The 139,094-nt window shown below is 43.5% G+C and overlaps 17 protein-coding genes and 2 long non-coding RNA genes across 20 annotated transcripts; 7 read left to right on the forward strand and 12 right to left on the reverse strand.

The window, feature by feature from the left end:
* Positions 1-15,015: 15,015 nt before the first annotated feature.
* On the reverse strand, positions 15,016-17,269 carry LOC129592327 (uncharacterized). Its single transcript, XM_055488339.1, has 4 exons — positions 17,120-17,269; positions 16,745-17,048; positions 16,027-16,447; positions 15,016-15,658 (listed from the first exon to the last, which is right to left on the reverse strand). The coding sequence occupies exons 1-3, from the start codon at positions 17,245-17,247 to the stop codon at positions 16,046-16,048; spliced, it is 834 nt and encodes a 277-aa protein (XP_055344314.1). The 5' UTR covers positions 17,248-17,269; the 3' UTR covers positions 15,016-15,658; positions 16,027-16,045.
* A 4,126-nt stretch (positions 17,270-21,395) lies between these two features.
* LOC129592268 (N-lysine methyltransferase SMYD2-like) lies at positions 21,396-24,877 on the reverse strand. Its single transcript, XM_055488260.1, has 6 exons — positions 24,856-24,877; positions 24,470-24,717; positions 24,040-24,243; positions 22,624-22,736; positions 22,290-22,488; positions 21,396-21,578 (listed from the first exon to the last, which is right to left on the reverse strand). Exons 1-6 carry the CDS (start codon positions 24,875-24,877, stop codon positions 21,396-21,398), a joined length of 969 nt encoding a protein of 322 aa, XP_055344235.1.
* A 2,781-nt stretch (positions 24,878-27,658) lies between these two features.
* On the reverse strand, positions 27,659-33,034 carry LOC129592269 (uncharacterized). The gene is made up of 7 exons (XM_055488261.1): positions 32,864-33,034; positions 32,469-32,675; positions 28,993-29,105; positions 28,653-28,917; positions 28,456-28,569; positions 28,042-28,391; positions 27,659-27,968 (listed from the first exon to the last, which is right to left on the reverse strand). Exons 1-7 carry the CDS (start codon positions 33,032-33,034, stop codon positions 27,659-27,661), a joined length of 1,530 nt encoding a protein of 509 aa, XP_055344236.1.
* Positions 33,035-40,037: 7,003 nt separating this feature from the next.
* LOC129592270 (histone-lysine N-methyltransferase SMYD3-like) lies at positions 40,038-42,357 on the reverse strand. The gene is made up of 5 exons (XM_055488262.1): positions 42,160-42,357; positions 41,754-41,945; positions 40,434-40,546; positions 40,119-40,371; positions 40,038-40,055 (listed from the first exon to the last, which is right to left on the reverse strand). The coding sequence occupies exons 1-5, from the start codon at positions 42,355-42,357 to the stop codon at positions 40,038-40,040; spliced, it is 774 nt and encodes a 257-aa protein (XP_055344237.1).
* A 1,110-nt stretch (positions 42,358-43,467) lies between these two features.
* Positions 43,468-46,113, reverse strand: LOC129592271 (cytochrome P450 2U1-like). Its single transcript, XM_055488263.1, has 4 exons — positions 45,843-46,113; positions 45,665-45,774; positions 44,746-45,331; positions 43,468-44,029 (listed from the first exon to the last, which is right to left on the reverse strand). The coding sequence occupies exons 3-4, from the start codon at positions 44,826-44,828 to the stop codon at positions 43,468-43,470; spliced, it is 645 nt and encodes a 214-aa protein (XP_055344238.1). The 5' UTR covers positions 44,829-45,331; positions 45,665-45,774; positions 45,843-46,113.
* On the reverse strand, positions 44,916-46,063 carry LOC129592272 (cytochrome P450 2J6-like). The gene is made up of 3 exons (XM_055488264.1): positions 45,843-46,063; positions 45,665-45,774; positions 44,916-45,331 (listed from the first exon to the last, which is right to left on the reverse strand). The coding sequence occupies exons 1-3, from the start codon at positions 46,061-46,063 to the stop codon at positions 44,916-44,918; spliced, it is 747 nt and encodes a 248-aa protein (XP_055344239.1).
* Positions 46,114-53,680: 7,567 nt separating the features above from the next.
* Positions 53,681-56,672, forward strand: LOC129592300 (uncharacterized). Of its 2 annotated transcripts, none has more exons than XM_055488307.1 (8): positions 53,681-53,815; positions 54,166-54,307; positions 54,776-54,899; positions 54,999-55,174; positions 55,498-55,752; positions 55,860-55,992; positions 56,073-56,254; positions 56,343-56,672. In XM_055488307.1, the coding sequence occupies exons 1-8, from the start codon at positions 53,740-53,742 to the stop codon at positions 56,389-56,391; spliced, it is 1,137 nt and encodes a 378-aa protein (XP_055344282.1). In that variant the 5' UTR covers positions 53,681-53,739; the 3' UTR covers positions 56,392-56,672. The 2 variants fall into 2 exon arrangements, with proteins under 2 accessions (XP_055344282.1, XP_055344281.1); XM_055488306.1 differs by having other exon boundaries at positions 53,686-53,815; positions 54,100-54,307.
* A 7,375-nt stretch (positions 56,673-64,047) lies between these two features.
* On the reverse strand, positions 64,048-65,095 carry LOC129592315 (uncharacterized). Its single transcript, XM_055488329.1, has 2 exons — positions 64,886-65,095; positions 64,048-64,812 (listed from the first exon to the last, which is right to left on the reverse strand). The coding sequence occupies exons 1-2, from the start codon at positions 64,928-64,930 to the stop codon at positions 64,267-64,269; spliced, it is 591 nt and encodes a 196-aa protein (XP_055344304.1). The 5' UTR covers positions 64,931-65,095; the 3' UTR covers positions 64,048-64,266.
* Positions 65,096-65,688: 593 nt separating this feature from the next.
* Positions 65,689-66,745, reverse strand: LOC129592304 (uncharacterized). The gene is made up of 2 exons (XM_055488313.1): positions 66,506-66,745; positions 65,689-66,423 (listed from the first exon to the last, which is right to left on the reverse strand). The coding sequence occupies exons 1-2, from the start codon at positions 66,548-66,550 to the stop codon at positions 65,875-65,877; spliced, it is 594 nt and encodes a 197-aa protein (XP_055344288.1). The 5' UTR covers positions 66,551-66,745; the 3' UTR covers positions 65,689-65,874.
* A 2,336-nt stretch (positions 66,746-69,081) lies between these two features.
* Positions 69,082-70,764, reverse strand: LOC129592309 (uncharacterized). Its single transcript, XM_055488320.1, has 2 exons — positions 70,160-70,764; positions 69,082-70,096 (listed from the first exon to the last, which is right to left on the reverse strand). The coding sequence occupies exons 1-2, from the start codon at positions 70,217-70,219 to the stop codon at positions 69,371-69,373; spliced, it is 786 nt and encodes a 261-aa protein (XP_055344295.1). The 5' UTR covers positions 70,220-70,764; the 3' UTR covers positions 69,082-69,370.
* Positions 70,765-72,944: 2,180 nt separating this feature from the next.
* On the reverse strand, positions 72,945-73,834 carry LOC129592333 (uncharacterized). Its single transcript, XM_055488343.1, has 2 exons — positions 73,703-73,834; positions 72,945-73,620 (listed from the first exon to the last, which is right to left on the reverse strand). Exons 1-2 carry the CDS (start codon positions 73,760-73,762, stop codon positions 73,081-73,083), a joined length of 600 nt encoding a protein of 199 aa, XP_055344318.1. The 5' UTR covers positions 73,763-73,834; the 3' UTR covers positions 72,945-73,080.
* Positions 73,835-76,446: 2,612 nt separating this feature from the next.
* LOC129592331 (uncharacterized) lies at positions 76,447-77,964 on the reverse strand. The gene is made up of 2 exons (XM_055488342.1): positions 77,224-77,964; positions 76,447-77,140 (listed from the first exon to the last, which is right to left on the reverse strand). The coding sequence occupies exons 1-2, from the start codon at positions 77,260-77,262 to the stop codon at positions 76,625-76,627; spliced, it is 555 nt and encodes a 184-aa protein (XP_055344317.1). The 5' UTR covers positions 77,263-77,964; the 3' UTR covers positions 76,447-76,624.
* Positions 77,965-78,469: 505 nt separating this feature from the next.
* On the reverse strand, positions 78,470-79,572 carry LOC129592305 (uncharacterized). The gene is made up of 2 exons (XM_055488314.1): positions 79,346-79,572; positions 78,470-79,238 (listed from the first exon to the last, which is right to left on the reverse strand). The coding sequence occupies exons 1-2, from the start codon at positions 79,370-79,372 to the stop codon at positions 78,672-78,674; spliced, it is 594 nt and encodes a 197-aa protein (XP_055344289.1). The 5' UTR covers positions 79,373-79,572; the 3' UTR covers positions 78,470-78,671.
* Positions 79,573-90,474: 10,902 nt separating this feature from the next.
* Positions 90,475-92,710, forward strand: LOC129592310 (uncharacterized). The gene is made up of 2 exons (XM_055488321.1): positions 90,475-90,884; positions 91,321-92,710. Exons 1-2 carry the CDS (start codon positions 90,711-90,713, stop codon positions 92,140-92,142), a joined length of 996 nt encoding a protein of 331 aa, XP_055344296.1. The 5' UTR covers positions 90,475-90,710; the 3' UTR covers positions 92,143-92,710.
* A 1,097-nt stretch (positions 92,711-93,807) lies between these two features.
* LOC129592318 (uncharacterized) lies at positions 93,808-96,797 on the forward strand. The gene is made up of 8 exons (XM_055488331.1): positions 93,808-93,964; positions 94,121-94,277; positions 95,000-95,239; positions 95,347-95,482; positions 95,553-95,762; positions 95,895-96,367; positions 96,450-96,505; positions 96,579-96,797. The coding sequence occupies exons 6-8, from the start codon at positions 95,984-95,986 to the stop codon at positions 96,670-96,672; spliced, it is 534 nt and encodes a 177-aa protein (XP_055344306.1). The 5' UTR covers positions 93,808-93,964; positions 94,121-94,277; positions 95,000-95,239; positions 95,347-95,482; positions 95,553-95,762; positions 95,895-95,983; the 3' UTR covers positions 96,673-96,797.
* A 416-nt stretch (positions 96,798-97,213) lies between these two features.
* LOC129592307 (uncharacterized) lies at positions 97,214-100,412 on the forward strand. Its single transcript, XM_055488318.1, has 11 exons — positions 97,214-97,510; positions 97,615-97,793; positions 97,911-98,030; positions 98,395-98,534; positions 98,608-98,792; positions 98,854-98,976; positions 99,059-99,182; positions 99,246-99,436; positions 99,563-99,700; positions 99,862-100,089; positions 100,156-100,412. The coding sequence occupies exons 3-11, from the start codon at positions 98,014-98,016 to the stop codon at positions 100,360-100,362; spliced, it is 1,353 nt and encodes a 450-aa protein (XP_055344293.1). The 5' UTR covers positions 97,214-97,510; positions 97,615-97,793; positions 97,911-98,013; the 3' UTR covers positions 100,363-100,412.
* A 3,817-nt stretch (positions 100,413-104,229) lies between these two features.
* LOC129592345 (uncharacterized) lies at positions 104,230-104,868 on the forward strand. Its single transcript, XR_008690966.1, has 3 exons — positions 104,230-104,344; positions 104,424-104,502; positions 104,731-104,868. It is a non-coding gene; the product is annotated as an uncharacterized LOC129592345 (long non-coding RNA).
* Positions 104,869-105,507: 639 nt separating this feature from the next.
* Positions 105,508-107,446, forward strand: LOC129592273 (atrial natriuretic peptide receptor 1-like). The gene is made up of 8 exons (XM_055488265.1): positions 105,508-105,567; positions 105,664-105,937; positions 106,007-106,226; positions 106,304-106,442; positions 106,578-106,626; positions 106,882-106,931; positions 107,112-107,203; positions 107,333-107,446. Exons 2-8 carry the CDS (start codon positions 105,819-105,821, stop codon positions 107,444-107,446), a joined length of 783 nt encoding a protein of 260 aa, XP_055344240.1. The 5' UTR covers positions 105,508-105,567; positions 105,664-105,818.
* A 21,555-nt stretch (positions 107,447-129,001) lies between these two features.
* Positions 129,002-132,523, forward strand: LOC129592317 (uncharacterized). The gene is made up of 3 exons (XR_008690958.1): positions 129,002-129,423; positions 129,591-129,696; positions 129,774-132,523. It is a non-coding gene; the product is annotated as an uncharacterized LOC129592317 (long non-coding RNA).
* The last annotated feature ends 6,571 nt before the right edge of the window (positions 132,524-139,094 follow it).

The following is a 139,094-nucleotide window of genomic DNA, read 5'->3' on the forward strand; positions in this document are numbered from 1 at the left end:
TATATGTCTGCAGATACGGAACACGAAGTACGGGATGAGACTTACATCGGCAAGTCCAGTAAACTGCGGAATGTCATCCACGGCATGGACAAACAGCTGTCGCCCGCGGCGGCTCATCACCACATTGATGTCCCAGCACACCCGCGTCATCCCGCCCATCGGTGCTTGTGCATACACCGCTCTGCCGATCGGTACACGGGGCGTGAGCGGCTCCAGAATCGGCACACCGTTGTAGCTCAAAATGCAGCAGTAAGCCCGGAAGGTCAAGCGGGAGTCACCGGCTGTCAGGGAAATCGGGTCGACGGTGGACAGTCGATTTGTCGGCATCGAGAGCAACAGATCTCGGACAGACTGCGGACCCATCCCCGGGATGTCCATCATCGCGTTTTTCTGGAGAACCGCAACAAGATCGCAACTGGCACAGCTGAACATCACAATATTATTGCCGTACTTATCGAATTTGCGGCACTGGCCGGCAAACAGTTCGAACATCTTGAAGCAAGAGCGTTTACTTCGGGGAAGTGCCGTTCCTTCCGGGGGGGGGGGGGAGGGGATGCCATTACTGTTTTAACCATCAGTTTCGCGGCTTCGAAATATTGCATTTATTTCTGACATAGCTGAATCGTTTTCCTTGTTTTATGATAGAGTGTACTGGTACTGTGCTCGAACATGCGGACACGCTACATGTGCAAATATTTCGCGGTCAATATTCAACTGTTTCTTTAAATCGGAAGTAAATATTAAATTATTAATATTTAAGCAGTCCTGAAGCAGTTTATGGTCTAACTATTAGTTTAATGCGCTGTGCGGCACCCTGGGCGGCATTTTCTGGGGGTGCTGAAAGGGGCATCGTGCCAAAAGGGGAATTTGTGGTGCCCCTACGGCGGGGGGGGGGGCCACAAATTCGGTCGTTACGGTATATTATGTGCTACAATACCGAATATCAAATATTTAAAATTTTATATTTTTAACGTTGTTCTATACAAGTACCGAAACTGAATGCACCCATGTAACAGCGTGAAACCGTTCCGGGTTCTTCATAAGGGCAGAATTCTTACCTTCATTTTATTGACCAACTTTCTGGCCAAATCAGATGACAGCCAACTGTCGTACATTGCGGAGCCCGTTGGATCACCAGTCACCGGTTCATCACGACCCATCTCCTTCAGCAGTGTGCACTCCAGTTTGTGCTCCAATTTCCAGTCAGCAACCTGTCTCCAACCAAACCACAGTCAACCAGCACGCTTAACGGAAACGTTTTATGTACTGCAGTGCGACAGCTTGCTCCGCAGTGTTTCGAAGGTCCATAGCAGTATGGAGATGGGCAACCTCTGGCTTGAACAATTACTAGGAAAGTGCACTCGCTATTTGCGGGCACTGCAAGACCGAAGCGTAACAGGACTATGCGTAGAGTGATTGGCAACCCTTTTTCTGTAGGCAATCCTCCTCGATTATTTAATAATCTCACCCCGTTTGGTAGAATTTTTAGTAGAGTGACAAGTGAAATCTCGGCCTTTTGCCCCGGTAGGCATTTATGTAAAATTTTGCAGGTAAGTGAATGTTTTCAACACATGTTTTGAAATTGTAAAAAATCTTAATTTCTTCTGCCCTTGTGGAATAATTTATGCCGGTTCATGCAGAGCTATGGGAGGTCGCTGCCACAATATGTACATATGCAGAGTAGTCAATGGTAGAATTATCTTCTGAATACGGTGTAAAGTGTTGGATTTGTTAACGATCGTGGCGGTTTATAAAACGCCAAGACTGAAAAGCAGAATCCAAGAATAGGTCCATCATGTCAAAAAACTGGTGACACCAACCTAGCCGGAGGATTACCATTTTCACGAAATTGCGCCGAGCAATGCTGACCTATTACGATTCTAATTAGACAACTTTCTAGGTGGAACTCCTTAATACCGGAATATTAATTGGTTTTGGTTTTTAAGTGCACGGGTTTATTGTGTTTGCTATTTTGAGGCACATCAAAAATGCCTGTGAGGAAATGGAAATGCACGATTGCCGGTCGGTCGAGTGACGTATTCTTCGGTTTCTTGGTTTTTGTTAGGTTGCGCAAATGTCATGAGGCCGAAGTGGGTGACATAACTCATGAGAGGAGTGTAAGGCAGCCGTATTATGGTACTGGTCTACTGGACAGCGTCTGCAACACCCAGCTAGGAGACTAATTCAAAAATTTTCAGCAGACAAACGGTAATTGTCCCTGTCACCATCGACTAATGATTCCATTATTGATAACGAAACACATACCACCGCGCATATGTGCATTTGGTTTCGGTGACCGACGCACAGACACCATGAATTACATTCGCCTTGAGTATATACGGCCAGCGTGCATATGTGCATCAGGTAACACATACCACCGCGCATATGTGCATTTGATGGCGGTGACCGACGCACAGACACCATGAATTACATTTGCCTTGAGTATATACGGCCAGCGTGCATATGTGCGTCAGCATCGTGCATATGTGCGTCAGCAGTGTTACCTGACGCCGTCAGGTAACACATACCACCGAGCATATGTGCATTTGATGGCGGTGACCGACGCACAGACACCATGAATTACATTTGCCTTGAGTATATACGGCCAGCGTGCATATGTGCGTCAGGTATCACATACCGCCGCGCATATGTGCATTTGGTGGCGGTGACCGACGCACAGACACCACATTTTTCATTATCCTTGAACATAGAAGACCTTCGCTACGCTTCGGTCGATCATACCTGACAAGCTGAACTGCAGTAACGATGCAACTGGCATCCTGAACATGTCCGCAATCCCGGGCTTCGTCGCCAGCAATAAGCACAGAGCCTTTTGTAGACGCTCCTCTCCAGCATCCACACCATCGGGTCACAGGCCATCACAAGCTCGCCAGCAGCGAAACAGCGAGTACCACTGCGCGCACACTCCTTGACTTCCATTACTGGGACGCTCAAACGAGGGATTGCTCAGTGGAAAACACTGAACATAAAAGTACGTCTTAACAGTTAGCAAAATCAGTTAGCAAAGCAGTCAGCAAAATCAGAATCTCTAGGCGAGCTCAGCAGAGCAACGGAGTGGCAAAACTGGCAATCATCTCGTATCGTCAATCACCGTGTCTGGTCATCGGGCTGATAGTATGCTCCGCTTGTTCACGCTCTGTCTGCTGACCTGGTCCGTACGACTGTCCGGTTGAGCTGGTTCAGAATTCGTACACATGCATATACAATACTGTAGAGTATTAAACCCTGCAACTGACAGCTCTTTTCACTTAATTAACCCACCAAAGTCAGCTACCAGAAGGAACGTGAATACCAATGTAAAAATTGGTGGGTCTTCCTCAAATAATTCAATCAAGAAAAATTAATTTTTTGGGAATTTTCTTGACCATAGGTCAAGCAGGGCGATAGCCTGCCAAACTGACAGGGATGGGCATCCTGCCATTTGGCAGGTAAAACGCCGGAGATTATAGAAAACGATGGCGAGATCGCACTGAGAAGCACGACCACTTAAAAGAACCGTTTTGACAAGACCTATATTTGTCAGTTACTGTTATGGTCATCGAGTTGACCGGTGGTCAAGAAATGATAAAATTACACAAAAATATGTTTCCGAGCGGCCATAGGCTATCAAAGGTCTAAAATCCACTTTGTTTATATTAGGACAGTACAAAATGACCCTAGGTCAGATAAAAACAACAGAATATATCAGCACAATGAGATATGCGGTTTTTGTCAGTTATACCTCCGTTATACTGCATGTTGTGCTGCAGTAGTAACAGCAGTACATGTACTTTCCTGCTTTAATTTAACTTTTATTGAACTTTTTAATTTTTTAGATTGTAAAACTATGGAACTATAAGTAAACTATGCAGTCTGAAAGTTGCCTGCCCCTAAAACTTCAGCGACAGATTCCCTCATTGCATAACTTGCATTAAATGCTGAAAAGCACATCGGCACCGGCACTAGCGTTTAGCGGCAACGTCATTTTTGCTATTGCGCATTTACACCACAACAACTGACTGCAAAATGCAACTCATAGAACGTGGAAATGTTGCACAGAATTAAAAAGGTAGTACGTAGATACATTTCATATAATTTTACGCTCCCAGTGATGCAAATCATGCCATTACAACATATCCTGAGATGGTTGAATAGCATAAATCATGCAGTTCTTTGTAATGTTTAGGGTTATACGGAGCAACCTACAGAACGGTGATGAAAAAAGGTACCAAACAGCTTTAGTGTGGCAATGTTTCATCTATTCTTACATTTCACAATTTATTTGTAAATAATAACCTAAATTTTTCGACAAAAAACATGAAATTAAGAAATTTTTCTCTGTTGTTGACCAATGGTCAGTTTGATGACCACCGAAGCACAAGGCAATTTAGCACTCATTTAGCCTGATTTTTTGATTCCTTGTGAGACTTTTTACCAAGCCTCTGAGATTTTATAAAGAATTTATACTTTTATTGTTAAAGTAGCGCCATGCCCATTCCTGTCAAACTTGGCAGGAAATTTTTGAATGACGCTGTTTGTCCACTGTCCAGTTATTTTTCAAACCATTTTGTGCTTTTCTAATGTCAGCCACCGGGTCTCTTTGAGTGATTTATCTGTAAATTATCGGGTAATGGGAAGGCTGCAGGAGCAGCCAAGACCTCCACGAACCCAAAAAGTGCCATTTCGGTCATCTTTGGTCAAAGGTCGTGTGCCCCATACGTGTTTCATTTGATGGGCGAATATTTTTAAACAACCAGCAACATCCCAGCTGTGAAATAAAATCATTGAACATAAGCCTCCTTCATTATGAGCTGGAGAGGGAATAAAGTCCGCCACCCTGCCATTTGACAGGGATGGACGGGAACGGGTTAATTCGCTTTTGTATGATCTGAGCTGTACGACACTAGTACGTACGTACAAGTACAGTACCCAGTGTGATTGAAATCATTGAATTCGGCTATCACCTCTCGATTTATTCATACAATGTCATACATTCAAAACACGTAGTACGGTAGTCGGTGGTAGTCGGTACTTAAAGATCTATTTATTAAGCTTGAGTTTAGTCACTTTAGAAAACAACGTCACGAAACCAATATCAACAAATCAAATAAAAAAAGTGATCCCAATTCGAGCGTGAGGGGACGGGTAGCCAAAACCAACTGAGCTTTGCCACGCCAAATCTCTAGACTTAAACGTTGAAACAAAAAGGAAGCGGATCGGGACTCGCCGGTTCGAACAAACACCTTCTTTTCGATTTCTTTTAACACAACAATAGCACCTTCACACCATGAGGCAAAAGACCCGCATGCCAAAGGAACAGAATGACATTTGTCCAAAATGGTGCGGTATTTGTTCTTCTTTTCCATGAAGGCCTGCTCGGCGGTGGCTCCTGCTGATCGGGACGTAGCTTCTACGTACTCTGTACGTGTCACACATTGTTAATCTCGACAGGCAACTGTCGGTACTTAACTGACAGCTCATGTGTTGTGAAAATTATTTTAAATTTGGTACAGCCCTTGTATGAAAATACTTTGTATAATTATTATTATCACACAAGCTGACAGAGTGGAAGAAAAATATAAATACAGAAACGGGAAATGCAGATCAGACTATAGAAGGCAAGTCCGGGGATGGATCGGCTTTCTCCACCTCTTTAGACGTTTTACTAAACAGGACAATCAGGATATTCTTGGCTTCCTCGCAGTACTTGAGCAAACCGTAACTTATTTGAGCGACCAATGCTTCAGATTCGTTTTTCATCGCTTGCGACAGATGAGCAGTAGCGTTCAACGGTCTCTCTTGCAACACGAAATGGACAGACATTGCTTGTCGCATCAGCTGAAGAGCGCGGAAGAGGTCATACTCTGGATACATCTTTCTGAAGAAAATAATATCGTTATTATTATGCTTAGTATGGTTAGTTAGTAGGAACTAATAGAAATTATTGCTAGAATAGAAATTAAATAGAAATTATTGCGACAACGATATTTTATTTTTTTATCAAATTTAACACTTGGATTTAATATTAAATTAGTTACAGATACAAGGTAGTTTGGCATATACAGTCTTATGAATAAGAATAACTGGAGAATTAAAGCCGAAAAACCTACCGCACACAGACAGTCATTTCTTCCATCATCTTCCAGCCATCTGCCAAGCGGCCTTCATTGAAGTACTGTTGCGGCACTTTCCAACCGATAGATAACGAAAACGCGCTCCCGGCTGCAAGATACCGACAGTCTCCAATTGTAGACCGAGCTCGATTCGTGATCAAGTCCCTCACCATGTCAGGATCCTCCGGATGACGCTGCTTAAAGCTCTCATGCTGATCCACAAATCGTTGGAACCTCATCCGACGGTCGCTATTGAGTGCGCCGCATTCCGAACAAGCTGCCAGTGCACGGCGGTCGCTTGGAATGCGGTTGTTACATCCAACTGATCCAAGTGATCCAACCGTGACACATCGCAATGGATTAATGTCAGCGTCCTAAGAAAGCTCACAAATGTGGAATACCGTACAATTAATTATTACCGCTCGAGGGGTAAAAATTCGTACGAACATATTCTTCCGTGCATTTGCGGCAAGTACACTTATATCCGTGAAGCTTCTAAAATTCACTGCGGCGTTCCGCTCTTGTCTGGTGGGATGGTTCCAAGAGTTCACTGTACCGCAACTGCAAACAATGCAAGTCTCTACTGTACCCCGTGATTCGCCGTTTTTATTTAGCGTTGTAAAAGCGTTTGCAGTCAGTAAAAGCATGGAGTGCATTCGTATATTGAAAACCGCTAAAATACTGACGCTTGGGGCACACACGGAGTATTCTAAAATTCAAAGAAACACAAAGTACGAGTACATATAACATAAGCTTATGCGCGTTCCTGTGAGTAATACCATGAACTCCTAGTTTGTTACTAAAATGCACGTCGGAAGGTCTGCGAAAAATGCGTTAAAAAACCCAATAAATTGAAAATCACGTTTTACGTTGCAGGAAGTATTGTTGGTTTACTGAATTACTCAAGCTTAATTGGTAATGAATTAGGTAAATGTTGCCATACATTATTTTACATTCCAATTGGAATACGACTATCGTTCGCGTTCGTGCAATGATTTGGCTACCGACCACCACGAGTAATACAACTTGCGCCTTTGCACCTGCCGGCAGCATGAGCAGAAGATTTTTGGAGAAACAAGCATCTCCGCAGGTAGACGTAATCAACAAAGTGCAGTAATTTAGCCCACTGGTGCCCATAACCATACACTGGTGCCTATAAACAATACTAATAGGGATCCCATCATTACAGCCACTTGCGAAGTGACACGGCTGTCGTAAGTGAAATTCCGTTCGACATGCTAAAGTCAGTTCAACGTGGGTGTTAGATGTTGCAACTTACATCCTTTGATCCGGTATATTGCGGTATACATTCCACGGCATGTATGAACAATCGTCGTCCGCGGCGGTTTAGCACCACATTAACATCCCAACACACCGGCTTCATGCCTTGCCGTGGCACCAGAGGATACAATGCAAAACCGATTGGGGATTCGGCGGCTCCGTCCAGCCCACCGTAAACGGGCCATGCATTATAACTCAGGATTCCGTAGTAGGAGGAATTTTCAGCTTGCATAGTGGATTTTCTACGGACAGATTAACTGAGCACCGATTTGCACCCAAATACCGAAAAGTGGCTTACTGCGACTGCATCATGCGATTGAGTTCCGACTGCTCGTGATTTGCCGGCAGCATGAGCAGAAGATCTTTGGCCGATTGCAAACCCATTCCGGGCATGTCGATCATCGTGTTCAATTGTAAAACACGCATTACAAGTATTGCAAGTAGCTGATTAAGCATCACAATAATATCGAATACGTCCTAAGTTTCCTTTCTTCTGTAGAGAAGAAAAATTAATAAAACTGTAGCAATTAAAAGACTGCCAGATTTCCCAAGATTAGCACTATGACTTCCTGACTTCAAATCAAAGACAGCAACATTACTGAAGCTCAAGAGCGGATTCTGGGCGACCACACTGTAGCGACACTCACAAGTTGAACCATAATTTGGTGTACGAGTACTTATAACGTGAAGTTCGCAAATTTATGACAGTAACTCAGTACGGCATAACAGTTACATTCCTACAGGTGCAGCCCGTCCGGAACGAAGAAACAAAGTGTATACAAGGAACATACACCTGCTTGTCTCGGTCACATGTGGTTGTACATACATGTTCGCCTCGTACAGTTTTCCCCGTTTGCAATTTAGCTCTTGTTTCCGGACGGGCTTGCACTCACTTCTATTATAAGCAAGTACGGGAACGTATCAAAATTTATAGGGCACATTTTCCGGGCCTAAATTCACAAAATTGTGATATTCTGTAGAAAGGTAGAAAACTACCCAAGTATGTTTCGAAAATAATTTCACCTGCAAATGCTCACTTCATGCGTGATCGGTACTAGTCTCACCTTAATTTTGTAGTCCAGCTTGACGATTATGTCACTGATTACCATGATCGACGCGGGGAGGCCGGGAGATGTCAGGCCAGTCGTAAGCCCACCTATCAACGTGATGATCGTATGGTCCATATCCGCTGAACTTCATACGACTTATCTGCTTCAGCATGGTGCATTCTTGCTTATGCTCCAATTTCCAGTCAGCGGCCTGCATCACACCACCCAGCACCAAAGCTGGACATCCGGTGACCGGAAGGGGAAAACACCAGACCTAGAAGTACCACATTGCCCTTTTTTGGCGGCCGAGATCCCCCTGCCCCCAAATGTTACCTATTTCATCACCTCGTACGGCGGTTTATGGCAGTTTTAATTTTCAAAACCGTCAACGATAACTTAGAGGACCTAGTATCTCACTTGGCCGCAGCTGGCTCTAGTTATTCTGAATGACGCTCATGCATTCACTTTCATTTTCTTGCTAATTGCATTACGTACCTGATTTTCCTGCGCATGCTCACCGAAAGTGCGAGCAACTCAGGTGCAACGCCGCTAAATTCGCCATCATGTTGAAAATGCAGATACTGTACTGGAATTAGTGAGACACGTCCAGGTCCGCTACTGTCAGTACAGCCCTCGTTGTGAAATTAAGAACTGATCCCTACATAGTTTTTCAAATCCGTAGCTGCAACTTCCACAGACCTGGCGCTAGATTTTCGGAAAATAATTTCTAAAATGAGAAGCGATAAGATGAAAATCCGTAAGATGTTGAATTAATCATGAATGTTTCAGTAAGCAAGTGGCTTTTTATTGATTAATCAATTAATTAAATACCGGACTAACAAAACTGTCTTTAGCTTTCAAAATCAACCACTTCCCAACAGCATAGGCATTGAATGACAGCTTCGGGGTCACAATCAACAAGAAAACACCACAAGTCACATCTTTAAAATGATAGCCAAATGAAGAAAATGAATCTAATCATGATTTCTTGGTTTACGATTTATTGCTGCGAAAAGCCCGTTCAATGGGGCCCAGATTCTCAGCCACTCGCTCCAGCACAGCGTCAACTTTCTTGACTTCTTGGGAGTTTTCCCCAAACAGAACAATGAAAATATTTTTGGCCTCGTCACAGTAATTGAGCACAAGATCACTGATTCGAGCCGCCAACGTTTCCAACTCCTTTTTTGCCGGTCGCGTCAGCAGACCTGTTTCATGCATCACTCGCTGGTACAATGCTAAAGTGGTCGACATTCCTTGTCCCATCAGTTGCAGAGCGCGAAAACCGTCGCACTTTGGATACATCTTTCTAGAAACAACACTCTTGACAATATTACTAAACCAAAAACAACACAAATGCAAATGTGAAAAAGGCAATAAATCACGAGAATTGTTATATCCGATAACGTACCTTTGCTGTTATTATTTACTCACTACAGGCTGGTTATTATTACTACTCTGCGGTCTAGACTACAGACCATTGGGGTATTTTTGACTCACACTTATTGCAGTGATTGTGGTTGAATGTGCGCTGTGCTTTTTGTACGTACTACCGCTACAAGCCGGTCCGGAAATTCAGAACGTAAAGGTACAGGTAGTGCGTACTGTTATCGCTTAGAACGATGGCCACACTACAGTTGTTGCAATGGGAAACTCCCAGCAGTGAGACTGCCAGCGCTGTGCGCCGACTTTCGCCTAATCACCTTCCACCAGGAGATTAAGGTTACTGTGAATCGTTAATACGAATGTTCCTAAATACAGATATCTGACATGCATCAGCCATGCCAACAGCATGTAACTCGTACAATATTGTGGTGTGGCGCGCCGTAGTTTGAAATTTGCCTAAGTCGCAAGAATTTAATTTTTCGCTGTTTTCTTTCGTGATAATTATTCGGACCGCCTTGGAAACGATTTTAAACCTAAATGGAAGGACATAGCCGAAGCATTCTCCATCTCTGTAAGTCTGTGCATAAACCAGTTAAAAGCAGCCCCTGTTTTTGCTTTAAGTCAAAAATTTTCAAACAGGATGTACCAACTACATAATTATTTTAGTACTATTAATAGCCTGTTAATATTTAATACGAAAGAGAAAGCCAGAAAGCTCACCTAATACAGGCGGTCAGCTCTTCTGTCATCTTCCAGCCATCTTCTAAGCGGTTCTCCGTGAAGTACTTGTTCGGCAACATCCAGCCGCAGACATAACGGAAATGCGCATCCGGCTGCAGAATACCGGCAACGTCCATCTGTCGGCAGATATCCGTGGCGACCGTCATGCAGTGATCCCCTTGCAACGCGTCTTAATGCTCTCGTACTGCTGCACAAAACGACGGAATTGCATCAGCCGCTCACTGTTGAGAGCACCGCATTCCGAACAGCCTGCTAGTGCTCGACTGTCGCTGGGAATTCGATTGGTGCATCCGGTGGTCACACATTGTAACGGGTTAATATCAGCATCCTAAGAAAGACCACAGGTGTGGAATACCGTTAAAAAATGTGGTTAAAGAGTAGGTAAACAACACGTACATATTCTTCCGTGCATCTGTGGCAAATACACTTGAAACCGTGATGTTTTTCAAATTCCAAGCGTCGTTCCGCTCTCGTGCGGCGAGATGGCTCAAGTACTTCGCTGTATCGCAACTGCAAGCACCAAGACAAGAGAAATTAGTATGCGTTATCCTACATGGTACATCGTCCTTTGCATTAGCATCTATCCTGTACACTTCATTTGGAAAGTGTTCACTCCAAATAGAAAACAAGGAGCTTTTATGTAGCCCACCTATTAGACAAAAGGTCGCTGTGCATTCAGATACGATCCATTTAGAATTATTAAAATCAGTATGCAACGGTAGTACTTCAAGGTAGTCTGTACAGCGCGCATACAACCACACCCAGTACAATAATTTCAAAGTACAAATCCCAAAGTTTATGAGGTGTACATCATAGTTATACCACCGCTACATCTACAGAATTATGTATGGTAATAACCCGTGGGTAAAAAACGTACGTAAAGGCCAGTCCGACTGACCCAGTTGGGAAAGATGGTGTATATATACAATATTTGAACGCCTTGGCACAATCCACACTTCCCAACGCTACCGAGGAGTGGCCAGTGGCCATGGCAGTGGCACTAAAGATGCCATCCCATTCTGTATTCGCCTAATTATTTCGCTGCTTATTTTGCCTACTTGCACTCTGTCTTCTTATTTCTGTGCTTGATTACCATCCTACCATAATTATACCATATTGAGCTTGTCCATACTTTTTGGTATGGACAAGCTAGTACAATACATAGCAATAAACACAGCGCCGGCAAGTCTGGTAACATTCCGTCGAACGAGTTGCATGCAGCGATGGTAACTACGACAGTATAAGGCTTACATTCTTTAGTCCGACATACTGCGGGATATGTTCCACGGCATGTATCAGCAACTGTCTTCCGCGGCGATTGACCACCACATTGACATCCCAGCACACCGGCGTCATCTGGCGGCGCGGCACTAGTGGATACAATGCGTAACCAATCGGGGGAACGGCGGCCCTGGTCAGTGAATCGTAAAGGGGCCATGCGTTATAACTGATAACGCCATAGTAATAGGAATTTTCCGCTTGTAAGGTGGACTTTCTGTTGACACGTGTGTTTCAGAAGTAATTTGCATACAAAATATGAAAACGGACTTACTCCGCCTGCATCAAGTGATCGACATCCTGTTGGGCGGGATTTGTCGGCAGCATGAGCAGAAGTTCTTCGGCCGACTTTGAACCCATTCCGGGAATATCGATCATCGGGTTCATCTGGAAAGAAAAACAATACAATTTCGGCAAACAAACGCAACAATATTGAACATTTCTCCTTATAAAGATAAACAGCGGAAATTTATTACCACATTAATAAAATTAAGGGAATACAGACTGAAGCTTAGCAAGTCGGCTTCTGTTTTCAGCTTAAATAATAAACTTCGTAACACCGAAAACACAGTACAGTAACGATGGTCGGCGAATTAGGGAAGTTTTTTTTTAAATAAAATTTGACAGTTTTGAAATTCATTTTACAGTTTCAGGAACTTGGTAAACAAACACCGACATTATCGCTGATAGTCCAAAAAGAAGCACATCAAAATAAACAAATGCATATTCGTTTCTCGTATCACAAGATTCACAACACGGAGTTATCTAATGTTACGCTTCAAACCGTTTCCACAGCTGTGTGTCGTACAAGTAGTACGAGTGCAAATTCACTTCGGGTACGAGCAGACAGAAAAACATGCGAAAGGTTTTGAAAATATGATACGATTTAAGTACGAAAGCTGCAGATCATACTAATTTGCTCCTACTGGTCTAACCTGAATTTTACAGTTCAGCTTGACAATCATGTCACTGAAGGTAACAGTAGACACGGGGAACCCATTAGATGATACACCCATAAATCCGTCTGGCTCTGGAAAGATCGTTCGTTCCGTATCCTTGCTCTCGAGTTTACCGATCTGCTTCAGCATGGCGCATTCCAGTTTGTGCTCCATTTTCCAGTCCGCGCCCTGTAATAAGCCATCTACATAAAATATAATTAATAGCATTTCAGTGGCGCTACATATGCGGACAATGGCAATGCCTTCCTTCTCTTATCTTGCTGCCCCATTTTCTACAAATGGTTAATAGCCTAATACGAACTATTTGGGCCCAACTACAGTCAACGCTGCACTGGGCTGCTTCAGGAGGGGCGTTTAAAAGAGTTCGGTGTTCGGCAATTTTGGGTTTGTCGGGACTCTGGAATTCGCTTCAGCCTCAGTCTAAATTTACAGATTTTAGATTAAGGGGCAATAGCCACCAGCCGGGGTGTTCCAGCCTCTTGTGAGATTCAGAATAAATTCTCCGTAGCAAATATGGACGAAAGGTGGCAGCCCTTGAGATCTTCTCGTTCTTTGCTGAAGACCTTATGCTAATCCTGCTTCCTGGATACGTCTCCAAGACCAATAATAACAATCTAATTTAAGGGTACGAATCACGAACCCAGTGCTATATAAAGCCTATATCCTTATAAAGGCTGTCAGACTTCGTTGTCTTAGTTTATACCGCTTTTCTTATCATACAATGGACGCCAAAATTGTCTTACACTTATGTAATCACAAAACTCGCGCAACCAAGCAGTATTCTGTACTCAGACATCCAAATTTTTGACTGGCCATCGGCCTGCTTATATTTACACTTGCACCTTGCGCATTTCCCAACGAAAACCATCGACCAATATCTCAAACGAATGAGGAAAAAATTTCAAGAATTTTGATACCAAACAAGGTGTTCTTTATAAGATCTAAGAGATAATCCAGGCATCCAAAGTTTCTCGTAGACATAGCATAGGATTTGTATTTTGCATCTGCGGTTTGGTTTCAGTTTTCACACAAAAATCGTGTGCTTTGTCAACGACAAACTAAAATGGCTCGATTTTCTCTTAGATCTCATGAAGGATGACCCGTTTGGTATCAAAATTCTTGAAATTTTTTTGTCTTTCGTTTGAGATATCGCTTGATGGTTTTCGTTGGGAAATACGCCAGGAACAAGTGTTCGTATTCTTGCGCCTTTCTGTTTAGTGGTCATTTGGTCCTGGCCATTTATTTTTATTGGTCATTCGGTCCCGGACCGAATGTAAGAGAATTTTGGCTTCCATTGTACCTGGCACACTGTATTACAGTAGTGATGCAGTTGACATCCCGAGCATTTGCGCAAATCCTTGCTGTCATTAAAGCAGTAGGCACAGCATGTTTTGTAGACGCTGCGCTCCAGGACCCACACCAGTGGATTACAGGAAATTACAACGTCACCGGGAGCAAAGGAACGGATGTTACTGCTCGGCAGAGCCTTTTGGGTCTCCATTCTCCCTTAATGCAGTAGTAGGCGAAAATAGATGGAAACAAACTTAAATTTTGCGCTCTCGTAAACCTGCGGGCCCGAGACGAGACTGAGTTGACTGATGACTGACTTGTGAGTAGTGAGTGCATACAACATACAATCCGCAGTCGCATATGGTGTACCGATTGCGCAAAGGTTTTACAAACAAATGCTAAACGACAAATGCTTTTTAGTTTTCGCTCAAATGTTACTGACAAATGTTTTTTGCTACCGGACAAATGTTTTTTTTTAAACATTTGTCAGACAAATGTTTCTGACAAATGTTTTTACTCTCAGAGACTCAGACTAATGTTTTTTAAAAAATTTTACAGACAAATGTTTCTGACAGATGTCAGAAACTTTTTGACAGATGCTTTTGACAAATATCAGAAGCGTACCACGCAAATCGGAGTGTGGACTGTGTGGTTGCGTTCAGCACGTTCGACTCACCAAAATGCTGAGTCATGCTGTAAAGCGTGTAACGATAACTTCGGCCAGTTGCTGATGGTGAGTTACAGTACTATCATAGAAAGTACAAGTCAAATTTATTTATTTACGAATTTATTTTCTATGGTACTATGCGAATCGATCAGTTTTTTAAACTGGGTTCTTTCAGGTATTAGTCGGGAAGCGTTTATTTGCGTAAAATCTCATGCACCTTTTTTTACTGCAGCGCTTGATATGGAAGGTATGTTAAATCGGAAGCAGGAACTGGAGTCAGGTGGTCATAAGTCATCATCCCGATCGAGGAAGACCTTCCACACCATGTTATGCAGACAGCTGCTGTGTTTCTTCAGGAAAAAGCAGCTGTCTTACGATCGCAACGCAGCGTTGCCGCCGCTTAATCTCTATACGAATGCATAATCGGTCAGGTGGGTTTCTATCGTGACATTTTCCCAAAAGGCAGTATTGCTGATACATTATGCGTATCTTTGAGGCATATGATTAAAAGAAAGACTTTGTCTTCCACTCTTCCGTCTGCATTTGTGCGATGGATCCGAATATTTATTTGCAGCGGATGACGAGCAGAGAATGCGCAAATGGATCGAAAAGATTTCGTTTCTTTCGCCACTGCCGCCCAAAATGCAGCTGCTCAGTCGGAAGGAGGCACGCCAGGCCGGTCTGGGGCCCGGTGATGACAGTGCGGAGAAGCAGGACCCTGTCACGCAACACTCCGTCGCCACTAATTAACGGCTCGGAACAGCTTAATCACAACGCGGCCTAAATCCCTCCACAGCCGTTCTATCCGCTGATTATGAACCGACGGTCCCATAATGATACTTGCGCGATTTTCTCCCATGTAATGCTCCATCCAACGTGCTACTCCAAAATTTTCCCCTAAATTCAACAATAAAAAAAGCGTGTTAACCACAAGTTAGGCAACTGTCTCGCAGAATACCTAAAAAAACAGGCAACTGTCTCGCAAAATACCTAAAAAAAACAAAATAACAATGACGTAACTACGGCACTTGTACGATGACCATTGTATAGTATTCCGATTTTCAGCGTCGCCATACTAAGATAATAATATTCGTTGCTCTTGAAAAACTTTACTCGAAAAACTGTACTCGATTTTTGTTTAACAGATGCACATTTATCACCTTTTCGATGCACATTTATCTAAAAAATTCCTACATAATATAGACAGTAAAGACGTATACCCTGATATTGTAGAGAAAGAGGTATCTGTAGCACTTTTCACTCACCACCACAATCGCTTCTCACTCAGGACGGTACACCCCACGCTTCAGCGCCAGCCAAGAATGCTTGCAGCACCGTGCTAGCGCGATTGTTAGTGGCAACGACAAGCGAAATAACCGATCGCGAATATCCGTCGACAATACCATGAATGACGAATCCCCATCGCACTAACTTATGATTCCCATCAATGTGCCACAAAGCATTCGGTCCAGCATTGGAGTACACGCGTCGCGGAACAAAATGAAAAAATCGGTTGGCTACTCCGTATGGATCAAGTCGTTTCAAAGAAGCCAGAATTCGTCTGCGTTGCACCATCAATCCGCCCGTTTTCAGCTGGCCGTGAACGTAGCGACAACCGACATTCGGGAATGAATTCAAAATATCCGCAATCACCAAATCCAAATCAGTATCCGTAATGTCTACAAACTTTAAAGCAAGCAAATTCAGTTATTAAGAACTGAATACAGCTATAACTTTCATCCGCTGAGCGTTTCAATAAATCAGTTCAATTATAGAAGTACGAGTGCCTAAAAACTGGAAACATTTACCACGTTTCATTGCCGTTCAAAATAACATAACAAATGCAGCAAATAAATCTGGTCACATAATAGTGCGGCATAGAAATATTTTTACCGCAAACGAGCTGTATGAGTCTAATATTTTCAGAAATTAAGAATAAAAACTGGAACTGTTTCAGCTATGCATGATAACAAAAGGGCTTACTTTTTGATTCAGGTTAGCTGCTGCCAATCTGTAAGTAAGTGTCCTACGCGATACTCCATAAAACCCAGCAATATCGTTAACAGTGAATCCTTCCAGTCGTAGATGAGCCAAATCATCCTCTGGGATCGATATTTTCCCGTACGAATTAGTGTCCAAATTGATCGAAAAAACAGACCTCGTTCCATCCTCATCTTCTTGAAGTAACCCCCGTAAATCGTTAGCACAGTGTACCAACACATCGAATAACTCTTGAGCTTGCACCGTCTGTTCTTCCGGATAATTTTCGCAAATGTTTCGCGTGTATCTGTTAAAAATGGACAATTATAAAATAACAAGAATATCCCGCCAACAGTTTCTTTTCCAATCGCTTCCTACCCAAGTAAATAATCGATCTGCGTTAGCGCACCGTCAACGCCATCCTGATCGTGATCCCCATTCGGAGCTGTCAGGAATCGCGCAGCACGTCTTACAACTGAGTACGCAAATTCATAGAACTGATCCATTGAAATCCCGTTAGCTTCACATTGAGAGAGACGATAGAAGGAAACAAAGGAAAAAATAAAGAAAATTTTTGAAAGAAGCTAAGGAGCCAGCGTTCCAACGGTAAAAAACCAAAACAATCCATTACCGTCAAAAGCAAGATTCCAGCACTAACAAGGACTTCCAGCGAAATACGGAGATCCAGTAATTTCACTGTAATTGGACGGGTGGAATTGGAATTTTAAAAATTGCTAAAAATGTCAGCGTCCGTAGTTCGCGCCTCCGGTGCACGAGATGGCACTTACAATTACATCAAGACATTTGTCAGAAACATTTGTCTGAAAGTTTCTGGCATTTGTCAGTAACATTTGTCTGAATGTTTCTGACATTTGCCAGTAACATTTGTCTGTAAAATTTTTTTAAAAACATTTGTCTGAAAGTAAAAAATATTTGTCCGAAACATTTGTCTGTTAAAAATTTTTTAAAAACATCTGTCTGGTAGCAAAAAACATTTGTCAGTAACATTTGATTGAAAACTAAAAAGCATTTGTCATTTAGCATTTGTTTGTAAAACCTTTGCGCAATCGGTACACCATAGTCGCAGGGAAAAGTGGAACGTGATGTCACGAATCCGGAATCTGCCCACAAAGGAAAAAAGGAAGAACAATCAGATGGCATACATTCTTGATTCTTTCAATAATATTGATGCCGCATGTCAAGTTGTTAATCAGTTAATGGCTTAATGCGAACGTGCAACGTGTGCGTGAGTGCTGCGAGTGGGCAAACGCCATAAGAACGCACCACCCTGCTTGTTGAGAGCCAGACTGCCAGTTATAGTTGTCTAGCAAATAACCACTACCACGGCACCATGCGTAAGTACTACCGCGTAGTTTTTGAGATACAAAAAACCGGTAACAAGTCGAGTTTTCCGTAACTTTTTTCGGTGAAATTTTTTTTGAAAAGCGATTGCAGATTCGTGAGTACTCTGTAGGTACGCCTCAAAAAATTGGTGGCGTCTGTTGTGAACTTGTGATGCACTGACAATAGGCATACTATTGCCGTGGTGATTTTTTCTACCAGTAATTTTTAACAATCTATCTGACCATGAGATAGATTTGCTGCATTCGTCTTTTTATTACTGTACGTGGCGCTGTGCCGTTACTGGCTTTACAGTGTGCAACCGGCAGCTATTTATTCAGTAGAGCAACAAAAAACTTAACAGTTCTAATTTATGATAAAGAACAACTAACTGCTTTTACAAAGCATACAAAGCGCGAAAAAACATCTGCGCTAGGTTGGATTTAGCAAAACAGCAACATAATTATTATTGTATCATTATAAATTAGTACGGACACAGTACCGATGGAACACCTTAACAGCAGGAAGCTCGGGATCGGTTCTTTATGGCTTCAAAAAAGACGCTCGGTGCGGCAAACTGCGGCATGATTTATTGTCCGGACTTCCTTCGACTGCTCACCGAACAAGACAACAAATGTAGATATCTCCTTCGGTTCGCTAGCATAATCCATTAAGGTCCATGATTTGTTGGTAACTTGGTATCAATGCATTCTTTCCTAAAGCATTTGTATTCACAGCGGTTCACAGCATTTATATTCACAGCGGTTCCTTTGTAAAGTAATTCCGGATCAGATCTTCTACAATCCAAGTTTTATGACCACGGTATCAAAAGCCAAGGGATCAGAACGCGTACTGGATAGCGGTGCAGCAGCTGAGAAGCGATCACAGCACACGCGGACAGCAATGTCTGTTGACTCGCAATTTGATGGAAAGCAGATATTTAAAACTCCACGTTCAGCCACCGGAAATGGAGCCGTTTGAATGGAGACTAGATAAAATGGACGAAAAGGGAACGTTGTACTCGACGAGGAAGAGTTGCGGTATTTCCGGAAGGCAAAGGTTTTGGGCCTGGATTCACCGAATGATTGCAGACCATTTCGTCGGTGTCCTTTACACAGCAGTGAACCTTCGTGATTGTGATTTCATCACTAATACAGTACTTTTTGGGCTGTTCTGAGTGTTTCATACAATATTTCCAATAAGTTTACCCGCTTTTTGCAGTGCTTTTAGATAAAAAAATGGAACAATATTCAAAGCACCGGCAACTTGGGCACGGTACCTCTTGCGGTCCGTGTTGGTTGGTTTGCTTGTTCCTACGCTTTTATTTAGCAAACGCAACAACTGCGCTTATTGATGCCTTTGCGACCTTTTCATACACTGGGAGAGGTCAGTTGCTCCGTGTAAGCTTTACGCGGCAAGTGGCAGTCGCGCGAAAATCGCGGCGTAGCGATGCGTAAACAGGTAGATAATTGTAGTTTAACCGGTTAACCAAGAATTTGGGATATGGTTCTCAGCTTACCTGTGACCCTGTCCGTGTATGCGCTGCGCTTTGACGTCGGAGCGCAGCCATTACCCAAACAGCGCTAATGCACAGATCAACAAAAATTTTGTTTGTAAGACACATGCACATGCAACAAATCAAAACTGAAAACATATTTTTTTGTAACGATAACACATTAACTATCTAAACCCACATTCATGCAGTAGACTTGACTTGTTTAGTTTCACTTTGACTTGAAGTTTCTTTCCTGGCACTTGCTCAAAGTCGCATAAGAAATTTTATGAAAATTGTTTCGCTGACTCATCGGAGGTTTTTACATTTTTTAGCCCGCTACCCGACGCACATCCGTTACACAAAGCAGCTGATGTTTCTCCCCATCATTATAATGTATTACCGTAGCTAAAACGGCCGATTTCTAGTGTAGATAATGCAAATGAAACCCAGTACAGTACTCGTATGGTGGATCTACTTAGATAAGTCAGATTTGATGTGCTAGTTTGGTATTTGTCTAATAACACCAAATTTCTAAGGTTGTTTATTGCTTGGTAAAAAGCTTCATGTATACTTCATGTTCATGCTAAAATGCAAAAGTTGTTGCCGTTCAAAAATCTTTCATACGCTTACATTTATTTTATTAATCGCCATCACGTAATACAGCTGACGAATGGCCAAAATGAACGAAGCTTAACGAGGTTATAACTGATGAACGCAATAAAGACGCCATTGCTGTTAGTACCATTGTTCTGTTCTTGTTGTTATTAGTACCGTAAAAACGGCTATTTAGTGAAGCCACGGCGGCATCTTCGTAAATCGCAACGATCCTACTTTCTTCACGTATGAGAAACTGAGAGCCAGGTTACCGGAAAGCTTCTTATTAAAGGATGATAGCGTAAAAGAACTGAACATCAGTTTTAGTTTCGCCATCAGCCGTTTGTTCAAATTGAGCTCCATACTAACGCCAGAATGGATTTAATCGACTCACGTCAGTATTAAGCACATTTAGCCAAAGGACCACAAGTCCTTAACCTAGTTAATTGCAGCCGCGAGAAGTTCCTTAATGCGCCGTACCGTTGAAGCTATTTTCTCGATCGCAGTATCGTTTTCCTGGGCTTCTTTCGACTCTTTGCCGAATAACACAGCAAAAGTTTCCTTCGCTTCGTTACCATAATCGAGAACGTAACGGCAAACGTCATCAGCCAGTACTTCCAGCTCCTGTTTAGTCGGTCCCGATACGCGACGAACACCATTCAGAACTCGCCTTTCCAGCGCTTCGGCGGTAGACAGTCCAGCGGAAATCAGCAAAGTAGCGCGAAAGTCGGCATACTTTGGACAAACTTTCCTGAAGACGAATTTAAATAATATTATATTTACGATTTAGAACAGAAGTTGATTCGTCAAACTATTGACCACATCATCGAATCAAATCACACGTAATCCATAATAAAAGTCTGAATTTTCCAATTTTTACCGAGCACACGTAACAAATCCCTGCATCATCTTCCAGCCTTCTTCAAAGCGATTATCAGTGTAGTAATTCTGCGCTAATTCCCAGCCGCAGATGAATAGGAAGTGCGCATCCGGCTGCAGGATGTCGGCAATCTCCTTGTAGAGCTGCATGATGAGGACCGCGTGGTACTCCGTCGAGCAGCTGCTCTTAACTGTCCCGTACCGCTGCATGAAACCGCGGAGGTGCGTCAATCGTTCGCTGTTGAGTGCACCGCATTCCGAGCATGCTTCCAGTGCTCGGTGATCGCTGGGAATGCGATTGGTGCATCCGGCCGTCACACACTTTAACGGATTGATGTCGGCATCCTAAACATTTCGATGAAGGTTGGGTATTACAAGTTTGGGGTATTCCCTTAAGTTTGTTGGGTACCGCACATATGCTTCGGTGCATTTGCGGCAACTGCACGGATGTCCGTAGCGCCTCTCAAATTCCGCGCGCCGCTCCACTCGGGTCAAGCGGAATGGATCTCCCATGTCGTTAAACCGCAACTGAAAGAAAGTTCATAATAAACTAAAAAAACTCGGGTTTTGCATGTAGAAACAAACCGGATAGCAGCATATTTTGTAATCTTTCATTAAGTTGTTAAAGCTGATGGCATACTAACAAGTAACAGTTAACACCTAAGTCTGCTAATCTTTCCTTTCCGTTATTCAGCATAATTTCATAGCAAACTCTCACAACTTTCGTATGATTGCTACGAAAAGCATATATACTATAGCCGTTAGACGATCTTGCACCACAGAGTCTAGTGAAAGGAAACGTTACACACGCTGCTCGTGCGATGTCCGACCGGGGAATGCAGCGGCCGGATGCAAAGTTTGCAAATTCTTCAAGTTCGTCTAGCAGCTACAATATATTATCATTTTCGCCACCCGCTTTTAGTATATTTCCAGCAGCTTTTCTGAACATTTGATTAATAATATTGCGGATATTTCTAAGCTTTGTTTTGTTCGGCACTCGCCACACTGGCCCACACATACTAGTAGGTGACTGTTTTACGCTTTGGAACTACAAGACGGCAACGGTAGGGACTTCGCAGGGCGACAAAATTGTATGTGTAAAATTGTAGGAAAAAATACAAAATTTGCTGTGGCATGGACAATTTTTGTTGTTCGAAATCGTGGACAATTCTGTAGAAACAATTATGTGCACCAAGCAACACATAACAGAGACTTCACGGAAAAGTAGGCGGGACTTACATCTTGAAGCCCATTAAAAAGCGGAATGTCTTCCACGGCGTGCATAAGCAGCATTCGTCCGCGGCGATTCAGCACCACATTGATATCCCAGCTGACAGGCGTCATTCGTGCGCGCAGTGCTTGTGGATACACCGCTCTGCCGATTGGTAGGCGGGGCGCGAGCATATCGTAAAGGTCCAAACCATTATGTTTCAGAAATCTACAGCAAATCAGGAAGCCTATGAAACAAGTATCGATCGACTGCCCCAGTGGGCAAACTACAGAATACTGACTACGGAACATGGATTGCTACAGATTTTGCACAGCAACTTTGGCAAAGCCTCAAATGACTTACTCTTGTTGCATCGACACTTCGTCGTCCGGTTGTGAGGCATTTCCCGTAAATATGAGCACAAGGTCTGCGACAGATTTCGAACCTAATCCCGGAATGTCCATCACCGCGTTCTTCTGGAGAACCATAACAAGCAGGATTCCCTTAGCGGTAAAGCATCAAAATGTATCTGTGCATAGTACATACATAACTCTGTAAAGTTCCAGCAACTAGTTGCGGTATATCAGAAAACACACCTGCAAGACTACTCTAGAACTTAATCGAACACCGTGTGGAATGTGGACAAAAAACATCGCAATAAATCGAAAAATCAAAATCATGGCTTGACCACTAAACTCAGCAATCTACTGAATAGTGAAAAAGTTAAAAAAAATTGTTTTAAAATGTCTGGAAACTTTCCAGCATTTAAGCTCACACGAACAGAATTGTAACTGACCATTAAACGGACTTGACAATGCACATTGCCGAACTCACTGGAATAAACTGTTCAGCGATTCACGTTTTTATCGGAACGTAACGGCATACCGCTTTGCACTAACTGGTAAGGAGCGTTACCACGATGCGCCTTGAAATTCTTATGTTAGCAATGTGCAACCGATATGGCAAATCTGCTTGCTCCATAATTTAATTGATTCGTTGTGAACTGCAACTGGTCACCGATTGTAAGTAATCACCTGGTCACCAGAAAATTTGCATTGGATTTTAGGAAATGATGACCCAGGCCACATGGAAATGGAAGGTAGAGTCAGGCGTTTCTACTGAGTTGGATGACGCTTTCAATCAAAATGCTTCAGCAAATTTCTTCCTGGCTGCCTTGTCTTGAACCAAATACGAAGTCATATACTGTACATATCCTGAATCTGAGCATGTTAGCCTCAAGCGCACCAGTCATTATGTTTTTTACGGTACATACTGGCGGTGTTTATTTACCACTTACATCGAGCGCGCTGAAATCACACTCGAGTGGAAACAGTGAGCGTGAAATTAGAAAAACCCTAACAGTCATCTTCGGACGTCACACAAAAATTAATGTGCCTTTGTGGAAATCTTAATCGTTGAATCTTGATGTCTCGCTCGAAGCAAACTACCTAAGGCGAAACCAACCTTTCCTGCCATCGCGAAAGTGATGACGTATCAAACAGTTTAATGCTTCCATCGAGACCATAACTTAGCAAATTATTTCGAAAGTAACATGTATCTATCGATACGGATAAGAGAAAAGATAACAGGTCTTTAAAAAAAATGTCTAGCTATGGAGCTGGTACCCAGCATTTCATACAGGGTGCAGTCACACGACCACACGTTATAAAAAATACCAACACAAATATGTGCGAGTTTTTAATACAGAATTTCAATACCAATTTTCACCATACGAAAACACCAACAAAAATACCCGTTTTTGAAAATACCAATTCTTACCTTAGTCTTATTCAGTAGCTTTGCGGACAGACAAAAGAAGACCGCGGCAAAGGGGACATCTGGTCGCCTGGATGAGTGGACACGGCCCGATGGCCCGGAAACCGCTGGCTCGCCCGTCAGTTCATCCATCAGTTCATTAAGGTGTACGCTCATCTCCTTCATCATTGCACATTCCAGTTTATGCTCCACCTTCCAATCAGCGAGCTGAGCCGAACAAACAATACGTAATTTTAATATGTAGTACGTTTACAGGTTGTAGTCAAGCAGAATCATCCCTTGTCAGGATGGCGGCTGCTACTATGCGTAACCTTCAGATTTGTTAGAACGATTATACGGGGACTTGACTTGTAACTAATCATCTCGCTTTTATAACTGCACCCGTGCTACGGTATTTTACAGTTCTGCTGTTTGCAGAACGAATAGATCTTACCTGGCAAGCGCCACTGCAATAACGATGCATCTGGCATCCTGAGCATGTGCGCAGTTCAAGGCTCTCCTGGAGACAATAGGCACAGAGCCTTTTGTAAACGCTCCTCTCCAGCATCCACACCATCGGATCACATGACATGACAAGCCCGCCAGCAAATATGGAACGGCTGCTAACGCTCGGCGCAGCGTTCTTTGCTTCCATTTTCACTATATCACTGGAATCTTCAATAAGAAGGAAATACTCGGTAACTGTAAGGGAAAACCATTAAGAATAATTAGAGGGTCGTGAAATAAAATCCTAGTGGTGCGTGCTTACTGGACGAGACTGGAAAACTTCAACACTCATGTACTACATCGGTGAAGTGGTGATTGGCCGGTGAATCATACCGACTGCTTTAAGATCAGGCATGCCTATACGCATGCGCATCACGTTCTGATTTTTTGCTCTACCTTACTAGTACAGAGTACTTGAATCAAACTGTTGAAATTCGACTGCGTCTGCAGTGCCCAGTCGCAGTCGCATTCAACTACGCTGGAACCGGCACCGACGCAGTACTTGTACGTACGTAATACATGACCATATTCCACAGTAGCACCAGGGATCAAGACTGCACTATAAATTTTCTTTACTATGAATGCGCGCTAGTATTAAAAGCACGTTTCTGAACCAAAAGATAATTATGTTTATCTTCCTTAATACCACCACCAAGTAAGAAGTCCTGTATGTACCGGTTTGTCTTCTCTTAGGCGGTAAGATCATCAACTCGCAATTTTGAAAAAAACAAGTCAACCAGTTCTGTTTATACCAGTACTCAACATTTGCTCAGTATCCCAACTTACGTCATTGTAAATACTTGTACAACAAGATCCTCCGTCATCCGTCAATACCGTGTACCTTAAAAAATTCTATCAGGTTTTCGCCAATACTGCTGCTGCTGTTATTATGCTTTATGTTACTACGTACATACCACAAAGTCGACAACGACGACTCTTAATGAGACATATTGCTTCAGGACATTTTACTAACTTTACGTCTGCGACATTTTGACGCACGACGTCTGGTGGCTGAAAATTCACAGCTAATGAAATCGACACGTTTAATTCGCACCGGTTCATCAGGTTTTCTTCTTTGCTGTCGTCACCCGGCCGGAGTACGGCCTTGCGGCAACACATACGGCTAAATCAGGCGCGGTACATCAGCACCATGTTTAGCCTCAACGTAAAACTCCAGTCAGCTAAGGGTTGTCATCCCACCCTGATTTTTTAGGTGGGATGTGATGGGATTGTGAACGTGAAGTGATGGGAATAGTGGGATTGGTGGGAAGAAAATAAAATGAATTTCAATGAATTATATTTCGAACAAAAAATCATTTTAATGTTTTCATAGAGTATAAATGTTGTAAAGACAGTTAGCAGTAGCACAACGGAGAAAGGCATTATCAATCAAATCAAACGGACTGTGGTGGAAGTGACGTAGCATACCGTAATGACGAAAATGCTAAAGGTATTCCGTATAAAGCTTTCCCCAGGCACCGCTCGCCTAATTTTTAAAGGAAAAAAAGTTTGTAGCGCGCAAAAGTTATGCGGAATAACTGAAGCACAATAATTTGGCACTAAAATACATATTTTCGGGCAGTGAGAAACCATCCCATCACTTCCCCATCCCATCATTCACCCATCACATTATCACAGCCATGATTCTTCGGCATGATGGGACTGGGAACAAGAAATCGGCGTGATTGTGATAGCGTGTGATGACGTAATGACAACCCTAAGTCAGCTGACGGCAGCAAGAACAGGGAGTGCTGAGCTGAGCAGCCGCCAGCCCCTTTTATTATAGTTTTTGTCTGGTAGATCAAATAGCTCTTCGTCGAGACGGCCTTTCGACGAACATCTTGCGGCATAATGTCCTGCCGACTAAATGTCCCGCGACAAATTGTCGAGCGGCGTGATGACCTTGTGGCGAAATGTATGCGATCAAATTTCCTGCTGTAAATTGCCCGTGACGAAGTGTCGCGGTGCCCGAGTATCTGTTTCTGCATGTGATTACCACTTCCGCTTGTCTGTCTTTTAACGTGTTAAAGTACTGCGATGTTTTTCATGGTGCAAAACTAGTGCTGGGTCGGCCTGGACCGTCCTTCACTTCGGCCCGACGTGTCCCCGGGCCGCGGCCCTGGGCAGGGCCGGCCCAACTCTGTGCAAAACAGACGTTGCAGAGCGATGCCATACTAGTCACCCCAACAAACACCATCTGTAAAGATCAAGTTTTCGATAGAAATTAATAATAGTACCAGGGTCGAAGAAATGAACGCATTGCACTGTGTCGTTGCCGCCATTTTGCATGCGCCATAGTGACGTTGTGCCTTTAGCGGTAAGCCATGATTTATTCGGAATTTTTGTTTTGTTATTGTGCTTAACGTCTACAACAATTAGGATTGCTCCTGTACCAGGACTTACCATTAGACTACCGCTTCCAAAACATAAATAATGCATAATTCCTAATATATATACATAATAGACAAAATACTAACGATAAATAAAACAAAACGTAATCAATGTCACATCAGACAATGGTGGTCGACATGCACAATTTTTGGGTTCACTTCAAATTGTTCCAGTTGAAAACATTTAGGTGTTTGGTAATCGTTTATTGTGCGCGAATAGTAATACTGATGACGTTTTAAATTCGAAGTATTCGCACGGTTTTGCAGATATCTGTTGTTGACATGAAAAATTTCAAAATTAAACTACCGAAGTTGATGTTAAACGTTTCAACTTCTGTTGATGTTGTTCCTCGATGAGCCACTTCTGTAGGTAGGATATAAAGTACTCGTACAAATGAAACTACTAACTTCAGTAACTAGTAACTTCAGTACAAATGAAAGTAGTAACTGCAGTAATGTGTATCTTTATTTATTGTCACAACGGATATTGCTCAAACTTTGGTTACTTGATAATCCCATTCCATATTCACATGGAGTCTACTTCCGTAACGTACGCATTAACAAATAATTTTTCAATTTGTTCCGTCAACAGTTACTTAATAAAAGGATTAAAACAATCATTTACGAGGATCGGACAACAATTATCTGTTCAAAGCTTCAACACCAAGCGCCCCAATGAAGTTTTCCCAAACACCACCAGTTAACACCTTAACAGAAGCAAAATCGTGTATCTGTAAAAAACGTAGTTACTTTCTGTCGCGAAAAGCCTGCTCAATGCGGCATACCGACGAAGCCACTTGCTTCAGTGCAGAATCGCTCATCTGGAATTCCTTCGACTGCTTGTCGAACAACATAGCAAAAACATTCTTAGCTTCGCAAGTATAATCCAAAATTTGAGTGTACACTTCAGCGGCCAGGGTTTCCAGAACTGGCTTGAGCGGTCCGGACACCTTACAACTACCATTCAGGACATGCTTTTCCAGCGCTTCTGCGGTAAATTGGCTAACGGAAATCAGCAGAGCAGCGCGAAAATCTGCATACTTTGGACAAACCTTCCTGAAGACGAAACATGCAGTCACTGTAGTTTACGACCGCAGTTAAAATCGGAATCGGCAAGTGCCTCAATTACCGTGCACAGGCTGCAAATCCCTGCATCATCTTCCAACCATCTTCGAAGCGATTATTATCGTAAAAACCCTGCGCCACTTCCCAGCCACAGACATACCGGAAGTGCGCATTCGGCTGCAATATGCCCGCAGCGTCCATCTCCTTGTACAGATGCATGATCATGGCCAAGTGGTACTCCTCCGGACATCTGCTGCTGATGGTATCGTACTGGTCCATATAACGACGGAACTGAGCCAAACGTTCACCGTTCACGGCACCGCATTCCGAACAAGCTTCTAATGCACGGCTGTCGCTTGGAATTCCGTTGATGCATCCGACCGTAACACATTTCAACGGATTGATGTCGGCATCCTAAAAATTGGACCAGCGTTAAGCTGTAAAGCGCTGGTACCTTTTAAAGCTGCTGATAACTTACATAAGCTTCCGTGCATTTGGAACAAGAACACCGATGTCGGCGAAGCTTCTCAAGTTTAGCCTGTCGCTCCGCTCGTGTCATGCGAAAGGATTCTTCCAAATGGTTATAACGCAGCTGAAAGAGTGTACTGTACACAATGAACGAAAAAAGTCGCAGTTTAAACTAAAACACCAGATTGTACAAGACTATGCCCTTACATCTCGAAGTCCAGTAAAATGCGGAATGTCTTCCACGGCATGGATGAGTAGCTGTCGTCCGCGGCGGTTCAGCACGACGTTGATATCCCAGCACACCGGCGTCATCCTTCCCAGCGGCGCTTGTGGATACAGCGCTAATCCGATCCTTGCGCAAGGACGGAGGGTCAGCGCGTCGTAGTCGTAAATTGCCACACCATTATAAGTGATTAATCCACAGTAATTCATGTATCCCATGGTACCAATATCAACTGCCCCAGTGGATAAACTGCAAAGCATGAAGTGCCATAAATTAATATGTAATAAATGGCTGGACGCTTCTGCGTTGACAAGTATCAATTACTTCTTCCGCATCAGCCGATCCATGTTTGGCTGCAGGGGATTTTCCGACATCATGAGAACAAGATCTTTGACAGATTTCGAGCCCATTCCCGGGATGTCTATCATCGTGTTCTTCTAGAAAACCATTGCAGATTCTGAGATTTGCAATAAACGCACCATACAACAATATCGTACTAAGTAATGCTTACGCATGCATAGAAAATAAATTGTCTCATGTTAGGGAACCACAGACCTCACTCTTCTGAATGAGAGACTTATTATTTCTGTACGAAGGCGCGGGTCTACCATGGCTCGCAAAGGGGCGGGGTGCAAAACCAGGCAGTGGCACCTGCCAATGGTACTGCCAATGACATGGCAAGCAATAAAACCTGGAGATTCTGGCAACTGGCAAACGGTTAAAGCTGGCAGATGCTACAGAAAATATGGCACAGAAAATATGAGCGGGTTCGAGTGTTTGGTCAACAGCATAACTTTTAAAATCTTGCCAGTGCACCGTCAGCTTTACATGTAACGTGTTAAAACCATTACTGGAGATACACAAAGTCATACCGGCATGCACAATTTCAAAAGGTCACACTGCATTTCGCCGTTTGCACAAAGTAACGCAAACGAAAAACAGAATCACTAGGCGCGTTGCAAGTACAATCATGGCACTTCCAGATCTGTAAGGAAAACCGCTGGAATATGCCTTGCAGTTGAGCGTGACGCTGTGTGATACGAGTACGTTACTCGGTTAATCAAGAACGGTTGACTAAATGAATGAATTCTTAGTTTGCTCCGCACACTCATTTGGTGGTTTAACTTGTGATGGCTGCCGTAAGTTAACTCCAGCAATTAAACACTTCTGTCCAACTGAAAACAAATCTGATAAGATTTTATGAGAACGGCTGGGAATATGAACGTTAAGAAGTGAGTGAAGTTTAGTTTTACTGGTTTATAAATTTGGTTTTACCAATTATTTTTGGGATAGCCGTATTCAGCACAGTACTGCAATACAGCAAGCACAATTATTCATACATAACTATACAATAAATTTCAGTTTGCATTATTCCCACTCTCCAGTGGACTGATTCGGGAATGAATAAAATATTCGTACTGTATAACGTTGCACTACTGGAAATAGGCATTATGATTATGTCCAAAACTGCATTAGTATTACGATTTTAGTATTAGTGTACTGTTTTAATTTTTACTGTTTTTTGTTGGTTGTCTACTGTTTTTTCAGCACAGTTGTAACTTATCTACATATTGCCTGAATAATTTGCATGAAGCATGTACTGTCCAGTACGTCGAAGCGATGATAAAAATAACAGAAATTATAACATACATCATACGTAAATAGCTACATAGCCCCCCGCCCGCACTATACTGGCGGAGTGCTTACTGAGAAAAACAAACCAAGTATTAATAACCATACGTATCTATACTGCATCCATACCAATCGAAACTACCTCGTAATAATAAAATATGACCTGATGATTACACTTTTACAGCCATAATAAAATTAATTTATTAATAATGTTAATGTTCAGCACGGTAGAGATAACGCTTATTGAACATACCGAGTAATACTCCACGAATGCGTTTCGGACCAGAAGAAAAACTACAGTGCTGTAACTTGTAAAGCATCACGAAACAATTTCAGCAAGGAAAAGGATATTAATTTAATAATGAGTAAAGCCGCTTTTGTGCCGCGATCTACATTTGTGTTTTGACTACAGACAACCGGTCATTATGGTGCCGGCTCGGCTCATGTTTGGTGTGCGTGCAGGTCAAACATTGTTGTTATTGCAAAAAATCGGCGCCCTGTAATCGCATAAACGAACTTTGCATTTGAAGGGTAGCCCTACAAACAGCTGCCCTTATCTTATTATTTTGCTATCTGATCATTTCGCGCGTTGTACAATGTGCATAATGATTAACGACGACACAGGCAGATGTACCTCAACGCCAACAAACGCCAAACATGTCAGATATGCGACAGTATAGTCATGTTAAAATCATTGCGCTGCAACGTTCACATCTGACTTTCACGTACTTTTAATATGACGCTATTTTTAGAATGTCTTCTGTAATAATGCCGGCTTTTGTCGTAATACCGTTAATTTCACAAAATGTGGACTCAATCAAGGTGGATAGGATCATAATGGATAGGACCATAGTCCCAATATTTGAAAGTAAATTCGGGTTAGTCTGCACATGCCTGCGTTTCCAGTATTTTACTATTATACCGCTTTTGCGTACGTATTTTGATAAGTACGTATCTTATTTGTGTTTGCACCTTTTATGCTTCAGTAAATCAGTCTGACATGACAATTTACATGGGAAGCTCATGTCGGAAATACCCTGAATAGTAGTAGTAGTAGTGAATACCACAGCCAACAGGAAGTAGCACGTAAATTCAAATCGAAATTAGGTCGAACGTTTCTGAGTTTGCCCAGCTAAATTTTCACTATTAAACTATGTATAAACCGAAGGTCGTATTGCTCACTTCCGGGATATCAACCGGAGGTCACTGCCAGAATTTGCTACGGTCTTCTACTTACAAGGGGTTTTCCCGAACAACTTCGCGTCAGATCATATATTTGGTAACATTAGAATGTTCAGAAATTAAGCTATTGTTTTCGAAAATGAAAGCATATCCAAGTAAAGATTTGGATTTTAGAGATCTGTGAGAAACCACCGCCGGTATCGTGGCTGATTTCTTTCGAAGCGTCAGGTGTATGCTGATCTGACGCGAAGGTGTACGAGAAAGCCCCTCGCTAACGGAAGTGTGCCGGTACGAGGTGCCAAATTCGTATACGAATACGTGCACCGTGTACGGTAGCTTTCGCTTCCGTGCACTCCTGAACACTTTTCGGCTGTTTCTTATGGCATTTTTATAGATAAATGAGTTGTGTTTATTGGCGTGGAGACCGTTTGAGCACGCAAAATCTGGAATTACCGGTGTGTACCAAAAGTCCCATTATAAATTGATTTTCAAATCTTCCATAAAAACACCCATTACCATGAAGATTGTTACTACGCCGAGCATAGCTTCCAATATTTTTTAAAATTTCAAATTAAAATTAGAAACAAATAGTGCAAACCAGACTCGGTGATCCTCAGGGTAATGGGCCTTTGCAGTCAAAATTTGAAAACAATTCATCTTTGTATTATGAAACTTTTGTATAACTCGTGTATATTTTTTGTATTTTTGTGCGTTCTAACTATTGAAATGTTTTCTACCATTACTCTCTCTCTCTCTCCCACCAGACGTTGCACCTATAAACGGTTTTCACGCAATTGTAATGCCACATTTTATCGTTTGCCAGCTGCCAGATTCTCCAGGTTTTATCGCTCGCCATGCTAGTGGCAGGTGCCACTGCCAGGTTTTGCACCCTGCCCTCGCAAAGGTCTTCTAACACACGCTTCTGCTGAATTCACACGACCGCATGACACATGGGTTTTCGTCTTCTGATAATACCGACATTTTACCTTAATTTTGTTGGTCAGCTTCGTGGTCAATCCAAGGACAAGAGAGAGCACAGGAATACGCCCTCGCCTCGACTCCAGATCGGTGTCCGATGGTCGGGAACCCGCTGGCTCGGCCTTCAGTTCATCTAATAGGTGATCTAGGTCCACGCTATCATTCTCCTTCAGCAAGGCGCATTCCAGTTTGTGCTCCCCCTTCCAGTCAGCAACCTGGCTCCAACCAGACCATTTGATTAGCGACACGTTTGACAAACTGCTATCGAACAGGCTGCCTGTACGCTTATGCGGAATTGCAACTATCTTCTTAAATTTTTACCAGCCTTTTCAGAGCTCTGCAGAGGAACTACAGGTTGTCTATCCCAATGTACCTGGCAAGCTGAATTGCAGTAACGATGTACCTGACATCCCGAACATGTGCGTAAATCCATGCTTTCCTGCCAACAATATGCACAGTGCGTTTTGTAGGCGCTTCTCTCCAGAATCCACACCATCGGGTCGCACGACATCAAAAGTTCGCCAGCCAATAAACAACGGCTACCGCTGGTCGGCACAACCTCCTTTAAGTCCATTATCATGTGGAGCGTTACGATGTACACGATGGAAACACCGTGGTCTGTACTGCACTTTATACAGTAACTGAATACAAATCGATGACAAACTATGTCCTTTGAAAAAACAGAGCCTTAGTGTAGTAATTTAGAGAACCAGTTGGGATGAACTGACTACAATGAGCAAAAACTAAAATCATTGGGGATCGGCTTAGGGAATCATGCAGACTGCACCGACATGATCGAGCATGAGCAGCCTCTGCACGCTTTAATTCGCTTGCACGCTCTGCTGTCGGCGTCAGCACGGCTGGAACGAAAAATTTGTGGCATGATTCACAAAAACGTACGTACGGACATCAGATTCTCAGTTTTGTAGGGTGCGATGAATCAGGGCAACCGGCACCGACATTATTGTTGTACCACGAATGCAGTGTATTAATTTTGTATACTTCCGTCTTGTGCGTATTAAAGACTTAGTCAGCAGACAAATCTGTAGAAGTATATGTACTGTTGCCCACTGTACTCGAATTGTCCCACATTACAAGCTCGCCAGCAAATATGGAACGGCTGCTAGCGCTCGGCACAACGTTCTTCGTTCATTCTTACTAACGGTAAGTCTCTGGCATCGTCAATAAGAAGAGAGAGAAGAGAAGTTGATGTACAGACAGTATAAACTGTACTGTAATAATTTGTATCTATAGTTGATGTACAGACCAGTATAAACTGTTCGATGATTATTTTTAACCAACTTAGGTTAGTTATTCTTTTCGATAAACTTTTCAATAATAATTACTAGGAAAGTGCACTCGCTTTATGCGGGCACTGCTTGACCGAAGCGTAGCAGGACCATGTCCTGATTGGCACCCCTTTTTACTGTGGGCACTCTTCTTCGATTATTTAATGCTCTCATCCCGGTTGGTACAATTTTTAGTACAATGGACCAGTGAAAAATCTCGGCCTCTGGCCCCGGTACACATTTACGTAAAATTTCGCAAATACGTAAATGTTTCGAATACATGTTTCGACACTGTAAAAAAAATCATAATTTCTTCAGCCCTAGTGGAATAATTTATGCTGGTTCATGCAGTGCTATGGAAGGTCACCGCAACAATATGCACATATGCAAAGCAGTCAATGGCATAGCAAATCTGCTCAATGCGGTATGAAGTGCTGGATTTGGTAACGCTGTTGACGGTTTATACAAAGCTGAAGACTGACCTAAAAAGCAGCATTCCCGTATTACGTATAGATCTACCATGTCAAAAATCTGGTGAAACCGACCTAGCCGGAGAGTTACCATTTTGACGAAATTGCGCCCAGCAATGCTAACAGAGTACGATTCTGATTAGGCAGTTTTCTAGAAGGAAGCTTCAGATTCTGAAATGCTAAAATGTTTCCAAAAAACTGCCTTGTGAGTTCTAGGCCATTAAGTAAATTCTCTGGGTTTTTTTGCTTCCGAAAACATTATTTTAGCAGTTTTCCCGACACAAGGCAACCACCACGTGGTTGGGTGGCAAGGTACCCGTGTTCAGGGGAAGAGATTCTAGCTTCTTGGGTTTTCCAATATTACATTTCTTGGGTTCTTCTAGATCAGAAAAATTCGCTGATATTATGCAGTAGTCAGATTTGGTCTGAAACAACAATTCGAATGAAATGGGTGCCTGACATAGTCCATTAAGAGAACCGCCGCCACCTCGTGCAGGCATCTGTTCTATAGATTCGAAGGAGGATGCATTTTTTCAGAGATCCACACCGGCGCACTAAGCAGTAGGCTACGTTGTTAAGATTACTTTGCATTCTTCGATTTCTTTTTTTTAGCACGATGCAGGGCCAAATGGACGACATAAAAACTGTCTCTCCGCGCGTTCTACGGCAAGATTGGCTACAGGATAGGCTATCCCGGACTGCAGTGTGCGGCAAGAAGGCGATTCAGACTCTAGAGCAGTTGACGTACTGCGAAATGGCCCTACCTTAACTGAATTACTTACTGAATAACGAAAGGTCAAGGATCTAACGGTGTAAGGTAGTGCGTAATACTGTGTATATGTTCGATAATAAGAGCCAGAGAATTCCTTCGACTATCGGTACTACCCTAGGCGATTAGGCGTTGGCTTCGATAATGTTAAATTCACGATGCCTACAGTACGAGCAGTACGGCCGGTGAAGAGAAGCTCAGTATCCCACTGGGCCTTCTTATCCAACGCTGTGCACTAGCTACATAGTGAAGATTTTGAAAACCATTTTAAGATACAACCAATGCAAACTGCGTTCGTTCTCATTTCATTAGTCTAACCTGACATTTATAGTCCCATTTGAATAGCATGTGACCGAACATACAACTAGCTCTGCTAAAGCTGTTCAGTGATGCGCGACCTGCAGTTTCGCTTGGCATCTTAGTAAACGTCTGCGACTGATTATGAATACATTCTTGCGGGGAATTGTAACGCAGACTCTCGTTTCCGTTAGACGTTAAAAGTGCCGCTAAGGTTATCTCTCGAGTGGCGGGTATTTAGTTCTCCAGTTCTATCATGCGTACGAACGGAACTTTTATTACTGTACGTTCTTGATGGATGGATTCTAATTCGGTGGCGGTGACCGCGCATTTCGAAGTCGAAGGACGTTTGATAATCATTTTTAATCTGGAATACTTCCACAGCTTGGACGAAGAACCGACGGCAGCGGCGGTTTATTAGTAATTATTACCACATTGACACCCCAGCATACCGGCATCATATTTTGTAATCAAGCACTGAGCCGACCTAGCGCATCTTAGTAAAACAGCGACAGCCATTTTGTGGGATCACTCGGTACGGTACGAACCACCCGGTACGGCACGGTGCTCGCGCTTTATGCCATTTCGATGGCCATTTTTCATGAAGTATTCAGATTTTCGAAGAAATCAGCATGTATTAGGTTTTCGTCTCGTGCAAAATCACCTCAATTTTATCAGCTAAATGGGGAGAACATATCCGTAGTTACTTGTAATTCTGCAAGATATTTAGGAATCTACTTAGACCGCAGTCACAAATGGAAAATGTACTGTGAAAATGTAACAGGAGAATGCTAAAGCGTTTGCGATATCTTAATACGTTGTTTAGTGCCCGCGATTTATCAGCACGTTGTGTACTGTACACCAGTCTCGTTCTCTCTGTCTCCGATCAAAGTGCGCCTGTCACCTATTCCGCCCAAAAACAGCTAATTGACAACATCGAAAACGTTCAAAGAAGATTTGTTAGGTCGCTCCACCTTAAAAGCCTCAGATGCGACTACGTTGGCAGACTTAAAGAGCTTAAATGGGAACCGATCGTAAGGCGTAACCTAATGCGTAGTCTCCAGCTGACTTACAAGTTTTTGTTCGGCTTAATTCCATATGGTGAAAATTTATTCTATAAAGATACTGCTGTTCGTTCTGGTGTTGCAGGTTCTACGCGTCATCAACAGAAGATGGCTGAACATCCGTGCCGGATTGTCCCTACTGGATCAACATTTTGTGGACACAAGCTCCCCCCATCGGAGAGATATTTTTCCTATCGGATGGCAAGGATTTGGAAAGATTTGCGAATTCCAGCACAATCTTATAACAGCCTTGGTGGCTTCACTGCAGCTTTGAATTGTGCAGACTGGAAGTCTGTGGTGTCCTTGAAAAAGTTTTATCATGCTGAACAGCGCGTTCTGTTGGATATGTAAATTGTTGTTGTTGTTGAATTTTGAGTACCTATTTTGATGCTGTTCTTTTTCTGCTTATGACTAGTCCGCTGCCTCGGATTGGGTTTCCCCAAGATTGCGTGCGAACGTTAAACCATTAAACATTTCAAATCAGTGTGCAGTTGTAATATCTGTACCCAGTGTACAGCAAGTACAGTGCGCACATAATCGCAATTCACACTCCTTACAGAAAGTTTAAATCGAAAATTAGGAAATAGACCGCACTACGCATGAACTTTTAAGTTATAATACTTAGCCCTTTACGACACACTGACAGGCTCCGTTCACCTCTGATCGGATTAGCGTTATACCCACAAGCGCCGCGGCCAGGTTATGCTTCATCTTCCAGTCAGCGGCCACAAAGCAATTACTAGCACCTATACGTATGTAGGTGCCCCTGAAATGATGTCATGGGCCCGTCACCGCCGCCGCCCGTGGTAACAATTGTCGCCATATTGCTGACAAAAGCAGACATTCCAGACCTTGCACTGAATCATAGGACAATTTTTTTCGTCCTGCATTAAAGGTTAGACCGGTTCGGAGCACATTATTCGTGGGAAAATCAATACATGGTTGCGGCACTTGCAACGCAGACTCTCGTTTCTGTTAGACGTTAAAGTGCCGCTAAAGCTCCCTGGCGAGAGGCTCGGTCTTTAGTTGTCCAGGACTATTTTATGATGTTCTAGATTGTATTCCGTTTAAGCGATCTTTTTATCGTACCTGGCACGTAGTGTTACCATAGTGATGCAGTTTACATCATGAAAAGTGCGCAGTTTTTCAATGTCGTGGTAGCAACAGGCGCAGCGTGGTTTTGTAGGCGCTGCGCTCTAGAACCCACACCAACGGATAACAGGCCACAACAACTATTATCTATTTCTACAACAAGTCGAAAGCAACGGCCATCATGGACTATCCTGCAACAAAACGACTAAAGGACGATGGGCGAGACATAAAGAAATGAACAGCATCGCGAAAAACTGTTGTGAAAGCGCTGGTTTTCCTTGTGAGATGGAACCAAACGGCTTGTCATCAACCACCGCACAAAGACCGGATGGGATGACACTGATACCAGTAAGACAAGGAAAACCGATCGTTTGGGATGTAACCAGCTGGTGTACGGTTGCTGACTCTCATGTCACTGGAAGCTCCAAGAAATGTGGCAGCGTGGCCCAGCTGGCTGAAAATGCGAAGCGTGGGAAGTATTCGTTTTGGAATACGGATAGCTTTTACCCTCTAGTAATGGAAACCCTTGGAGTTTTGGTTCGGCTTTAAGTGAACTGTCACATTCTTTGGGTCACAAAATTCGGGATTTAACTGGAGAAGCACGTTCTACTGCTTTTCTTAAGCAGCGATTCAGCCTTGCTGTTGTTAAGGGAAATGCTACGGCTGTTTTGAGCACGTTACCTTTTAACCCGAGGGAGGACCGGGAATTTGGTTGTTTTTTTAATGTTTAAATTCTAACGATTACGTAGGGTGTCAGCGCGTGCATTTTTTGTTATTTGGGCGGCTATTGCCAATAAATCATCTTTCTACAACAGAATCTCAACAGAACTATTTCTTAACCTCCTGTTCTTGGCCTTAGTAACCGAATTACCAAATAAACTTGCCCTGTGCTTCTGAAACCGTTAACGCAAAGTGGTTAATGTAGCCCGCCTTGTATGAGAGACGATTTTCGCAGTACCGTTTATTACTGCGGCCGGGTTGTAAGAGCAATGAAAGTCCAACATGATTTTAAAATAAAAGGGCGTGCTGGAGATGCAAACATGCTGTAGGGAAGAATTTGCATTCATCACAGCACCGACGGCAGCGGTGCTCTGATGAATGCTGTGCTTGTCCTCACATATTCAGCTACACTGACTACATAATGCTACACTCACAATTGTCACCACCTGTAAAAAAATGGGCAATTTGATTTCATTAATTGTACCAAAATCCCATTCCCACCCTCACAAATGTTTACGTTCATCGTGTGCTGTGAGCATATTAACGAAAGTTGTCCTGTTTGTTCCATTAAAGTTACAAAATAAACAAAGCAATAAAATACCGTTTAGTTGATAACATCAGCCACTTGTAAGAGTGTAGACCAAAAACCTCAGAATGGTCTAGTCAAACCAAATCGATGAAACCAAACACCATTCGGATTAATGTAACAGAGGAAAACGCAAGAAACATGACAGAAGAAGACCTTAAAGTATGCTGGTTACTTCCTGCCGCGAAAAGCCTGCTTAATGCAGCGTACCGTTGAAGCCAGGTGCTTCATCGCATTATCGTTTGTGTGGGCCTCCTGCGACTTCTTACCAAACAGCACAGCAAAAATATTGCTTGCTTCGTGAGCATAATCCTGAATAAGACGACACACTTGACTAGCCAGTGTTTCCAGCTCTTGCTTCGCCGGTTTCGACAGCTTTCTAACAGCTCTCAAGACGTGCTTTTCCAGCGCTTCTGCAGTTTTCAGTCCAACAGATATGAGTAGAGCAGCGCGAAAAACTGCATACTTTGGACAAACATTTCTAGAAAAGATTGCCATCATCAGAATAACGACAGAAATTAGATTCATTCAGTTACAGTATTTAACTGATGTTTGAATGTAATTCATTTGTAAAACATAAATAAAGACCAAACAGGAAAAGCGCGCGTTACCGAATTTTTGTGGTAGCGTACAAGTAAACGGTATTTGCCTGTAAGACTTCAGGTATGCAGGTACTACTAATAAATAGACACCCATAATTGCCTACTTACCGGGCACAGGTTATAAATCCTTGCATCATCTTCCAGCCATCTTCGAAGCGGTTTTCGTTGTAATACTGCAGTGCCAACTCCCAGCCGCAGATATAACGGAAATGCGCATCCGGCTGCAGGATGCCAGCAGCGTCCAGTTCTTTGCACAGCTGCATGATCTTCGCTGTTTGTAGTTCTCGCGGGCAGCTGGTTGCGATGGTCTGATGCTGCTGCATGAACCAGCGCAACTGCATCAACCGGTGACTATTGATGGCGCCACATTCCGAGCAAGGTCCCAGTGCACGGGTATCGCCCGGGATTCGATTGCTGCAACCGACTGTTGCACACTGTAGCGGATTGATGTCGCCATCCTAAAAGTATACAGACCGAGATCTCGTTACCACCTACGCCGAAAGATGCTAATGCCCTTGCTACCGTACATAGGCTTCCGTGCATTTACGGCATGTGCATGGAAATCGGAGGAACCACTCAAACTGAGCCCGGCGTTGGGTTCTGGATAGACAGAATGGTTCTACCATATCGTTGTATCGCATCTGGAACAAACAGAACTGCATCCTTTTTCATGAACTTTGAATTTGTTTCAATAACTTAATTTAAACTGCAATTGGATCAAGACGTTAACTGGGCTTTGGCTCGTAATGTAGCGCTTTAAGCTGCTTACATCTTGTAATCCAGTAAAGCGCGGAATATCCTCCATGGCATGGATAACCAGCCGTCGTCCGCGGCAATTTAGCGCCACATTGGCATCCCAACACACCGGCGTCATCCGTCCTCGTGGTGCTTGTGGATACAGCGCTCTGCCGATGGGTGCGCTGGGGTTGAGCGAATCGTGTATTTTCACACTATTATGGCTGAGGATTCCGCAATAAGTGATGAAGTCCATAGGAGGAACTTCGGTTGCCCCAGCGGCCAACCTGCGAAGCAAGGAACCACTAAGAATACGGAGCAACAACGTTAGCAAAATTTAATGGCGTACTCGCGTTGTATCAGCAGTTCGATATCCGGTTGCACGGGATTCGACGGCATCGATAGCAGAAGGTCTCGGACAGATTTCCGACCCATCCCCGGAACGTCCATCGTTGCGTTCTTCTGGAGGATCACAGCAATATCGGAACGTAATTTTACGCTAAGAATTGCTAGACTCAATTCAGTTGAAAGGAATCATCACAAACTTGAACAGCGGATCTGGATCAGCATCTTATATGTTTATAGGAAAATGAAATGTGATATAACCAATTAGTTATCACCAACCCAGTTTGAATTACGGCGAGGTCGCGGGTATCATTTGGAGTCTTGGATTGTTTTAGGATTACAGCTCGCAAACGTTTTAGTTCGAATCCTCTCGCCATACCATATTCAAAATTTAAAATTTAATAGAGATTCTGTACTTTCTTGTACATACTCGGCCTACTGTGCAGGGTACAGTTGCAGTCTGTCTGCTATATGACAAGTAACTCAAGGGCTCACACGTAAGTGACTACAGTACTACAGTTATCAACAAACAGTGCAGTAGCTGTAACGGGAGGAGCCGGGGAGTCCATTTTTTTACACAGATATTTTTAGAAACGTCTGTGTGGAAAAAGCCAGCTCACGAGCTGCTCGGCGACGTCACTACCTCGACGACCTCTCGCAATGAGCCTGAATGCTTTCGAGGGGATCATTGTTATATCAGTCGGCGCCGATGGGTTGGCTCGGCAGATTGGTACCGGTAGATGACTCGTCCACCATTTTGCCGGATTTTGGCAGGAAGATGGATGCGATTTCATTGAACGTCCACCCTCCACCACTCCCCCTTCCGGCCAGTTACTGTACAGGGGCGTGGGCGCATAATTATGTGATTTTTAAGGGAGCATTTGGTATTGCGCCCAAGTGTTAAAAACAGTTAAACTTCAACGTTAAAACTTTGATCTGCAGCAAATTACTTTGAGGTGCAGTAGCAGGAAAAGAGCAGTTAATAGTACACCTACATTAACATGTACGTTCTTTGATGATTACCAGGGGCACAAGGCCATAGCGAGATCCAAGCGATGGGGTAGACTATGACGCGTTTTCGGCGCAAACGGAGCTTCAAAGCGGGCGCAACTGGCACGGCCAAATTGCGCCTACCTCATCCCTCGGAGCTCGCTACGGCCTTAGGAACAAACATGAGGTTTTGGGGATACAATGCAATAAACCTTCCGAATCCTAGCGGAATCTTCCCAGGAAATCGGTCGCATGAGCGTCCTCCATATTCATGCGCGTCCCGACAGACGCCAGGATTCTGATGCAGCCAAACAGTGAGTACAGTATTGTTTACCTCAATTTTATTGGCCACTTTCGGGATCAGATCAAAGACGACGTAAAGGGTATCTGCGGGCACGGAGAAGCGGGCTGATGTTGGACAACCCGGTAGTCCGCGCATCAATTCAGCCACATCAATCGGATCCTGTCTGCCGATCTCCTTGAGCAGGGCACATTCCAGTTTATGTTCCACTTTCCAGTCAGCGACCTGTATCCAGTCGTTCCATGAAATTACGTCATGAGGTAATGGTTTACACAAATTAAAATGGGGCAAAGAGTCATCGCTTGCTGCAATCCTCTGCCGCAACACCTGCACTTCGCGATACCCCATGCGTTTTTGTAGCCTGGCATCCGTAGCTAATATTTCTTTATGTTTTTCTGGTTTATACTACGTAAATTTTAGGATAACAGTATTTCCGTACCTGGCAGGCCGAATTGCAGTAGCGATGCAGTTGGCATCCCGAGCATGTGCGCAGTCCCGGGCTGGTCTGCAGGCAGTAAGCGCAGTGCGTTTTGTAAGCGCTCCTCTCCAGCATCCACACCATCGGGTCGCAGGACATGATGCGGTCGCCAGCGGAGAAACATTGGCGATTAACGCTCACAGTCACTTCGGTTTCCATTTTCTATTGGATAGTTAACACAAAGGAAACTTCCCTGGAAGAAACTGGGCGATGACCAAGTGGTGTGCATAAATCGGATAGACGAGTTGAAAAGAACGGACTAGAATGAGCACAATGAGTAGCGACTAATCGGTAAGTGGCGATCAGCTGGTGAATGAATTATTGGCGTGATCTTATTGTAACACACGCAGCGTGTGCAGTGGCACACGCTCTGGTCATTACAGTCACCTTCTACAGTTGACATTTTGCCGCGCTCAAATTCGCATTCGAATTTTGGCCTCGAAAACATTTCGCCGCAGAACATCCGGACACTGGGACATTTCGGTTTTGACCGTTTGGGAAATTTAGAATTGAGACTTCTTTCTTTCCGACATTATGTCATAAGCTAATTGACCGCGGACATTTCGCCGCAAAAAACTCGATACACTTGGTTTCTAAAAGCCTTTTAGTTTTTCTAATTTCTCCGTTTCTCGTTTTTTTTTCGTTTTTGTTTTAGTTTTCTTTGCTTTCTCAGATTTCTCGTTTTTTTCCGGGTTTTGGATTTCATAGGTTTCTTATATATTCACATGTTTTCTTATGTGTTTTTATGTTTTTTCTTTTGTTCCTTATTTTTCCAAAGTCTACGTACGTTTTCTTTTGTTTTTGGGACTGCTTTGTTAAGCTTGATAAGCTACTTGTCTCAAAGACGAAATGTGTCGGCATCAAAACTGTGCGTAGATCAACCGCTGCTCAATATCAAAGAAATAACAGCGGAAGTTATCATTATTTATATTTAAACTGAAATTAAATTTAATGCATCGTCACTGACTAACTGAACTGATTCAGGCTGAGCGGCCTCAACACACCATACAATGGGGGGCACTCTGACAAGTCACAAAACCATATTAATCCCAGTGAATAATACAAATGGATTACTGTTCTTATCATCAAGGAATTAACCGCAGCAAATCACGATTGTGTGCTTAATCTTCCGGTTTATTATTCTAGTTAAACAGAACTGCGCACAACATTGCAAAAAAATAAGTTATTTCGAGTATATGTATCATGAGCAGTATGCAATGATTCAGAGTAACCTTTCAGTGTAAATGTTTTGGCTAAATATGCTTTAATTCAGTTGAATAAATTATCACCGAGAGAGAACCGCCATGTCGTATGGTGACGGTTGTAGCGTGACCCCCGGTTCATGGTGAGCGGACCGGGTTGTTTACTCCCTGCCGGCAGTATTACTTTAAAGTTGTGCAATAAATTGGCAAAGAGCAGAAACACTTCCTTCCGCGCCAACTGCTCCCCGATACACGAGCGCCGTCCGGCCGAAAACGCCACATGGAAATCGGGTAATTTCAGTTTACCGTTCTCCAAGAAGCGTTCGGGTCGGAAATCATCCGGTGCCTCCCACAACTCCGGATCCCGATGTATGGAGAACAGGTGGAACATGATGCGAGAGCCGGGCGGGAATTCATAGTTGCCGATTGTCGCTGTTTCCGTGGACCGATGCGGTGCGGTGAAGAGGAACACCGGATACAGCCGCAGCGTCTCCCACATGACGGCCTCCGTGTAGGGCAGTTTGTCGCGGTCCTCCCAAGTGATGTGCTGGGATTTCTCCACGGCTTCGTCTATTTCCCGGTGAATACGGTCCTGGGCATCGGGATGGTGGAGCAGTAGCAAAAGAGCCCTGGAGAGTAAGCGGTAACCTTTGTGTACGTTCAGTTACCTCACAAAACAATTGTAGCACTTTGATATACGGTGTCTAACTATAGTGATAATGGTCGGCTTAGGGACAAATTAAATCGAAACACTGATATGACTGTCTAATTCAAGCAACAGTGTACTTAATTTGCTGTTAAATTAAAGTACCGCTTCCAAGTTGTTCTCTGATTACTAAAGCAAACAGTTGTCGAAATTAGCCAAAGTTGAAAGCTACCTACAGTATGTCAACAGCTTAATAAGATTAGCGTTCGCTTGAATGCTGTATATATAAGTTGGCCCGCGCTCAAGCTCTGACTCTGACTCAGACTCTGACCGCTCAAACTCTGACTCTGACTGTTCAAACTCTGACTCTGACTGAATAACCTAAGAATAACTTAAGAAACCTAAGAAACCTAAGAATCCTAAGAAACCAAAGAAACCTAAGAAACCAAAGAAACCAAAGAAACCAAAGAAACCTAAGAAACCTAAGAAACCAAAGAAACCTAAGAAACCTAAAAAACCTAAGAAACCTAAGAAACCTTCAGAGTCAGAGTCAGACTTTGAGCGGTCAGAGTCAGACTAGTAGTCAGAGTCACAGAGTCAGAGTTTGAGCGGTCAGAATCAGAGTCAGAGTTGGAGTCTAGGCCATATAAGTGGGCACTATAAGGTAAAAGTTACTAATGCGATGAAAATGATAATTACCATTGCAAGGTGGTTGCGCTCGTATCGAACCCTCCACCAAATAGGTCAATCAACACCGCTAGCAGCCGACCGCGCGAGAACATATTCTTGGTACTTTTATCCGATTCGCCATGATCCAACCAAGCGTCCACGAAATCCCGCGGATTCCCCGGCACCCGTGTCGTATCGTGCTACTTGATCAGTCCGCGAATAAACGTCTTGGTATCGCGAAAATTCCCAAGACACACTCGGTAGTCTTTGTGCGGCCACAAGCGCAGCCAAGGAAATGCGCTGACCAGCATAGTCGTGTTGACCAGCTTCAACGCCTGACTCATCTTCTCACTAATAAAGCTAAACCCCGCCTCCTCATGGTCGAAGCGTTTACCAATCAGCAGCGCGGACATGATATTGGCCGTTGCTGTCGTCAGAGCGTTGCGCGGGTTGAAGGGTGATCCGTTGGTACGCTGGAATTCTTCAACCAGCAGATCCGCTTCATTGAGGATGATGTTCTGCATGTCAGTTTTACCAAATCCGAAACTGCGCAGACTGACAACGGTGAAACGGCGGATTGCTTTGGAAACATCGTCCACACCGCTTGTTAAGATTCCTAATTATAAATAATCAACAAACCAAAATAAATAAATAATCATCATTATTAATTTCATAATCATTACAAAATAATATTCTTATTTAATAATCAGTAAAAGTATGAAATCTGTTTGAAGCAATTAAAATAAAATTCAAAAAATATGAAATGAAAGGTATTTGGGAACAAGAAAATGTGATATTTGAACTATTTACATAGTTTACAGAGAAGAATTTAAATAAATTAAAAAAATATAAAATGAAGGTGTGTATTTTCAGAAACAAAGTGAAATACGTTTTAAAATATGTAAATGAAATTTAAGAAGGTGTTAATTATGAAATAAGATGCACTAACCTGTATCCAGTTCTGGAAACCGTATATCGTGTGGACGATCCGCGAATGACCAACCTTTTTCAACTGTGGCTTCCCGGAACAGACGATAGGAAGTAACACAAGCGCTGTTCCTGAAACAAAAATCATCATATTATCCTTGAGTTATTTGAACTTTTGGCGGTTTTTATTCCCAGCTTACAGTATGCCGATTCTGAAGCGAAATATTCCGCCGTATTTTCGTCCCGTCTCCAGGAATTTGAAATGTCGTTGCGGACCAGGTGAGAGAAAAAAATCCAGATTGCCCACAATGGGCCATCCCGTTGGTCCATTAGGGAGTTTCGCAGTGGATTTCTGCTGCCAGAAATACACGGCAATAGCGATGACGACAAAGGCAGTTGCCACAACAACGAAGTCGACCATTTTTTTCTGTAGGGACTCCTCTTGATCGGATCAGACATCCGTAGAAAACGTTCAAGTGGTCAAGCTGAAAGCGGTAATTAATGGTATGTAAAAGATGCGTCACGCTTGCCGGCTTTTTTATAGAACACGCTGATGTCGCACATTTCTCGTATCGACTACAGCAAGCGTTCATGGAAAGATTAGATAGTGATTATTCATTATGCGTTATGCAGACCCATCCTGCACTGTAATAGGTCGGAAACGGGTATGATCAGGCATATAGAAAATCTGCTGTATAACGGCAGTTTTAGCCGGATCATCGTTATCACTTGTCAGTGACCTTGTCACTTCCCTGGGTGAACTGCAGAAAATATCATTTATCTTAGTTGTCTTGTCGTGTCCATCGTCCCTATTGGACGATAGCAAAACTACAGAACACAAATGTCTACACAACACAACTCATAAACGCAACGATCGAATCTTGTTTAGCATCAGAGTTGGTACGCAGACAGGATAATGCATATACACTGCACATTACCACTTAGTTTTCGATCTGCTGTTGCCATGCTGACGCGTGAGAGATCGACATCCGCAAATGTGGACAGGTTTTTCAGTTTTCACTTTGCAATATATCGCTTAAGTTCCCAGTTTGCCGTATTGCAAGCATCTGTACGGTAAGCCAGCAAGGACTGACCAATATCAAAACAAAAAGAAGCGCAAATAATTACTTCTTGTTTTTTGGCTCACTTCCGCGCAGAAACTGTTCGATGGGGCCTAATCTCTCAGTCACTCGTTCCAGCACAGCGTCGGCTTTCTCGACTTCCTTGGAGTTATTCCCGAACAGAATAACAAGGATATCTTTGCCCTCCTGACAATAATTGAGCACAAGATGACTCATATGAGTAGCAAATGTTTTCAGCTCCTTTTTTGGTGGTCGCGACAGCAGGCCGGTCTCACTCAGCACTCGCTGGCGCAGCGCTATAGAGCAAGACATTCCTTGTCCCATCAGTTGAAGAGCATAAAAACCATCATACTTTGGATATACGAGTATCTTCCTAAAAAAAGCTTTGAGTTGTCATAATTATTACTAGTGAATTGGTAACAACAATTGAACAATTAAAGATGTGAAAGGTATAAAATATCAAAGATATAATTGTAGGTAGATAAACATCCTCATGGTATTACTTTGTATTGTTCTAAGCACTAATACTTGTACTGAATACTAGTATTAAAACCGCAAATTTACCGCACACAGTCGGTGAGTTCTTCCATCATCTTCCAGCCATCTTCTAAGCGGTTCCCAGTGAAATACTTGTGGGGCAGCTTCCAGCCGCAGACAAAACGGAAATGTGCATCCGGATGCAGGATACCCGCCGATTCCATCGCTTGGCTGATATCCGTAGCAACGGGCATGAATCGTTCGCCCTGCGTCTTAATGCTCTCGTACTGATGCACAAACCGAAGAAACTGCGTCAAACGGTCACCATTGAGGGCGCCGCATTCCGAACAGGCTGCCAGTGCACGGCTGTCGCTGGGAATTCGGTTGGCGCACCCCCGTGTCACACATCGGAGCGGATTAATGTCAGCATCCTAAAAAAGATCATAGATGTCGAACAGCGTTTCAATGGTGGGTTAAAGACGTATGTACATCTTCCTCGGTGCATTTGTGGCAAGTACACGGATAGCCGTGATGCCGCTGGAATTCAGCGCGGCGCTGCGCTCTTGTATTCCGTGATGGTTCCAGGTTTTCACTGTATCGCAACTACAAGCAGCCGAAATTGTTAATTAGCGTGATTGTCGCTTCGGCATTTCGTCGTCAAAGATGGCCCACGGTCAAACTCTGAACCTCAATCTGACCTCTCAAATCAGCGCCACTGGCTCTAAAACGCCTATCCGTTCTTGCTATGTTCTAGCAGTAGCGACAATGTACTAGGAAATAATGACCTTTAAGCCTGGTAGTCAAACCACCTGGTCCTAAATTTTAATGACAAACCCGAGGTTGACTCCGAGTTTGCTTACTTGATATAGCCCAATTTACCCTTTAATCGCATTATACACATTAGCGAGCTTCGCTCAATAAAAACACTCAAATAAAGAATTTGTCCCGGTTAAACATGAGATGGGACTGTAACTTAACATAACCCAATCTATTTCAGTTTTTACCAACAATTTCAAGATTACCAACAATTTTAAAATGCCGGGAGCAGATTATTCTAAGAAACAGGACAGATTTACCTGCACTAAGAAAAACCTGATTTTTCTAGTACGTATTTGAATTACAATTTTTTTGTCGATGAAACCCTGCAGCTAAAACAGCCGTTTAAATGGTAATTGTGGCTAAGTGGTTGGTTGCTCTTCAGAACCAGGTCTGAAAAATCAGCCAGGTTTCGAAACAATGGTGTATGTAAAATCGAAAATACTATTAAAGTTCCTGCTCCCGAATTTCACGACAACGCGAATCAAGAGTGCGGAGTCTGTATCAGAATTTCTGCTTCGTTGTCAGACATGGCAGCTAGAATTGACCATTTCTATACGGTAAACAAAACTCGAAATAATCCGGCTACCCAAAATAATAATATGACAAACATTAATTTACATAGTCGAGTACCTCCATTGTTAATTTTAAAATGGTATCATTCAAAACCACCCATTGTTTTCAAAATAATGCAGAACAAATTCAAACTTCAGAGTGGAACGTTCATAAAAAATGTCCAAAGGATAGCGGTGACAAAACTGGGGAGTTGTAAATAAGAGATCATCAACTGAAAGGGAATAATCTGCAAAATCAGCTAACCTTTATTACTGTGCAATGGCGGTCAAGCCAGCTACTGTAGGTTACTTGAATAATCTAATAATCGAACACATATTTTGCCGAATATATTGCCGAAGCCTAATAAGGAAAAAAACCTAATAAGTTTATTATCTCCATGAAAAGGATTTCATAAGAGGGTTGAACTTTCTTTGTTGTCCTAAAACATTCAAGGGTTTGAAGCCGGAAATACCGCTCTCAGGGCTAAAGTTCGTATGAAATACTAGTACTCAAAATCAGTAGCGTGTGATTTAGGATCTGGCAACGTTAGAATTCGCGCAAACTTTACGTATTTAAAATTTATAAACTGTAGCATGTGAATCAGCGAGAGGGACAAAAGAATTGATTGCTTCTCCGCAGAATTAGTCTGGTCCCCACTTGTAGAGCTTTTTCAGGTGAAAAGCGATAGTAAACCACACGAAACGCGGAGGCGAAGCCGAAGACGTTTCTGTTCGATAATATGGGCCATTGAAGTCTCTTTAACAATCAGCAGAAGTTTTTTTAGGCTTTTTTATTAGGCAGCCAACTGGCAAAATTGCGCTTTCCTTTCGGTTGTCTTACCTGAATTTTATAGTCCAATTTGGACATCATGTCACCAATGGTACAGAGTACAACTAGTCTTGGTAAGGTCGTTTGATGTTACGCGACTCGCAGGACCGCTTGGCATCGTAGAAAACGTGTATTCCGTTTCGCTAACGTCTGCAATGAACTGCTTCAGCACATTGCATTCCATTTTATGCTCCATTTTCCAGTCAGCTGCCTACATTGAACCAACCACAAAACAATTAATTTCCATTGCAACGATATCTTGGGCGTACACCCATGGCTGGGAATTGTCGCCATGCTGCCAACAAAGGCAAAGGCACACATTCCAAACCTTGCGCACTGATTCTTAATACACTACAACGTCCTGCATTACAATAAATATTGAACTGATTCACAATGTACTCTTCGTAGAAAATCAATACGAGGTTGAGACACTTGCAACGCAGGCTCTCGTTTCCATAAATTCCAAAAGACTAAAAGTGTCGCTGATGATCTCTGGTGAATGCCTAGGTCTCTAGTTTTCCAGGTCCATTATGAACCGAAACGGTTTTACATTCTAGCTTATAGACCGTTTTTAGCAGTCTTTTTATCGCACCTGGCACGTAAGGTTGCAGTAGTGGTGCAGTTGACATCCCGAACATTTCCGCAGCTCCTTACTCTCGTACAAGCAAAAGGCGCAGTGTGTTTTGTAGGCGCTGCGCTCCAGAACCCAAACCAAAGGGTTACAGGCCATTACAACGTCGCCAGCAGCGAAGGAACGGATGCCACCGCTCGGCAAAGCTTCCTGAATTTCCATTCTATCTTAGTCCGAAGGATAAAAACAGCTGCTTAAAAAACCGAAAACAGCTGCTTAAAATTAAAAAGATGGGGTATGGTCCACAAAAATAACATAACGAAACCATACATGTGCCGCATTGGCTTTATAACATATGACTTTTGAGTCTATTTAAGCTTTCGATCGTTGGGAAGAGATGCCTGCAGCAAGATGAAAACTGATTTAACGAAGAGTATGACCTACAGTAGTTCAATCCCGTTGTCATGCAGTCAAATCCGGTTGCTGTCTCCTCGATCTGACAATATAGCTGGTCTAATTTATTTGTGCTGCAATTCAGTGCACGTAGCAGTATTCGTCTGCAACGGATGGACAATACTTTACTTTTTTGTGACTGCACCAATCTTCAGTTTCATCTACGAGGTGTGGATCATTTAAAAATTAAACGTACTAAATTAATTTGTGACCATTATATCGACGTTTTGGCAAGATCAAGATCGTTGCATGGGCCCATGATTCCATGCACTAACTGTTGGTCTGTGCGAAATAAAACCGGTACGAAGATCTAACGAGAAAATGCCTTGCCTAATTCCACTCTACATTATATTGGGTATTACATATCATCACGCATTATAGCTAACGAAAGTTTTTATTAATACCGACGGAAGCAATACAGATTATCGGGCTAACGTATCTCCGTAAAACTTGCTATTCATAAAATTAAATAAATTCCCATCCGGACGAAAACTAAGTTAACGAAAAGGTTGAGACTGTCCCCTGGATGGTCGTTTATCAATTAGGATCAAGCAATTCGAATGGACAGTGTTGCAAGTAAATTATTTTTATAGTGCGTAAAACTACCGGCGTTCCGAAGTAGCAGATTCCATCTGGGCACAAACATAACCTAGAAAACAACAAAAAATCATTCTTTGATGCCGCAAAACGACGGCTTAATTCGGTAGTCGCCTGCTGCATCACGGCTTCTTGCGACCCCATACCAAACAGTACACCAAAATTATTGTTCGCTTCCTGAGCGCAGTCTCGAATGAGGCAGCACACTTGAACAGTTAATGATTTCACCTGTTGCTTCGCCGGTTTCGGCAGGTTACTGAAACCAATCAGAACTCTTTTTTCCAGCGCTGCTGTGGTAGTCATGCAGCGCAACAATTACCAGCAGAAGAGCGCGAAAGTCTGCACACTTCGAATAGATCTCCGTGAAACAACTCCAATCATAAGTATTGTTACTGCAGATAATTATTAAATCTACGTATAATTAGATCATTAAACCAAATTATTTTTAATCAATAATTAACTACCTGCATTTGCTCAATTTACCGGGGCCTTTTACCCCACACGAGCTGCAAACCCCTTGATCATCTTCCAGCCATCTCGAAGCGGTTGCTGTTGTAATACTTCAGCGAAATTACTCCACCGGAGATATATCGTAAAAGAGCTCCAAGTTTTCTTGGTGTAACCGGGCTTTTCCACCTAAAAACGTTGATAGTACAGTGGCCAATGTAATACAAGCCCATCCAACAATTCTTTGACCGCTGAAAGCGGGAATTTAAAGAAACGTGGGCTTGAGCCATTTAATGTGCTTCGACACGTCACGCCACATGGGTCTGCGTATTCAGCGTAAATAAGCAACAAATCTGCATGTGTTGCACTTACTGTATCTGTGATATACAATGTAATATGTTTAGCATTATTTATTGCCATCATAATTTATATTAATTTTATACTTTTGTGACAGTATTATCTTTGCTTTGTAATACAATATCGCGGTGGTACTTAATATCCATATTACTTTCAAATTACTGATTGCAACATGCCCGGGCTAAAGATGATTGATTCCACGTTGGTCTAATAATGGTCTATTAATTGTGATCTAATATATTATTATTGATTGAATATTTATAAATATATCTGCCACTACACTACAGTACGATGCGTATTTGCATTACTGTGCGCGATTTATATGCGCTGCGCTTACAGCGGTCAAAGAATTGTTGGATGGGCTTGTACTTGGAATTGCAACAAGACATACTGTACATATGCAGCTCTGTGCATCTGCGACAAGAACACAGGTAGCCGTGACGTTTTTCGAACTCGGCCCGCCGTTTCAATCTCGTAATAAAGGAGGGTTCCTTCGTGTTCTTGTAACGCAATTTAAATCAACACTTTATACTAAAGTGCCGAAATTCCCACATAACGGAACTAAATGCAAGAGTATGCAGCCAAAATCGTTATTGCTATCAAAAACCCTAGGACGCATATTCAAGGTGCCCAAAACAGCAGCAGCATTTCCTTTCACTACAGCTAGACTTAATCTCTGCTTCAAAAACGCAGTAGAACGAGGTTCCCCTGTCACGTCGCGAATCTTTCTGCCAGCGAAACGAATGAGCTCCATAAAATCAGAACCAAAAGTGCCAAAAGTTTCGACTGCCAGGGCGTAAAACAGGTAACCCATCCTTTCCACGTAAGCGTATTTACGGCGTTTAACGTCTTCGGCCATATGCGCAACACTACCGGATGCACTCGCACTTGCCCGGACATGCGATGCGGCTACCGTGTCCCAGCATGTAGCGTCCCATACCAGCGCCTTACCATCCCGTACCGGGACGAGAGTCATGCCGTCTGGCCGCGTGTTGTTTATGCCTGACAGTCCGAGTGGCTCGCTTTGACATGGATACCCCGCATGTTCCAAAGCCCGCTTTGGAACATGCGGGGTATCCATGTCAAAGCGGTTTTTTTAACGTTTAAATTTGAATCATTTTAAGTAGTATTACGCGAATGCACTTTTTGTAACACTGATGGCCTTTGCCCAATAAACAGCGCAAGAGTATGCAGCTCACTCACTATCTCCAAGTCCAGTATACAGCGAAGTATTTTCTCGTCCGCGGTGATTTTGCACCACACTGATATCCCAGCACACCGGCCCACCGGCGTCATCCGCGGCATCCGGGTCACTGCACAGTACTTCCGTAAGGCTCGAGCATAAAACCCTAAAAGAAGAAAATAAGTAATTACGAACGCGCACTGTCAGTTCCGAACATTGAACGACCACGGCCGATGTCTAGTCAAACGGTTACAGGGCTGTAAAATTGTTGTATAAAAAAAAGTAGTAAATCGGGTGACCAAAATCAATGCATTATTGAGTCGCATTTTAATGCTGTGTATTGTATTCCGCGAATGTCGTGCACGTAATTAATACAATCAAGTGGAAATTAGGATAAATTTATCGTTTTTTCATACAGACCGCTGATCGTTGATGGAAAAATAATTGTTTATTGTTTCGGATATTTTGGAAAATCAACAGATAATTAATAAATATTATGTTCATTTAAAATGTGTTGAAAGTATATTTTTAATTAGTTATGTTTACCCATCATTACAAAGCCGTTTGTAAAGTGAGATCTTTGCCAACAGGTTGTGCTTGGTGCTCAGAAAAACAAGAGCCCGAGGCTGTGCGGATCATCCCAATAAAACCGGCGTTCTGTTCGCACAGAAAAATGCACAGCCGGCATTTGCTTTGTTATCGCGAACGGTTAGCAGCCAGCGTTAGTCACAATGCATCTCCTGTTGTTAGCGGTCTTGTTGGCCGTTGCCGGCGTTTCCAACGGGCAACGTGGACGTGGCAAGGGCGGTAAGCGAAGATTTGCTTGTTACTGCTTTAGCGTCAACCTGCCATTTTATTAATTATCTTTCAGACTGATAAATTATTTACTCAGTACTCGTATTCCAGTTTTTCCTTTTAGATGAAAACATTATACAATAAATTAAGTGAGAAGTTAAGGAATGTTCTTTATTGCATTCACTTGTCTGCTGTTTCTAAATCTTTAAATGCTGTACTTTAATGGACACTTTTAATTTGGGATTGCGGTGTTGTTGTAAATGTGCTTGGCTTTTAGAGTTATTTTTTCTTGTCAGATGTGCAGACAGTGCAGGTACCCGGTGCTTCACATGTTGTTGTTAACCTCGCCCCTGATGCTGCAGATTCCGCCGACAATTTCCCCCCATACTACCGTGTAGAGGTAGAGATAATCAAGTTTTCTAACCCCGGTAGCGTGGATCTGTCCAACCATTGGTGCGATTCAACCAGCAAATGCGATACCGGCATTTCCGCTTACCTTGACTTGTAAGTGAATTCGGAAGGCCCCGAACTGTTACCACAGCTTTTATCTAGTGTATGTGGCAGTTGGCACTCACAGTAATATTGCACATCCATTTGTACCTGTTTAGCTGCAAAGTTTCCGGTTTGCCATTTACAGCAACCGGCATTTTTATATGCGAGTGCATATTTTACGTATTGCTCATATCACACAGTTCCATTTGAGCATTGATAGTACCAAAAACAACCTACGGCAAGAAAAAAGCCATTCTGCTGTCAGGTTTTTGCTCTTATAATGGGTGCAGCGAGTAATTAATGAGGGCTTCGCGTGGAGCATTGCCCGATTTATGTGATTTTCTCCGCATCATAACTGCTTGTTTACTGTAACTTATAATTGATAAGTCCAATGTAGCAAATTTTCCGGGCGTTGTTTCCCATTATTTGGCGTCACCAGTTAAATAAATCGTTGGCACAATATTTTTTTTTCCTCAACAGGGACAAACCCTTGAAGCCCTTTGAATCCGCCGCAAAAGCCAAAGTGGTATTCACCAGCACCGATAACGACAGTCCGACTGTTAATGCTATCGTCAACCACGATGTCTGCGGTGGCGCTTCCAGTGTAAGCAGTATTGTCATATACGAGAAAAGATCTGTTCACAATTGGAAAGTACTAATTAAAATTTTGGTAAGGCAAATTTAAACTGTTCGGGATTTTTAGCAAGTCACGCTACGTGCCTATATCTACGATACCGACGTTGGCGGAATCTGGCAGACAATCGATGACATTGACTGCAAATTCATCATCAATCCAAGTGACGTGGCCAGTGATGCCAAGAACGCCAAATGGGGGCCGACAACAACTTGCCAAGCTAAATACCGCAACAGTGATCACGTGTATGTATTACCGTATTGTGTACTGACAGCTCTTAAGCATTTCGGAATTTTTTAATGTAAGTTGACAAAAATAAATTGATAAATGTCGCAAAATGTTTTAAGCACTCGTGCATGTAAGAAAGGCTTCCCAACTTCAACCTAATTTCCAGCTCGTTAAATTCTTTTGTAGCAGCATAGGCGGCAGTAGATAAGCTGTCGGATATATTCACGCACAATTAATTGGGGATACATTTTTTAACAAGTTTCGATATAGAGTTATATTTGTACGTGGTTGCAGTTTAATTAAACAATAAATAAAGGCATACCTATTTCGGTGCTTGTAGACTGACAGCACACATTCGCGCATTCAAAACCGATGAAGCCACGTGCCATGTTGACCACGCCCAGCTGATGCAGCTCCAGTCTGACAGCAGCAAATCCTCCTCTAAACCCAAGCCGCACGTTCCCGGCGAGCACGAAATCATCAATCTGGAACTGCAGCTAGTCCAACTGAACAATCCCAACGGCAAAACGTACAAAGGAGACTTTTGCGATGTGGCATCGCCCTGCGATCCGTTCTTCATGGCCAAACTGGACACGTACGTATACAATTTAACGAGTTGACTAGTTGATACACTTTACACCGTTACACCAACTAGAATAATTTAAAAAAATATTTTATTTTTGACTGATTTCTTAATATTAGTGAGAACTCGTTGTGGAAATGGCCCGGTATTGACGGCGATAATGGCTACAAACAAGTGGGCAACTTCTGGGATAATAATTCACCGCAACTCAACCAGAAGATGCATCGCACTATCTGCGGCGGAGCCTTGAACGTACTAGATAAGACTTCCCTTCTACTTCCTTACTGGCGTTTTATAGTACAATGGCTAGTTTGCACGTTGACTTTTCGTAGTGGGTGAACCTGCGCGTGGAAGTGAAAGATGGTGATCCGACGGCGCTCCTGCACTATACTTTGATCGAATCTTTCCAGTGCGTCTTCCAGTTTGACTACGGCACGGTCGCACCGTCCGAGTCCAGCTCAGAGTGGGGACCCACTATGGACTGCACTCCCAATCATCCTGGTCACGATATCAGGTAAATGTCGATTATTTTATTTATAAGCAGTACAGTACAAGTACATGCACAGCTGAGCTTTGATAGAAACTGATGTTTTGCTTTACAGACTTCAGTATCGCGTTCGTGCCTATGATTCCGAGCTCAGCAGCTGTTAAAATGCCAGTCGACGATAAACGCAAGCATATGTTTCTGAAATGTCAAGAAGGAAAATCTTATATCAGCTGTTACTAACTCTAATCCAGATTCAAATTTGTTTTTATCGCTTAAAAGATTCTGTTGGCTGCGTTCTTAGTTTGACCGTCATTTACCGTCAAAATGGAGAGTTTTTGCGACTTTGTGGCTTTACAAATTTTAGCACTCATCAGATATTTTAAAAGGCCAAAATTGGTTTGTTGTAATTTGCGGTAACGGTTGTGCGGAATAAATGATATCTTCGGTGTACTGTGCGCAAAACGAATGTTTTAGACGCTTTGTTTGACAATACGATAGGGCAGTTTCGTTGCAAAGACCCCGTAATAAAACTACACACACTTTTACACAACACATTATAACGGTAATTTCAAAGGACTTTTTTTTATTGACTTGCGCTTAAGATTCAAGGATAGTCATCACTTGAGGAACCCGGAATACTGACAATTAAAGCATTTTGGATATTGATATGTGCTGACATGATGGTTTTAACGTCCTTCTTGATCGAGCCAAAAACCATTCTGCTGACAATTATAACTGTTGACTGTTGACCGGTAACTTCAAAATCACTTAGCTGACGAAGTATCTGACTGGTGGGACGGAACCCAAGATTTCCGACGTATTCAACATATTCGGGATTCTACCTTGCTTTCCACGGACATTCGCGGGTAGTATAAGCGGACTTACCGGACTGTGGTGATAATACACTTGCAGTCCATGAATAATTTGTTTCTGTTCTTTTTCATCCGGCGCGGCGTTTCCGTTACTATCGTCTTCGTCTACGAGCTGACTTGACCTGGAGCTACGGTCTTAGATACTGCCGTTTATATACCGTCGATCGCTCTTCGCGAACTTCAACTGTATTTAATTTAGAAAACAGTTTTTATGGTTACACTGAGCTCTCGCTACCTTTCATCATGTCATCAGGTGATGCACAATAATGAGAGCATAACTGGCCACATAGATGATTATATTAATAATTACGCTCTGATAGTGATAAAATTGGACAATGCTGTTCCGGCGCCGTTCTCGGGTATGGATATTTATCCACAAATATATTTATGCAGTTCGTACCTGGTCACTCTTTAGTCAGGAATTTCTTCAGCCTTACTATTATTATTATTATTATTACGGCACAAGAGCAGACAACCCCAAAGGGACTTCAAGTCTGGTCGAACAAAAAACATTTGAGCGCTAATGTAAGTATTTAAGACAGATCGACAGATTTGAGTAGGAATTTAAAGGCAGGTACAGAACTTGCATCAAGAATTTTAGGGTTAACAGCAATAATTTTATCAAGCAGACGCTTTAATCGAAATTCCATAGTCGCCTCTCCAATAACTCTCCTTGCCCGTGCAGCGTCGACTCTTGCCGGTTTTCGTAAATTGTAGTGCATGGTGTTGTCTTTCACTTTGATCATGTCCAGGAGGTAAGCGGGAAGAGAAAACTGACTCTTGTTCCAGATCTTGTACAGCCACACCGCATTGCTCTGACGCCATCGGTCGAATATGTGAGGGATACCCAACTTCTGATACAGTTCCGGAGTAACCGGCATCTTGTAATCAGTGATGGTTTTCAGAGCTTTACGTTGTAGTCCGGCTAGCTTGTTGCGCTCAGTCGAAGACGCTGCAGACCATACCGGCGACTGGTGTGCGATATGGCAACCGAAGCAAGCGTGATAAAGACCTTTGCGCTGTGACATGCTGAGCCCTTGTTGTGCGCGTTTAATCATGGCAATGCCGAAATTCCCTTTCCGCTGTACCTTTCTGAACTGATCGTTCCACTTCAGGTGGTTATCGATCTCAACGCCGAGGTACCGTACACATTTTGATATGCCGACAACTGACCCATTGATGACGACTTCTGGATCCGGCTGCATATTGCGATCGGAACATATGTATATCGCTTGGCATTTCTTTTCGTTTATATGCAGCATATTTTCTTCCATAACCTGGCCAACACGTACCAGTCCATCGTTCAGTTTAGCGGCAGCTATGCTTTTCGTCTTTCCGGTAGCATGAACAATTGTGTCGTCTGCAAAACAGTCAACATCACAATCTCCTGCGTTAACAGTAAGCACGTCGTTGATGTAGATGGTGAACAGGATTGGACCTAACACAGTGCCCTGCGGGACACCAGATGTTAGTGGCAACCAGTCGGATGTTCGCTTGCCATCTCGCACCCTTTGTACTCTGCCAGTGAGGTAACTATGTAGCCACTGCACCACGATGTCCCCGGCCCCAATTTTTCTCATCTTTTCTAGCAGTCGCGAGTGGCTTACACTATCGAAGGCTTTCTTCAGATCTAAAAAACACACTGCCGTCACACTGCTACTATCAACTGCCTTCTTCCACTTCTCCGTTGTTTTCAGTAACAGTGTTTCGCAAGAATAGCCATCTCTGAATCCAGACTGGTTTGGGGACAGAATGTCGTGTTCTTTTAGGAAGCGCACAATTTGCAATTGCACACATTTCTCGAATAGTTTCGAGAAATTGCAAAGTAACGAAATCGGACGGAAGTCATCAGCACACTGCGGTGAGGTGCTTTTCGGCAAGGCAAATACTTCAGCTCGCTTAAACACGGAAGGAAACACTCCCTCCCGCAGCGATTGGTTTACCATCTGCGTTAAGGCTGGGGCGATTACTATGACATCTGACTGTATGATTTATCATAATATTATCGTTAGCATGTTTAGGCATTAAATTATTGTTCTATCAGAGCTTGGTTGCCTAATGTTCAGTTTTCGGGTTTCTGTGTTCTGGTTGCACCGGTGCAGTTCATATTGATAAGTCCAACATAATGTCGATATCAATAAAAACAATCAATGTCCGTAGCGGGTCAACACATTTGGAATGTGGCAGCTGCTCAATCAATTCCCGGTGCCATTCAGTACAAAAATGGCCGGCAGTTTTGGATAGCGAGCAGATATCTGCTCCAGTGTGGGAAGTCGTGATAAATCTTGCTTTTGATCTTGCATTTGATACACGAAGAGCACATACGTCACCAACAGTCCAAAAATCTATTAACAAGAAGCCGCTAAAAATGTTATATCGGTTTTACGGAGGTGCAGTACATGGCATATTATTGAGGGTAGGTACAAAATGGTCCAAATCTAATTTTAAAACTATTAAAACTAATAAAACCAAACGTTTTAATTAATTAATAAATACATCGCATCGACAGTGATTTCTCAAAAAGTTTTAATGGTTTTAAAAGTTTTAAGAGTTTTAAAGGTTTTAAGAGTTTTAAAGGTTTTAAGGGTTTTAAAGGTTTTGAGGGTTTTAAAGACTTGGACCACTTTGTACCTACAGTGTATTATTGTCGAATTACCGTGAATGCGGCTTCGCGCGTGATGTACATAAACCCTCCAATGGTCATGGCCACACGGTTATTCTCCAACCTTGACACGAAATTCCCCAGAGCAAACCGACCTTCGTTGCTCTTCATATTCAATGTCATCTTATGAAGATGCGGGAGCACAGCATGGGCCTGCACAACACACGGTTATTCGGAGTAATACTTATCACACTTCAAATTGATCGGACTCGTACCTGCTCGCTCATCATAATTGCCAGTCCCGTCCGCATGGAGGAATTTACCGCAGATACAATTACCAATACACAGGCAAAGAGGATGATATCATTCTCTTGATAACTACTGAAATGCACTCCATGCTTATACATCGCAAAGGACGTCAAACTGATGAATCCCATCAGATCCACTCCGTACAGCATGAATATCAACAGTGACACCAGGCGATCAAAATCCAGTACCAACTGGGACAACTCCAAGTGCACTGCGGCTAAACACTTAATCCTGTCTTCATGATACTCCAAGGGAATAAAAGGATTATGGACGATATTCCGCACATTCTCCTTTACATTCTTGAAACACAGAGCCAAGGCGAACATAATCAAGCAGATAAGCAGTTGTGGATAAACATCAAGACCTTCATCAAAGAACATCATGATGGCGTACAGCACACAGATCATCCAGATCGGGATATCCAACATAACCGGATGGTCAACCGTGCACGACCAACAGTGGGTGGCATTAAGCGGGATAGCGCGTTTTGTCGCGGCTAAAGAGAAAGTCTTAGCCACCGCCCAGATAATCCCAGCGATGGCCATCCCGCTCCACACCGTCAATCCAACGGCTAAATAATTAATTGACGATTTGATTTGCGACAACGCACCAATTTGCTTTTCACACACTCGCGCAACCGCCTTCAGGATCCGCCGGTATTCTTTGCGCCGACGGAGAATGAGGACGATGGTGATGGCGGCTTTGGAGATGTAGCATGCCCGGAAGATACTCATCGTCACCGCGGTGAACTCCAGTTTGGACAGCTGCACCTGGTAGCGTTTCCATGAGCGTAGTGAATCGACCACCCCGATCCCGATGGCGAAGATCAACAGGATGGCTTGTAAGCAGCGCCAGGCGAACACAGCGGTGTAGCGTTTCTTGGTGCGGATAGATTTCAAGCTCTCGGTACGGATGCCGAAGATCTTGGCGAGATGGAAAAGAATGCAGACTCCGCGCGACTGCCAGACGCCGGGCTTCATTGGAGAACGTGAATCCTTCAAGACGAGCATGGTATCAGAAAGGTCAACTTTTTATTATAGGGAAATTACATGTTAGATATGGCATAATGACGAATTGAGCGGGTTGTTTCTCATGGACAAATGTTTATAAGGACCAATGAGTGCTGACTTAGCGAGAATTAGTTGGACATTGCTGGCAGGAATTCAGACGTTTCTCGTCCATGCGTGATCTGTTCTTGTACGCGCTTTAGTCCCTAAGGAACCATGACTGACAAAGAGCGGCAGCCGCATATTCTACGTACATATTCGAGTTTAGTGGCCCCAGTGGCGCTCATGGTACTTCCAGTGTCAGAGAACTTGTAGGAAAATTCGAAGTACTCGCATGCATCTGCTCCTGAAATACCTTACGATGCAGTAGCAAATGGTGACTTCAGTTAGCGTTTAAAATAGCCAATCGGAAAGGATTCATTGCATGTATTAATAATTTTTATTTATAAATAATGTATAAAATATTTGCTGTGAGGTACCTCCATGCGGTAGCATGGTTACAGTATGATCAACTGATGCAGCTCGCATAAAGTGGGTGGGCGGTAGTTTCTGATGTATGGACTATGAGTGGTTGTTGAGAAAACTGGAAGTGCCAGTCCAGTGGTCCACTATTTTTATTCCTACGTGAAATATTTACCAGGGAATTAGAAACCGATGATCCGGCAAAAATTTTCTATGGCAGGCTTCTTGCAAACTATCGAAAGCAGCTCTATGAAGTCATGTTTAAACAATTAATATAAATCTGTTCAGTTAATATTCTGGTGTCCGACTGATACTGCGATATGGGAACAGAACCAAAATAAGACTGCTATAACATAAACACCATTTTTAATTATCATGACATAGTGGGTTTATCTGAACTGGACATACTCATCAAGACACTTTTATAAGAATGAAAACTAAGGATATGACACGTTAAATTATACAAGATTGCGGACCAGCCAAATGGAACCATTCAAATAGACTAGAGTCACTACACTACAAAGTACTTGCAGCTTATCATAGTTATTCAAAACTCCAGAATTTATTCCGGATATTGCAACGGAAGCATCAACCATAATGCCAGACACGCAGGTCCACGTTTCAACACTCCTAGGGTAGGGTCAGTTAGTCAAGTTACTGCAGCATTCATTTGTTGTCACTTAACGGTCACACTTTCCATTTCCGTTGACATCTCCTGCAGCGATTTTCATAATCGCAATGGCCAACTGCATCTTCAGGAGGATTTTTTGCGATCCAGGGCAAGGAGGCAAGTGGAAAGCATGGTGATATTGCCTATTGATGAACAAGTTGGTGGATTCCGGACGTACCCCCAAGTAGCGTTTGGCCGATTTCAAAGCTTCCGGTTTCGGAAGCTCGAACAACTCCCGCGTCCATTCGTCTGAAAGGGCCCGACGCAAATCAGCAACCGTCACCGCTCTCCTGTCTCCAGTTAGCATGCTAACACCGGCATCTGTGAGGATCTTAAATAAAGCTCGCCCGTCGATTTCTCCCTTCCACCAAAGAACGAGGGTCTTCATCGTCTCATCGGTAAATGGCATTTGAGCCAGCGGTACATTCTCCGAAGCTTTCCCTCCGTCCATGGCACACGCATACACTTCGCTAAAATACAAATTCTTGAACAACTATCACTGAAAATGCTTAGCTGATCTGACACTGAACAAGCTCAGACAAACTAAATGATGCAAATTGCTCAGGATTTGTAAATGCAACAACGCGCTTTACTCGTTGCGACAGAATGATTGCTTAAATAGCCCTCGTTTCTAAGCCACATGCAAGCGAGCATACATCGGGAGGTACATCGAAAACGGATCTTTTCAGTAATTGATTCCGGATATAAACGCAACCGGCGACTAATAGCTTCTGTACACTCTATTCACAAATGTATTCGTGTGTTCTTTCCTCAGACGAAAACATTATCAATGCTATAATAATATTGTCTCTGCGCAGAAGTGCAGGATTATCAGGATTAAAATTTCTGACAGGCAGCTATATTGTTTTATCAACAACGTACTTTAAGAAATTCTTCTAGACGGCTTGTGTCATCGTTGTAATTTGTAAACGATGCACATACTACGCGCTAATGACACACGGCACCTATAACAAAATATTTTTAGCAAAGCAATCCTGGAAATCTTTTCAAAGCAGGCAAAAATCCGAGGTGCGGTTGAGCCTAATTAAATGCGTTATGTACAAGCCCATCCAACAATTCTTTGACCGCTGTAAGCGCAGCGCATATAAATCGCGCACAGTAATGCAAATACGCATCGTAGTGTAGTGGCAGATATTTTTATGAATATTCAACCAACAATAATATATTAGATCACAATTAATCACCGATAAAGCATCATCACAGTTAAAATTATCAGGTTAATCAACAAAACCAAACAGATCGCAGTTAGAATTATCATAGTTAAATTACCAGTAACTACAAAAGAAACAGATCAGTTTATGAACTACCATTCATGAAACGAAATATGGAACAAAATATCAGTACTCAGTTCGAGCGCCACCTGCGTGGAAGACCTTCTCATATCGCACTGGAATAGATTTGTAAAGATTCTGGCAGATTTGTTGCTTATTTACGTTGAATACGCAGACTCATGTGGCGTGATGTGTCGAAGCACATTAAATGGCTCAAGCCCACGTTTCTTTAAATTCCCGCTTACAGCGGTCAAAGAATTGTTGGATGGGCTTGTACATACTTGTATTTGCGGCGCAGGTATTGAGGCATTAATGTGCAAATAAAGCAGTACTTATATTTTTTTAATGCGCAGGTTAAGAACTGAAAATGACCTTTTTAGCGTAATACCGAAAATGAAACACTGAAATTTCGTTAATATTGTCACGATAGTCATTTAGTGACAGTCTGACAGAAAGATCAGGTTTTCATTAGGTTATGACCCACTAAATTCCAACATACTCGCAAGTCCAAAATAAGCTGCATGATTCAATGTAATCGAAGTCAATCAAACCTTCTAAGTTCTAACCCCATGGTTAACACGGTGTACGGTTTTCAGCTTATGCTGTCGAATTTTTATTGTTTCCATCTCTTTTGCCTTACGAAAATTAAGAAAGCATGACTTTGCTTTCATGCTCGCATTTATTTACGGGTAATTTCAATATCCCATCGGTTATCTGGGCAGCATTCAGCTTCGTTAGGAAAGTGTTCAACATGAGGTGCCTTAAAGTTCAGGAACTTCGTGGCAGAATTCACGAACCAAAAAATTAAAATCCGAATGACTCCTACTACCCGCCGACACCGGCCTGTTTGCCTACATACAGCGGCAGGCACGGATCATTCGGGTCGGCGTTCTCGGGCGTCATAGCATAGGGCTTGAGCGGGTTTTCGGCTGTTGGCACCGGAAGACACTGATATCGGAGGCTGTAGTGCGTCGTCGGGCAACGGCTTTCTTCGTCCGGCTTTGCAGGGATAAATGAACAGCTGCCATGGGCCCCGGAACATTCATGGGCAATCCACAGCGTGTACGGACAGCCGTTGTAGTGGAAACCTCCCTCGCATGTGCGATTGATCTCCACCCATCCTTCGTAGAAGATCCAAGTGCCCCCCAAAAACCACACGATTGGGTTTTCCGGGTTTAGACATTTCATGGAATCAATCGACGAACCTACGTTCCATGTTGCGATGGATAATTCGTGAGCGATAGGTTTTCCGGCTCTTGTAGTCCGATTCGTCATCTCGATTTCGAGATCGATGTCCTTGTGGATGGCTTTATTTGTTGTCACTGGTATGGCATCACTGTAACCCCAGGTGATATGCATGACGACAATACCCTGTAAAGCAAAGGAAAGCATTGAGTCAACCGAAATTAACGAACAATTCCAGAGGAGGGTTTTCGTTACTGACTAGCAAAGAGACGGTAGCCGCCGAAATCTGTTGGCTGTTTCTCATTTCAATTTGAAAGTTGTTGATGTATATAAATTTATTAAGGACTCATTGAACATCGGCAGCAATTAGAATCTCACACGTGCTGGACCTTGTACAACTACTAGTAAGTTAAAAGTAATGCCGTTTAATTCTGACAACCGCTCGACTCGGGCTGCGGAAATGCAAGGCAAACCGGCAAATGGCTTTTTTTTATATCACCGCAGCTTTTGCTTTTCTTCGGCGTAAAAGCAACGGGAAACGCGGACTTTGGTTAAGCCAGTCTGATCACACACCAGATATGCGGCATTGAAGTAACCCAACAAATCTTGAAATATTGTTTTCACGAGTATAAGTATTGGTGCTGATGAAAACTAGTCACTATCACCTAACCCGAAAGCTCGTAAACGGCCCCGGTCAGCACCTCCCGCTTAAGTGTCTAAATTTTCCCAGTACAAATAGAAATAGTTTCTATATTACAAATATTTCAGTATATTACTCAGGATTCGTCTTTTGCTGTTACAGTTTTGCGAGTTGCACGGTGACCTGCCGATCGCCAGCCAAATAATTTTTGATTTTGTTTCTCTGTGAGATTCATACCATGACCAAGCACATTTTGTGCATAAATAATGTCAAAAGACTTAAGAGTAGTGACTACTTAAGACTGCTACATATAAAGGCATTATGCGTTCAATAAATTTAAAAAAGCAGTGAGGCATTGTTTGTTCAAATGGAAACTATACCAGTGCACATAGTGACAGTGTGGTTTCAGTTCTGGAGACATGTTGACGGTTGACAGAGTTTACTAACAGAACGATATTTTCTCAAGCCGCTCGGTACATCGACAGCAAGCTGCGGAAAGCGAGTGCACGGTGCTCTATCGAAAAACATCACTGGCAGTAATAAAAGCGCAGCGAAATCTAAGTACGTAGAAAATTTCGGCAGAAATTTGAAGATGTACAGATATGTTGCTAATGGCCAGCAACACCGGTATGTTTGGCAACATACAACGGCAGGCAAGGATCATTGGGATCGGCGTTCTTCGGCGCCACCGCGTAAGACTTGAGCGGTTTATCGGCTGTTGGCTCGGGCAAACACTGATACGCGAAGTTGAAGTGCGTCGTTGGACAGCGGCTCTCTTCGTCCGGTTTGACTGGTTTGAACGGGCAGTTTCCCTTGAATCCAGAGCACTCATGGGCCAGTCGCAGCGTAAAGGGGCATCCCTGGTAGTGGAAGCCTCCCGGGCAGGTCCGGTTAATGGTATCCGATTTGTCCATGAACGTCCAAGTACTGCCCAGGATCCACACGATCGGGGTCTCAGGATGGATGCAGTTGATGGAACCGGACGACTCAATGATCCAAGTTGAGTTGGACAGTTCGTACGGCATAGGCTTTCCGGTTCTCTTAGAAGTCCGGTTAGTCACTTCGGGCTCGAGACTGATGTCCTGGTGGATGGCTTTATTGGCTGTTACAGGTGTGGCATCAGTGTAACTGTAGCTGCACAGCATCATGGCGACACTCTGAAACAAAAATTAAGGAAAGTTCACGATGCACTAACAAACGAAAACTGTTTAAAATTCTGTGAACTTGCTCGTTACTGACCAGCAGGACTGCAGACGTCGTTAAGAGAGCTTGCTTGTTTGCCATTTCTCACGTGGAAAGGTTGCTAAACGCACTTGAATCAACAAATCAGTGCATACCACTAGCCACTAGCGCCTTAATCTTATAAGCTTTTACACAATATCAAAGGTGCCCGTTAAATTGCTGCTGCAGCTTGCAAGGCCTGTGAAATGCAAGGTAAACAGACAGGTTCTTTTTATACCGACTAATGTAGTCTGATTACTGAAAAATCTGCTTTCCTTGGCAGTGGAAACAATTTTAAAAATTGGACTTCGGCAGAATTAGACCGATCACGAGTTAGATACGTGGCCAGTAGCCATAATTTGATCCATTAATCATGCCAAGGTTTTGGCACCCAATTAAACTTTATAACAAACCGCGGAGTCGCCGACATAGTAGTCATACTACTCGTATTTTATGCTAACCGCAACATTGTACAACTGCAAAAGAAACTGCACTGAATTACGGAATACTGTGGTATAAAACCTGCTTTTGGATGTTCACTGTTAGCGGTACCGGTAAATATGTATGGCTCGACCGTTGCGTTTTTCTTCGGTAGTGGCTTATGCGTTTATGAGATTACAAGCTTTTTCCGTTCACCCGTTCCTGAGACGGGCTTGTATGCATGTCACAGTTCTGTTCGCCTGTTTTAATTTACGAAAATCTAAGTGTGAAAACGGATCTGTTTGTTAATTTTGATTGAAAAAATTATTTTGCATTCAAATACTAATAACCGGTGCATTAACCCAATAAGGTTGGGCAAACTGGTTACAGCATGGCTTTGTGTCAGTTAATCACCTAGGTTGGGCCAACTGGTTTGCTACGGTGTTGTGGCGTGAAAGAACTAATAAATCAAAGCCACCTGTGCAAAGCTGAATAGTATAAGTGCATACCTACAAACCTACAGTAATTGGTGAAACGGATCGAGAAGAAATTTAGGTAATTTAGCACGAACCGCTGATGGTACCTATGGATTCTTATAAATATGGTAATGTGGATGCTTATAAAACCTTTTAGTACACTTTTGAATTTTTTCGGACCGATACAACGGTTTAACCCCCGAAAACCAGCAGTTTCCTTTGAATACAGAACATTCATGGGCTACTTTCAGCATGACGGGGCATCCTTGGTACAAGTAGTGATGCTCGCTTACCTACAGAAACCTTGTTTAGCGACGAAATTGTTTTCCGCCTTTATTTTTGCTACTTATATATTTTACTACTTATATATTTTTACTACTTATAGACTACTTATATAGTATACGTTACGATATTTTAATAAATTTGCTGGACAATGTTTTTCAGTCAATTTGCTTCCCACAATAACAATGAGATTATTGTTAGTTATAGTACGCACTCCACCCAGTTTAACTGGTCGATTTGGCTGCTCGGCGAGGGTGGAGCGGATGGGGGCGGCGTCGGCAACTCGCATGATAATATCAGCGCTTGCAGCAGTACTCTGTACAGATCTGTATTTTCAATGGATGGTCTGTGTTCGGTTCGTTTTAGGCGACGCCTTAAGGCTTCACTTTCTAAAAAGTCTCCATTGCGTTATCTACGGATAGTCTAATCAGTACAGATGTATCAGACGGCGACATTATTAATGCATAAGGATTTGTCAAAACTTCGTTTGGGTTTGTCAAAGTTTACTTTAAACAAAGAAACATATTTCAGAAAGCAGGTACAAGCAAAAACAAAAGTAAAAAGCACAAAATGTCTTAAAAAATTTTTTTAAGGCGGAAGATATGACAGAATAGCGAAGGAACAAATACGTTTTTTTCTTTTTGTCTCAAAAGGGGTACCTATAGTTTTTACGTATAAGATGGTGTGGGCAATAGAGAACACAAAAAGAGCATCAACAAGGGTGCAGAAGGGGATGGCTACAGATAACGGGAGTGAAAAGGGGTGTGTAACCGTCCAGAACCATTGGTCGTCTGAGACTTCCGCCGGCCGTTTTTGGTCTCTAAACCGTGCAAAACGACCGGCACCGCCTAAACAACTACTGTAAATTTCGCCAGCTCAGTTTTTTTGCGTATTCGATTGTGAACAGGGAGTGTAATTTCGTATCCGGTCGTTTCTTCCCGAGAAAACTTCGTATTTCAAATATGTAGCAGAAACGATCCAAAGTTTATCCAAAATTACATTCATTCCTCTTGTTGACGATCGAAAACTCCAAGAAAAAACAGGTGCGGAAAATCTACTGCGGTCGTTTCGGCGGACCCCGGTCGTTACGGACGGTTTTGTGGGCGAAACGACCGGCGGACGTCTCAGACGACCTGTCGTTTTGGACGGTTACAGGTGTGCCTTTAGCAGTTCCAAAATTAAGGTACTAACTGCTTGTGCAAGGGTTGCACACTTAAATATTTTAGCCCGTAATCCATTTCGATAATGCGGCAACACACAGGTGCGCGCGAAACTGTGTAATTACTGGAATCCAGCCGGTGTTACATGCGGTCTTGTTAGTTGTACTGCGGCACCTTCAACATTCCGCACACAAGCGCAACGTTTCATGAAATTATGGAATTTTTTTAGTTCATCGTTTTGTTTTATTTTCTTTGCACTTTACAGCCCAACCATAATTTTTGTTGAGACACTTGGGTTTTTTTGAAGTTAATTTGCAGACGAACAGCAGAAATTATTTTTTTTCGTTTCCCATGGTAATCTATCTAACAAAACAAACAACAGTGAGAATCATAATGACCCATCATGCATGGAATTTTCCGAACAAGGTATCTACTCGCCTCTGATAAATTTTTTTCAAGTTCATCCAACGGTTGGGCACTCTTTAAAAGCCACTTATTGGATCTCGCAATAGCGCTCATTGAGCGACGCTTCGGCATACACATTCTCAAGCAAAAAGGGGAACGTTGAAACTTCCAGTTAAACTTGGTGACGGGCTCGGCACGTATAACAAAGCACAAGGACCACTTCCATCGCTTCCAGGTGGCAGCAGGGTATACGGTTTCAAGGGATTATCCGGTGTCAGTGGGGGCAGGCACTGGTACCGCACCTCGTAGTACGCTACCGGACACCGTGCCATTTCGTCCGGCTGCTCAATGAAAACGGTGCAGTTCACCGAGGCACCGGAGCACTGGTGCGCCAGCCGCAAGGTATACGGACACGCACGCCCATGGAAACCTCCCTCACACGTCATATTCAGCCAATGGTCGGCGGTGGTGTTAACATTCTGCTTAGATTCGGTGGTCAAATTCACGAATTGACCGCCCAGGATGCGGATCATGGGGTACTCGGGTAAAGGGCAGTCTATAGTGCTGGGGAAGCCGATAGACGTGATCATGACGGATGTCATTCCGATGGGTTGAATTTCAGGGTCGTCCGCGGTGGCATTGCGCATTTCAAACGGTAGATTTATATCTTGAACTGCTTTTCCAGTGGTACGATTAGCTGATTCGGAAAAAAGACCAGCAGCGTCGATGTGGTGAATAACGAGCGCGGTCGAGTCGATTGCGTCGAAATTGGTGGAGTTGGATGGGCGGTCAATTTGGTCTCTAGTGGAATTTTGATCGGACACTGCGGCAGTGCCATGAAGTGTGAATACCAGGAGCAGTACGTACTGGGAATACGAAAATCGTTGGAATTATTTCAGTTATTTACCCGGTACTGTTTGCTTACTTACCGGGATACGGATTACACGTATCAACGTTTCAGTTGCAAACCCATTTCGCTGGCCAGCCATGGTTCTGAATCCTTTCGCTACACTTATCGGTATTACGGCAGCAATGCACTATTTATTCCTTTTTGGGATGCATAAATACTAAGATGATAATTTATGTGGCTTCTTTCTATTGCATTAGACCAGGTTTTCAGTGTATTTACGGCTTCTCGCACAACGATGATATAATATTATCGGAATGCTGGAATGTGCTTTTGCTCGAGGGACCATTGACACGAGAAGCATTACTAACGAGACCATGCTATTGCTGCCGACTGCTGTTCAAAATTATGTACAGATATTTGTACTCGTATGTGAGCTCTACAGGCCTTTCCAGGTACATCGTTTATGCATTATCGTTAGGCGTTATGAAATACTCAGAAATAGTTTAGGGCAGTGTTTATTATAAATGCGGCACTTACCACATGGACCGTCTGACCGCACAACGTACATATGTTTAAGGGATTTGGCCCGGGACATAGCACTGAATTCGTGTACATTGGCGGGAACTTTCGCTGTCGCGCACTCCCAAACACTTTTTTGCATTGCTTTATGAGATTTTGTAGCCAGAAGAATTGTATATGTAGTTGTGAAATCCGTTTGCGCGCGCAACATGCGGTAGCGGAGTTATGAGGGCAACAAAATTCCAAAAAGTTTAAATGCATTCAGGTGTACCAAAAGTCTCATTATGCACCGATCCCTTTCAAATTTTGCACGTAAATGCACATAACCATGAAGATTGTTTTGGTACGGATGCAGACTTCTACAATTTTTTTCGAATTTTAAAATGAATTTCAAAAATTTTAAAATTCATTTTAAAATTTAAAAAAAATCCTAGAAGTCTGGTTCCGTACCAAAACAATCTTCATATATGCATTACGTGTTGAGGAGATCGGTCCATAATGAGACTTTTGGTACACTGAACAAAACTTTGGAATTTTGCCCTCATAATTCCGCAACCGAAGCGCGCAAACGGATTTCACAACTACGTACAATTCTTCTGGCTACAAAATCTCATAAGCAATGCAAAAAAGTATTTGGGAGTGCGCGACAGCGAAGGTTCCCGTGGATGTACACGAATTTGGTGCTATGTACCGGGCCAAATCCCTTAATAAGTACTGGCGTACCTACAAAATCTACTTAGCCAACCAGTGCCATAACATAAGTTGTCCGGTTGTAATTTTGCTGATTTATCGTCAGCGTTCGCTATAATTCCACAGCTTGATCATTAATTATAAAGTGGCTTTAGTTGCAAACATCCTGCGGTCACCGGCTGTCTCTCAAGCAGAAAAATTGCCGTGCGTCTCATTTTATTAGTAAATAGCGAACAAATGCTGACCTTGGCAGCTGCCACTGACCTTGCTGTTCCGCTGCAGCTTGACCTGAACAACGAATTCACTGTTTTGCAACCGCGAATATTCGCTAACTCTAAATATTTATTGCTTGATTTGTCTGAGTTGGTTTGAATTTCAATGAATTTTAGCTGCAATAGATGCGATGCATTATACTGTACTGTAACTTTTAAGCAGCAACACAGAAGCCACATTCTTAACATCAATACACGAGGCTACGGGCTAGCGGCGACCACCTTTGGCATACTTGCTTGCTAACGTATAAAGCTAAACAGGGATCACGCGAGTCGATATTCGGCGGAGGTATGGCGAAGGGCTTCAGCGGATTCTTCGGTAAACACTGATACCGGAAGCGGTAATGTGTCACTGGGCCACGACTTACCTCATCCGGTCTCTCCAGATCCAGTCGGCACTGGCCGCTGGCACCCGAACAATCGTGGGCGATGCGCAGTGAGTTCGGGCAGCCTGGTACATGGAATCCACCCACACAGGTTACATTTTGCATGTGGATTCCTTGCATGCTGATAAAACCACCACTTAGAAACCAGATAATGGGGTACTCCGCATCGATACTGTCAATTGTGCCGGAAGTGCCCAGAAGCCATGTGGACTGCGCGGTGAATCCCAGGGGAAGCGGTCGCCCGTGTTTGGATGTCCGGTTGCTCAGTTCCGGCTGCAGATCGATGTCTTTATGGAATGGACCGCCGCCGCTCAGTGTTGTCGCCGTAACGACACCATAATAAAACCAGAGAGTTGCGTTCTGTCAAATAACAGCTGAACTCACCAATAACAGATACCCTGACAGTAGCTGCTCACTACCGCGTTTTCGCATGATTTTACAACCGTTGCAGTGTGACAAGTTAACTGCAGTTGTTTTCGTGCAAGCTACATACAGCGCCGCTTAGTACTCGGAACGGTACGGATGCGGAATTAAACCTCTATTTACCGATTGGCATCTCTCTTATGGACTAAGCAGAATTTCCACGAGTGCATCGTTGCAGTGTGGTACCTGCGTGTAATCATGTCGAGAGAACCGCTGCTTTGATGTTACATTACTGGTTAACCACGTTAAACTCGCCGATCTTGAAAATGAAAATCTTCTGAGATCTCTTTGTTAGTGTTTACTGCTTTGGGGCATTTGTTACTGCTTCTAATAACTGCGGTGAACGACCGGCATTATTAATTAATGCTCGATCCTATTAATCTCTAAAGTGTCAAGTCAAGGCATACTGTTTTCGCAGGTCGCATCTTCCTTAACCATTTTGATTACAGCTAACATAATGTCAAAACCGATTGGTTGCTTTTTTGGCATTTTATTTCAATAAACCTCAAGATAACTGGCTGACTGCTTAATCTGTGATGCTCATCCGTGCACACAAGTACACCGTATCTTTTCCTGTAAACAATGCCAACCGCCAAGCTTTTTTAGGCGTACATTTTAAAGCTCATTATTTTGACTTCACGCCACGTTGTGACGCGATGAATCAAGCCGTTACGTAGACGATAAAATTATCAGCGCAACGCGAAACCGTTTTACTGACTCGGCACGTACAACGCAGCGCATGGATCGCTGGCGTCGACCCCCGGCGGGAGCGTGGCATACGATCTGAGCGGATCGTCCGACGTCATCTTGGGCAGGCACTGGTAGCGAATCTGGTAATGCGCAACCGGACAGCGTTGCATTTCATCCGGCTGTTCAATGGACACGGAACAGTTCCCGGAGACACCCGAACACTGGTGCGCGATCCTCAGCGTGTAAGGACATCCGCGCACATGGTAGCCGCCCTCGCACGTCACAATCTGCGTGGCATTAGCGGTGACATTGGCATACTGCCCGCCCAGGATGCGGAGAATGGGATACTCGGGAAAAGGACAGTCAATCGTCAACGGGGAACCAATAATCCAAGAAGATAACCAGGGTGTTTCGATGAAACGAACGCTCCCGTCATCCGCGGTGGCGTTGCGCATTTCAAAGGCCAGATCAATATCCCGGTGCACATTCTTAGCTGCTTCCTCAGCTGGCGCGGTTATCGCGTTTGCTCCAGCCGCCGTAAGCAGCAGTACGTCAATACACTGTGGATATGCAAACCGCCGTAATAACATATTCCTTATAATTATAATTATGTATTTGAACTGACATCGTTTTTTATCAAACCTGTGCAAAAAGTACGCATGCCAGTGCTTTCGCCGTGCATCCATAATATCGATAAAACATTTTTACCACGGTAACCTTTTCCGGTCCAGTGCAATACCAAGTTATTGTGGCTGAATTAACAAATATATTAGTCTATGCTTTATTATCTAAATTACGTTTCTTTACTGATTGTTATATACACTCTACAGTGTTTCGCGGAATGTCTTTTGCTCGAGGAAATAATTACGCGTGAAGCTGTATGAATATTTCGTTAGTTATTGGAACCCAACCAGTATTACAAACAATTTGACAAACGTACCGGCTAGGCTGATGCCGCACCTTCTACATTTCGCAAATTGCATAGCCCCACAGCGTGAATTATGATTTGCTGATTCATGGCAGTCCTCTCGTTGCATTTTACAGTAGGAATGAATGATTTATCTTCGTGCTTGTTAATATATTTTACCCTTAGTTTGGCCTTTTATCCATGATTATACTGACACGTAGTACTTATACTGACCTTATACTGACACTTACTCGTAGTACTTAAAGTAGTGGCCTGGATACTTAATACCAAAATCCGGCACATGGATTTGAACTTTCGCTTTTGCGCACTCCAAGATACTGTTTTTATTACTGTACATTCTGCAGCCAAGTGATTTCTCTACGCTTGTGTGAAATCCGTTTGTGCGAGCAACATTTGCTTGGGAGATTATGAGTGAAACAAAATTTTAAAAATATCAAATGCATTGTGGTGTATCAGCAGTTTGATTATACTGTAAACCGATTTGCTTCAGATTTTGCCTGTAAATACGCATCAGTATCAAGATCACTTTTACACACAACCAGATCCTGACCAGAGTCGCCCATTTTCCAAATTTTAGGAGCCACATTTAACCGCCGAAGTCTCCACACACCGCCTGTTACTACCACCAGGGATCAGGCTCCGCGCACCACTGTTCGCATCACGTTTCGTTTTGAGCCACCATTTTTGCGACAACACTATGTACAGAAAATTATCGGCAGTCTCACGACACTACTTACCGTAATTATCGAATTTGTGGCTCCCCCCGCAATAAGAGCTCCCCTGAAATAAGACCCCTCCCCGATCCCGTTTGAAAAATAATGCCACCCCCCGAAATTACGCCCCAGGGGGCCGTTATTAAATGTCAAGCGCTGCAAAATGATAGGTATACCACAAATTTCTTCCTAATAATTGTTATGATTCGATGGGTAAACAGTAAACGGACATCAACATAATGTGGTATTTGTTGGCGAACAGTTGCATATGTAGAAAACTAGGAATATACTACCGGAGTACCGGTAACTATTGCGTTCAATTCCACTAGAACAACATTCGCAGTTGTTTGAAATATAATGCCCCTCTCCAAAATGTGCCGTTTGAAAAATAATGCCACCCCCCGAAATTGCGCCCCCTCCCCGAAATAAGCCCCCCTCCGCCATGACCTTCAAACTATTTGCACCCCAGGGACACAAATTCGATAATTACGGTATACTCGTGGTTTCGAGAACATACAGTGGGTGGTTATATACGACTAATATGACCTTTGTTTCTGGGCTGATAGGGGCATACGGAATTTTCCGGCAAAAGTTCCGAGGTTTAGATCTGGAGAAACTTTGCGGGAGAAATTTTGTGTGCCTACTTTAACTACGTGAACCCCTTCCTGACCACATGCTGGTATCGCGAGGTTAAAGAAGTGTGGGCATATGACAGTTCGCCGGTGGAGCTTCATTTGAAAATTAAAAAAAAACAAATATGGCTGCTTTATGGGACGTCCATGCCGGAAAAGCGGATAACGGTTGGTTATTTAGACCAGCTGTCAAAAGCGAAGGAAACGAAATCGACTGTGCCCTCTAAGATTTCGCGTTTGCGCACGAGTTGCTCAATGGAATTGACCCTCAGAAGAATTTTCTGGAAAAACTTTGAGAGGGTGGGTCATAACATCATTGGTGACCTTTTCCATATGTGCTGACGCTGCTGCAGGTGTATGCTTTGATGGACTTTGGAAGCTAAGCGTGTGCAAAAAGCTCTAATACCGTCCTGGCCGGGCGGCCGAGCGAGTAAAACCGAAAACTCCCTAACCATAACTGAAGCGGAGGCCCCTGAATGGTATGAAAAAAGAGGAGCCATACCGCGAGACGAAAAAGCTGTCTTTTTTCCGTCTGTAATAAGAAATAACTAATTTTTTTAAAAACAGTGATGTCCAGAGACTTGGTGATGTGCACTCTGCCATTGGTGGTGTTAGGAGATTTCGGTGGTTTTTGTAAAACATTAAAAAAATAATAAAAGTGGTGTACAGGGCTTGGTGGTGGTGAACGGTGGTTTGCGGAGACTTTGATGGTTATACGTGGTGTGCGGAGCCTTCCCATCTTAAAACTTATATGTACAGAAGTTTTCGGAATTCATGACAAAATTTGAAAAAAATGCTAAGACCTTGATTTGGTATAATGACGATGTTTGAAACAAATGATACGGACGCTGCATTACAGATTGAAACGCATGAGACTCGACGATCTTGACAATGAAATTTTCAGTGATCTATGTCTGTGGTTGATGCGCAAAAAATTCGATCCTCACCGTAATGGATTAATTAATCGCGCTAGGAGGTCTAACCGGTGACCTTAAACACAAACGTATCCGTGAAAGTTAATGTTTGGCATCATTCAAAGGAAAAAAGACGCTATACCTGCACACAGTGGTGAGAATCACGAATTAAGAAGTCCGTCAAACTTTTCGCGTTCAGTCAAATAAAATGCTAAAAAGCAACCAATCATTTCTGTCGTCTGTAATGCTAATGTAATCAAAATGGCAAAAGAATGATGTAGCTGAAGTGATCGAGCAATTATCTAAGAATGCCGGTCGTTCACTGCTGCCAAGATTGCATATTAGAAGCAATTTAAAATGCCCCAAAGGGCCATTTTCTATTGACTCGGCACGTATAACTCGGCACACGGATCATTTGGATCTGTTCCTGGCGGCAGCACTGCGTACGATCTGAGCGGATCTTCCGGTGTCATCTTGGGCAGGCACTGATATCGAACCTGGTAATGCGTTACCGGACAACGCTGCATCTCATCCGGCTGCTCAATATCCACGGTACAGTTCCAGGAGGCGCCCGAGCATTGATGCGCGATCCTCAACGTATACGGACAGCCGCGTACATGGTAGCCGCCCTCACATGTCACATTCACCGAAGCAATGACGGTTTCATTAGTATACTGCCCGCCCAGGATACGAAGGATGGGGTACTCGGGGAAAAGGCAGCCGAAAGTGATATTTTCGCCGATAAGCCAAGAAGAAAGCCAGGGATTTTCGATGAAACGAACTGTCCCTGTCCCGTCTTCCGCGGTGGCGTTGCGCATTTCAAAGGCCAGATCTAGATCCCGGTGCACATTCTTAGCTGGCTCGAGTATTGCGTGAGTGCCAAGGATTGTAATCTGCAGGAAATTATGCAATGTGAATATGCAGGCCATCATCCGTGTTTTTCAGGGTTTAAACGTTGTTTCGCATACATACATACCTGTACAAAAATACGCAAGCCAACGCTTTCGCCGTGCATCCATAGTTGTGGCTGACCATGCTTATTACAATAGATTTGTTACTGTACAGCAAAATCCAGGAATTAATGTTTTGCCTCCTTACATAAGTCACGTTTGCTTAGTGTCAGTTATATACTTTTGTACGCTTTTTTGTGGAATGTCTTTACGCCCGAGGAAATAATTACGCGCGAAGCTGTCTGAATTATTAACTTAATTATCGGAACCTTACCAGTATTACAGACAACTTAGCAAGCATACAGGCTATGCTGATGCCGCACCTTAAACATTTCACAAACTGGCGACAAAAAGTGAATTGTTGTTTTGCTGATTCATCAATATATCTTTTGCTCGCATTTTACCGTACGGTGCATTATCGTGTTTATTAAAATGGAAGTTCGACACTTTTGCATAATCATATCGTACTAAGTTACTAACGTAGTTGTACGTATTGTGGACGATTTACTAATATTCGCAAGTCCCGATATTATAACTCTACGATGAACAAGTTTTTTAAATTTACAGCTAATTAACAACGTTAATTTAAGTTAATGTTACGTCGACGGCGCTTCCCTTCTTAACGCCGCATCGGCAGAGCCGGACCACCATTCGCGCGCTTTGATGTGGACCGGCGCCGGCCGCTTTGTGTGTTGTCTCTGTTTAGCCGCTTTCCGCGCACAGTTCACACTGCACACGCTCGCTTGCCAACACGAGTTTTCATTTTGCTCGCTCGCTGGTATAGCCTTACGAGTTCTCATTTCGCACTCGTTCACTTCTCGATCAGCACGTCGAGAATTTTGTTTTCCCGCCCACCGCGCACCTGTTTGTTTTTCGTTTCGTTATTTTGCTCCTACCGAATCAAAATAAAGGGGTTGCCTGTGCGGCTGGAGCGACCAGAGGTGGCCAACGCATTCGCATTCACGCACCTTGCTTGCGCTTCCGATCAGCAGCATCTTCAGTTCTCCCCACTTGGCGTTGTGTGGTCGCATAGGAGACGTAGAACATTAAAATAACAATATTAAAATTATTATGCTACTAGAAAGGAAGATTTGTTGGTTTTTAGGTGTCAAGGTAAACTCATTATGCGAGACTGCTTTTATCGTTTACTTATCGTGTATCGATTATAATAAAGAACGTCAGGAAAATAATACCGGATTTTCAGTTACACGACAACATCCGCGTTCTAGTGTATAAGTATATACCGTGGTATGTTTTCGTTAATCAGGGCGCTTTCGACGTTAGTATTTGCATACCGAGGCTGCTAACTAAAAAATGATCAAAGCGCCTTGAAGGTCAGGCAAAAGCAAATAAGCATCAAACTGTCGGATTATGTACGAGTATTTACATGCGCTGTTCCAGTATCGCACATATTGATTACAGTGTGCCAATATTTTTGACCCGATAATATGGAGAAACCGGGTTGAGTATTACGCTAGGCATACTTTCGGCTGTAATACTGATAACAGCGATCGTCCCGGTTCTTTGGAGCCTTCGCGTACGGCTTCAGGGGATGTTCAGCCGGCAAGCACTGGTATCCTATGCTATAATGCGTCGCTCCGCAGTCGTCGGCTTCATCCGGGGTTTTAATGTGCACACTGCAGGATTCCGTCGCGCCCGAGCATAAATGTGCCGTCATGAGGGTGAACGGGCAACCCCGGACACTGCGAGCCACTTCACAACGGACCGCATCATCCTCGTTGACCGACATATGCTGGTAACTGCCCTCCAAAACCCAGATTTTTGGGTGGTCTTCCGATGGGCAGGACAGCAAGCACAAGGATTTGATGCGGCAGGTGCGGTGCTGAATGGAGCCGAGGGTGTGGTTCTCCGCGTCCCATTCGGGAAACAGTTGTACATCCCCTTGTTTAAGGGTGGCAGGGCCGCTGAGCTGGTCCGGATCGGAAATGCGGAATGTGCTGTCAGAATTGGCGAGTCGGAAAGAGCTTTTCTCCGTGGTGGCAGTGTATGTCGCTCGGCGGGCGGCGGTCAAGTGGATCGCCTGTTAAAAGCAGTGCCAGTTAGTTAATGTTTTCGACTTTAGGTTGTTTTGAAACAAATAATATTGTTACTGGTTTACTGTCATTTAGGAAGTGCCTGTGCGCTTACTAGACAAATAATAAAGGAGAGAAACATTCTAGGAGCAGTTTGCAGTTGGAAAATCGGTATTTCTACTAGACAAATGCGGTTTGTTTTCAGAAGTAGAATCGTAATCTACAACTGTTTGATGCGCACAGTTTATGAAGTTGACTAACTGTCAATAAGATGTGTTAGGCTGTAAAGGGAACACCCAAACCGGCAGCATAGGTTTCAAATCGAACTAAATCGAAGAAATGCTTTGAAACATGTGCATCACATTCATAGTGTATAACTCTGTACATATTATGCTCTAGTACACGGTGCAGCTGATGAATATCATGCTTGCTAATGTAATCTACCAATCTTTCGATCCTTGCAAAAGCGGTGAGCTGCTGTAATTTTAGCAAATAGCAGCTGTAACTTCTGTAACATGGCTCGCATAAAGTAAATTTATTGAAATGGAAGTTTAGGTTACACTTACTTATCGGATTGTAAATCAGTCAGAAGGTGGCTGTAAGTTGTAGCTACTGCAGTACAGCAATCGAAGCCGCAGCGTAAACAACTGCGTACCCTGTCGTACTCGTATGAGTACAAGTACAGGATATGACTGTACAGACTGTAGCTGGCTGGAATGACCCAACCAAGAGGCTGGAAATACAGTACTTCACTGTAATGTGCATAATGTACGAGTATAAACGTGATGTGTTGGTGTATCCACCAAATTTACATGCTTCCGCTGAATTCCATGCTCGTGTTCTTCGTGGACCGCGGTAATATGGTTGTGGAAGTTTTTTTTAGCGTTGAAAATATGTTTTTTGATGATATTTCTGGTAACAGTTATAACAGTCGTTTTTTGTTTCATGATTCTGCTTAGTAACCATGATATAATCATGATCATGATTCTGCTTAGTGTTGAGAATAATTATTATGGAAATCAAATACACACTACATATCCCGGGTAGTGTTAGATGCGTTTATTATATGCATGCAACTTCTTCCTGTTACGGAAACGGCCAGAGATGCAATATCAGTACGAGGAAGAAATATTTGTTAATAATGTTATCCCATCATCTTGAAACAAGTTAGGACTGAGAATAACAGAAGCCGAGAAAAGACAAGTAAATTTAACACAACCGAGAAGCCGGAACATATTCAGGTAAGGAGAACAATAAAGTAAGCGCCATGACATAACTGTAATTATTACAAATAACAGAATATTTGCAACAGTGCATCGAAAAGCAAAAACAATCATGCAGATGATTGAGTTATTAATGTAGGTAGGTTCGCGCATTTGAACGGGCAGATGTAAGCAGAGAAATAAAAGCTTCGTAATACGTATAAAAACAAAACGTGATACACTAACCGGAACAGTACTCATCCAAGCGACAAAAAGTAGTGCATGATTATAACTGTTACTACGGTCACGTACTATGTAGTTCTGTGTGCCATAGCGTGTTGCGTGCAGCTCTAGTGTTTAGGCGGCGCATTGATACCATCCATTTCTGTAGGTACAAAAGCTGGGACTCGGGAAGGTCCGTCCCGTTATGCCGCACAGAGTAGGATATCGGGCGCACAGACCCACAAAACGTTTTCCACGACCTCCCTGACGTGTGCATAAGCGGGGAAGCCAAGTGCAGATATTAGGTAATGGCCCGGAAGGGATGACCATCCTCTTGTGGCGACCGGTGAGAGAGCACAGATTAGGATAAGCCAGACAAAAGTGATCTGCCGGTCCCAGTATCAGGTCACGTTTGCGACGTCCATTGCAGTTGTAAATGCGTCGACGGGACGCATCCCAGCAGAGATAATGCTTCGCTCTTGGAGGAAAATGGTCCGGCATCGCTATATAGCGGTTTGCTGGGTGTCGAAGGCTGGGAGTTTTGAACTGCATCTCCAGATTGAAGCCTGTTCCAAACTGTTCGAGGAATTCCCGACATTTGTCCTGGAACGCATTGTGTGTCGGCTGCACCTCGGTCCAGTTGATATTCTTCACGCTGGCCTTTCCCAGGAACGCTTGCAGACAACTGGCATAGTCAGGATCGGAAAGGAATATAGCGTCAGCTTTAGCAGCGAAGTCCACAAGCGATGGTGAGAAATCAGAATTATTAGAATCCGCACTGCAGCGAAGGACAATGCCCCCAAGCAGAAACAGTAATTCAGATACAGTTTGCATGGTATAGCAGTTTTGGTTTGAAGGCAAAAGCTTAGCAGTTGACGGTTAGGCAAAACTTTAGTTATAAAAAACAAGGCAACAATACGTAGCTGCCGTACGTGTATTCTCTTAAGCGTTAAAAGTGGAAAGATTTGGATCATGGACAGGCAGAAACGTCGAATAGCGAAGTATTCTCATGCACCGGCTTATATTCTCTTACGAAGTTTACCTGAGGAAAAATCGTCCCGTTTGATCGAACACCAACGTAAGTTGAACAGGATGCCCGAGCGTCGTGAGATCAATCTATGGCATCGGCCTGCAGATCATTAAGTGGACTTCAAAATGCCTGCCGACGACATTTATGGCACATGATTATAGAATCTAGATACTGGATTTGAGAAAACGTTTATTTAGATGGATAATGGTGGGCTATAGATATCAAACGTTGCTGTTTACTTTTACCTAGTTTCAACTGAAAGAAATCAGCCGTCCAGAACTACGCTGATCGACAACTTTTCGCACGACGGTAAGCATTTTACGCGGTTTGTGTGTCTGATGCACATAATATTTGAAAATAAGTGATAAACCAACGATAACAGCACACGCTGCCGCCAATAGTTTTGCTGACCTCGTTTTATGGGAACTATCGTCACATAATGATGCTAAACTGCATCATGTGCACGCGCAACGGCAGTCCTCCCAATGAGAGATAACCCTTATTATTTGTTTTCGTAAACGCTGAGCACAGATGACCTTTGTTATGTCTTGATCTTTAACCTTTATTGGAATTTTGGCGAATATTAGAACTTATTTCTACATTCATATTTCTACATAATTTTACATATTTGTACATACACTTTCCCAATTTTCATGTAACAATTTTTTGCGCATCCTGCGGATACATTTCCTGAAGTACAGAATAGTTAAAGCTGTGTTTTGCTCGTCACACCTTTTACTACAAGCGCAGAGACGCTACACTTGTAAGGCTGTCACATCTGGAAATTTTTTGTTGATTTTAACATCAATTTTACATTTTCGCAACATTCGCGGTTTCTGTGGTTGTTCGAAGGTTTAAAATTGAGAACACGTTTCGTTGGCTTCCGTGAATGAAATTACGTCAACTGGTGCTCATGTTTTATGGTATAAAGCCTTAGTTATGGCTATGATGTTACGAACTATCAGTATATGACAGCTCATAATTATAGTTTCTTTATCATGTATGCGTTTCCATGATATCTAACCAGCTATGTCCTGGTAATAAAATTAAGAATTGAAATGTTTTGTAATTACCAGGGAGTGCCCTAGAGACACATATTGACAGCCGCTAAAACAATATTTAGGCGCACATTACTGAAGATAACGCAATAAACTGAAACTTGAATAACAGAGAATAGTTTGTTAGAATTAATGCACATCCAAAATGGTCACACCAATTACGTATTACAAGCATAAAGGTTATGTATAACCATGAAAAGAGTTATTACAGCAATGCAACCGGTACACTCACAAACAACGAAAAGCATGCAAATGATTGTGTATAGTCGAAAAGGCCATTAGAGTAGCAATCCTAATAAAAACATGCTATAATCAGAAAAATTTACACAATGAAAAAAATTGGCTGAAAAGCGACAATTAGAGTAGTATAAGTAAGCGATCTATGACATGTACCGTGACCCCCGCGTGTCTGCGGTATTTAGGCGCACTGGTAGTGCACAAACTGGTGTCCGTTCCAGTAGGAACACCATTGGTTCTTTGGCTCCCTCCAGCGCCGATACTCATCGACGGCGATGCCTCCCACCGTACTCCCGACAACGCTTCCCCCAAACCCGCACAGGGTTGGAAACCTCGCGCAAAAGCTGACAACCGGGCCTGCAAACCGTTTTCCGCGGCTGCCCGGATGTGGAAAACTTCCTCCTCTTCCACATAAGATGGGGAATACGTAGCAAACACCCAATCCTGTTGTCACCCACCGTTTTTGGCGAGCGCCGGTATTTCCGCTTGTGAGGGCGCACAGACGAGGAAAGGCCTGACAAAAGCGATATACCGGCCCCGGAATTACTACTTGGCGCTTGCGACGTCCATTGCAGTTATAATAGCGTCGACGTGTCGCATCCCAGCAGAGATACTGTGGGGGTGCAGGAGCATATGCTGTCTGACCACCGAAGACCAGTTCAGCAGCAAGGGAACCCAGAACAATCGGAACCAACGGCAGACTGCGTTTTGTTCGGCGCAGGAGGCTGGTGTTGTAGGCCATGAGCTGAATCTCTAGATTGAAGCCGGTTTCAAACTGCTTGAGGAATTCACGGCATTTGCCTTCCTGTGCGTCGGCCAGTCGGTGAATGAGCGTCTGGTATGCACTGTATGTCCGCATCGGCTCGGTCCAGTTGGTATGCTCTGCAGTAATGTTCGCCACGAGTCCGTTCAGACAGTCAGCAGAGGCGGGATCGGAAGCGAGTGAGGCCTCGGCTTCAGCAAAAATGTCCAGAAGGGTGGACGGGAAATCGGGATTGTCAGGATCTCCATTGCAGCTCAGGATGCCCGTACAAAGCAAGATCAAATAATGTACGATCTGCATGGTAATAAATTCTCTCTGAAGGCAAGCACCAAGCGTTTAAAGAAAGGTCAGTCTTCAAAATGGATACGCACCCGCACGTAACGCGATTAATGTTAAGTGCAAACAATTAGTTACTTTGTATTAGAGCCCTGCACGAGCAGCAAAAGTGCTGCTCGGCTCACTCGTTTAAGCATTTTGAAACTTGCTGCTCGCTCAGCTCGCTCGCGTCCAAACCGCCGCTCGCTCGGCTCGCTCGTTTTAAGATTTTTCTTTGCTTCCGCTCGCCCTACTCGCTCGTAATTTTAATTTTGCAAATCGGCTCGCTCGTGAGATCGGCAAAAATTTTAGGTATCAATTTGTTGCACGAATCATATTAATATAAAAATTTTTACACTCACAAAAACGCAGTAAGTAAAATACGGTGTCCAGAGACGACCACTTATACAGTCCCTCCATACGAGACTTATACCTCGTACAGGTAGTCCATTTCTTAACAATTTCATTTTTTCGCTAATACCTTTCAGTAATTTGTAACTGGATGTGGTTCTCTTGATTTAGTTTGAAATAATTAGAATAGAATGTTTGAAATTTGAAATGTACCTTGTTTTTTTATAAATCAGGCAATTGATTACTTACGTGATTACGTCCCGAGTTCCAACAGGTGAAAGAAAACTTTAGCTTTTAATTTTTTTATGTTTCGCGCGAAAGCGCGAAGGTGACGGTGGTTTAAGACCGTTTTCTAGTCGGTCAATGTAATTCTGTACAGGAAACTTCTCCAGTTCGCACAATGTCAGGACGTAGGCTCGCGATCGCTCGCACCAAATCATCCCGCTCGCTCGGCTCGCTCGCAATTTTTTTTCTGTTGCTCAGCTCGTTCGAAAATTTGCAAAACGACGCCTGCTCGCTCGAAGTGCTCGCGAGCTGCGAGCGCTCGTGAGCCGAGCCGAGCGGCTCGGCTCGTGCAGGGCTCTACTTTGTATATGAAATATTTCGTACCACTATATCAGTTTTTATTTACCTACAATTGACTAGATGGAAATCGTCCCGTGTGATCGAACATTACCTTACGTTAAACAGGATGCACGGGAATCAATCTATGGCATCGGTCTGTTCACTGGTGAACGTCAATAATGTCTGTTGACTGCATGTACCGTACTGGGTAATGTCTGCCTGTCTGGCATGGATATTTCGGATAATCATACGCCCAGTTCCAGCAATTTCTTAACCGTTATTACTTTTATCTGACTTTTTTTTCGACTGTTGCGTGAAATTTGAACTGTACGGCATCGGCAATACAGGCTGGTATACTCGGGTTTACAGATAATACCTACATATGTACCGCACTCTCTGTTCATTAAAACTGGGCTAAAATAATCATGAAAATATGCTTTAAAACTAGGAAGAGGTATGAGTAAATGGCATATACACCTGTTTTTCTCTTGCTTGTACAATATATTTAGTCGCACTTTAAAAAATGAAACAGTTATACAGCACTCGAAGCGGTTTTTCATCACAGTAAATTATACAAGGTAATCTGCAGAATGGAGTCGTTTTTATTCGGCGCTTTCTTTACTTTCCAGTCAGCTTTCCAGATTGTATTAAAAGATATGTGTGCAATGGTAAGTAAAAGTGCAGGAACGAGTATAGCCCGCCAGATTTAATGGGCCCGATGTCAAAATGCTTGATTGAAAATTATTCGATCCCGTTGCAGTGAATGGGCACTGCACTAACTGTAAAGCTTCCGCGATTCAACGATTTTACAGAAGAGCAAAATGAAACAAATCCCTTCCCTAACCGCTAATTATTGGCAAGCATGCAGCCGTCGTAACTCGCAATGCTTTTGGTACAGTGTCACTCGTGGCATTTAGACTCATTTGGCAGCAGAATATATTAGTAAGTACGTAAAAATTACATGGAATCTTGAATCTCTAAAAATATGTATTTAGGAACTGAGAGAATTCCTTTTGCTGGTTTGGGATCCTGATTTGTAAACCGCTTAATAAGTTACTGCTATACAGGTGCAACATACAGACTACAGAATAAAATTTTGTAAATGAAATAGACACAAACTGGTAGGGTTTTGTGAACAAGAGGCATGCTGTTAAACCTTGCCCACTACAGATTTCCACACTGGCGACATTCCCATCTAAAATTGTATTAGGCCACTTATAGAATCAGATGTATCATGTGTCCTTCACAGTTTCGCCTATTTCAAAGGGAATAAAAGTTGTCCGATACAGTATGACGTCGATACTCGATGTACTAATTTTTATGTCGGCTTACTACTGATACTCAGTTTTGGTTCATCGGTTACGCTTATCGTAAACAACAGATGAACGAACGATAGCAGCAGAAAGCGGATGTCACTCTGACATTACAAACGAGGTTACGGGAACTTTCGTCACAAAGATAGACACACTACTCAGGGCGGAAGCTGATACTCTCAAAGCCTATTGGCTTTGGCCAAACCAGATACAGTTTACGCTTTAGTTACTTACCTATTCCACTGGCTGGCTATTCAAAATATTCATCAGGGTACCTTACGGTTAGTTCAACAGTTGCAGAATAATTTTAAATTGAGTGGCGACCTTCCCACTTTAGCACTTTTATTTATCTGGAATCCACCAGAAAAGGACGACTGGAGGGTGGCGGCTACAAGTTGTCAAGAGACTGAACTCATAACCGACGAAGAACAGTATGCGGAGATTTTCTACTGCCTGGCACAGGCTGAGGATGCCTATAATGGCTGCGAAAGCTCAGGAATCTGGAAGATGTTGAGGGATGTTCTCGTTTCCGATAAGGTACAATCGTTCAAAATTTGATTATAAACAATTTTAACCAAACTTTGCGTTACTGTGTAATTTAAATCTACTTTATGTTCATGATGCAAATTTAGGAATTTGATGGCATCCTACTTTGACAGATTTAAACTGTTGACCAATGTAGCAAGACCATGTTCAAAATGAGAAAACTGCAGTAAACAAAAACGCGTTTGCAGAAGCACTTATTGCCCATGGAATCGGTTCACTTCCCAAAATAAAATAGAACATGTTACAACCCTTTTCTCAAACGCTGCTGGCACATTTGGTCTATTCAGGCACACCCGATGCCTCGTTATGTTAAAATTATGTTTTGCGCCTAGAAGCGTTGCCACTGCCAGCGATATCCGGGTCATGCAGACACGAAACCATAATACATTTCTGATGTCGAATAAATTTGTTTTTTTCTATCAGTGTCAGCACTGCCAGGTGTATCCTGTGTACGCAACGATAACAATCATTTTTCATCGATATCCGCAATGGCTGCTCTATACATTTATCCTGCCAGCATAGCCTCTACAGCTTTTCAATTAGCATGGATAGCGTTGCTTTTACATAAATTATTGCGGTTTTTTTATACTTATGAAATGTCCCACGGCCACGGGTACAATACGCGCCCATTCTAGACGATGTTTTACGGCTCTTGTAGTTTCGGTAAGGTTTGTGGCGATATTTACCCCTATCACGTATACGACATTGGTAATATTGTTCGTACTAGTTCATGCTGACTGTTTCATCAAAAGCAAAATGATTAACCTAACTGCGGAATGGCCATGGCGATGCCAAGTCCTCACCAAACTGCGCATTATCGTAAAGGACAAAAAACAACATGCTGAAATTATCAAGTGCCTTGTCCAAGAAGACGCCCATGCCTTCAATGGCTACGAAAGCACAAAATTGTGGACAATGTTCAAGGATGCTCTAGATTCCGATGAGGTATAAGAACTGCGATGATTTTTTCTACGTTATAGCGCGTTTTCTCTTCGTATAACAAGTAGAAAATTAAGCAAGTTTTTTTAGTTAATAATGAGAGTTCAGAGCCATATCAGACATAGAATAATTACTCTATGTGTTAAGCTGTTGTTTTTAACCTTGTGTGCAACGTTATGAGAAACCGTAACGGCGCCGCCGCAAACTAGGGTAGGTACTGAAAACAGTAATTTTAACTTGTCTTTTATAGGATTTCCGGCTGTGCGCAGAAGTTTTATTACGGGACATCAAGAGTAAATGCGCTCCGACCCCAAATATGTTTTGTCGAATACGATCATGGCTTTCCCGAATGGCGCAGGCAATGAAGAGAACCGTGCTTCAAGCCGGACGAAACTGCCGTTTGTTCTGTTAATATTCGTTCTAAATTCTACTGTCGCTGGGCTAGAAATGGTTTCTGACTATGTTTTATTTTGCGGGTCTTGACTGGCATGGTGTGGATCGCCATTATAGTTAAAGCCCAAAGGTCGAATTACAGCTGAATTACTGGAATTAAATTTTACAAGGTCGTTTGTTGCTTTTCTTATTATACTACCGTATCATATGTTCGCACTGCGGAAACTGAGGAGTTGTTTATGTCCCCTAGAGCCTTCTGCTACTGTCATGTTACATACATCATTCGAATAAACCTGCAAGTTACAGCGGTACGGTATTATAACTGACCACATTTTATTGGCCCAGTTGAAAAGTGCTTGATGGCATGTAATAAGAAATCTGCTGTAAAGTGATCCTGCTACGCGGGAAGGCAAGGATATCCTCCAATGACCGAATGACGATATAGGCAAATCCATTTTCAACATTAATCACATAAAAAGAATGAAAAACCACAGCGAGGTCCGTGGATTCAGTGGACTGATCTTTTCCCTATGGGCTGCGCTTTCACCTCAATCAGAGAAAATCTAATCTATCGCTTTTAAACATTCTCTTGCTTATATGTTTGTATTCTTTCTAACGAAAAATGATTCGAGATGTGCATTGTGGGTCAATCGTAGTGAACGATGCTTCTGCGTTTGTTAGCTGGTGTAACTAATTAAAAGTTATCACATTGTAGCGCTATTACACGTACGTATGCTTAGCTTTCATTGCATTAATGGGAATGATTGTTACAATGGACGACAAAAAGAAGTTGAACCGATCAGTCGGTACGCGGTTCAAAAATAACCTCGCAACGACACGCCACCAGTAAAATTTGGACGCTTACACTTTGCATGCTACTTTCAGACGCTCGCGGTCCGTGAATATCGAAGTGCAACTATACTAATTGCATATCATAAGGTGTAGAAAAAAATTCTTAACTTTTTGGTGCTGAACATGTGGCTGTTTATGGCGAACAGCACAAATTCTAGCCATTTTGCTTTGTCGTAGGCACAGCATAGGACCTGTGCGCAAAACCGTTTGGCTTGCAATCTATGCTTAAGTCTATGAGAAAGCAAAATGGCTAGAATTTGTGCTGTTCGCCATAAACAGCCACATGTTTAGCATCAAAAAGTTAAGAATTTTTTTCTACACCTTTGATATGTATTAATTACGACAAAAGGTTGAACCGATCAGTCGGTCCGCGGTTCAAAATAACCTCGCAACGACACGCCACCGGCCCACCACTAAAACTTGGATGCTTACTCACTACTTTCAGACGCTCGCGCTCCGTGAATATCAAAGTGCAGCTATACTAGTTGCATATCAAAAGGTGTAGAAAAAATTTTTAACTTTTGATACTAAACCTGTGGCTGTTTATGGCGAACAGCACAAATTCTAGCCATTTTGCTTTCTCGTAGGCACAGCGTAGGATCTGTGCGCATAACCGTTTGGCTTGCAATCAATGCTTAAGTCAATGGGAAAGCAAAATGGCTAGAATTTGTGCTGTTCGCCATAAACAGCCACAGGTTTAGTGTCAAAAAGTTTAAAATTTTTTTCTACACCTTTTGATATGCATCTAGTATAGCTGCACTTTGATATTCACGGAGCGCGAGCGTCTGAAAGTAGTGAGTAAGCGTCCAAGTTTTAATGGTGGGGTGTCGTTGCGAGGTTGTTTTCGAACCGCGGACCGACTGATCGGTTCAACTTCTTTTTGTCGTCCATTGTAGTTTATTTTACCGCAGTTAGGTATCTTGAAATTTAGATTTTTGAAAATATTGGAAGCGCATCGTGTAAGTTGAGCTGAGTTATCATTTTATTTAAAAAGAGAAGTTTCACATGGAGGTGCGCCGAGTTGCAAAAATGCTATGCGCTTGCGGCATTTTCTCCTAAACATTATCCAAACAACCAGTTCAACTCGTAACACGCCTTAAATACTACCTGCGCGAAACACCATTCTGACAATACAATACTAAGAATTGCAATCCTGCGTATTAATGAATAATATTTTAATGCTGAATCTCATGGAATATTTTTGTGGTGATCATTATGTTGTTATTTGCCGGGAACTGAGTTGTGTAAACCAGTACAATTCCATTATAAAACCGTTACCATCGTAAGCAAAATAATAAGAATAAAGTTTGGAACAATGGCACGCTGAATCGCCTGAACACCTCCGTAGCGACCAGCAGAACACTAACCTTTGGCCTGTGCTCTAGAAAAACATAAAAGGTTCACGTATATCCGCAATCGTAGCTCCAAATCACTCATCAGTCCACATAAACTGCCGGTCGTGAGCGCAGCTATGAAAGTGGCTTAGTGGGTTATACCACAGAGCACACATCCGGACTCAATAAATAGAGAAAAGGTACATAATTTGAGTTTGATCATACTTATTTCAACTGTTAACGTTTTAGAAGGTCCCAGCTAATAGCTGACTCTTGCCCACGCTGCTTCGTTCATTTCTGAAGTGTGCATAATTCTTGGGCTTTGTTTTTCGGATTACTCCGAGTCTCATCGTTTCTCAAAATGACTGACGGAGAATGGCGCTCACAAGTCAACAGAAAGTTGCAAACTATCATAACTGATCCTAACGAATATGCGGAAGTTGCTAGTTTTCTGGCAGCCGAGGAGGACAGAATGCATGGGTATAAGAATTCCGGAAAGTGGAATATGCTACATGATGTCGTGGGTTCGGATGAGGTAGGTTACCGTTTGGACAGAGTACGTACCCTAAAAAAAGCTGTCAGTGAAGTAAATTTTTGCGTAATTTCATTTATTTTATTATTTTATCTGAGTTTGTTTATTTGTCTTATGAATTTCCTTCGGATTTTTTTTTTCACACTAAACATCGAGACAAAAATTAATGCAATATTTTGGTACAATGTACCATGCAGGTTAATCACTTACTCGTACATGCGGTCTCTACGTTATCTGTGTTTGATCATTCACAATTTATACAGCGTTGCCTTCATTCGGCGGGCTACATGAATAATCATGTCTTGCGCCTTCCGTATTTAAAAGTTCAATACATGAAAAACATAGTTACTTATCGACCGAAATTTCCATATGCGGATTTAAAAAAACAGTTAAAACCGACGCACGGCTAGTGTTTCAGTCACCTATTCTGTATAAACAGAGATTCCGCGCCTGTGTGAAACGTATTAAACGCGACATTGGGAGCTTCAACTCCAAAGGCGCCAGGAACAGCTCGGTGCCGGATATTGACCACTCTTTACCAACACCGGAGTGCACAACTGGATATTCTCACTGGGGAGCACCAGACACAAAAGACCTGGCTCTGTGCGGTGCCATGGGATGCGCCAGTGGCTTAGCGGCCTATCCGGCCGCCCAAGCCGGCATTCTACAGGTGGCTGAACACCTGGTTATCCCGGCGCTAATGCCCGCCCTCCACCGGGCGGCGACCGTGGTGCGGGCCGTGGGTCGGATGGCGCCAGTGGCGCTGGCGGCTGTGGCGCTCTCGCTGGAGGCGATGCAAAATATTACGCGCTGGTGGAAAGGTGAGATCAGCGGCCAACGCGTGGCAAAAAACCTGATTGATTGCAGTGTAACGCTGGTCGCGGGAGGCAGTGCAGGCTTGGCTGGAGCTGCTATTGGCGGATTCTTGGGCCCTCTGGGAGCGGTGGTTGGCGGGGTTATCGGTGGACTGTTGGTGGGGGGCGTAACGTCCTCTTTGACGGATTGGCTGACGGAGAAGTTGTTCGATATCCCTCGGGATGAAGCGCTGGAGAAGGCGTACACTTTCTTTGGCTGCAGCATGCGTTCATCTAATGAACGTATCAATGCCAGATATCATGCTGCCTGCAAAGCGTACCATCCGGATAAGGGGGGATCCCATGATATGTTCCTCAAGGTGCAGGCGTGCATGGCTATTATCAAAGTCGCCAGAGGGGAGCAGTATGGAATGGTGGACCAAGTACGATATCTAGCTGAGAGCTAATGCCCGTATAAATTCCGTGTTCATCCAAAACTGGATCCATGACCCTCGTTCGCATTTTTTAAATTATTAAACGTGTGTTAATGCTTTCGTTAGCAATTGCATTAGGGCAAACATAATGATTATAGAAAATACAGGATGAATCAAATTACAGCACACACCACGTAGTACGTACTACTGAACATCTTTGGGGGCGAACAACCACTCGCGCACCCCAATGTTAGCATTATAATATTCGCCCTCATACTTTTTCTTCGGGTTTCTTAAGTGCAAGCGGTGGCGGTTGATCTTTAGTAAGCCATTATTTTTTAAATTTACGTAGACGATTGTGCCGCGTTATTTTCAGTTTTGCTACGCAAGAATTGGAGGTTACTTCGGGATAATAGGCTCAAGGTACTGCATAATAATGTGTTACTGTACTGTGACTCTGCGAGAGTTTACGCTAATTTAATCAGGCTCGCAGTTTTTGTTTTAATTCAATGGGTTGTTGAGAGCATCTCTCTTATACAATTCTGTACATTCCTTTGGATCATAATGCTGTCAGGGTACACTTTGAGTGTTCTTAGTAATAAATCACTTCAAAATAGAAGCATTGCACGTACAGTAAATCTGAAATAAGAAAAGCTACCTACAGTAAGCACTTCATTTTCTACATTCCGGGATATTAAAAGTCTGTAATTATTGCAACTACAATTACTATACGAGTATCTGTCTGTAGTCTGTACAATGGATATTAGTACCTATCTTCAACTGCCTTGTTACTAGCAAAAGTTGCATTATAACACTGATGTTGTTTTATACTGTACATTTGGACCCGTTTGCGTCTAAAAAAGTTTTTCTGCTGAATGATCGGCTCTGTACCACTGCATCGCACCCTTTGCGTTCTGAGCTTATTTTAGTAAATAAGGATTTCAAAGCGGCTACATTATTAGTGTTAAACGGCTCAAAGTATAAGGTTTTACATAGTTTTATTTTTAACTGTATATTTGTACAAGATCGGCACCTATGTAAAATTTTCAGCGCAGTAATACAGAAACTAAGCAGTCAGTTAAACATGTTGCCAAAATAAACGATCCTAACTTCCCTAACCTATGTTACCAGGTTACTAATCATTGTGAAAACACAACAATTATATAAAATACTGACGATGTTCCGCTGTCGAGTCCCCAGTTAGGTTGTTCTTTTAACCTAAAATTAAGTATAGAAAAATGTCATTCAGCGTTCCGTATATGTTGTACTAGAATTACATTTTCACACTCCTGCACTGCCAGTTTGATTGTCATATCTCAGATGAGTGATAAAGTACATAATCAGATGGTCAGATCCGGTGAATGACTGTCCATGAACAACACTGCGCCCGGCGCCGGCTATGGTTTACACCACGGACAACGGACGAGCAGCAATGCGTTCGACGCTGACCACGATGCCGCATTCTTCTGGTCAACCAGTGAATTTCGTGCTTTTGTTGGTATTACTAAGTGTGAGTGATGTCAAAGCCGTTTTCTTAAAGTTCCGTCGCTTAATTGTAGCAGCGATAATGAATTCATCGGCGCCGGTACCATCTGGTCAGTGTCGTGTGCGTTGTGCCACAATCATCCGCAATCATCACTCGTAGTCATCGGTTTAAGAAAACGCCACTTAGTTGGCTTTTGTAAACCTCTCCATCATTTCAACAAGGTTCGGCGCGAGTGAAAGTGATGAGTTGGGTGATTTCCGCATAACTGCAATTAGAAACGCTTTATGAATCTGGACTGTGGCCACTGTCGACATGTGTCTACCCGTTATAATCGGTGCTGTTTTTGGGACCATCGTTCTTTCACCAACGGTATAGTATTACGCTTTACCAGGAATGTTGTATCGGATGTACAGTAATGCATATTTAATTAAAATTTTAATACGGTTATCAACTTATCACTGCTGCACAAGGCTACTAATTATCAATGTCTTCCCTACATAATTTTCTTAATAATTCGGCTCGTAGACTGCAACTTCGCTGGAACGCCAGAATGTGATCTGTATTCTGGCGCCAAATGAAGCCGACAAAAGTGCTACCGATGGTGCTCACGGGCAGTTATCCCATGGACAACCTTTGTCCATTTCATCTCATCAAACGTCCAGCTCTGCAATAACCGGTCTAGGTAACTCAAAATGTATCGCTTTTTGTCAGTCTGTAACCAACTGCGATCAAGCTGTTGGGGGCTGATTCTTATAAAATTTTGATTGTAATATGCATATGTACTTATCTTTGTTTATTTTATTTATTGGTTTATTTTCTTTAATTTTCCTTTTTCACCTTTAAATTGCTTTTACTTGTTCGATAACTCTACGTAATTTCAGTTACATTTTGAATTTACTCTAACATTACAAGAACATTAACAACAGTCTTGAATGCATATTCAGATCAGGTGAAATATTTAGAAGTTCCACTTTTATGAAATTATGTATCTCGTGTGTATGCTAATTTCTGCTAACTGTATGCTAATTCCCTGGACTGTTTTTGTTTTGCGACGTTTGGATTTCCCGTTAATTATATTTATTCAAACGCATCTAATAAATCGCGTAATTGTGGCTTTGTATGGAGGTAGTATAAACGGTATTTGTGTTTATGGCGTATTATGAATGTCCGGTACGATAATTGCCTAACGATTATTCATGTAAACATGCGGCTACGGACAAAACAATCGCTCTCGGTAAACACACCGCTGAATGAGAGCGACAAGCTGTGAAACAAGCCTCATACACGCGCTTGAGCTATTCAGTTTTGTGACAGCACCCATCATTAAGTATTCGCACTGACAAGTTTGATGTAATACAGCGATAACTATATTAAGCGGTATTTATTCGATATTCTCTTCGGCAGATAATGATCATGATTTGGCAACCCCCAGATCCTCGGCAACAACAGTTCCTCCGGTAAAACTGCAATCCGCTGCCATAGACAAAATGTCTGACCGAAAACGGAGAAGGAAAACCCATAAAAAGAATGCCCTTTCGTTGGAGCGACGTTTAGAGACAAGTCAGACTACCAACGCGCCGTTGCCAACAACTGAACAATTTTCCGCAGCGGAGATGACCACACTAACATTGGCACGTCAAGAAGGTAAACATGTGCTTTTGTATTTATGTACTTTGTAACCACTATCCATCAAAATCCCAGTGATACTTGACCGAATTTCAAATTAAAGTCACTTGTATCTTGAAAACCAGAATCAGACAGCAGCCGTTTGAGCACAACATTCTTCGGAAGAGCAAACAGTCGGATGTCACAAAAACAGTCACTTCTAACACGCTCGAGGTGCATTCGAACGAACCAAAGATGCACTCAAAACAAAACGGTATTTTTGTTGATTACACTCCATGCTTGTTAATGCTAAGTGCTAACAACGAATGTTGTCTTCCTACCATAGATGAAGAAATGGGATCCCGTTGCTGTATCCCGTGATCGATTAAGTAAAGCGCGAAAAGCACAAGAAAGTTCCCTGGACCAATTGGATGGGAAAGTCACGATGTCCACCATTCCCAGATTCGGCAACATGGTGCCGTCAACTACAGAACCATCAAAAAAGATTGTTTCGGACGAACTAGTGCGGGTAATGATCAGCTACTGTGGCGAAGCAATGCCGGTAGGAGCTGCAGCAGTGTTCAGGTTTTTACTGTTATTTAAATCTGCTTCGCTGCTAAGATTCTTACATCGTTTTTTTCTTCCAGTACTCCGTTCTTATTTTGGCTCTAAATACAAATTTTCTTGATGACAGATTCAAGCTTTGTTGAGACACGCGATCGGTTTAACCGTGAATTTGCTGTCGAATCCGCTGCAAAAGATAAAAATGCAAACTCTGCAGCGATGCCAAAAAAGACCACCGCTAGTCATGCTGTTCCTGGCGCAATTTTGGTATCCACAGAGCATGACCCAACGCAGGACTTTGCCCAACGTTTTAACATCACTTGGTCCGAGCAGAATGACAAGAACCATCAAGGCAACGTCTGGGAGGAACTGGAGAAACTGCGAGGGAAAGCGGCTCTGTCCGCCGGCGAGATCCAGGAGATACTGGCGCGATCGGTTCCTGGAGTGGATTACCCGACGTATACGTGGATTCCCAATACGAAGTTCAGCTGTAACAATGTGAATCAGCCCGGGTTCTACGCCGACCCGGAAGCGCGCTGCCAAGTGATACGACGGTGTGATTATAACGGAAATAAGTGGAATTACTTGTGTCCAAACGCCACAGTAAGGATGATCTTATTTTAGGCACCAGTTGTCAGTATCAGCAACAGATCGAAATAAACTTCAATGATTTTTTTATTTGCAGCTTTTCAATCAGATAACGTTAGTGTGCGATTGGTACTTCAACATTGATTGCTCCAAGTGAGTTTTAATTTAAAATTTGTCATTAAAAATCGTCCGGGGACTATATCTGACCATTTTCATTTTTTGGCAGAGCCGTTCAGTATTATGACTACTCCAACTCGCGCTTGTACCATTCCGATTGGGTCTTGTTGGATTCCGTGGCGGAGGCCAGTCTAGCCGGATAATACAAATTTATTGTGTATTTTTAAGAGGATATTGCATAATACGAGTATTGTCTTCAAACGTTATGCGCCTCTGTCAGATTTGTGTTGTTCTGTTTTGTTTGTGTCTGGTACACAAAGCATGTTACCAAAAAACCCATGTATCTGTACGCAGAGGCGATATTGCCATAATTATTATATTATTAAAAGCCCTCACTAGCTAAATAACGTGTAATTTCAAATGCAAATTGGAACGCCCAATGATAATGGCTAGCAATATGGCAATTACAGCATAGGGATAATCATAAAAGTTTTACAGCTGGACTTATAGCAAAAATACGTACAACACGTTTCGGCAATTTCGTACCTATTATACGCACTGTACCTGTACGTACGATTCAAGCGGTATAATCCATTTGCTGAAAGAGTTCCCTTCCCACGCATTATCTTCTGGTCGATCGATTTCTTCCATAAAAAATTCTAAAGCCGATCACAATTTCTGATACGGATCAGACTATCGCAGCTGTTTACAACCGCGCCGCTTTTAGTACTGTATATGCATACAACCAATCTACTTTACTTGCAGTCTGGCGTAAGGTATTTCCTGGGAAAACAGTCTGGCAGCCTTTCGTGCACAAAACTGCCGTAGGTTTTTGCACAAATACCGGCGACTTGAAACCAAAACAACGAACAAAACTACAAAAGATGGCTTTCAGAGTGATTTGTCTTTGGACACTCATTGGACTAACATGTTCATCATGGGCGACGACATCGAATACCGCACTTCCAAAGGAATTCCTCGGTATCTTTCGCAATCCTCGGGATAAAGCCAATCATGTTAAAGCAATGTCGACTATCATTGGTACGCTTTATTGTGATAATGATTTCAGTAAAAAAGTATTACAAGCATTAAAGCCATTAAGCCGTTTTATAATAAAAAACACGGGCGTATGTTTTGTCTTCCAGACATGTCGCCAGCAAACCTTACTTCATCGGATGGAAATTTCCTGCATTTTCAAAAACACGACGGCGGCTACTTGTACTGCGTGGTTTTCTTCGACACCGGCTCCGACTTTGTCAAAGCTTGTGTGCAGTTTAAGCTGGGCGAAAAGCATACGGTTCCGGTCAGAGACCAACATTTGGAGGTGCGTATACATACAGAGTACTGCATTGTATCAAGTTTTGCTGAAGCCGGTAGAGATATTTCGTGTATCCTAAACTGGGCTTTGAATTATATTATTTCTTGCCAATGGTCGTTGCAGGTGTTGTTTGAACTCTCCTCTCCGTCCGGATCGCTTACGGGAACCATAAAAAACCTCGACAAGCCCGGCAACCCGACGCTGAATCTGTTTTTCACTGCCAAGGATGAAGGCCTTCAAGTTGTACGTTAAAATTAATAAACATATTTAATCGTCCTTAAATAATTCTAGTATGACAAATAGTGCGCGCGCATGTTGATGCTGGTAGTTAGCATTGATATACAGATACGAGTACATACTAATACGAGTATAAACAGGATTCTAAGCCAAATTTTACCAACAGCAACTAAGCAAATAACTGAAAGCTGTTTTAAACGGAAAGTTTTGTTGAGCCTAAACCAAAATGCGACGGCAAATTCCTAGTTTTATAAAATAACATTAAATTTCGTTTAATTCCGCTTAGCTTTACAGTTTTGTATAAAGCTGCAGCAAATTCATGCATTGTTCAATTCGCTGCAAAAACTGCAAAAGGTCTATGTGCTTGCAGAAATTCAGCACCGCGGACGGCAGTGAACATACCGCGTTCTACACCCGGAGTCTATGGGCGTACATGCAGGGGGTTTTTTGAAATCGACCCTGTCCGCACCGGGAGCGAAAACGTCAGCATAGCGAATACAATATTCCATTGTAAGCCGAATTAATCCAGCAGAGCCGCTTACAACGCAGTTATCTTAATTTATATGGTGCTTTTGTATTGCAGCATTCGGGGAAATTTACACAGTAACGAACAGCACGCTTCTGCGGATTACGAAGATGTTCGCCGAAGAAGAAGGTTACGGCTACTCCCACTCCCAAGTTTTTCATCCTGCTTATCAGATGGGTGTTTCTTTTGTCCTGAATAAGATCTACAGTGCACATTCGGCGATGTTCAACGGCACACTAGAAGTAAGCGAAACCCTGCTTTTAGCTCACTAGATGCGACTACACATTTTCGGTTTGGGTACAGCACCATTTTAGTTTGGAGAATTCGACACCGTCGTCGGCGCTGCTGACTGGTCGGTTCAAATTGCCTGACGGAAAAGGCACATTTACCACCTACATGTTGTTTGAGGGGAGCAGCGTGCAGCAGGTAAAGATAAACCGGCATGACTGTGGTTATATAATTTTCGAAATAAATCCGCACTCGCTACATGCGTATTGTTATGTTGCAGACCATTAAGTTCAACGACAAAGAGACAACCATATTTTATACACGAACCATTCCAGACTGGTTCTATGGAGCGTTCGAAGAAGTTGGTGAGCAGGATTACGCCCGGGAACGTTTTGTCGATCATGGTACACGTATAGTACAATCATATCATCGTGCCGAAAATTTTAGTTGTACGTTACCGGTTACAGCGAAGAACCCCGATAAGCCTTGTCCGGCCAAAAGTGGCGGTCTGCGATTAAACATTAGCCGCAGTCCCGACACACGGGAATTTATCCTGACCATGGCGCCATGCGAGGGAGCTGAACCCGCCGCCATTCCGTTCAAATTGAACGGAACGACGGAGTTGAATGATTATAATCATTTATACAGCAGCCTAAAGGTTCGCGTATTTACTGTATTATAGATTGGCACAACACATGTAGCGATTTTGGTACTTGCTTGCACACGATTGACACGAACATTGGTTATTCGTTATCGCTTGACAAGGACGAGTGCCGATTTTCAGGCAACAACCTTCATCAAATCACGGGGAAGCTTGCTCGTTGATCTGACTTATACTCCGCGCAATTCAGTATCCGAGGCGCAAAAGGTTTCGCTCGATTTGACCATGGCTCCCTTCGATCCTTCGACGGGCATAAGTTGTGTGCGTTAAGTTCACAACTAAAATTTGCTGATCGATTTTGTTGTATACAAACTGAGTTTATGGAATTAAATTGATAATAATTTTTATTCACCAGATAGTGAAGTGTTTATTTGCAAAAAATAATATGTCTTTATGGTGTCCTTAATTAGATATGTATGTAGGTTGCGTTCGATGGCCGATCAACGCGAGCTATCCGAATGCGGCGCCTGTTCTCCCCGTTAATGTTTGGAAAATTTGAAAATGCGGAAACGCCAACGACTGTGCTGCAAATCGCGCCGGTCAACAGTACACACTTTACCCAGACAATTACATTGAGGGATTCTGTCACGAAGGAGTCATTTGCTTTTAATACGCCGACAAAAGTGTTGTTAGAAGGGGCAAACCATCCGGTACCTGCTACACATATTCCTAGTTGGTCATGCCTGGCAATTAATCTGCTGCTGTTGGTATTGCAGCTTATACGCCATTATTTCGAGCACAGCGGAAACGGCAGACCTACGCTGATGACGTTAACTTTCCACCCACCGCCTCCTGGGGCAGTGGTGGGCAAGCTGAGGCATGCCAACGTGAAAGTTTTCCGGGCCGAAGGAGTGGACGTCTACCAGAATGCAATTGACACACACAAACATTCGCAGCAGTTTTACGCTCGTAAATCGAGTTGACAATAAAATAAATAAAATCAGGCAGTGAAATATACCGAACTAGGAAACTTATTCCATAAATACTTCTGCTTATACACGTAACAGGAAGCTAAAAGGGCGGTTAAAAAGGTAAAACCCACACTTCAAAATTAAGTGTTATTCAGAAATTATTTGTCCCAGATTTATTCTTTTGCTCTAAGGATATTTTCTAAACCGCAAGCAGTTTTACATGCATATGGCACTATGCTGTCGTACGGCGTACGTACGAGTATCTGAACACTGCACTGAACAGGTAAATAAGACATGATACACGTTCAGAAAATATACTGTTTTTGAGATTATGTTATTATTGATTATATTATTATTTAGGGTACTCTGTATACGATTATTGCGATTATCACTACTTAGTTGTACTGCCTCATGATGATTACTGTACACAATCATTTCAGTGCCAAGCTTTATCACAAACGTTACATACCAGTATCTTTATGTATTAAGTACTTTGTAATGGTTTATATGTAGTTTATTATATAATGCAAATGTATGTTACGGTATGTCCAACGTAAAAATCGTGCATGTCATCGAAAATGCTTTAATAATATATGCTTTACTAATACGTATGGGATGTGTGTGATGTGATGTATGCTTTATTAATACAGGCGCACATCGGTGTACAGGGAGGATGGGAGGACGTAAAACTAGGAAACATCGTTCTATATGCAAAACCCTTTTTCGGGTTTCATTTAACATTCATGTGACATGTCGTCAGCGATCAGCAAACAGTACTTGACGATTCTGCATGTATAAATTATAATGAATATTGCTGCTTTTTATATTTTGCAACGAGCAGTTGGGTTATCGGCGAATGAACGGTGGGGTAGGCTAGCGTGGGTGCATCCGTTCATATGATGCAGGGCGGGTGATCTGCAGCATTCATCGCCTACACAAACGGAATTGGCACCGGGTTAATGTGGGACCACTTATGTATATAGATTACTCTTTTATGACTATACCGCCCTCACACACCTACACTTCAATCTCCGTTGCAAAATGACGCAGCACACAATAGTAGTTATTCACTAACCGGGCACATCGTTCACCTCCGTCGCAAGTACTATATTTGCTAACGCGATGCTGAATGTGCTTGCAGCGCCTGAAATTTAATTATTCCTGTGAACATTCGGCCTGGTAAAAGGCTTTATACGGCAGTCTTTCACAGTAAATAAAGACTGTGTATGGTAACTCTTGTTCGAATTCAGTTATCATGTTTTTGCATTAAAGCAAAGCTGTTCCTCATTATGCGTCCACCATTTGAGCAAAATAGCGTATTGCTGTTGTACGTGAGCCTGCTGAATTATGCATGCTGTCTGAATATCAGCATTGCCGCTGTGATGATGACAAAAAGCGAAGTCTATGGGTACGAGGTTTTGTTACCGGCATATGACGCCACACTGTCTTCCATCGCCAAGAAATATCCGTTGGTTTATTCCCATCTGACGGTCATGCCGACGTTGAACTTGGCCCTCAGCATGCCAAAGCAGGGTTATTCGTATCCCTGTGACTATGCGTACGAGGCTATTATGCCGAACATCGGAGCCTATTATCACCAGTATTCGCGAGTTTTTCTGGGGGACCATACCGAAACATTTCCACTGTTCCTTGCTCTGGGTAAATAAAAAAATTACATTTGATATAAGAATTAATAACGAACAAAATTTTAAAAATTATAAAATCACTATTAAGCGCTGCTTTCTGGCGACATGAACAATGTATTGTTGGCTTTAATTCGGAATATTGGGTCATTTAAAACGGCAATTCCTCTTGTAATTTCTTGCAGACTGGTGCGATCAGGCAACTATAGAACTGGCCAAGTTTACAACCGGTAAGTGTATAAAGTCTTTTTAATGTCGTGTTTAGGTTCCTTAGGTTTCTTAGCTTTTTTGGGACGATGAAAGTACAAGCAAAATTTATTACGCAATTTATAGTTTATTACGCAGGTTTCGCATAAATTTGCATGCGCAGTTTAGTAAAACATGCCATCTTCCGTCACATATTATCGCAAGTGATTTCTGTATTCATAAAGACCCTGCGCAATGTAGGAATCGGTAACGACGAAATTATGACATTTTCCAAAGTTAATTAATAAGAGAGCCTTCTTATGATGCAACCTGATGATGTAACATTGGTATTTATGTTAGCAGGACACGGGCAGTATGTTAGCGATCCATTGGAAGAATATTTATGTCCCAAATTCGAACGCGTATTTATACGGGCTCAATATGCAAGTTTGTTGTATTGCAGCAGCGGATGTGTTCCTTTTGAGCCTGGACCCCGCGAACGGAGCCGTGGCCCGGTTTCAAGATTACCCCACAATGGCGGAATTAGGACCGGTGCCCGGTGCGACCCTGGAAGCCGGTGTTGCCGCTCTCCTCTTACACTTCGGTTGGACCCGCGATATTGGTTTGTGGTGTCCAGCGCGTGGTATTTTTAACCCGGCCGTCTTCTGTGATGCCTTTATCCGAAGCGAACTGTACAGTAAAGTCAGTGCTAACCAGTTTCATGTTTTCCGTCCGGAGATAACCGAGTTTTCCTCGGCACACTACCGCGAAGTCTTAACCTTTATGCGCACGCGAACTCGAGGTACGTCTGCCCAACTCGTGAATTCTTCCTTCTTATGTGTATTATCATATATTATTGCTTTTGCAGTGATAATAGTTATCATGTTTCCGCAGCTTTTGCGTCAGTTCATGGTAATGCTTTTACATATTACTCCCGTGCAAAGCTTGCAGAATACGAGTATTGTCCGCGTATTACTCGTATACTTCTAGCTCATGCGTGTTGCAGATCACCGCCAATGAAATGAGCATGACCAACGGAAAATACGTGAGCAGTTTTTCGCTGTTTATTAAGCTGAAATCCGCATCGTAGCACACTTTGTGTTCCTTTTGATAGGTGTTCTTAACGCTGGCATCCGATCTTAAGCCGGGGATCGCCTATCGAATTACGTGGAAAGAAAACAAAGAAGACGATCAGGTAATTTTCCAAGTTAGAAAACAGGTTTTTCCTTGAAATCCTTGGGGATCAATATCATATTTCCTATTTGCAGTGAATTTACATGCTATCCATAGTGGTGCCTACTGGCTGTTAATTTCACAGCACCGATGTATGTACAATTGTACATAAGCTTTACAGCTTTGCAGTGATGTATTGCAGAAAGCATTTCAAGCCTTTCAATCGCTGATCGCTGTATCTGAAGTTCCGATCAACTGGGGCGACTTACAGGATTTTCTTGACGATACCGCAAAAATATCAGCGGATGTGTATAATATCACAGTTAAACCAGACAGAATCGTAAGTACGCTCACAGAAAGCACAACTAGGTTTGGACATGCAATCAAGAAGTGTCGTACATGCAATCAAGAAGTGTCGTAGTTTGTCGGCTAAATTTAAGTATTGAATTGTTTTCAGCGTAACGAAGTCTCTGCTCTCATGTATGAGCTCATAATGAATTTCGCTGAGGTGAGCAAATATTATCACTTCCTATTATGATCATTAACACGTTGGAGCAAAGAGCTTTCGATCAGGCAGTGAACAGCTCGTGGGGCAATGTGGAGCATTTCCGTCCTCGAGTGTTTGCTCAGCGCCTCAAAGAGCAAATGTACACTCGTCCATCTAGTGGGACAACATTGGCGCGAGATGGTAGCGCAGCTTTCCGAGTGCCAATTTTGCGGCTGAATACAGCCAACGGACAAATGGAGGTACAGAGTAGACAGTATGGTATACGATAATTATATGCCACATGCAAAATTGCAAATGAAGTCCATTTAAATTAGTACAACAAGAAAATGACTGATATTTTTGCAGACAGCCGCAATTTTTGATACCGAGAACCAAACCATTGTTATTGTCGCTAGTGACCTTTGGGTGTGGCACAATCAGACGAGGTTTCCGTCTAATAATCCGATATGTGGTTTTGACGGTGAACATTGCCCGGAAAATTCAGGTTTGGATCTTTTGCTCAGTACATATTATGTATCTCCAGGGTCACAAGCATTACGGTAACAAGAGATTTTGATTTGCAGTAAACTGGGGACCGATGTTGGCCGGTGTTGCACTGACCGTTATAATTATAGTTGCGGTGTGCGCCGGGTGGTTGTATCGGTAAATAAGTAATTTACATACGCAGTCATTTTGTGAACTTACGTACTTGTGTTAACAGTAAGATTCATCCTATCTGTAGATTGTGTTTGCATTGACTTTAGATTGAAATAGAATAAAATCAATCCGTAGATTTGTAAATAAAATTAATAATTAAGTAAATTTGTGATAAGAACATTTAATTACCCATGCTTTGCAAGTTCTGGTGATATAATCTATATGGTCTTGTAGACGAAAAGCAAACCGAATGACTGTGTTGCACATGTTTCTCAACGCCGCATCGCTAACCTACGAATCAACAAACAGTACGGTTGAGGGAAAGCAAACTGTATCATATAGCGACGGAAGCCTTCGCCTCGAACACCAGCCAGTTTATTGCATCCGGCTTCCAAGTAGTATTTCCAGAAGAGCGTGGTTTCGCAATCGCTTGCTTACTAGTCAACTACTCAGTGTAAGTTTTCTTTGTATGGTAATTACTTGAACTGAAATGTATTACATACCCTTTCTCTCGATTTTCGCATGTCAGCTAATCATTAACGGTGTTTAAATAGTCAAATCTTTCAGATGCACCGATTAACCAATGAAAACATCGGCAATTTTTATGGAGTGATAGTGAATGATGCCGGAATTCCACATCATCTGATGTGCGAGTATTCACACCGTGGGAGTTTACGGGACATAATGGCGCATCAAAACATCCTGAGCGATCTGTCCATCCGGCTCTCATTTTTACGTGATTTGATAAAGGTAAAGCCACATAATATTCTGGATTTGCACTTTCACAACAGGATAATCGGCTATAATGACGTAAGCGCATAATATTTTTTTGAGAAGAAGTTGACCTATTGCAGGGCATGCATTATATACACTCCTCACCACTGCATTATCACGGCGATCTGTCGATGCAAGCCTGTTTTATTAACAGCCGTTTCACATTAAAAATTGCTCAGTCAGGATACCAGCGAATTTTTTCTTTGCTGGTGAAGAACAACAAAACACCACGGGGATCAAGGAGCGAAGATGTTTTCCGGTTCGGGACAATATGCAGCGATGTGATTAAGCAAACAAGTACCGCATGAGTTTTTCGGGAGATGCTAATGCTATGGTGCTTATTCTTAATAAGAATAGCTCTCTAATTACATAGAGTTTTTTTTTATGTCACAGTCGATGTCAAAGTGAAAGACCCTATTAATTTAACCCCACTAAACAATGTCATCGCCCATTGCGTTTCCACCGAGCCATCCCAACGCCCAACGTGCCAGACTATTCTTACTGTTTTTCGCAAACTGCCAAAACTACCGAAAAACGTCGTGTCACACATGCTCTCGCTGTTGGATCGACAAGCGCACGATCTAGAGGAAAAGGTCAAAATCAAGACTGCTGACTTATTGGATGAGATGCGCAAATCCGATTCGCTTCTTGCCGAAATTCTTCCGCAGTAACTATTGTTTTACGCATAAACTCTGCGAATCGTACATTATTAACTATTAAGTAACTGTTTTTGGAGGTCGATTATTCAGCGTTTACGAAATAAAGAACCAATCACCGCGGAATCATTCAGCAGTGTGTCCATTCTGTTCAGTGATATTCCGGCTTTTGCCATACTTCTGCAACGCTGCACTCCCATTGAGTTGATAAGTATCCTGAATGATACCCATTCAGAATTCGACGGCGTCGTCCACGATTTCAACGCATATAAAGTGGAAACCATAGGCGACTGTTATATGGTATATTGTCAAATTTTTGCAAAATCTCGAGAAACCATAAAATTAGGTCTTCAGGTTGGTGTTTCATTTTCCCACAGATCTCCAGTGGTGTCCCATTGCCAAATGATGACCACGCCGGAGAGCTTTGTCAGCTGAGTTTGGCATTGTTGGAAGCCCCGCTGACTTTTCAAGCAGCTCATGATATTGTTTTAACCGCACGAATCGGGATCAACTCAGGTGTGTCTGATCAAACAGGCTGAAGCAGCATTTAGTTTGTCACCGGCAGCAATGTCTATTACCCGCAATGCTCAACATAAAAATTAGCGTGAAATACTAAATGATGGTTTTTTTTAATTTCTATGTAATTTTCAGGTCCTATTGTTGCCGGAGTGATCGGTACAAAGTCTCCTCGATACTGTCTGTAAGTTGTATGTTAACAAATTATTACCCTGCTAAGTTTGGGTCCCACTTTGCAAAATACCGCAAAAACCGAGGAGTAAACCCTTAATTTGCGCCATTCGACACGCTCGACCGTGGCTGATCATATCGCTGATGTCACGCTTCCATTTTTCGAGCCTGTTTTCGTTAGCCTGTGACACTGGTATTTGATTTGCTATCGTATTAAATATTCATTTTTAACAAGGAAGCCAGATTTACTACATCGTGCGTTTGGCAGATTTGGGGATACGATAAATACGGCCAGCAGGATGGAATCAACCGGGACCGGTATGTTGAATTAAGGATGTTCGTTACTCTCGGCTTAACTATGAAACGATATCGATGTAGACTTAATAATGTGGTGTTAAGTAATGATGTGGAATTAAGACGCATGGATAAAGTTTCTGTACCGGTAGCTACGAGTATGTGACACATGCATTTGTAGCTTCATTTTCTCTCTTTATTTAGCTGGTAAAATTCATATCAGCCCGGAAACATACAAACTGGTTTCCCGAGACCATGCACTAAAATTTGTGGATCGAGGCGAAATACTTGTGAAGGTCAGCCTTAAATTTTTAACTTGCTGTAACAAGCACGTAGCGAATATTTCGATGCGTCTCCTTTGATGTTCCCCATTTCTTGATAACAACGTTTCTTTCCTTTAACTTATGCACAAATTGGTTTTACAGGGCAAAGGCGTGATTAATACTTATTGGCTCGAAGCAGTCCCTGAAAACCAGAGAAACGTGCCCATAATTAAATTAATTTTGGCCTATTACCGATTTATCGGCAAAGTCTCCTGATCGCTGTAAGTTGTATGTTAACAAATTAGTTACCCTGTAATTTTGTCCCACTTTAAGTTACCGATAACCGAGGAGTAAATCCCCAATTTGCGCCATCACAGCTCGCCGTGCCTATCTATCGTTGATTCGACGCTTATTGCGAGCCTGTTTTCGTCCTGTCCTGTATTTATTTGTATCGTATAAATATTCATTTTGCCTTTACGTAATCGGAGCAGCTTCGTACTGTTCCGATCTTACTGTACTCTCACCCATAGCGCACGAACTGCATGGTAAATAAATTACACCTCTTCAAGCATCGAAGTCCGTGAACTTAGACAGCATGAATTATGTGAATCTGAAATGCGAATGCCATTTTATAAACATTTAATAAATTCAAACTCAAATAGATCGTATGTTACGTAACCGCATTGTGACAAAGTGTACCGAAATTATCAGGCATCCCCCCTCAAGGCCTCAAGTACTGCGCAACGCAGTAAAAAAATGCGTTTCAGTTTCCAAGCATCAGTACATGAAAAAAGGCGGCTTTTCTTAAACAACGTTTTTGTAAATGGGTTTTTTATTATTTTGTTTTTGAGCAGCCAGTTTAAGCATCAGGTTTTGGGTGCGTAACTGGTATCCGTACTGCCGTGCGGTTGGCCTGCTGCAGTACCGGAAGGGGCGATGATCATTCGGTTAGAAAAGCGTTTCATACTAGGTCTAGTTGACGCTCTGTAGAAAATAGTTAACACTGCAATAATTCCAGCAATAATCCAGATCTATCCTGGTACGTTTCGGCCCTGCAGTGGAGTGCCTGAAATACTTTAATGAAATCAACTTTCTTATTTTTATCAGCAAGTATGTATTTTTAAATTCGGTACGAGGAAGAGCAAGTTAATAGCCCGGTAACATAGGTATTGTCGTACTGCGTAATGTGTAGGAGTCGTGTCCATTCATTTTGGCCACCGTTAATTTTGGCCACCATTCATTTTGGCCACCATTCATTTTGGTCACCACTCATTTTGCCCACCACTGATTTGGCTACCGCGTTCGATTTTCCTAGGTTATTCTTACGTTATTCTTAGGTTTTCATAAGTTTTTTTTCTTTGGTTTTATACTCGTACGTACATATTTATATATATGTATTCTTAGGCTTTTTTTGTAGATTTTATGTGTACATACGTATATGTTTTCTTAGGTTTTTTTTTCTTAAGTTTTATAAGTAAGTACTCACAAAAGGCTGTGAGTCGAGAAATGTTTGTTTTATATGTTTATTCTTATGCTGGATTAATACTTATCTGTTTCCCTCAAAACAGTCGAAAAAGTCGAAACAGATGAAAAAGTATGAGGATAAGAAAAACAGGTTTTCTGTGGGCATCTAAACAGAAAGTATGAACATGCTACACATTTTCGAAACAGTCATCTGTTTTGAAAATGTTTCATCTGTTTTGCCAAATGTTTTGGAAAATCAAAATCATTTGCAAAACAGAAATGTTCTGCTTTCGACCAATCACGATCAATGTGGGCAATACAGCGGTAGTGTAAATTAAAACTATAGGATGTCGAACAATTAGAGTTCAGAGAAACTGATTCAAGTAAAATGCTCGTACGAAATGAATGAAAAACAACTCCATATCCTGGTGCACCGTCAAATAGCGGATCTTTCGAAAATCGTGGATAAAAAATGCAAAAAGGTTCAGTCGTTCTTTTTCGTTTTGGATCGAATCGTGTACGATATCTGAAATGCCACCGAAACGCAAAAACGCACCCGCATCCAGTGACCTTCCGCCTACATTACCAAAACCTCCTGCAAACTGGACGAAAGCTGAAAAGTTGCTCTTGATTGAAGAAGTACAGGAACTGCCGTTGTTGTGGAACAAAAAGACATGCGATTACAAGGAAGCCCACAAGAAATCCATGGCCTGGAACTTAGTTGCGGAAGCGGTTGCCGAAAAGGGACCAGTAGCCCGAACAGGTACGACTATCTGAAACTTTAAAAAAAATTTCATTCTCAGTGACTTTCATTTATTAGTAAAATTTAAAAAAATTAATATGCAACATCGGAGAATACGTCATGCCATTCTTTAACGCCTACAAAATAGGTATGGCACGTTTTCTACACGTCAGTTTTTTAGAACGCGGAATCACGCTTGTAGTCTGCGTTGACCGCCGTTGTCAACCTGTTGCTTTGCGTTGTCCACCCGTTGTATTGCGTTGTCCACCCGTTGTCCTCCGTTGTCCACGCGTTGCCTTGCGTTGTCTATCCGTTTTCCTCCGTTGTCCACGCGTTGCCTTGCGTTGTAAACCCGTTGTCTTGCGTTGTCCACCCGTTGGCTTGCGTTGTCCACCCGTCGTCCTCCGTTGTCCACCCGTTGCCTTGCGTTGTCCACCCGTTGTCTTGCGTTGTCCACGCGTTGCCTTGCGTTGTCTACCGGTTGTCTTCCGTTGTCTTCCGTTGTCCACCCGTTATCCTCCGTTGTCCACGCGTTGTCTTGCGTTGTCCACCCGTTGTCCTCCGTTGTCCACGCGTTGCCTTGCGTTGTCTACCGGTTGTCTTCCGTTGTCCACCCGTTGTCTTCCGTTGTCCACGCGTTGCCTTGCGTTGTCCACCCGTTGTCTTGCGTTGTCCACGCGTTGCCTTGCGTTGTCCACCCGTTATCCTCCGTTGTCCACGCGTTGCCTTGCGTTGTCCACCCGTTGTCCTCCGTTGTCCACCCGTTGCCTTGCGTTGTCTACCGGTTGTCTTCCGTTGTCCACCCGTTGTCTTCCGTTGTCCACCCGTTGTCTTGCGTTGTCCACCCGTTGGCTTGCGTTGTCCATCCGTTATCCTCCGTTGTCCACGTTGTCTTGCGTTGTCCACCCGTTGCCTTGCGTTGTCCACCCGTTGTCTTGCGTTGTCCATCCGTTGTCCTCCGTTGTCCTCGCGTTGCCTTGCGTTGCCTACCGGTTGTCTTCCGTTGTACACCCGTTATCCTCCGTTGTCCACGTTGTCTTGCGTTGTCCACCCGTTGTCCTCCGTTGTCCACCCGTTGCCTTGCGTTGCCTACCGGTTGTCTTCCGTTGTCCACCCGTTGTCTTCCGTTGTCCACCCGTTGCCTTGCGTTGTCCACCCGTTGTCTTGCGTTGTCCACCCGTTGGCTTTCGTTGTCCATCCGTTGTCCTCCGTTGTCCACCCGTTGTCTTGCGTTGTCCACCCGTTGTCTTGCGTTGTCCACGCGTTGTCCTCCGTTGTCCACCCGTTGCCTTGCGTTGTCCACCCGTTGTCCTCCGTTGTCCACGCGTTGCCTTGCGTTTCTACCGGTTGTCTTCCGTTGTCCACCCGTTGTCCTCCGTTGTCCACACGTTGTCTTGCGTTGTCCACCCGTTGTCCTCCGTTGTCCACCCGTTGTCTTGCGTTGTCCATCCGTTGTCCTCCGTTGTCCACGCGTTGCCTTGCGTTGTCCACCCGTTGTCCTCCGTTGTCCACGCGTTGCCTTGCGTTGTCCATCCGTTGTCCTCCGTTGTCCACGCGTTGCCTTGCGTTGTCCACCCGTTGTCTTGCGTTGTCCACCCGTTATCCTCCGTTGTCCACGCGTTGCCTTGCGTTGTCCACCCGTTGTCCTCCGTTGTCCACGCGTTGCCTTGCGTTGTCTACCGGTTGTCTTCCGTTGTCCACCCGTTGTCTTCCGTTGTCCACCCGTTGTCTTGCGTTGTCCACCCGTTGCCTTGCGTTGTCCATCCGTTTTCCTCCGTTGTCCACCCGTTGTCTTGCGTTGTCCACCCGTTGCCTTGCGTTGTCTACCGGTTGTCTTCCGTTGTCCATCCGTTGTCCTCCGTTGTCCACGCGTTGCCTTGCGTTGTCTACCGGTTGTCTTCCGTTGTCCACCCGTTATGCTCCGTTATCCACCCGTTTTCCTGCGTTGTCCACGCGTTGCCTTGCGTTGTCTACCGGTTGTCTTCCGTTGTCCACCCGTTATCCTCCGTTGTCCACGCGTTGTCTTGCGTTGTCCACCCGTTGTCCTCCGTTGTCCACCCGTTGTCTTGCGTTGTCCATCCGTTGTCCTCCGTTGTCCACGCGTTGCCTTGCGTTGTCTACCGGTTGTCTTCCGTTGTCCACCCGTTATCCTCCGTTGTCCACCCGTTGTCTTGCGTTGTCCACACGTTGTCCTCCGTTGTCCACGCGTTGCCTTGCGTTGTCCACCCGTTGTCTTCCGTTGTCCACCCGTTATCCTCCGTTGTCCACCCGTTTTCATGCGTTGTCCACGCGTTGCCTTGCGTTGTCTACCCGTTGTCTTCCGTTGTCCATCCGTTGTCTTCCGTTGTCCACGCGTTGCCTTGCGTTGTCCACCCGTTGTCTTGCGTTGTCCATCCGTTGTCCTCCGTTGTCCACGCGTTGCCTTGCGTTGTATATCGGTTGTCTTCCGTTGTCCACCCGTTGTCTTGCGTTGTCCACCCGTTGCCTTGCGTTGTCCACCCGTTATCCTCCGTTGTCCACCCGTTGCCTTGCGTTGTCCACCCGTTGTCTTGCGTTGTCAACCCGTTGTCTTCCGTTGTCCACCCGTTGTCCTCCGTTGTCCACGCGTTGCCTTGCGTTTCTACCGCTTGTCTTCCGTTGTCCACCCGTTATCCTCCGTTGTCCACACGTTGTCTTGCGTTGTCCACCCGTTGTCCTCCGTTGTCCACCCGTTGTCTTGCGTTGTCCATCCGTTGTCCTCCGTTGTCCACGCGTTGCCTTGCGTTGTCCACCCGTTGTCCTCCGTTGTCCACGCGTTGCCTTGCGTTGTCCATCCGTTGTCCTCCGTTGTCCACGCGTTGCCTTGCGTTGTCCACCCGTTGTCTTGCGTTGTCCACCCGTTATCCTCCGTTGTCCACGCGTTGTCTTGCGTTGTCCACCCGTTGTCCTCCGTTGTCCACCCGTTGCCTTGCGTTGTGTACCGGTTGTCTTCCGTTGTCCACCCGTTGTCTTCCGTTGTCCACCCGTTGTCTTGCGTTGTCCACCCGTTGGCTTGCGTTGTCCATCCGTTATCCTCCGTTGTCCACACGTTGTCTTGCGTTGTCCACCCGTTGCCTTGCGTTGTCCACCCGTTGTCTTGCGTTGTCCATCCGTTGTCCTCCGTTGTCCACGCGTTGCCTTGCGTTGCCTACCGGTTGTCTTCCGTTGTACACCCGTTATCCTCCGTTGTCCACCCGTTGCCTTGCGTTGTCCACCCGTTGTCCACGCGTTGCCTTGCGTTGCTACCGGTTGTCTTCCGTTGTCAACCCGTTATCCTCCGTTGTCCACACGTTGTCTTGCGTTGTCCACCCGTTGTCCTCCGTTGTCCACCCGTTGTCTTGCGTTGTCCATCCGTTGTCCTCCGTTGTCCATGCGTTGCCTTGCGTTGTCTACCGGTTGTCTTCCGTTGTCTACCGGTTGTCTTCCGTTGTCCACCCGTTATCCTCCGTTGTCCACCCGTTGTCTTGCGTTGTCCACACGTTGTCCTCCGTTGTCCACGCGTTGCCTTGCGTTGCTACCGGTTGTCTTCCGTTGTCAACCCGTTATCCTCCGTTGTCCACACGTTGTCTTGCGTTGTCCACCCGTTGCCTTGCGTTGTCCACCCGTTGTCTTGCGTTGTCCATCCGTTGTCTTCCGTTGTCCACGCGTTGGCTTGCGTTGTCCACCCGTTGTCTTGCGTCGTCCATCCGTTGTCCTCCGTTGTCCACGCGTTGCCTTGCGTTGCTCACCGGTTGTCTTCCGTTGTCCACCCGTTGTCTTGCGTTGTCAACCCGTTGGCTTTCGTTGTCCACCCGTTATCCTCCGTTGTCCACCCGTTGCCTTGCGTTGTCCACCCGTTGTCTTGCGTTGTCAACCCGTTGGCTTTCGTTATCCATCCGTTGTCCTCCGTTGTCCACCCGTTGTCTTGCGTTGTCCACACGTTGTCTTGCGTTGTCCAACGTTGTCCACCCGTTGCCTTGCGTTGTCCACCCGTTGTCTTGCGTTGTCTACCGGTTGTCTTCCGTTGTCTACCGGTTGTCTTCCGTTGTCCAGCCGTTATCCTCCGTTGTCCACCCGTTGTCTTGCGTTGTCCACACGTTGTCCTCCGTTGTCCACGCGTTGCCTTGCGTTGTCTACCGGTTGTCTTCCGTTGTCAACCCGTTGTCCTCCGTTGTCCACCCGTTGTCTTGCGTTGTCCACCCGTTGGCTTCCGTTGTCCATCCGTTGTCCTCCGTTGTCCACGCGTTGCCTTGCGTTGTCTACCGGTTGTCTTCCGTTGTCCACCCGTTATCCTCCGTTGTCCACCCGTTGTCTTGCGTTGTCCACACGTTGTCCTCCGTTGTCCATGCGTTGCCTTGCGTTGTCTACCGGTTGTCTTCCGTTGTCTACCGGTTGTCTTCCGTTGACCACCCGTTGTCATCCGTTGTCCACCCGTTGCCTTGCGTTGTCCACCCGTTGTCTTGCGTTGTCCATCCGTTGTCCTCCGTTGTCCACGCGTTGCCTTGCGTTGCCTAATGGTTGTCTTCCGTTGTCCACCCGTTGTCTTGCGTTGTCAACCCGTTGGCTTTCGTTGTCCACCCGTTATCCTCCGTTGTCCACCCGTTGTCTTGCGTTGTCCACACGTTGTTATTATCTACGGCTACAGAGGAGACTGACGTATTTTTTGCACGCCTGCACCGCTGTAAGGTCCGGTTGGCGTACACCGCAGTATACCGTCAGGGCCGACTGCAGGGTTTTCATGCAGATTAGAAGAAATGCGCTACTGCAGTTTATGAGACGTGGTTGCCACGTTCGGTTATCTTGGAATTTTCGTTGTCCATAAGCAACCACCGATTCGTTCGGTTGTGTGCCGTAGCCGACCGCTCGGGTACCGCTCTAATAAATCGTTTTAGGGAGATTTCCGGCATACATAACCACGTGGAGCAAGTTAGAAGTCTGAGCCAACAAGAGTTTATCCGATAGAAGTATACATAATTGTAACAGTGTCAAAAATGCGCCCGCTCGTGCTTCAGGACCTTACATGGCCAATTGTGTCTGCACGCAACCCGAGTTTTCGATGGATTTTGGCCATCCACTGTTTAACTTCGAGAACCGATGCCTGTTAGTCCTGACAAAGCATTACTAATAGTAAATTACTGAATTATCTCAGAGTATTTGACTCAATGACTAATTAGTTAAGTACAAAGAACTCTTCGAGGTTATAAAGTTCAAAATTAGCGACTTTTGCGAACTCGTGGTTCTTGAGGGACTTAAAATTCCAGTTTGGTTTGTATTTTGTTGCTGCTGTAAGGTCTCGTAACGCTAACTACACTATCGGATACGTATCAAATTGCTGTGGTGCATTGAGAAAAACATCTTGAAGACACTGTTGCGCCCCAACACCAATAGGCGTCAGCGTTTTAAGGGATTTGGCCCTGTACATAGCACCACGTTCCTACACATACACGCCAACTTTTGCATCCGCACACTGTCAAAAACTTTTTTGCGTTGCTTATGATGTTTTGAAGCCAAAGGATTCGTATACATAGGCGAAAAAACCGTTTGTGCGCGCAACTTCCGGTTTTTGAGGAATTATCTGTAGTGAAATAAAATTCCAAAAGTTTAAACGCGCGGCGGTGGACCAAAAACTCACATTATGAACCGATGCTCTTCAAATTTTGCACGAAAGCGCACATTGAATGTCGTTCTGGCACAGAACTAGCTTTCCATTAATTTTTTCAAATTTTAAAATACCACCTACAATATGGCTCCGGTATGGCCTATGAAGAATATGGAAAAACATCCCTTTTGTTTTCTGGATACACCATGATGGTATTCAGATAAATGGTTTGCACAAATACAAAACTTTGGTTACGAGCGAGAAGACACAATATGTATCTTCTGCTGGCTTTCATACTGCTCAAACTGTCTGTTTGCCTCTCTTTGTTTTAAAGCTTAGCCAGTCAATGCGCTGGTATGGCTGCCTGGCAAGTACGCTTTCCGGTGTGCGCTGTTAGAAAGTGCGGGTCGCAACTTTGCTGTTGACGGTTTAAGGTTTTATCCCTCTCCGTCAGTTTACTTATTTTCCGGAGTTACACAGGACGGCTGAAGAGTATTCCTTAGTCGGATCGAGTGTGGCCAGGCGTTTCTTCACCTCGTTAATCTCGTGGAGCGCTTCGTTACGCTTCTTTGCTAGGCCATCTAATCGAGCTAGTCGGATTTCCTCGTCAATAACCGCCTGTGTGGTCGGTGCTGACGTTCCTGACGGGCGCAAGAGTCGTTCCTGTGCTCGTGTTCTTTTTTCCAGGTCGGCGGCCCTGTCGATATGACGTTGCTCTTGTCGGCCTATCCTTCCCATCTCGGCGGTGTAGTTCTCCGCTGTGTGGGGGATCTGTGAGTAACTCATTCTGAGTTTCACTGCTTGTTTTATGGCCTCTTCCTTCTGGATCCGTAATTTTCCGATCTCCACTGACGGTACTCGGTTAAACGTCTGTTGGCCTGCCGAGGTCGATGGAGTTGGCTGAGACGTCGGCGTTGCAATCTTTGTGGTCGTAGCCGAGAAGCCAGTGTCTTCTCCAAGTCTTTGGGCTATCGGTTGGGCTACTGCCTGCTGGCAGATCTGGAGAGATTTCTGTTCCTTCGCGTAAAGCTTGGTGTTGGCGTCGTTCAGACGAGTCTCGTAGTACGACAGTTGGCCTAACAAGATCAACCGGTGTTGGGTGTGGTTTGGATCCATTTGTGAAGTCTGCGACAGTGCTTGGCTACTCGTCTCTATGTGAGCACGAGCCGTTGTCGCTTGCTAGCGCAGTTCCACTTCGATTCTCCCGTTGGTGTTAATTTGTGGGACGACCGTAAAGGGTGGAGGCATCGACATTACGACCTGTGTGGTCGTCGTCGGAACAGGCACTTGTTGGCTCTGTCCTCCGACCTGACTTCTATGCTGGTTCAGCCGGTTCATCAAGTGGGTCGTTGCGTTTGGGTCCATCCAGAGATTCTGTTGTCTGGGATGTCCAAGATGAGTTGGTGAGATTGGTAGAGTAATCGGACCCGACATCACACCGGGTCGCACTCGCAGTCGAACGCCAGATGCGTACACACAAACGAATTGTACAGCAGGGCCGCAGGCACGTTTTAATCCGCATGCTTGAGGTGTCATTAATTAATGCAATAATTTACAACTTAACTGAAGAAAAAATGTATCCACTTACTCAATGTAACTTAGCAAATTAATACGCGTTATTAATTAATATAATTAGACTTAATTACAGTAACACAACCTACACAATATTATTACAACTGTGCATTGATAATCGTAATCACTAATAATAATTACTTTAATTACTAATCGTAATTACTAAATTAACAATCACTAATAGTCTATTACTAGTAAATAGTAACAACTTTTAAAACTAAGTGAGGCTAAATTATTAATGCGGCTTAATACCTGGACCACATTTTATTAGCGAATTAGCAATTATAATGCTTTAATATTTACTATATGTTACGGGTTCCGGTGACCACGGTGTAAAGCTCGGTTGGCTATGCACAACAACGGAGGTGAATGTGTATGTGAAATAGAAAACGCAGCTTCGAAGCTGCGTTTTGTAATTCATCTGCGGATCACGTAGCGGACCAATGAGCGCAGCCGTTAGCTTTCGGCTTGAGAATGTTGTGGTGTCTAACTCGCATTATCTTTCACGGGCGCGCAAGAGAGCGTTGTGCCCTACTTCAGCAAAAACATCTGCTAAATGTTTAGCCAGGTCTGATCAGCACTAGTATTTCTCTGGACGGGTTTGTCAGTACAATGCACGGTTTTACAAACTGTAGCAGTGCCGCCGTTCAGTTGTGACGTGCTACATTATAACAAGTCTACTTTTTCCGCCTTGCAAAAATCCTTTATGAATCGAAGAGTAGCTCTTTTATTGCTTTGTTGGAGGGCACTTTACTGTGCTGAAAGTTTTTCGATGGGTCCGAAGAAAAGTTTTTTGATTTCGAAGTTCGAGCCTGCCTTACGGTATAGACCTGCATAATGCAGTCCATATCGTACTGCAGGCTGGAAGCTGTTAATGCAGGCTGCATTAACAAACATCGTCTCTTCCAAATATCAAACCGGAAATTTCATTTATGTACAGACAGTATAACAGGTTTAAGGCGGCACCTGCGGACTTATCGGAGATTTTTGTCATTACGCTCATGCAAGGACCCATGCTTATGTATTTCCTTCGGTACCAAAAGACCCAGCATAGAAATGCATTTGGTGGCGCTGACCGACGGACAGATATCTTGAGTTGCAAGTGGTCTGAGTATATACGGCCACCGCGCATGTGTGCATTTGGTACCAAACGCCCCAGTGCACATGCGCATTTTGTGGCGGTGACCGACGGACAGACATCACTTTTTCCATTAGCGCTAAACATAGAGGACCTCCGCTAGGTTTCGGTTAACAAAATAAAGTTAAGGAAATCAACAAAGTACGAAATAACCATAAGAAAAATTTAAGAAACCTACGAATAACCTAAGAACAGCATAAAAATGACCTGAAAATAACCTACCAAAAACCTGAGACTAGCCTAAAACTAACCAGAGAATAACTTAAGAAACCTAAGAAAACCTAGGAATTCTAATAAAAATAAGAACTGAAAAACCTAAGAAACCGAAGGAACCTAAAAGACATAAGAAACCAACGAAACGCAAGAAATCTAAAGAATCTAAAATCCCTAAGATACAAAAGGAACTCCAGGATCCTAAAGAACTTAAGAAACCTAAGAATTCAAAGAAAAATAAGAAACCTTAGAAACCTAAGAAACCTATGAAACTTAAGAAACCTTAGGCTTCGTCCCCTTTCCAAAGCGTATCTAATTGCGATACAGGAGTATCTAGTTTCGCTACAGTACAAAAATGGGACACTTTTTGGTGCGCACCACCAAGATGCAGTACAGGCTACGCATATCGAAACTGGGCTCGCTCTCCGTTTCCTGTATCGAATCTTCAGCTTTGGCCCCGTATCGCTGTATTTGCGTACCATCGCTTCGATCGCATATCGCACTGTTTACCAGTTTTTTTGTGTTCTCGGGGTTTGTTGGAAGAATTCTTGTGCTAACTGTTTTTACGCCTTCATTCTAGTTAGTTCCTAGTCTGAACTGCTAAATGTTGTTCCCCGGATTGAAAGTTTTGGCATCATCGTCCTTACTTTTTACTTTTTTAGCTGATGATGAGTTAGATGAGTCGCAAACGGCCCGCGCTCAAGCTCTGACTCGACTCTGACCGCTCAAACTCTGACTCTGACTACTCAAAGTCTGACTTTGACTGCCCCAACTCTGACTAAATAACCTAAGAATACCCTAAGAAACCTAAGAAACCTAACAAAATTAAGAAACTGAGAAACCTAAGAAACCTAAGAACTCTAAGAAACCTAAGAAACCTAAGAAATGTAAGAAATCTAAGAAACCTAAGAAACCTAAGAAACATAAGAAACCTATCAAGAAACCTAAGAAACCTTCAGAATCAGAGTCAGACTTTGAGCGGTCAGAGTCAGACTTTGAGGAGTCAGAGTCAGAGTTTGAGTGGTCAGTATCAGAGTCAGAGTCAGAGTTGGAGTCTGGGCCTTGTAGAAACGGGACGCATTCGGATATGCAGCATACCTCGGTCCCGAATCTTTGCGCTGATAACCAGATACGCGAAACGAAAACCGACATACCGTATCGCGTATCTCCTATTATGGGACGGTGGTGTCCTGTACCGTAGCTAAATTCGCTACAGATTGGGGACGAGGCATTGGACTAACAGGCCTAAGAAACTAATGACAATAACGAAATGCCTTCGCGGCAAAAAGTCGTGCGTCGAATTTAATTGCGGCGAAATGTCACACTCCCAAATGTCCGGGTGCGTGTTTGGCACGGCACTGCGTGTTTTATCACCATTTCTCTGCTTTTCAGTGCAATTGATGACACAGAATGCTCATCCCTGTTATCATCATATCGCTGAATCGTTTCCAAACTTACGCAAATTAAAGTACGGATTTCTTCGACAAGAAGAAACGTTTCTTGCTAATTTTTAGTTTCGTGCTTTTTGGAAAATGGAAACTGTATCTTCAGCCGATTTTAATGCACTTTAGTTATTCGTAAATATTTGCCAAACTTTGCTTCTAAAGTTAACTGCGAGAAATCCAAAGGACTGGATAAAGAAAGCTCGACCGGACGCCTAAATACTAGTATGTGCGCAGCGAACGCACGGGCGTCAGTTGTGGGCACCGGTGATCTTCTGGGTACGCATGGCTGCTGCCTACATGCACGAGAGTTGCCACGGATTTTGGCTGGGTGCACGAATTTTTGCATATATATTTGGATATAGTAACTGTTGAACATTTTTTTTTAATTTTCCTTTCTACATACATTGCTGTAAAGTGTACATATAACTCGTAACTTTTTTCTTACCTTATCTGCCAATGATTAATTTTTCAACGCTTTTAAGACCTATTTTGTGGCATGCCATAATGGAGATACAGTCAGAGAAATCTGTGTCTTCGGTGTGAGGATTCTATCAGTTCTTTAGGTGGCAGGAGAGTGGGTTACGATTTTCATAGTTTCGAATGCAGCCTTCGCATAACCTTGCACCTTTTCTGGTTCAAATAGTGCCGCTCTTAGCCCAAGCACGTACATGCCTGTGGTCGCCGATACCATATCAAAGAGCAACCGATTTTTTTATTTTTGGTTTTAAAACTGTTCCCAGACCACACCAACCCCGATACTAGCATCTAATCTCATTAGATGAGCTCTGACTCTGTTTTCGCCGCAATATTCTAACCCAATACCGACTTAAAAAATAATTGTGCAAGAAGTTTTAGTGCTCAACGCAATACAACGGGCGGACAACGGAGGAAAACGGCCGGACAACGGATGGGCAGCGCAAGACAACGGGTGGACCACGGAAGACAACAAATGGACAACGAAGGACAACGGGTGGACAACGTAAGATAACGGGTGGACAACGGAGGACAACGGGTGGACAACGGAGGATAACGGATGGACAACGGAGGACAACGGGTGGACAACGCAATACAACGGGTGGATAACTCAAGGCAACGGGTGGACAACGGAGGACAACGGGTGGACAACGCAAGACAACGTGTGGACAACGCAAGACAACGGGTGGACAACGGAGGATAACGGGTAGACAACGGAGGACAACGGGTGGACAACGGTCTAACAGGTGGACAACGCAAGGCAACGGGTGGACAACGGAGGACAACGGGTGGACAACGCAAGACAACGGGTGGACAACGGAGGACAACGGGTGGACAACGCAAGACAACGTGTGGACAACGCAAGACAACGGGTGGACAACGGAGGATAACGGGTAGACAACGCAAGACAACGGGTGGACAACGCAATACAACGGGTGGATAACTCAAGGCAACGGGTGGACAACGGAGGATAACGGGTAGACAACGCAAGACAACGGGTGGACAACGGAGGACAACGGGTGGACAACGCAAGACAACGTGTGGACAACGCAAGACAACGGGTGGACAACGGAGGATAACGGGTAGACAACGCAAGACAACGGGTGGACAACGGAGGACAATGGGTGGACAACGGAGGATAACGTGTGGACAACGCAAGATAACGGGTGGACAAGGGAGGACAACGGGTGGACAACGCAAGACAACGTGTGGACAACGCAAGACAACGGGTGGACAACGGAGGATAACGGGTGGACAACGGAAGACAACCGGTGGCAACTCAAGGCAAGGGGTGGACAAAGGAGGACAACGGGTGGACAGCGAAGGACAACGGGTCGGCAACGGAGGACAACGCAGGACAACGGAAGATGACGATAGAGAACAGGGGCAATGCGTGGCAGATTCCCAAGGCAACTGGAAGGTTACAGGCGGACAACAGACGTCAACAGTGGGCTACCAAACAACAGGCAGGATTTAGCTTTCCAAAAATTTGACGTGTGGAAAACGTGCCATAGGTGAGGAATGTATTGCAAAATGGACTAACCTGATGGCACAGTACCGGGATATCACAAGAGAGTTCATGCACTACAAGCCAACCGGAACCGGAGCTGACGACGTGGTCGAAAAGCCAACCTGGTTTGCTTACGAAAAGATGCTGTTTGTCAAAGATCACATTGATTTCCGAAAGTGAGCAAATCGATTAATAAAACAAATAAGGAGACATCAGTAAATTTTTTTAAACTATTCTTTGCCATTGTTTTTTTTTACAGAACAAAAGGCAACAGTGTCCCGAGGCAACAAAAGGCAACAAAAAAAATGTCCCGAGCGGAACATTTTACTCTTCGACCTTTTCGCCTTTTTAAACGCGTTAAGTCACTCCCGTTTTCCGACTGCTCCCTCCATTTACCCAGCCTTAATTTGCCGTTGGGCGTATACCAGTCAGCATATCCCTTGGTGAGGTACATGTTCGGGCTTTCTCCGCTAATCTGCTTGTGGCGGAGAAAGTTATGCAGCGCCACGCAGCTGAGGACGATGTCATCTACTATTTCCGGTTGGTAATTCAAGAAGACTCACTGCTAGGGAATGCTGCGTCAGCCACGAACACATAGGGTGCGGTGACGTCTTCGGTTATCGTACTAGCAGTTGGTAGGTCAGCTCGTCCAATTTTTATGGCAAAACCTAGCAGCAAACTTAGTGTCAGCGCTTGCAAAAAATCTTGAATTATAAAAGGTGGCATTGATCGACAGTGTACAGTTTTTGTAAATTATTGTAATCACAAATATTAGCGAATGTAAATGTAAACAAGTTATTTCGTCTAAAATGGCATCGCATTTTTATATTTATACTTTTACCTAGTGACCAGCAACCAAAAGGTCCACCGTCACTTTGGCGGCCATAACCTCCAACGTCCACCGCACAGAATCTGTAGTCGGCATCCACAATGGCCATTAAAACGATAGAAAAATGACCATTATAGTTGAAGTATTCCGTTCCAATTTTATGCGGTTTTTCAACTGCCACGTGCTTGCCGTCAATCGCTCCGACGCAATGAGGAAAATTCCATCTATCTTCGAATTTTCGGGCATTATTCCACCAGATTTCCTTAGTCGGAAAGGGTACGAATTCTGGACTCAATACATCCCATAAAGCCGTAATAGTTTCCCGAAATATCGAAGAAACTGTACTGTATCCCAAACAGAAGCTATGTGCAATGGAAGCTTGAGATTTCCGGTAGCTAATATCTTCAAAGTGATAGCTAGACGCTCTGCTGGGGAAACTGGAATTTTGTGAGTCCGAGAATGACGAATTTTCGGAGAGACTTTTCTTAACAATTCGTCAAAAAGCTCTTTAGTCATCCGGAAATATTTGAAGTGCTTTCTCGGATTAAGTCGAAGTCTGGGAATCACTCTCACAAATTCGCCATTGACCCTTCGCGTCTCAGATAAATTGTCAACGTAACAAGAACGAATATGTGCATATCCCTGGCATAACTGAGCAGGTGTACCACAACGGCTGCCATTAGCAAAAGCCGTTTCCGGTCAAACGTAATTATTAGCAACATTATTAGAAATTTAGGGTGCAGTTGCAATTTTGCATATCCACTTGCAGAGTACTCAACCGAAAGATCTTCGCTATTATTTCGAATCTTGTTTTTGACCTACTTAAATATTTTGTGGTTGAGAACGGGGCGGAGATTAGAGAAAAAGATTTCTGAAGTATGAGCGAGAACTGAAAAATATCAGATAAGAACACATTTTGGAAACAGAAAAGATGTGTGCGAAGCCGACGCAGAAAAAGTGCTTTCAAAATGTTTTCTTCGTAAAACAGAAAAACCTTTTTCTGTGTCAACGAAAACAGAAAAGTATGAATCCTGTATTAGCGCATGTATTAGCTAAAAATCGAACGCGGTAACCAAATCAGTGGTGGGCGAAATGAACGGGGCCAAAATGATGGGGCGCCGTACGAGTGCGTCTGGAAGCAAAATTAATGGCAATCTTAGAAAATGGCAGTGTACACTGTACAGTACTTGTTCTTTGTTCCTACGCAACAATGAATAGTCGGTCGCCATTGCCTATTACGTGCGCTTAATGCAACAAACTCTACTTTGTTGTGTAGTAAAATTTAGGTGCCGTGCAGTGCAGTCTCATAAATCATTCGTTTTCCGTCGGCTGTGGTGGTAGGCCTTGCCATTCATTTTGAGCACCGACCTGAGCAAGATTCTGGTGCTTTTAGTCCACCCCTTACTGCTTTCAGTCCGTGATAAAACTAAAGAAATAGCTGTATCGGATCTGCAATGGCGAACTTGACTAATGGCAAAGGAATGGGTCATCTATAAGATGATTCAGGTCAGTATTCAATAAAATTCTCGTGTTCGGGTGGCTGCGTGTGGGTGTGTAATTTGACTAATTTCGCCGGTTTTGCGGCATAGGATTAGCTTGCTCGATTTGACTTTTACATTAATTTTATCTCGGCGTTTTCGTTGCTAGCATCTGCTGGTTCGCGTCGTCTCTGTTTGCCCTTCGCTGTCCCGCTCGCGGTCCCTTCTTTCACGCCCTAGTCGCCCTGGTGTTTTCGTTCGCCAGTCCGTTGGTGGACGCTGCTATCCATCCATATTCTGCTCCAGAACTGTCGTAGGAAGCCCCACCACCGTCGTTTTCCGGCGCACTCTGTTGGAAAATTTCAGGAGCATCTCCTCAGGCTGCAGCTTGATCCTAAAATAAAACGCAAACTCGGTCTCCTTCGGTGTTTTCTTAACAAACACTTGCTCCAATTTGTCTGCCAGCTGGCTAGCGGTAAATGGACTGCCTAGTAGACACATGAAAATCAGGACTTCCAGCGCCTCCACGCCTGAGGCGTCGAGCGAGCAGCACTGTTTTCTGTTCGGCCGTATCCGTGACCGTGTGGACTGCTACATAGTTCTTGCAGCGACACTGCCAAAATCGCCATGTCATCACAGCAGGCTGAACCTTATCAGCCCACCAGCGTTCTCTGTTCTTCCTCCCGACTGCAGAAATTCCCGAAGACATGACACCACTGCTTGTAGACACTTAATCCCTCGAAACGGCGATGATAAAACTGATCCAAAAATTTTTCTTAATTTCGCGATGATACAGAGCCAGTACGAGATCTCACAATGACATATTCTTGGTTGTTGTGAACATTAACTCTGAATCTTAATTCTGTTGCATTTGAACACGTTGAGTTTTCTGGGTAGTTGAAATCTGATTGCAAATCTCCGAAGTTATACATTCTGTCTGTGTGGCGTGTCCGCTGTGATCTCTATGTAGTGTATTGTCCAGCATGGCAACTGCGGTTGCAGTGTGCCATTGTTGTCCTGATGACAACGATCAGTTGGTTGTTTGCGCCCTCAGTGGCGGTTCATAATAAATGCATTATGCCGCCACCTCAAGCCGTGACAGTCTGGATTTGATATAACGTTAATGCCCTTTACAACTGTTCTGCCCTTAATAATGGAACAGGCGGTAAACGATATTTTCTATGTGCAAGCGATCAGCGTGGGCAATGTCCAGACGACGCACTGAAGGGAGCTGTCGGTCACCCGGGCTATGATGCAAGCCGCGCGGACACCCCGAAACCGCCAGGCAACACTCAACCACACCGAGTCAATCGGGAGAACTGCAAAGAAATTAATTGGTAGATCGTTAATTTTGGCAGGGGAGGGAAAGTCTGAGTGAAGTGTGAGCTGCTGCAGCACTATGAGAAAAGTAAAAGTTGAGATATAATGGCAGTTTGGTACAGAAAGCGCAACGTAAACAGAATTCAACAGAATGATGAAGAATACGAATGTGTGGGGCATCGTAACATTGCTTGAAGACGTGGATCCGGCGGTGCGGGCATGGTGCTGCACAGCGGCATTATTGTTATAGTCCCGACAGATGATTGCGCGAAACTTGCTACGTACTTGCTGCGAGGCCTTGTAGGTAGGGCTGTCGGAACCAGTACGGTTCACTCCGGACGCTGTGGACAAAGTTTCGCCTGGTAAAAGTGAAAAGGATCTTTGCATTTAAAGCAGCCGAATGGAGGAATTCCGGAAGTCACAGGCTGGTTGCATGAGCAACAACGGCTAACAACAGGCTGGAGTTATCGCATAAGGGTACAGAGCGCACCGTATCAGTCATGACTGCAGTATCTGTATCTTCGGTAAACCAAGCTAGCTCAGGTACACCTGGAAAGGTCAATTTTTCCCGGAAACGGGGATCGTATTTGAGCCACATTAACAATGGGCGCGATATTATCAAACCACGGATAATCTCAATATACGTAAGCGAAAAAACATCCGGCCAGATCAGAATTATAAAACGTTCTAAAACGAACGAATAGCAAAAACGCATCCTTCCAGGACAGAAAATTTTTGAATTTTCGACGAACGGGAGTAGCGACAGCAGGAACCGACTTCCCTCAGCGTCAGACACAAATACCGTTGGTTCACTCAGTTTTCTTCGAAGAAGTACGTAATTGACTGCTGCTGTATTGATTCACTTTTGTCAAAAATTACAAGTGCTGAAATTTCGATTGAGACGGTTTCTGACGTCCTGCCAATGCCAAACCAGCTTCTTTCGGAATGTTGTTCTACCCATAAGCCATAAGGGATTGTGTGCTTCCTAATTTCATTGATATTCTTGATAACGCTGCCTGATAACTTGCTCTTCTTTGTCGCCACGGCTATTCGTATTGTGGTGCATGAAAAATCGAAGTGATGCTATTGGATCTTCCTGAATCAGCGCCAATGCTGGCTGCACGTAGCGACTGAAAGTTCTCAATTTCGCTGACCTGCACCACCCGCTCCAACAAACAGTGACAAAACTCAAAGGATTCACTTTGAATGGACGAACGAGTGAGCAAACTTAATTAACTTTGTAACAATGCTACAAATGTTTGAAACTCGCAGTAGCATTGGTATCCAATACCCTGATACTCTTAAACGTGTAAAGAAAGGTTTAAAGGTACATAGCATCAGCATGCAAAAACGCTTTCAAGTGACGTATGACAAACTTCGGATTGTTGATACTGATTACAACACCCTTCCGTATGGATTTAAGCTGTTTTGAATTTATTAAGTTGTTGAAGCATAACCTCGACCCGTTGCACTGCACTGAGTTAAATCAGAAGCGGACTTTAAACCTTAAAAATTGCATTCACCAGAAGAAAACAAAACTGCGCGGCCATTTTCAAGTCTTATACCGAGCCCACTGAACAGTTAAGGGGTATATTCAAGCTTAAAAAATTCGCTAAAATTCTCGATCTGCACACAGTGAGGATATGTGCGGGTAGCTACAATGTTAACAACCCGATATCCTAAAACACACAAGGGTATCCAATATTCACCAACATACCAGCAAATGTTTCCATCAATTCCTTTGCCTGTTCCTCTGAACGAGCTCCGTTAACTGTTGTTTTTCCATTGCGGTAAAGTTGGCAAATGTGCTTTATAAGGTTTGATGATGCGGACTGAAAGTCCGGAAAATCGCTGCGGAATGTACTGAGCCATTGCCAACAGTATTCAATTCTGTTCAGATCCAGGGTACAGTTTAAATCCGCAACCGCAACGGCAACGACATTGGGCATAGTAGTGGTATCACAATGCAAATCTAACGGCTTTCCGTAGTGTCGAGACAGGTAGTGAGGTGAGCCTATGGTACGGTGGGCAGCCCAGGAATTCCAGATTTTTACTACCAGCAAGTTCTACCGCTTTAACAACCGGCTCTTTTCAACTTTTGGCAAAAAAACGGACTTGGCTGGGTCGCCCTCTTCTTCGGAAGATATTCTCCGCAGGTCACCTGATTGTGTCGATATTCCCCCTTTGTATTCCACAGTAAACCGTGTGAGTGGCGCGCTTGTCTTTTTACACGGAGATGTGCTGATAGCGAAGCGTGGTAACGGAAAAACAGACAGATTCTGCTCAGCTTCATCGGGGCAGTAAAACGCCAAATGTCTGATGTACTTGGTTCCATTGATAACGAACCAGTCGGTGTGCAGTATACAAAGCGTAGCCATTTCGTCCACGGTGAAAACAAGCCAGAAATCTTCCTGTATAAGGTGATTGCAAGTGGTTCAATCTCCATCACGTTGTTTCATTTACATCTTTTGTTAGTTTGTCTTTTAGCAAGGAATTTCTTGGTCAGTTGACGTCCAAGCGTTTGCAAACCGCTGTACCGAAGTCCAAACGAAAAAGTCAAGAGCCGGAAGATGAAGGAAAGCCGGGGCCGAGAAGGTCAAGCCCAACATTTTGTCGGCTACCATATCTAAGCATCGCCTATTTGCTTTCCCGCAACTGGGATAGCCAGTATAGTAGTATACCGTATGGGCAACGACAAATTCGTCGACGTGGGACCGAACAGCGACGGGAAAGTCAGTACGATTCGTGTGGTTTTTGGTGAATGAAAGGAACAGCCGGACAGTTGTTCCTGGGAAGTCACCTACGGGACGAATGTCTCGCTGACCAAGACCGGCTTTCTCCGCTTGACCGCAGTCATGCTGACTGAGAAAGCCGGCATGGATGAAGCGGCCCGGGCCAGTGCAGCCGAAACCAGGCGCCTGACACCGTTGTATCTATTGGACAGTAACATGCACTTTGGCTGAAGCCGTTTCAACGGCACCAACGTGGCTACCATTCGGCGCTTTGAAGTGAAGGGTGGCGATATGATCCATACCCTCTACGGAATCTCTTTTGGTGAACGATGCTATGATGGTCAAAAAGGTTTGATGAAAGACCAACAGACGTTCAAGGACATGGTGAAGATTCAGAAGAAACAGGGAATTTAAAACCCAATCAAAGAAGGATAAGCGTTCCCTACGTTGGCTGAAGCTGTTGCTGATGCTTTGGCGTCACTGGTCAAGCAATTGGACGACGGGACTTCACAACGCTGTCATGAAGACAAATATGTACCTTCCAATGCGTAATGGAACGGTGCCATGGAGCGCTTTTCGGAAACACGTATGGTCATTGCGATTTTATTTGGACTGGATAAGTTCAGTGTTGAGCAAGCTTTAAACTTCGATGTGGATGGTTTTTTGCCTAAGCATGGTGATCAAATTCATGACAACGTTGGAGATATTATTAAACCTGATTATGACTGTGCTGGTGTTTTTCATTGCTCGTACAAATAACGAAAACGCGTCAGTGTCTTTTTTTATTTCATTAAAAGCTTGCACATGTTATACAGGGTTCTACTCGTAAATGAGAATACGCGGATGATACTAAATAGCTTTAATGATAAACGTACAGTCGGTGATGATCGTACAGAAATAGCATCGAGATGAACGTAGAATGAAGAGAGCATGAATATCGTATGGGAGAAACGGTAGCGTTTATATACGAGTAAAAGAGGTGAAGGTATTTAGGTAAATAACACAAGAGGCTATGTAGATGTACAGACGTGACACGGAAATACATTCTCTATATGACATTCCCCTTCTTGAAGGAATCTCGTAGAGATTATGGTGAAATGGTGGGATCATGGTTTGTGCAGAATGAATTTCATTTTCGCTGGCGCAGGTTGTAGCGTGGTGGTTGCGGTTCGCTTTCACTTTCAGCTGGCTGATCTTGTTCCGCCTGGGGCTGGTCTGTTTGTTGGACGTTAACTTCTTCGTCGGCGTGGTTATACCAAGACTTGAGTTGCGAAACACGCACAGTGCCGATCTTACGGCGTCCGTTAACATTGGCAATCTTGTAATTGACATTGCTGACTTTCTCCAATATCTTATACGGTCCATGCCAGTTCTTAAGTAATTTTGTTGTCAATCTTCCTTTTGTTTTCCTGATCGCGCCGGTCTTGTCAACAACTCGAGGAACATTCCAACGGTAAACGAGACTACCGATTGGATAATCAACGGTCGTTCGATGTTGATTATAAAGTGGTGCATTGATCAAAGGCAGCATTGCAGCAGAGTTTTGCGATTTCTTGAGCGTCGCTGGGAAAAAAAATTTGAGTTCTTTAACGTATTGATCCATATCATTTATTAATTGTCGTTCAGTGGCACCAGTGGCAACGTCGAGAGGAGTTGTGGCTTTTCTTCTATACAGGAGTTCAAATGGGGAAAATTTTGTTGTTTTGCTGAGTGAGGTGTTGATGGCGTGATTGACGAAAGGTATGAACTGGTCCCTTCTGTTATGCTGATCCACATATTTTGAAAGGCTTTGGGCAATCGTCTGATTTGCGCGCTCTGTTAATGCATTCGATTGGAGGTGATAAGCTGTTGTGAACCGTTGTTCACAATTGACTAGCTTAGTCAACTGGGATAACAGCTCATTGCAGAAGCGTGTACCCCGATCGGAAACGATGAAGGACGGGACTCCGTGTCGTAAAATCACATTTTCCATGAGGAATTTTGCTGCATTTTCGGCGGTGGCACTGCGAACCGGTTTGGTTTCGATCCACTTTGTTAGATGATCGATCGCGACCAGTAAATACTGATTGCCTTTTGTTGATGTTGTAAAGGGTCCCTGGTAGTCAATCCCGATGGTATGGAACGGCCCGTGGACTTTAATCGGTTGCAAATATCCGGATGGTTTCCCGTTTGGCGGCTTTTTAACGTTGCATGGAATACAGGATGCGAGGTGACGGGATACGGATTCAATCATTCCAGGCCAGTAATAACGACCTTGTAAATTGTAGTACGTCTTTTCTTGACCAAAATGGCCGGAAAGGTCATGCGCATTTTTAAGAACTTCGGCGTGCATAGTCTTCGGTACGACCAGTAGGAAAGTCATTTCGTCGTTCTTTGCATGTCAGGACGTGAAGAGGAGCGGAACGCGTCGCAATGTCACGAATGAATTTACCATAGTAACTAACCATTCCCAGGAAGGATCGTAACTGTTTCTTGTTCGTCGGGGCTTCGAGTTTGGTAATTGCTTCAACCTTCTTCGGATTGGGACTGATGCCGTAGGGATTTACTACGTGTCCCAAGAAGTCAATTTGTGTATGTCCAAATGCACACTTTGAGGGTTTTAGCTTCAGGTCCGCTTCGGAAAGTCTCCGTAGAACTTCTTCCAAGTAAGCTAGATGCTCTTCGAAAGTTTTGCTGAATACGTTAATGTCGTCCAAGTAGATTAGAACAAATTTGTACGTAATTCCATTAAAAATTTTTGTCATCATTCTCATAAAGGTTGCGGGGGCGTTCGTTAAGCCGAACGGCATTACCTCGAAGCGGTACTGATTTGAAGGTGTTAGGAAGGCGGTTTTGTCTTTCGACTCCTCATCCATCGGAACTTGAAGGTATCCTTGGACCATGTCTAATCCGGAAAAGTACTTTGCTCCTCGAAGGACGTCCAGGCAATCGTCTATCCGTGGGAGCGGATACGTCTTTTATCGTCGAAGCGTTTAGGTCCCGGTAGTCGACGCATGTCCTTATCCCATTCTTCTGTTGAACTAGGACCAAATTCGCTGCATAGTTTGACTGACAGGGTTTGATAATGCCGAGTTTTATCCAATCTTCAATCTGCTTGTCCATGGCTTCTTTTTCCCTTCGCGAGTATCTGCGTAGGTTTCTTGCTGTCGGAGAATCCGTGCCGGTGTTAACCGTGTGCTCGATGCAGTTGGCTCGTCCCATAGGTTGGTCTTTCGTTGGGAACACGTGTCGATACTTGTACAGCAGTTTCAATAATGCCTCTTTCTGGTCAGTGGTCAGCTCTGGGCCCAACTATAACGTCTCTTTGAATTCTTCGAACGATGGATCGCTTGCTAAAAATTTGGCCGAATTTCCTAAGCAGGTCGTTCGGGTTTAACTGACCATCAATATCGTCGTACGCATCCTTGGTATTTTCTTGTGACTCGTCGTCGGGGTTTCCCATGTCCACGGGGTTTCACAAGATTAACTCATGTACTTCCTTCTCATTCGATATACTTTGATTACGCGCGCGTTGAGGATCTGCCGCTGGGTCCAGGTGTACACTTTCTGGCCCATTTGCACTTGACCTCGCGTTGTATGGACGAGAAGCACCCGTATTCCCTTTGTCTCGCCAGAGGTGTACAGTCTCCGTTGAGGCGTTGGGAGGTTGTCTTTGGATGGATGTGCTTGGAGCATCTGCGACAGTCCTTACTTTAGTCACAAGTTTCGTCACAGGGTTGTACATCCTTGAGTTTGCGAATTTCACAACAAATGGCGTGCTGTTTAAGTAATCCGTTCCCAAAAGCAGTTTGAACGAAAAATCGTCCAATATCGCGGCCGTTACATTTGTACGTGTCCCAAGTAAATTCACAGCGAATCGACAAGCCTTTGTTATTTAAGTGTATCCCCCGAAGCCGACGTAGCGCGTGTACCTGTCCAGGTATGGGCGCGCAAATTCCTTTCGTTCACAAACCTCCTGTTTACAAGTGAAATACCAGATCCAGTGTCGAGTATGGCTTCGGTCGGCTTATTGTTGATTCGTACGTAACAAGAGAGTGCGCCGGATGAAACGTTGCATATGAGGGTTGATGAATCCGCGGTAAAAAGAGCCGAATTTCGCCGCGGGTTTTAGTTTAACGGTCCTTCCACGACGTATTCACTTTCATCATTTCCTTCTCCATCCGTGTACGTGAAGTAGGTCGGTCGTCTTTGAGGTCGGCCATTATACATTCCGCGCTGGTAGCTGTTTCCGCGTTGCATGCCGTTTGACCTGTACTGTCGAGAATGTCGACAGTCCGTGGTGACGTGATCGTTCCTTCCGCAGTTGTGACATTTTGAATAGCAGTCGGCAAAGCGGTGTCCGGGTCGGTGTTGTTGTTGTTGCCTCGTGGACGGAAGTCTTGCTTTTGATTGATGTTGTTGATCATCGTCATCACCTGGTCGAATTTCTGGGTCATTTCAGCAATCTTGTCAGGTTGGGTTGAAACTGCAAATGCCGGTTTGTGTTTTTCTTGGTCTTCCAGTTCTTTTCTTTCCGCTTTCTCTTTGTACTAGATTTTCTTGGACTCGGCTGTCAGCTATCCAGGAAGTCTTTAACGTTCGTTGGTCTGTTTGAAATAAAACTGGTCTTCATCCGGGTCGGTAGTTCTCGAAATAACTCAGTCGCTTTATCTCTTTCCGTTGCTGTCGGGTTGATGACCTCGTACATTTTCAGTACTTTGCTGACATACGAAACAGGATCCTTCTTAGCCAAATTTTGGAAGTGTTCTTTCTTTAGGTCATAGTCCAGGTCAGTTGGCCCAAATGTCTTGAGAAGTGCTGTTCGGAGAGTGTCCCAAACACGGTGTTTTGACCGTTCTGATTCGTACCATCACAGCTCGTTCGCGGTGAATGACAGGTTGATGTAACTGAGAATGCTGGTGTTGTCCCAGTCGTAGACTTTAGCGAAAATTTCGATCCTGCTGACAAAATCGCGAACGTCTCCGAACTCTCCCCGAAGTGTGGCATATCTTTCGGAGTTATTTGCATTAAGACAGGGACGTTGTGTGCTGATTTCAATGATTTATCCACTAACTGCCGGTACGATAAGTCCGTTAACATTGCCTTGACTTCCCTGGCTTCTGCTTCAGTTAATGTGAACCGTAAGGGGTTGGCTTGTATCGCTTCCGAAAATGCGGCATCACTGTTCTTCTGAACGAAGTTCACCGTCGCTACGAAATCCTCTAGATTGCCGTAAGTCACTCTTGCGATGACTGGATAATAAGTTGCCAATAGATACAAGCGAGAGAAGTATTTTACTCTGTCGATGTCTTCCAGTTTTATATCAGAGGATGCCATGATGGATCTGATTGGAGAGTTGTTCTGGATAACCCGAGGTGGTGATGACCGAGGTGGTGGTGGTCGGGGTGATGATATCTGAAGCGCTGTTGTCCGAGGTGGTGATGTTCGAGGTGGTGGTGAGTGTGTGGATTCTTCCCCGGAAGTCGATGATTGGCTGGAAGTTGATAGGTTGTCTTTAGAAGCAGATAACTGAGGGTGTTGTACTGGTGCTTCTTGACCCGTAGGTTGCGCGTTGTGAGTGGATGTCGAAGCAGGAGCTGAATTTCGAGTGTCCGGTGGAGGTTGGTTGGTATTTAGTGGTCGATCCCGATTGATTCGTGATCTTCCTTCTGCAAGGTCGAGAGCAGCGTAGCCTTGCGCTCCAGTAATCTCTGGTATCCGGTATGTTGAACGGAGTGCGTGCTCGGTGTTGTCAGATAAAGGCTCGTCAGTGTGCTGGTACTTTGTTTGTTGCGGTGATGTCCTTTGATGATCCAGTAAGATGGAGAGGTCAGCGTGCTTGCGTTTGTCCGGCTTTGACTTGGATGACATGAAAGCTACAGTGTCTAAACCGAATTTAGACAACCCCTGGAGCCACCATTGTTACAAAAGGGTTCTACTCGTAAATGAGAATACGCGGATGATAATAAATAGCTTTAATAATAAACGTACAGTCGGTGATGATCGTAGAGAAATAGCATCGAGATGAACGTATAATGATGAGAGCAGGAATACCGTATGAGAGAAACGGTAGCGTTTATATACGAATAAAAGAGGTGAAGGTATTTAGGTAAATAACACAAGAGGCTATGTAGATGTACAGACGTGACACGGAAATACATTCTCTATATGACACACATCTGTCAGAGGATAGCTCCGTCTGCCATGGTTGTACTGATGTCGAAGGAAGAGTTGACATACTGACACAACATTTTCCCGTTAATTATTCTACTATCCGTAACAACTGCACAAAGTTGGTGTACGATTCACCACTGCAACCTCGTAGAATAATAAACATACAATATTGTCCACAAACAGTGCTACAATAAGGCTGAAACTGTTCATTTTCTAAAGTTTATTCATTGACAGCTACCAGTGGTGCGAAATGCTGAGAGTAGTTTCCAAAGCTTTTCCGTACGAATCACACATTCCCAATTTTGCCGGCTTGCTCCTAGTGCAGCGCCAACCAGTGCTTGCTTTTTTGGTCGGCTAGATAGGTATTCACCACTTTCTGTGTAGAGGATTACCATGAATCAACTAGACTAAACTACCGCTTCAGAAGAAAAATTAGTCATTCCCAACAAAAAACGAAGCTTTGTATCCACTTTGTCAATTTGTCAAAAATTTTTCAAACTAGCAGCCAACCAGGCATTAATGTTTTGCTTCCTCTCTAGATGATTGCTTTGAATCCTTCAGACAAAACTATTGTTTCAGAAGAGAAATAAGCCTGTCTCATTAAGCGGAAGGCGATCCTTGTACTTTTTGCGAAACATCCGGATGTTTAGAAATTATTGATGTAATCATTCGCATTTTCCGAATATCATAAAAGAAACGACTGTCACTCTAGACAGAAACCTGTCAGAGTTGGGAAAATAGTCACGCCTAACAAAAAACGAAATTTTGTATCCACCTTGTCAATTTGTCCTCCGTATGTCAATCTGTCAAAAATCTTTCAAACTGGCAGCCAACAAGGCATTATCGTTTGGCCTTCCTCTTTAGATGAATACGATAAACCATCCAGACACAACTACTGCTTCTGGAGAGAAATAGGCCTGTCCTATTAAGGAGAAGGAGTTTCTTGTAGATTTTGCAAACGTCCGGATGTTTGGAAATCATTGTTGTTATCATTCGTGTTTTCCGAATATCAGGAAAGAAATGACCGTCACTATATATGGAAACCTGCTAGAGCTGGAAAAATAGTCATTCCCAACAAAAAACAAAATCTTGTATCTACCTTGTCAATTTGTCATCCAAATGTCAATTTGTCAAAAGTCTTTCAAACTTGCAGCCAACCAGGCATTTTTGTCTGGCTTCCTCTTTAGATGAATACGATAAACCTTTCAGACAAACCTACTGCTTCAGAAGAAAAATAGGCCTGTCTCATTAAGAAGAAGGCGTTTCTTGTAGATTTTGCGAAACCTCCGGATGTTTGGAAATAATTATTGTTATCATTCGTGTTTTCCCAATATCAGGAAAGAAATGACTGACAACTATATATAGAAACCTGCTCGAGCTGGAAAAATAGTCATTCCCAACAGAAAACAAAATCTTGTATCTACCTTGTCAATTTGTCATCCGATTGTCAATTTGTCAAAAGTCTTTTAAACTTGCAGCCAAACAGGGTACAGTTTTAATCCGCAACGGCAACGACATTGGGCATAGTAGTGGTATCACAATGCAAATCTAACGGCTTTCCGTAGTGTCGAGACAGTGAGGTGAGCCTATAATTTGCAGTGGGCAGCCAGAATTCCAGATTTTTTACTACCAGCAAGTTCTACCGCTTTAACCGGCTCTTTTCAACTTTTGGCAAAAAAAAACGGACTTGGCTGGGTCGCCCTCTTCTTCGGAAGATATTCTCCGCAGGTCACCTGATTGTGTCGATATTCCCCTTTGTATTCCACAGTAAACCGTGTGAGTGGCGCGCTTGTCTTTTTTTACGGAGATGTGCTGATAGCGAAGCGTGGTAACGGAAAAACAGACAGATTCTGCTCAGCTTCATCGGGGCAGTAAAACGCCAAATGTCTGATGTACTTGGTTCCATTGATAACGAACCAGTCGGTGTGCAGTATACAAAGCGTAGCCATTTCGTCCACGGTGAAAACAAGCCAGAAATCTTCCTGTATAAGGTGATTGCAAGTGGTTCAATCTCCATCACGTTGTTTCATTTACATCTTTTGTTAGTTTGTCTTTTAGCAAGGAATTTCTTGGTCAGTTGACGTCCAAGCGTTTGCAAACCGCTGTACCGAAGTCCAAACGAAAAAGTCAAGAGCCGGAAGATGAAGGAAAGCCGGGGCCGAGAAGGTCAAGCCCAACATTTTGTCGGCTACCATATCTAAGCATCGCCTATTTGCTTTCCGCAACTGGGATAGCCAGTATAGTAGTATACCGTATGGGCAACGACAAATTCGTCGACGTGGGACCGAACAGCGACGGGAAAGTCAGTACGATTCGTGTGGTTTTTGGTGAATGAAAGGAACAGCCGGACAGTTGTTCCTGGGAAGTCTACGGGACGAATGTCTCGCTGACCAAGACCGGCTTTCTCCGCTTGACCGCAGTCATGCTGACTGAGAAAGCCGGCATGGATGAAGCAGCCCGGGCCAGTGCAGCCGAAACCAGGCGCCTGACACCGTTGTATCTATTGGACAGTAACATGCACTTTGGCTGAAGCCGTTTCAACGGCACCAACGTGGCTACCATTCGGCGCTTTGAAGTGAAGGGTGGCGATATGATCCATACCCTCTACGGAATCTGTTTGGTGAACGATGCTATGATGGTCAAAAGGTTTGATGAAAGACCAACAGACGTTCAAGGACATGGTGAAGATCCAGAAGAAACAGGGAATTTAAAACCCAATCAAAGAAGGATAAGCGTTCCTACGTTGGCTGAAGCTGTTGCTGATGCTTTGGCGTCACTGGTCAAGCAATTGGACGACGGGACTTCACAACGCTGTCATGAAGACAAATATGTACCTTCCAATGCGTAATGGAACGGTGCCATGGAGCGCTTTTCGGAAACACGTATGGTCATTGCGATTTTATTTGGACTGGATAAGTTCAGTGTTGAGCAAGCTTTAAACTTCGATGTGGATGGTTTTTTGCCTAAGCATGGTGATCAAATTCATGACAATGTTGGAGATATTACTAAACCTGATTATGATTGTGCTGGTGTTTTTCTACAAATAACGAAAACGCGTCAGTGTCTTTTTTATTTCATTAAAAGCTTGCACATCTGTCAGAGGATAGCTCCGTCTGCCACGGTTGTAAAGGCATTATCGTTTGGCCTTCCTCTCTAGATGATTTTTTAAATCGTTTAGCTAAAACTACTGTTTCAGAAGGAAAATCAGCCATTTGCAACAAAAAACGAAAATTTGTATCCACCTTATCAATCTGTCAACCGTATGCCAATTCTTCAAATGTCTTTCAACCTGGCAGCCAACCAGGGCTTTTTGTCTAGCTTCCTCATTTGATGAATACGATAAACCATTCACACAATACTACTGCTTCAGAAGAGAAATAAGCCTGTCTCATTTAAGAGAAGGCGTTTCTTGTAGGTTAAGCGAAACATCCGGATGTTTGGAAATCATTGTTGTCATCATTCGCGTTTTCCGCATGTCAGAAACGAAATGACTGTCATTATAAACAGAAACCTGTTAGAGCTGGAGAAATATTTATTCCCAACAAAAAACGAAATTTGGTATCCACATTGTCAATTTGTCAACCGTATGTCAATTTGTCAAATGTCTTTCAAGCGGCAGCCAACCAAGCACTATCGTTTGGCCACCTCTCCAGATGATTTCCTTAAACTAATAAGACAAAACTACCGATTCAGAAGAAAAATGAGTCATTCCCAACAAAAAAATATTTTTTGTATCCACCTTGTCAATTTGTCAACCGTATGTCAATTTGTCTAATGTCTTTCAAGCTGGCAGCCAACCAGGCATTATCGCTTGGCCACCTCTCCGGATGATTTCCTTAAACTAATAAGACAAAACTACCGATTCAGAAGAAAAATCAGTCATTCCCAACAAAAAAATATTTTTGTATCCACCTTGTCAATTTGTCAACCGTATGTCAATTTGTCAAAAGCCTTTTAAACGGGCAGCCATCTAGGCATTATTGTCCGGCTTCCTCTTTGGATGGCTACCATGAATCTTTCAGACAAAACTATTGCTTCAGAAGTTAAATAAGTCATTCCCAACAAAAAAATATTTTTTGTATCCACCTTGTCAATTTTGTCAACTGGATGTCAATTTGTCAAATGCCTTTTAAACGGGCAGCCATCTAGGCATTATTGTCCGGCTTCCTCTTTGGATGGCTACCATAAATCTTTCAGACAAAACTATTGCTTCAGAAGTTAAATAAGTCTGTCACATTAAGCAGAACGCGTTTCTTGTAGATTTTGCGAAACATCCGGATGTTTGGAAATCATTGTTGTCATCATTCGCGTTTTCCGCATATCAGGAACGAAATGACTGTCATTATAAACAGAAACCTGTGAAAGCTTGAAAATATTTATTCCCAACAAAAAACGAAATTTGGTATCCACATTGTCAATTTGTCAACCGTATGTCAATTTGTCAAATGTCTTTCAAGCTGGCAGCCAAATAAGCATTATCGTTTGGCCACCTCTCCAGATGATTTCCTTAAACTAATTAGACAAAACTACCGCTTCAAAAGAAAAATCAGTCATTCCCAACAAAAATATTTTTTGTATCCACCTTGTCAATTTGTCAACCGTATGTCAATTTGTCAAAAGCCTTATAAACGGGCAGCCATCTAGGCATTATTGTCCGGCTTCCTCTTTAGATGATTACCATAAATCCTTCAGACAAAACTATTGCTTCAGAAGTTAAATAAGTCTGTCTCATTAAGCAGAACGCGTTTTTGTAGATTTTGCGAAACATCCGGATGTTTGGAAATCATTAATGTCATCATTCGCGTTTTCCGCATATCAGAAACGAAATGACTGTCATTATAAACCGAAACCTGTTAAAGCTTGAAAAATATTTATTCCCAACGAAAAACGATTTTTTGTATCCACCTTGTCAATTTGTCAACCGTATGTCAATTTGTCTAATGTCTTTCAAGCTGGCAGCCAACCAGGCATTATCGCTTGGCCACCTCTCCAGATGATTTCCTTAAACTAATAAGACAAAACTACCTATTCAGAAGAAAAATCAGTCATTCCCAACAAAAAAATGTTTTTCGTATCCACCTTGTCAATTTGTCAACCGGATGTCAATTTGTCAAAAGCCTTTTAAACGGGCAGCCATCTAGGCATTATTGTCCGGCTTCCTCTTTGGATGACTACCATAAATCTTTCGGACAAAACAATTGTTTCAGAAATTAAACAAGTCTGTCACATTAAGCAGAGCGCGTTTCTTGTAGATTTTG

The sequence above is a fragment of the Paramacrobiotus metropolitanus genome, unplaced genomic scaffold (assembly GCF_019649055.1).
Source record: "Paramacrobiotus metropolitanus isolate TYO unplaced genomic scaffold, Prichtersi_v1.0 Parri_scaffold0000051, whole genome shotgun sequence".
NCBI lineage: Eukaryota > Metazoa > Tardigrada > Eutardigrada > Parachela > Macrobiotidae > Paramacrobiotus > Paramacrobiotus metropolitanus.

Excerpts from the sequence above, each read along its gene's own strand:
- LOC129592331 (XM_055488342.1), bottom strand. The coding sequence starts at position 77,262 with ATGCACGGCGAAAGCGTTGGCTTGCGTATTTTTGTACAG. Across the intron at positions 77,141-77,223 it reads GCTTGCGTATTTTTGTACAG|ATTACAATCCTTGGCACTCA; the intron begins GTATGTATGTAT and ends AATTTCCTGCAG.
- LOC129592300 (XM_055488306.1), top strand. The coding sequence starts at position 53,740 with ATGCATCTCCTGTTGTTAGCGGTCTTGTTGGCCGTTGCCGGCGTTTCC. Across the intron at positions 53,816-54,099 it reads ACGTGGACGTGGCAAGGGCG|ATGTGCAGACAGTGCAGGTA; the intron begins GTAAGCGAAGAT and ends TTTTCTTGTCAG. Across the intron at positions 54,900-54,998 it reads TCTGCGGTGGCGCTTCCAGT|CAAGTCACGCTACGTGCCTA; the intron begins GTAAGCAGTATT and ends CGGGATTTTTAG.
- LOC129592327 (XM_055488339.1), bottom strand. The coding sequence starts at position 17,247 with ATGGATCAGTTCTATGAATTTGCGTACTCAGTTGTAAGACGTGCTGCG. Across the intron at positions 17,049-17,119 it reads CAGATCGATTATTTACTTGG|ATACACGCGAAACATTTGCG; the intron begins GTAGGAAGCGAT and ends CATTTTTAACAG. Across the intron at positions 16,448-16,744 it reads CAGCTAACCTGAATCAAAAA|TTTGTAGACATTACGGATAC; the intron begins GTAAGCCCTTTT and ends CTTGCTTTAAAG.
- LOC129592318 (XM_055488331.1), top strand. The coding sequence starts at position 95,984 with ATGCCAAAAAAGACCACCGCTAGTCATGCTGTTCCTGGCGCAATTTTG. Across the intron at positions 96,368-96,449 it reads ACTTGTGTCCAAACGCCACA|CTTTTCAATCAGATAACGTT; the intron begins GTAAGGATGATC and ends TTTTATTTGCAG. Across the intron at positions 96,506-96,578 it reads TTCAACATTGATTGCTCCAA|AGCCGTTCAGTATTATGACT; the intron begins GTGAGTTTTAAT and ends ATTTTTTGGCAG.
- LOC129592273 (XM_055488265.1), top strand. The coding sequence starts at position 105,819 with ATGCTCTCGCTGTTGGATCGACAAGCGCACGATCTAGAGGAAAAGGTC. Across the intron at positions 105,938-106,006 it reads CTTGCCGAAATTCTTCCGCA|GTCGATTATTCAGCGTTTAC; the intron begins GTAACTATTGTT and ends CTGTTTTTGGAG. Across the intron at positions 106,227-106,303 it reads CCATAGGCGACTGTTATATG|ATCTCCAGTGGTGTCCCATT; the intron begins GTATATTGTCAA and ends ATTTTCCCACAG.
- LOC129592310 (XM_055488321.1), top strand. The coding sequence starts at position 90,711 with ATGACTGACGGAGAATGGCGCTCACAAGTCAACAGAAAGTTGCAAACT. Across the intron at positions 90,885-91,320 it reads ATGTCGTGGGTTCGGATGAG|AGATTCCGCGCCTGTGTGAA; the intron begins GTAGGTTACCGT and ends CTGTATAAACAG.
- LOC129592304 (XM_055488313.1), bottom strand. The coding sequence starts at position 66,550 with ATGGCAAACAAGCAAGCTCTCTTAACGACGTCTGCAGTCCTGCTG. Across the intron at positions 66,424-66,505 it reads CGACGTCTGCAGTCCTGCTG|AGTGTCGCCATGATGCTGTG; the intron begins GTCAGTAACGAG and ends TTTTTGTTTCAG.
- LOC129592269 (XM_055488261.1), bottom strand. The coding sequence starts at position 33,034 with ATGGACTTAAAGGAGGTTGTGCCGACCAGCGGTAGCCGTTGTTTATTG. Across the intron at positions 28,918-28,992 it reads GATCGGCTGATGCGGAAGAA|TTTATCCACTGGGGCAGTTG; the intron begins GTAATTGATACT and ends CATGCTTTGCAG. Across the intron at positions 28,392-28,455 it reads CCAAATGCACGGAAGCTTAT|GATGCCGACATCAATCCGTT; the intron begins GTAAGTTATCAG and ends TCCAATTTTTAG.
- LOC129592268 (XM_055488260.1), bottom strand. The coding sequence starts at position 24,877 with ATGCCTGATCTTAAAGCAGTCG. Across the intron at positions 22,737-24,039 it reads AGCTACTGAATAAGACTAAG|AAGAACGCGGTGATGGACAT; the intron begins GTAAGAATTGGT and ends ATGGTTCTCCAG. Across the intron at positions 22,489-22,623 it reads GAAGTGTCGATGCAACAAGA|ATTTCTGAAACATAATGGTT; the intron begins GTAAGTCATTTG and ends GATTTGCTGTAG.
- LOC129592333 (XM_055488343.1), bottom strand. The coding sequence starts at position 73,762 with ATGTTTTATCGATATTATGGATGCACGGCGAAAGCACTGGCATGCGTA. Across the intron at positions 73,621-73,702 it reads CATGCGTACTTTTTGCACAG|TGTATTGACGTACTGCTGCT; the intron begins GTTTGATAAAAA and ends GCATATCCACAG.
- LOC129592309 (XM_055488320.1), bottom strand. The coding sequence starts at position 70,219 with ATGGCTGGCCAGCGAAATGGGTTTGCAACTGAAACGTTGATACGTGTA. Across the intron at positions 70,097-70,159 it reads TACGTGTAATCCGTATCCCG|TACGTACTGCTCCTGGTATT; the intron begins GTAAGTAAGCAA and ends TCGTATTCCCAG.
- LOC129592305 (XM_055488314.1), bottom strand. The coding sequence starts at position 79,372 with ATGTTTCTCTCCTTTATTATTTGTCTA. Across the intron at positions 79,239-79,345 it reads TCTCCTTTATTATTTGTCTA|GCGATCCACTTGACCGCCGC; the intron begins GTAAGCGCACAG and ends TGCTTTTAACAG.
- LOC129592271 (XM_055488263.1), bottom strand. The coding sequence starts at position 44,828 with ATGTTCTCGCGCGGTCGGCTGCTAGCGGTGTTGATTGACCTATTTGGT. Across the intron at positions 44,030-44,745 it reads AGCGCAACCACCTTGCAATG|GGCTCTTTTGCTACTGCTCC; the intron begins GTAATTATCATT and ends CTTACTCTCCAG.
- LOC129592270 (XM_055488262.1), bottom strand. The coding sequence starts at position 42,357 with ATGGAAACCGAAGTGACTGTGAGCGTTAATCGCCAATGTTTCTCCGCT. Across the intron at positions 40,547-41,753 it reads AAGTGGCCAATAAAATTGAG|AAGAACGCAACGATGGACGT; the intron begins GTAAACAATACT and ends GTGATCCTCCAG. Across the intron at positions 40,372-40,433 it reads GAACTGCTGATACAACGCGA|GTTGGCCGCTGGGGCAACCG; the intron begins GTACGCCATTAA and ends CTTGCTTCGCAG.
- LOC129592315 (XM_055488329.1), bottom strand. The coding sequence starts at position 64,930 with ATGAGAAACAGCCAACAGATTTCGGCGGCTACCGTCTCTTTGCTA. Across the intron at positions 64,813-64,885 it reads CGGCTACCGTCTCTTTGCTA|GGTATTGTCGTCATGCATAT; the intron begins GTCAGTAACGAA and ends TTTGCTTTACAG.
- LOC129592272 (XM_055488264.1), bottom strand. The coding sequence starts at position 46,063 with ATGGTCGACTTCGTTGTTGTGGCAACTGCCTTTGTCGTCATCGCTATT. Across the intron at positions 45,775-45,842 it reads CGCTTCAGAATCGGCATACT|GAACAGCGCTTGTGTTACTT; the intron begins GTAAGCTGGGAA and ends TTTTTGTTTCAG. Across the intron at positions 45,332-45,664 it reads GTTTCCAGAACTGGATACAG|GAATCTTAACAAGCGGTGTG; the intron begins GTTAGTGCATCT and ends ATTTATAATTAG.
- LOC129592307 (XM_055488318.1), top strand. Across the intron at positions 99,437-99,562 it reads ATTTATACAGCAGCCTAAAG|GCAACAACCTTCATCAAATC; the intron begins GTTCGCGTATTT and ends GCCGATTTTCAG. Across the intron at positions 99,701-99,861 it reads CTTCGACGGGCATAAGTTGT|GTTGCGTTCGATGGCCGATC; the intron begins GTGCGTTAAGTT and ends ATATGTATGTAG.